This window comes from Schistocerca nitens, chromosome 4 (assembly GCF_023898315.1).
Source record: "Schistocerca nitens isolate TAMUIC-IGC-003100 chromosome 4, iqSchNite1.1, whole genome shotgun sequence".
Taxonomy (NCBI): Eukaryota; Metazoa; Arthropoda; class Insecta; order Orthoptera; family Acrididae; genus Schistocerca; species Schistocerca nitens.
In genome coordinates, this window is record NC_064617.1 from 96,787,020 (window position 1) to 96,931,198 (window position 144,179).

The 144,179-nt window shown below is 42.3% G+C and overlaps 1 protein-coding gene across 4 annotated transcripts; it reads left to right on the plus strand.

Annotated features, from left to right (window-relative positions):
• The first annotated feature begins 6,656 nt into the window (after positions 1–6,656).
• LOC126253427 (solute carrier family 2, facilitated glucose transporter member 1-like) lies at positions 6,657–70,008 on the plus strand. Of its 4 annotated transcripts, none has more exons than XM_049954758.1 (11): positions 6,657–6,991; positions 56,366–56,473; positions 56,555–56,715; positions 57,053–57,177; positions 57,268–57,408; positions 63,929–64,066; positions 67,028–67,230; positions 67,375–67,587; positions 67,667–67,769; positions 68,412–68,580; positions 68,707–70,008. In XM_049954758.1, exons 1-11 carry the CDS (start codon positions 6,848–6,850, stop codon positions 69,080–69,082), a joined length of 1,881 nt encoding a protein of 626 aa, XP_049810715.1. In that variant the 5' UTR covers positions 6,657–6,847; the 3' UTR covers positions 69,083–70,008. The 4 variants fall into 4 exon arrangements, with proteins under 4 accessions (XP_049810715.1, XP_049810716.1, XP_049810713.1 ...); XM_049954759.1 differs by having other exon boundaries at positions 56,369–56,473; XM_049954756.1 differs by lacking the exon at positions 6,657–6,991 and adding an exon at positions 55,601–55,982.
• Positions 70,009–144,179: the final 74,171 nt, after the last annotated feature.

The window sequence follows — 144,179 nt, forward strand, 5'->3', positions numbered from 1 at the left end:
CATTGTTCAAAGTTTACTTTACAAAAATTACAATTAAAACTTAACTAATTAAATTAACTGATTACATCGAAAAATTCGTTCTTTTTAACAGTTTCTCCTACTACAAGGGTTAAGCCAAATTATTTGTTTAAATCATGAAATTAACATATATAGTTACGCAAACAATACTTTTGATAAAACTGTTAATTACTTAGGGATTAATGAAGGGCTGGCTTTGCTAACATGTTTTCAAATAGAGCTAAATAGATAGTATTTCGTCTTCCAAATGTTTATAAGTAGTACAGAATTTATATTTGTTTATAAGCCAACAATAGAATTCCAGTTACGAAAAAATTACTGATTTCGCCCGATAATGAAAGTATTAACTAGCAATAGTCAAAATAAATTATAAAATCAATTATATGCATAAACTTAGCATAAAATTAGATCTGGTGTTATATTCTTTAAAACTGGAGGCCAACCTTTCTCTTACATGAAAATGCACGTATGTTAATTGTAATTAGTTAAAAGTGAACGAACGAATTTAAGGATGCTGATGGCAAAACAAGAGGGGAAGTAAAATTATCTCGGTTTGCTTTGTCAACTGTAGTGGTTGGGCTGGTGGTGAATTAGATCATGTTATTCCTTTGTGCATTATTAAAATATATTTTCAGAAACAGAGTCCCACACAGAATACCTCGGCGCCGATGTGTAATTCTGTTCACTTATTGCTGTGTCCACCGAACGTTCTGCGTAGGCGTTGACGTATATCTTAAACAAGATTTATGCCGTGTTTGGCGGTGCATATATTGCAACTCCAGGGCTGATTCGTTACTGCCAGCAGGGATATAGAAACACCAAATGGAGACTCTATCGCGCGCTAGTACAGTGGCACTGGGCCCGAAGGAATCTGTTTCGAATCATAGACGTGAATAAATTTGCGATGCCAGAAATTGGAAACAGGGGAGGAGAGGTTGGGAGAGAGGGGGTGGCGTACACTTCCTGATTGTCAGACTTTGCGCCAAAGGCCTGCATTAAACTTCAAACTTCTTCGCAGTGTCACATCATGTGAGAGCACGTGACGTTGTTGATGGGATGGGGACTTTAAGCTCGGTGGCCCCCTTGGTGCTATTCGAGAGAAGTACGCTATGTGCTGGCACGGGGTTTAACCTCACTCTTTTCCCTCATCGTCAACAACATATACACGACACTAAAACTACATACGCATTCATCACAGTCACCTACACTCAACGCGTCGACTTGCGAAGCAATATTCACAAATCGCGCCACCGTACCACCGTGCATGAAGAAAGAAAACCTGTCTAATTAGGCAGCTGAATCTTCCCCTCGACATCTTCCAACGAACAAGCCATACTACATTACTTTAGGTGCCATGATTGAATTTTGCAGGTTTTGTTTGTATTTTTAATCCATCTCTTCAGTTCGACAGAAAAGTTATCATCAACCCGAAGACTGATTTGAACCCACAGTGCTTTATTAGATTTGGTCCTATTGGATGTGCGCTGCTCTGGAATTCCTGCCTTTGAACTGCCTTACGTAACTACTTACAGGAGGACGCAACAATATTGCACCAACAGCCGTTATTTTGATATCGTTTTATTAGCTACCAGTTGCGACATTCCAATCACGTAATCATCAGGCCTGTGCGTGAATGACACCAAGTACCACAGGTGCATGTAGAAGACAAGGCATCATCATTCGTATCTGGTTCCATAGCTTCATGAACATCTGTGCTCTTCACATTTGTGACAGTAACTCAGTTTACTATCACATGTGTGAAGACCAAAGCATGCTCATAAGCTCGGATCTCAACAGCACGTGATGCGAATATTGACGCCTTGTCTTACACATGCACCGAGCGAGGTGACGCAGTGGTTAGACACTGGACTCGCATTCGGGAGGACGACGGTTCAATCCCGCGTCCGGCCATCCTGATTTAGGTTTTCCGTGATTTCCCTAAATCGCTCCAGGCAAATGCCGGGATGGTTCCTTTCAGAGGGCACGTCCGACTTCCTTCCCCGTCCTTCCCTAATCCGATGAGACCGATGACCTCGCTGTCTGGTCTCCTTCCCCAAAACAAACCCAACCCAACCCTTACACATGCACAAGTGGCACTTAAGAGAGAAAATTCCCATCGCACCCCCTCGAGTTTAGTGGTAACACGGCCCCATTGGACAGCCCGTCAAAAACTGAACACAGATCAAGCAAACAGGAAGGTTGTATACAGAACTGTGGAAAAAAGAAACAAAATAGAAGCAGTGGAAGGTTTCAAGATCAAAATGTGCAACATCGAGCTAATTTCGCTGAGTATGACGTCGTGATCATGTCATGATATTGCGCTGCGATGAGGGAGATCCAGGTTTAGATCTCCTCCATCCCACCACTTCTTTTTTCGCAAAATTATGAACTGTCCGTCCGATCATTCACGTGTCTGTCCGCTGTATTCAAATTTGTGTCTGTATGGTGGTTGAACATCCGTTTGCAACAGTGACCTGTAACATAGGGACCTCCAGACGTACGTACCTTCTATTTTTCCACACATGTAGTGCCTCTAGCGTTCCGTTTCGGAAGTTTTGACTCTTTAATTCCTTCGCTGTAACATAGTTCACACACGTTTATTTGTTGCTTTCATTTCCGCGAGAGGTCTTTGCGGCATCTCGCCTCGTGTCACTACATTAACTTGTGACCGTAATATATACATATCACATGACTCAATAATCTATGTCCAGTGTAGAGTATGACAACTGCAAAAACAACAGAAGGACAACAAAAATGTCAATGACTGGACGGACAGTTCATAAATTCGGGGAAAAAAAAGATTGGGTATAGGGGGGGGGGGGGGGGGTTCGAACACGGTTCTGCCGCTTTGTACTCTATCACCGTGACCACACAACCACGACACTGTAATTTTTGCGAATCGCTCGATGTTGCACATCTTGAGCTTGGACCATTCACTGTTTCTATTTTGCTTCTTTTCTCACAGTTCTGTACACATTCTTCTTGCTCTCGTGCTTGAACTGTGTTCAGTGTATGACTGAAAATCCACTGGGCCATTTTGGCAGTAAATCTGAGGGAGGTGTGATGTGGTGTTTCCTTTGTTAGTGTCATTCATGCGACAGGCTTGAAGATGATGTGCCTGGAACGTCGAAACTGTTGCCTAATAAAACAGTATCAAGGTAACGGTAGCTGGTACAATATCATTTCATTTCATTAACTAGCTGCTTTTCACACTCCTGAGCCCAAGAAGGAGTTGGATTTACTTACAAGGGGATCCACACAAAAGACTTCGAACCACTATATATATATATATATATATATATATATATATCACTTGCCGCCTCTGTCACCTCTGCCAGTCGTACGCTCATGTGAAAACTGCTATGGTGTATATATATATATATATATATATATATATATATATATATATATATATATGTTGTGTGGTTTTCAGTCCAGAGACTGGTTTGATGCAGCTCCCCATGCTACTCTATCCTGCGCAAGCTCCTTCATCTCCCAGTACCTACTGCAACCTACATCCTTCTGAATCTGCTTAGTGTATTCATCTCTTGGTCTCCCTCTACGATTTTTACCCTCCACGCTGCCCTCCAATACCAAATTGGTGATCCTTAATGCCTCAGAAAATATCCTAACTATCCGATCCCTTCTTCTAGTCAAGTTGTGCCACAAACTCCTCTTCTCCCCAATTCCATTTAGTACCTCTTCATTAGTTATGTGATCTGTCCATCTAATCTTCAGCATTATGCTGTAGCCCCACATTTCGAAAGCTTCTATTCTCTTCTTGTCTAAACTATTTATCGTCCACGTTTCACTTCCATACATTGCTAAGCTCCATACAAATACTTTCAGAAACGACTTCCTGACACTTAAATCCATACTCGATGTTAACAAATTTATCTTCTTCAGAAACGCTTTCCATGCCATTACCCGTTTACATTTTATATCCTCTCTACTTCGACCATCATTAGTTATTTTGCTCCCCACATAGCAAAACTCATTTACTTCTTTAAGCGTGTCATTTCCTAATCTAATTGCCGCAGCATCATCCGATTTAATTCGACTACATTCCATTATCGTCGTTTTGCTTTTGTTGATGTTCATCTTATATCCTCCTTTCAAGACACTGTTCATTCCGTTCAGTTGCTCTTCCAGGTCCTTTGCTGTCTCTGACAGAATTACAATGTCGGTGAACCTCAAAGTGTTTATTTCTTCTCCATGGATTTTAATTCCTACTCCGAATTTTTCTTTTGTTTACTTTACTGCTTGCTCAATATACAGATTGAATAACATCGGGGAGAGGCTACAACCCTGTCTCACTCCCTTCCCAACCACTGGTTCCCTTTCATGCCCCTCGACTCTGATAACTACCATCTGGTTTCTGTACAAATTGTAAATAGCCTTTCGCTCCCTGTATTTTATCCCTGCCACCTTCAAATTTGAAAGAGAGTATTCCAGTCAACATTGTCAAAAGCTTTCTCTAAATGCTAGAAACGCAGGTTTGCCTTTGCTTAATCTATTTTCTAACATAGTCGTAGAGTCAGTATTGCCTCACGTGTTCCAACATATATACACTCCTGGAAATGGAAAAAAGAACACATTGACACCGGTGTGTCAGACCCACCATACTTGCTCCGGACACTGCGAGAGGGCTGTACAAGCAATGATCACACGCACGGCACAGCGGACACACCAGGAACCGCGGTGTTGGCCGTCGAATGGCGCTAGCTGCGCAGCATTTGTGCACCGCCGCCGTCAGTGTCAGCCAGTTTGCCGTGGCATACGGAGCTCCATCGCAGTCTTTAACACTGGTAGCATGCCGCGACAGCGTGGACGTGAACCGTATGTGCAGTTGACGGACTTTGAGCGAGGGCGTATAGTGGGCATGCGGGAGGCCGGGTGGACGTACCGCCGAATTGCTCAACACGTGGGGCGTGAGGTCTCCACAGTACATCGATGTTGTCGCCAGTGGTCGGCGGAAGGTGCACGTGCCCGTCGACCTGGGACCGGACCGCAGCGACGCACGGATGCACGCCAAGACCGTAGGATCCTACGCAGTGCCGTAGGGGACCGCACCGCCACTTCCCAGCAAATTAGGGACACTGTTGTTCCTGGGGTATCGGCGAGGACCATTCGCAACCGACTCCATGAAGCTGGGCTACGGTCCCGCACACCGTTAGGCCGTCTTCCGCTCACGCCCCAACATCGTGCAGCCCGCCTCCAGTGGTGTCGCGACAGGCGTGAATGGAGGGACGAATGGAGACGTGTCGTCTTCAGCGATGAGAGTCGCTTCTGCCTTGGTGCCAATGATGGTCGTATGCGTGTTTGGCGCCGTGCAGGTGAGCGCCACAATCAGGAGTGCATACGACCGAGGCACACAGGGCCAACACCCGGCATCATGGTGTGGGGAGCGATCTCCTACACTGGCCGTGCACCATTGGTGATCGTCGAGGGGACACTGAATAGTGCACGGTACATCCAAACCGTCATCGAACCCATCGTTCTACCATTCCTAGACCGGCAAGGGAACTTGCTGTTCCAACAGGACAATGCACGTCCGCATGTATCCCGTGCCACCCAACGTGCTCTAGAAGGTGTAAGTCAACTACCCTGGCCAGCAAGATCTCCGGATCTGTCCCCCATTGAGCATGTTTGGGACTGGATGAAGCGTCGTCTCACGCGGTCTGCACGTCCAGCACGAACGCTGGTCCAACTGAGGCGCCAGGTGGAAATGGCATGGCAAGCCGTTCCACAGGACTACATCCAGCATCTCTACGATCGTCTCCATGGGAGAATAGCAGCCTGCATTGCTGCGAAAGGTGGATATACACTGTACTAGTGCCGACATTGTGCATGCTCTGTTGCCTGTGTCTATGTGCCTGTGGTTCTGTCAGTGTGATCATGTGATGTATCTGACCCCAGGAATGTGTCAATAAAGTTTCCCCTTCCTGGGACAATGGATTCACGGTGTTCTTATTTCAATTTCCAGGAGTGTATATACCTAGAAACGAACTGCGGTGTTCTAGATACGTAGTGTTGCACTTAACCTACTGAATGACTTTTTAAATTTTTTTTTCAGCCATGCATTAGACTCTTCATTATCGCCTTCTTCGGCAACATAATTTAAATTTCTATTGGTCTCCCGTCCAACGAGCGATACTATAACTCCCTCACTAAGTGTTTCGGACACTCTTGTTCACCAATGTTTTTTTGTGGATTTATATTATTCTGTTATTCTTCCGACATGCTAATTAGCGAAGAAGCACTCGTTTCTTCATTACAGTTAACGTTTAAACACTAGTGTAGAACCTATTGGCCGAGGGCGTTTACGATCAGCAAAAGTGGTGGGGAATGCAGTGACGAAATGCGACCTCAGAGTGTCTTACGCTAGCCGATAGTAACGGGTTGAGTTCACGACCCATTCACATTTGCTTATCACGGCGGGAATACAAAGAAAAGAAGAATAAAAGAGAGCCGGGGCACAAATTACAGCAAGAGCACAACAGTCACCGAGCGCGTATATAACCGTTTCCACTGTCGCGCGCCCGCGGGTATTGCAAGAACTTCGGAGGCAGCCGCAGCGCCATTAGACCGCCGTGACGGAGTTTCGGATATCTGCCGCTAGTTCCTAGACGTCGCGTCTCTCCATGGATAAGCGATTTGACCGCACCGACACCAGTTCGACTTGCTAGCGGGCATCTGTTCGGGCGTTCGGCGGGCTGCCGCAGTAGTAGAACGGTTGCAGGGGAGTAAGGTACAGCCCAGTCAACAGTGTAGGGAGTGAGGGGAGTAAGGTACAGCCCAGTCAACAGTGCAGGGAGTGTCGACCGAGATGCTGTCCGCCTTGGTTTCGTTGTTCGTGAACGGCGTGGTCCTCTGCATATACGGCAGCTATGGGCTTGCGGCCATTCTGGAACGCGTTACCTCTTCCTGGGCACACGTCACTTGCACGCGGCGCAGCTACGCCCCGACAGAGGTGAGTGGACCTTCCTGCCTTACTTATACTGGAAGGCAAAGAATAGAGTGCTGCTTTTGTCAGGTAGCTCGATCGAGTTCGAGTAGCCTAGCTCCACCTGCAAGCAGGACCACTGTTGCTTCGTGATACGAGAAGTGCGATCAGGAAGCGTTTCTTACCTTTTTTCGGTTGCAGTCGGGCTTTTCAGCGAATATAATTTATCAAATGGCTAGCCTTAAACTTATCATTTTTTTATGTGAGCGCTGTATAACATGCCACTTTCAATAAAAGGACAGACTACCATTGACAAAAATCTACCTGCAGATGTATGTCAGTTTGCGGAATTTTAAAAGTGGACCTGCTCGCATTACATAGTTTTTGTACCTCGTATTTGGTTAGTTTTTATATAGGGCGTTAGGAAGTTGCCGTTACAAACTTGTAGGGCTTGTAGAGAGGAGTGAGTACGTAATATTTTGAATAGGAACCCATGCCCAGAAACGTACTGTTTCGGTTCTACGACGATTTCGATTCAGGTTCACCCAAATTTTTTCATAAGTGGTCATCCAGTCTCATTTCCCTGTGCTGTTCTTTTAGCTCTTTTGTGGTTTGTTTTCCCTCTTTTACTTTCTCGATTAGCTGTCTTGCCTCCTCATTGGTTTTAATGCATGTGACAGTGCCTGTGCGATAGTCATTGTGTGGTCGTTTCGTGTGCATGCGTGTACGACAGTTTTTCTTCTTATCGACATTTGTTTGTTTTGATCGATGTCAGGGCGCTGATAACCTCGCCGTCAACATCGTCAGATGTTGAGTGATCACTGTGAAGGACACGGAGGTACTGCGTACTCGTGTGAGGCAGCAGTATCAGCACATGACAGAGTTGGGAAAGCGTCCCATCGCAGGCCGCCAGTTACCTGGCAAGCTGAATCGTGCAGTATTCAGATTTGTTAGGCATTCAGACGCGACAGTGGCCTGGTGTTGGACTGCAGTGGAACGTGAGGGTGGTCATACTCGAGGTCAATGTTGCAGCAAATTACATTGGACCACCACAAGGGAAGACCGCCGTATTGCGCACCAAGAACATCGCAACTGTAGTATCCTCGTCGCCACTGTAGTGGCTTGAACCATACGTAAGCAAGAGAGAGGATGTTGTTATGGATAGCCAGTATCTTTACTCTACTTTGATTGAGTCCGTGTTTATGGTACAAGCTCAGCAGTAATAGTGCTGTTGCAGACAATATCAGTAATCTTGCTATTACACAAATCTGGCAGCTATGTACTGTCGTCGTCTGTGACTCGCTCTGCGAATAACTTACAGATACCAAACTGGAGTGTGAGTTAGTGCGTCACTGACGCCCTCCGGCCACCGACGGCGGCCTAAATACTTGCTGTCGAGAGGGCGTTGGCGGCGTGTTGCTTGCCGGTGTGTGTCTGGCCTCTCTGGTGATAGGCGCGCTTGATCCAGCGCCTACTGACGATCTCTGTGCTACATCTTTGCTGACCGGTGTGCTGGCGACAGCTTGTACCAGTAAAGCACCTCCTTTATATCTGAGAATAAATAAGGGACTCCTTCCAATATTTTGTGTCCTCCTGCACCATTCGTCAAACTCATACATAGGCTGCCTTTAGCACCACGAAACGAATGGCGGCTTTTGGAGTGGTGACGCTGGCCACACGGGACTAGACGAGTGGTCTAGGGAGCTGCAGTCATGGACTGTGCGACTGGTCCTGGCGGGGGTTCAAGTCCTCCCTCGGGCATGGGTGTGTGTGTTTGTCCTGAGGATAATTTAGGTAAAGTAGTGTGTAAGCTTAGGGACTGATGACCTTAGCAGTGAAGTCCCATAAGATTTCACACACATTTGAACTTTTTTGAGTGGTGCCACAGCTGGGAAGCATGGACTGCTGACAAAAGGAGTCGCACTGCGTCTAGCCACGAGTCGCGGTTCTGCTCTACTTCACACGGCCATTGTCGGTTAGAATGGCGGCGACCTGGGGAAAGGTCGTTCTTCCAATGTTTTGGAGAGACACAGTGGTTTTACTGCTGGCGTCACAGTGTGCGGAGCCATTGGGTATGACTTCAGGTCATGACTGGTAGTGGTTGAGGTAACTCTTACGGTGCAAAGCTATGTCACTGACACCCTGCGCCTTGCGCACTGCCTCTCATATCACAATATTGCGATGCCATTTTTCAACAGGACAATGCTCGTCCACACATGGCGCTTCTCTCTGTCAACTGTCTGCCTGATGTTGAGATACTCCCGCAGCCAGCTACATTTCCAGATCTATCAGCGATACAACATTTACTGCACGAGCTCGCATGTCAGATCCTTCCCAGTGTGAGAATCCAGGATATGAAGTACCGGGTGCAACAGTTTTGCGTCAACTTGCGTCTGGAGACAATACAACAATTTTGTGACACACTTCCCAACCGAATCGGTGAATGCATGCATGCAGGCTCAAATGGCTCTGAGCACTATGGGACTTAACATGTGAGGTCATCAGTCCCCTACAACTTAGAACTACTTAAACCTAAGAACATCACACACATCCATGCCTGAGGCAGGATTCGAACCTGCGACCGTAACAGTCGCGCGGTTCCGGACTGCAGCGCCTAGAACTGCTCGGCCACCGCGGCCGGCTGCATGCAGGCCACAGGGGGTGGAACGTCATATTGATAATAAGGCGTGTACTGCCGAGTTCTTCGTAAACCTGACTCGATATTGTAATCTCTGAAATAACATCACAAACTCTCTCAACCCATGAAGTTTCATTTCGTTTCCTCATCCCTTTATGAGACATTCACGTTTTTCGAAGGACGGTGCAAATGAATTCACTACATCGTAAAAACAACATGGCGTAGGTTCTCATATTCTTGTCGCGAAGTTATTCCACAACATTTAGCTTAGTAATATTCGAGTCAGTCGTTTCTCGACCAGGATGCTTTATGCCAAACTGACACATTTGCCCTTCTCCAGCGTTCCTGATACTGTGTATCATGAACAGAGAAATTTCGTTATCAGTTCAAAGGTACTGACAGCGACAGCAAAACTGGGAAAATATTTCCAGCAGCTATACTGACTCATTGATGGTAACACGGGAGATTTAATGAAGGAGAAAGAATACCCAAAGAAGAGCACTGTATTTTTTTCCGAAATGTCCATGACTATAAGATGAGAGAAATTAGAGTTCATTCGGAGTTTTAACGATTATTGTCTTTGCTTCGCACGATTCGGTATAAAATAGAGAAGGGGGAAAACTGTATTGGGACGCAAAATACCACCCGCCGCACACAAAAAGCTTACTTACGTCTTAGATACCTAAGTTGCTTGTTTTCATGTTGGAAATTATTGAATCCCCATTTGTAATAAAAGAAATAAAGAGATAACAACTAAGATTGCACCCGATTCGCCTGTGCGTCACGCGGAATGTGAGCAGGAGATGATTACGTGAGAGGCGACTGGTGACTAATCTGGGTTGGACTTCCATTTCCATGTATACCATTTGCCCCAACGTCAGATTAACTTGTTACTGTAGTCAAAGTTAGCATTCCTGGAGAATTCTGGAAATCTTAGTCATCGAAATGTCAAATAACGATTGGGACAACGTTATCAAAACGTGAAACAAAGCCGAGAGAGACGTCGTAACGGGACAATCCAATAACAACAGTCGCTGCTCTCTTGAGGTACTGTCTGCATACCACACAGCAATCATTCCTGTTCTTGTGTAGCTGTGTCATCACTTTATCGCTTAAATTGGACCTTAGAATGCGTAGATTGCCTCATAGCATCCGTGACAAGAGTTGGTATACGCCACGAAGATATTACTGAGAAATGTGAACATGAGTGTAAGGGAAGAAGTGAGGTTTGTGGTTGGCGTATAACATGGTCACTGAACATTTTGCTTGCGTCGACATACGAACTGTTTCGTTTATTTAAATAACGTCACATTCGTTAAAGTCGTATTTACGAATATAAAGCCGCTTATTAAACAAAACAAATATTTACTACTAAGTACGATCATAATAATTATCGTAAGGTATTACAAAATATCATTCCAGCATACTTAAAGCATATAATACTATGTCGTCAATAACAAGATGTAGCTCACAGAATTCTGTGATAATCATAACTAATAAAAGATCGCACGGTGTAAGAGCTATGGTAGTCGTATGAACTCTGTTATAAACTGTAAACAGCGGAGCTCAAATTGTCACACATTGTGACGAAAGCCATATGATTATCATAGCTGTTAACCGTTTGATCATTTGTTTGTTAGAACTACAATGCAAACGCACTGTGGTGTATTGACATTTTATGATACCTCATGACTTTGGTGCAATCGAAACTGAAAGTAATTTTTTTCAATACTCATAAGCCTGCAAGAAATATACTGTTTGGTTTATGTTGCTCAAAAAACACGGTACTTATGAGTGAGATGGAGCTACTTCATCATTGACATGATTTGTGATGTGCCTAGAACGAAAATAAGAGTAAGGTACTCAGTTTAGCGCCATTGCAAAACGGGACTAGAAATATTAGAAACATTTTTTGACGAGCTGCTTTATAGTGATGAGTGAAAAGTAAGATTTTGGCCAGAAGTTTATTTAAACTTTTCTTCTCCTCTTGGTTGACGAAGCTCTTGCTAGATTTTACGTAGCTTACCTTGTAAGAAAAAAAATGATCAGAGACAAAGATCATTTATCTTAGATGTCTCGTATCATCTGCAGATCCATTTGTCTCGAGATACGAAGCAGCATTGGGGGAGGGGGGGGGGGGGCCGGATTAGCCGAGATGTCTGGGGAGCTGCAGTCTTGGACTATGCGGCTGGTCCCGGCGGAGGTTCGAGTCCTCCCTTGGGCATGTGTGTGTGTGTGTGTGTGTGTGTGTGTGTGTGTGTGTGTGTGTGTGTGTGTGTCCTTAGGATAATTTAGGTTAAGTAGTGTGTAAGCTTAGGGACTGACGACCTTACCAGTTAAGTCCCATTAGATTTCACACTCGAAGCTATGTTCTTACGAAGTAGCCCATTTCCTTCATTTTGAACACGCAGCTATCCCACCGAAATTTTTTGGAAGTTAGTTACCAGCATGTTGCATAAATCATTTAAAAGATTCTTTTATCGAAATGATGTAGGACAAGTCACCTCACAGGACATGTACACGTGATTAATATTAACATTAATGAACACAATATATTTTTTAGTCTTTCTTATGCCACTATAGCTAAAAATTAGTTTTTTTTCCTTCTGCTACCTGTCAGATATTTTATGGTATTGAGCAAATGATCAGGAATCGTCTAGTTATGTATGCGTGAACATCATTATAGTTCTCAAATTGTGACGGATTATTTAAGATGAAATTCATTAGCGAATATTTGTTTTATGATGGCGCAGTTAAAATGTCCAGCTCCTTGATGAGGTAGCTACATAACGACCGCGGATGAACATCACATATTAAATAACAGAACATCAGAAAGTTTACCCTCACATTAGGGTTGCGACATCGAATGACAAATATCGACGTTTGATATAATCGAATTAGCCCTTCTACGTAACAACGACGAATAATCGAAAGAAATTTAGCGATATTTCGATATAACGTAACAATTAAAAATTAGTTTCAAAGTTCAGACTATAAATTACGACTGTACGTTTTGTTGCAAACTGTGAGGAGTGGGTTTTATGAATTAGTAAAAAAATTAAGGATCACCAGATTTAATTACACATTATTTTACTAAAAGTTTTGTAAGACTGATGAAACCTTATGTAGTGTAAAATAGCACACTAAAAAACTTAACTTCGCCCGAACAGGCCATGAAGGCACCGACCGGCCGCCGTGTCATCCTCAGGCCACAAGCATCACTGGATGTGGATATGGAGGGGCAGGTGGTCAGCACATCGCCTCTCGGATAAAATGGCCCGCATTCTTTGGAAATATTAAACATAAACGCTTCATTTATTTTTATTCGTCGTTTTGCTCCAGCAAATGAAGCAGCGTCCATACCTTCTTGCATACAAGTAACCAGCCGATGAGATCGAAGTAATTGCTGGACAATGAGTGGAACTGATACATCTGTTTTCGATACCAACGCTATCAGTGCACGGTTTTGACAACGTGTTTCTCGACGATCCCGTAGCTACACGTTTCTGATCAAAATTTTTGGGCTGCTGCGACTTTAAATGCGCTTTCAAGTTTTTGATGTTGCTACAGATTCGAAGTACCTTCGCACAATAATTGCGCTTTTATTATCGTTTGATTTAAAATGCTTCTATACATCACTACTGAGAGGCATTTCCTATTTTGTCTGCGCGCTGTATTATCACTAAAATAAGCACACAATAATCAACGAACAACACAGACAGAAGCGCTTGCTAGAATTTCTCTCAACGTTACTTTCGAGTGGTGGGCGGTTACGAAAATACACGATTGACAGTAGTCAAAATTTCTACAAGAACGTCAAAGTAAAAAAAATAGTTATTATGTCGTAAATATCTCAATACTAGAAATAAAATAGAGTTTTCTCTGTTATGAATTAGATGACGATGATGATGATGACGATGATGATGATGATGATGATGACGATGATGACGATGATGATGATGATGATGATGATGACGATGACAATAATAATATTATCCGATTATATCGCTAAAAATGTCGATGTTACCGGTATATGTGATGTACAACATCGATAGAAATAAATCGCTTCTCATAGAGATATATCGATACTTCGATATATCCTTGTCTTATATCTCAACCCTTCAAAAATGCCTTAATTATTGACACCACTCCATGGATGCGGGATTGGACATTACTTGCCGCGGTGGTAACACCGGTTCCCGTCAGATCACCGAAGTTAAGCGCCGTCGGACTGGGCTAGTACTTGTATGGGTGACCATCACGACTGCCGAGCACTGATGGCAAGCGGGGTGCACTCAGCCCTTGTGAGGCAATCTGAGGAGCTACTTGACTCAGAAGTAGTGGGTCCGGTCTCGTAAACTGACATACGGGCGGAAGAGCGGTTTGCTGACGACATGCCCCTCCACATCCGCATCCAGTGACGCCTGTGGTCCGAGGATGACACGGCGACCGGTAGGTACTGTTGGGTCTTCATGGCCTGTTAGGGCGGAGTTTTTTTTTATTTAGTTGTCCCTGACTGTCCAATCCTATAGTCCTGTGATGCTGGTGTGACTTTCTTAGCCAAATACTACTGACGTCGGTAGCAGGTAGTGGGTTGTGACTCGACACCTGCTAGGTAGGCCAGGATGTTCAATAAAGCGGGCAGCAGTCGTCTGCACTTTTAAAGCACGTCTCCGTCACCCAAGGGTCAGCTGGTGTCTCACGTCACAGATTATATTTTGTTTGAAAGTAAAATAAAGCTGATTAAATTTAGTGCTGGGGAAATTAGATCAGGAAATGGGACACTGCAAGTGATAGGTGAATTTTGATATTTACATTGCAAAATAACGTATGGTGGCCGAATTAGAGAGCATTTCTGTAACCGAGTAATTTGTTAATACTTAATATGAATTTCAATGTTAGGCAGTGTTTTCTGCAGGTATCTGTCTGGAATATGGTTATGTATAGAAGTGAAACATGAACGATAAACAGACAAGGAGAGAAAAGCTTTTGCAATGCGGTGTTACAGTGAATCCTTAATATTAGATGGATCGGTCGAACAACTAGTGAAGAGATATTCGACTGAATTGGAAAAAAAGAGAAATTTAGATGATCAACATGGCTAAACGATTGGGTTGTTTCAAAGGACAATGAGGGTGGTCACCATGTTTCCACCGTTGGGAAAGTCAATACGCGCCACGTTGTAAGTTCTGCGAAACGAGTGTGACGTCTTTCCACCCTTGACGTTTCCTACACTCGCCATGTTGGAAGGCCTGCAAAGCGATACCACGTTTCCACCCCTTACGTTGTCGATTTGTGCAATGTTGGAAGCCCAGTAAAACGGAGTCATAAAATCTACAGGGTGACAACTATTGACCTGTATGAAGTAAAATCTTCATAACTTCTGAACGGTTTGCGTTAGGACTTCCAAACTGCATGGTTGGCCGCGGGACATGATGGGAATTAGTATGCAATGAAGCGCACTGTCATTTGGATGGGTTCGTCAGTAAGCAAAATTGGCACAATTTTGGGGACTGAGACTACGCGTTTCGCGATCGAGACGTCTCTTCACCTTCAACGGGTGACTGTGTGGTGCGCAGTCCCAGTCACGGAATAATCGGTGTGACATTGCTTGATGGCACGTGACTACCGAACAGTATGTGTATGTTTTGGAAGATGATTTCATCCCCATCATCCTCAGTAATCCTGATTTCGATAACATGTGGTTCATGCAAGACGGAGCTCGACCCCATCGAAGCAGGAGTGTTTGATGTCCTGGAGGAACACTTTCGGGACCGCATTCTAGCTCTGGGGTACCCACTGGTGTGGGCCTCGATTGGCCACCGTATTCTCCGCTTCTGAACACATGCCACTCCTTTCCGTGAGACTGTATTAAAAGCAAGGTGTACTGTAATAACCCCAAAACCATTGCTGAGCTGAAAAAAGCCATTTAGGAGTTCATCGACAGCATCGATGTTCCGACACTTCAGCGGGTCATGCAGAATTTCGCCATTCGTCGGCGTCACAATATATCGAACATGTCATAACCTAAATACGAATATCGATAGTGATGTTTGTATTTTAAATAAAGTGCTTGAACGCCGTAGTTTGTAACTAATCTACGTTTTCTTCATATAGTTCAATAGTTGTCAGCCTATATCATCGACTTAAGGTTCTCCTACTGAACTACTTGACTAGAAGAAGGGATCGGTTGGTAGGACATGTTTTGAGGCATCAAGGGATCACAAATTTAGCATTGGAGGGCAGCGTGGAAGGTAAAAATCGTAGAGGGAGACCAAGATATCAATACACTAAGCAGATTCAGAAGGATGTAGGTTGCAGTAGGTACTGGGAGATGAAGAAGCTTGCACAGGATAGAGTAGCATGGAGAGCTGCATCAAACCAGTCTCAGGACTGAAGACCACAACAACAACAACAACTGAACGGTATTTTATCAGTGACAGTGGGGTGAACATTTCTGACCTAACAGAAGACTCTTGTGTTGTGTATGTGTGTGTGGGGGGGGGGGACGCATGTTGGAGGGAGGGAGTTCAAAAATATTAAAATGGCTCTGAGCACTATGGGACTTAACATCTGAGGTCATCAGACCCCTAGACTTAGAACTACTTAAACATAACTAACCTAAGGACATCACAGACATCCATGCCCGTGGCAGGATTCGAACCTGCGACCGTTGCTGTCGCGCGGTTCCGTACTGGACCGCCTAGAACCGCTCGGCCACCGCAGCCGGCAGGGAGGGAGTTGGAGAGTTTCGAAATAAAAAGGCAAAGTTAAAACATTTCGGCGTGCTACAGGGGTGACGTTCATATAGATGCAATTTAGTTTCAGTTACGTACATATACGAGTACATGACACACGATAGCGCAAGTGAAGTGTCAGCTTGATCTGTGATACGGTCTTTCTTTTTTTTTAACTATGTTAGTTTTATTTCTTTCTTTTGCAGCCCAGATCTCATCTCGCGCATTGTTTCTCCCAGTTGGCCCAGAATATTTGTCAGTAATTCTTTTACCTCTAGCAAGATAACCATTCAATCGTAGAATTGCTTGTTTTTTTTCGTTTTAACGTCAGGGTAATACATCCACAGTTAGTGAAGGCAAATTGGGAGCATGTTCCTTAACCATAAATGGTTGAGAAATGAGCATGTGATTTCGCCATACTCATTTTACTCGAAGCTGAAAGACGTTTAGTGTGTCTCTAAACTGAAACCACAGATGAAAACATCGAGAAAATGGACAGTGTTATATATCACTACCGGAGATTATAAAGGCCTATGGAATAGTTGACGCCTAAAAGACATCATAAGTAAGACTTCTGTATATTCCAAATGACGGGAAATTCGAAAACTAACGTTGGGAGCTTTACTTTTTAATTGCTTTGATGTGCTGATTTGAGACGTCTGTTCACCGCGATCAAAACAATGACTGAAAATCGGTGGTTCTGCACGTAAAATAGAGTGCAGATTTTACGTACCACCATCATCATCATCATCATCCTCTTCTTCTTCTTCTTCTTCTTCTTCTTCATCATCAACATCAGGGATTATACCACCTCTGGTTTGGTCCGCCGTCAAGCACTTTGCTCTGTACATCTTGACTTTGAGTAACTGTACTTCCTTCTTTGCTTTGGCTTATACTTCAGCCGTGTCTTTGGCGTTCTACATTCCTTGACTGCTGTTACATGCTCTTCCGTATCTCGTTCGGTATCGACTCGGCAGGCATTGCGTATGCTGGACAGGTTATGTCACTGGAACGACGAGGAATGCCTCTGCGATTTCTTAGCAGCAGCGCCAGCAAATCCTACTGCCACATCCTCGATGGCAAATGCTGTGAAGCAGCTTGACAGTGTACTCCAAAAGGGATTAGGGGATAGAAACAGGAGGGGGGGGGGGGGGGGATGCGAGGCACCTGGCGCCTTCGAACTGAGGAAGACAGCCCTGAATTAGGTTAAGGGGACCACACCCTGCCTATCTAACCCATGTTAATTTAGGCAAGTATTTGACCCATTTCTGAAAAAAACTATTTGATGCAGGACCTTCATATTTTTACTGTGTGTTACATGATGCCAAAAGAGTCAACTGCAATCTACTTTATCCATTGTATAGTTTTTAAGAAATACTTTTTTTAATTTATTAACAAAAAATATTAAGTTTTTATGCAGGAAATATTTTTTGTGAACTCCCTAATTTGGGAATATTAATGATTGTAGTACCAGAGGTGGCTTTTTATGTTATGCGGAGTCTATGAAAAATTCATTCATTTATCTATGATAGTTTCTGATATAATGGGGCACATGTACCGAAAATTTTAATTTGCAGGAAATTGACTTTAAAGAAAAAACTTTTGAAATTTGTTACTTACAATTAGTTAAAACTGTCCTGCTGCATATGATGACCCTTCTTTGGCCTCTATCATGTCTTCAAACTTCTTTTTCACCTTCCTGGATGTTTGTCTTGCTTTCTTGGCCATATTAGATGCAGGCCTGTCTGCATCGGCTATCCTTGTTTTATCGCAGTGTTGCAGCCCGGTGATCATATTTTCACCAGGATTAATGCCCAGCTTTTTCAGTACCCAACACTTCCCAATATTACCACAATTGAATGTAATAACAGCATCACGAACTCCTAGTTTCATTGTATGCATGACTACAAATACAGTTTTAGGAAGGCGGTTCCAAATTATGCTGTTGAAACATTCATTTGGGTTCTGTTTCCTTAGGTCAGAATGAGCGAAGTCTCTGAAAATAGGTTTAATTGCTCTAATAACAGCAGCAGGAAGAGAATGCTGGTGAGAATAAGATTCTCCAGTCGCCTGAGCCCTATTGTATTTGCACCACGAATTTTCTCCTGATGCACACAATCCATGACATGGCTTATCATCGGTAGAGGACTTACGGAAGAATATGGCCCAAATATCTCTCGTCATTGCCTCCAGATTTTCTTTATTTCTCCTAATTGCCTAGTCATAGTATACCTGCAAGTTTTCTATAACAACTACTCGCAATCACACTTGAACAAAACTAACCGCGTGTTTGAAAGCGTGTTGCTTACAAACAGCAGAAACAAAAGAATACCGACTGTTGCATTCCAAGGAGATCCAACACACTCGGGAGTAAACAAAAATCCCTAACGTGCAATGTAGGGCATATAAAGATTATCTTGCCCGGGGTAAAAATATAACCAGCGATTACTACTTAAATAATCTGGATGAACTGGATAAAATAGTACATGGGATGAGGCCTAGGCTCCAGAAGGGGGAAGAAAATCTCATCAGAACAACTTAGTGGAACATTCATGATATTTATCACACTTATCACACCTGGTACCCTCTCACTACCAACTATTCCTGTACCTGATGAAACTTACTGTTGGAAAACTTTTTGAGTCCAATTAGTAGGTTACAAAAGGTCATATAGAATCACAGTTCAGGAAAAAGATGTGTAAAACATATTGACATTGAGGAAGATACGTCGATAAATATGAACATTTTTTACGCAAGTAACAGTACTTGGCTCCGGGAAAGCACTGGCAGTCCTTGTTTGCCCCTTTTTGAATCACCTACACCCGTCGCCCAAGAACCAACTTGAGCCCGCAGATTAATGATTCTATTTGCGCAGCTGTGATTAGATCAAGCCAGAGAATAGACTGCAGTGTATAAACGTTGACCTGTTCAGGATACCGACGACTGTTTGCAAGACAAAACAATCTCCCGGCATCGGTAGAGCGCCTCTAAATATTTCATGTGAAAGGTGTGTGAACCAACCACAGGCCAGAGGTAAATGCATTAACGCCACGACTGTAATACTACGGATCTGAAATAAAGATACAGCTACGACAAGGAATAAAAAAAATCCACTAGAAATTAATTTAAGTTTGTAAGTACTAACCTGATGAGGTTCACGAGCTGAGTTCATTATCATTGCCCTTATACAGGGTTTTACAAAAAGGTACGGCCAAACTTTCAGGAAACATTCCTCACACACAAAGAAAGAAAATACACTCCTGCAAATTGAAATAAGAACACCGTGAATTCATTGTCCCAGGAAGGGGAAACTTTATTGACACATTCCTGGGGTCAGATACATCACATGATCACACTGACAGAACCACAGGCACATAGACACAGGCAACAGAGCATGCACAATGTCGGCACTAGTACAGTGTATATCCACCTTTCGCAGCAATGCAGGCTGCTATTCTCCCATGGAGACGATCGTAGAGATGCTGGATGTAGTCCTGTGGAACGGCTTGCCATGCCATTTCCACCTGGCGCCTCAGTTGGACCAGCGTTCGTGCTGGACGTGCAGACCGCGTGAGACGACGCTTCATCCAGTCCCAAACATGCTCAATGGGGGACAGATCCGGAGATCTTGCTGGCCAGGGTAGTTGACTTACACCTTCTAGAGCACGTTGGGTGGCACGGGATACATGCGGACGTGCATTGTCCTGTTGGAACAGCACGTTCCCTTGCCGGTCTAGGAATGGTAGAACGATGGGTTCGATGACGGTTTGGATGTACCGTGCACTATTCAGTGTCCCCTCGACGATCACCAGTGGTGTACGGCCAGTGTAGGAGATCGCTCCCCACACCATGATGCCGGGTGTTGGCCCTGTGTGCCTCGGTCGTATGCAGTCCTGATTGTGGCGCTCACCTGCACGGCGCCAAACACGCATACGACCATCATTGGCACCAAGGCAGAAGCGACTCTCATCGCTGAAGACGACACGTCTCCATTCGTCCCTCCATTCACGCCTGTCGCGACACCACTGGAGGCGGGCTGCACGATGTTGGGGCGTGAGCGGAAGACGGCCTAACGGTGTGCGGGACCGTAGCCCAGCTTCATGGAGACGGTTGCGAATGGTCCTCGCCGATACCCCAGGAGCAACAGTGTCCCTAATTTGCTGGGAAGTGGCGGTGCGGTCCCCTACGGCACTGCGTAGGATCCTACGGTCTTGGCGTGCATCCGTGCGTCGCTGCGGTCCGGTCCCAGGTCGACGGGCACGTGCACCTTCCGCCGACCACTGGCGACAACATCGATGTACTGTGGAGACCTCACGCCCCACGTGTTGAGCAGTTCGGCGGTACGTCCACCCGGCCTCCCGCATGCCCACTATACGCCCTCAACTGCACATACGGTTCACGTCCACGCTGTCGCGGCATGCTACCAGTGTTAAAGACTGCGATGGAGCTCCGTATGCCACGGCAAACTGGCTGACACTGACGGCGGCGGTGCACAAATGCTGCGCAGCTAGCGCCATTCGACGGCCAACACCGCGGTTCCTGGTGTGTCCGCTGTGCCGTGCGTGTGGTCATTGCTTGTACAGCCCTCTCGCAGTGTCCGGAGCAAGTATGGTGGGTCTGACACACCGGTGTCAATGTGTTCTTTTTTCCATTTCCAGGAGTGTATGTTTTGTGGACGTGTGTCCGGAAACGCTTACTTTCCATGTTAGAGCTCATTTTATTACTTCTCTTCAAATCACATTAATCATGGAATGGAAACACACAGCAACAGAACGTACCAGCGTGACTTCAAACACTTTGTTACAGGAAATGTTCAAAATGTCCTCTGTTAGCCAGGATACATGCATCCACCCTCCGTCGCATGGAATCCCTGATGCGCTGATGCAGCCCTGGAGAATGGCGTATTGTATCACAGCCGTCCACAATACAAGCACAAAGAGTCTCTACATTTGGTACCGAGGTTGTGTAGACAAGAGCTTTCAAATACCCCCATAAATGAAAGTCAAGAGGGTTGAGATCAGGAGAGCGTAGAGGCCATGGAATTGGTCTGCCTCTGCCAATTCATCAGTCACCGAATCTGTTGTTGAGAAGCGTACGAACCCTTCAACTGAAATGTGCAGGAGCTCCATTGTGCATGAACCACATGTTGTGTCGTACTTGTAAAGGCACATGTTCTAGCAGCACAGGTAGAGTATCCCGAATGAAATCATGATAACGTGCCCCATTGAGCGTAGGTGGAAGAACATGGGGCCCAATCAAGTCATCACCAACAATGCCTGCCTAAACATTTACAGAAAATCTGTGTTGATGATGTGATTGCACAATTGCGTGCGGATTCTCGTCAGCCCACACATGTTGATTGTGAAAATTTACGATTTGATCACGTTGGAATGAAGCCTCATCCGTAAAGAGAACATTTGCACTGAAATGAGGATTGACACAATTTTGGATGAACCATTCGCAGAAGTGTACCCGTGGAGGCCAATCAGCTGCTGATAGTGCCTGCACACGCTGTACATGGTATAGAAACAACTGGTTCTCCCGTAGCACTCTCCATACAGTGACGTAGTCAACGTTACCTTGTACAGCAGCAACTTCCCTCACGCTGACATTAGCGTTATCGTCAACTGCAGGAAGAATTGCCTCGTCCATTGCAGGTGTCCTCGTCATTCTAGGTCTTCCCCAGTGGCGAGTCATAGGTTGGAATGTTCCGTGCTCCCTAAGATGCCGATCAATTGCTTCGAACGTCTTCCTGTCGGGACACCTTCGTTCTGGAAATCTGTCTCTATACAAACGTACCGCACCACGGCTATTGCCCCGTGCTAATCCATACATCAAATGGGCATCTGCCAACTCCGCATTTGTAAACATTGCACTGACTCCAAAACCACGTTCGTGACGAACACTAACCTGTTGATGCTACGTACTGATGTGCTTGATGCTAATACTGTAGAGCAATGAGTCGCATGTCAACACAAGCACCGAAGTTAACATTACCTTCCTTCAATTGGGCCAACTGGCAGTGAATCGAGGAAGTACAATACATACTGACGAAACTAAAATGAGCTCTAACATGGAAATTAAGCGTTTCCGGACACATGTCCACATAACATATTTTCTTTCTTTGTGTGTGAGGAATGTTTCCTGAAAGTTTGGCCGTACCTTTTGTAACACTTTGTAGATGTTAACGCTATTCTCCCACCAACACCCTCGCGCCTTAAGTAGTAATGGCGGTAACTGAATGTCCATCCTTTTGACTGGAGGTCTTGGGAACCACGGACGCTCAATATTGTAAGAAAATGGAACGCCTACAGCCGTTCTTATGATCTTATTTATTGTGTAGGAGTTGAGGTGGCAGTTGATGGTTGGAGTGCTGACCCCAAAGTTTACAGGTAATCTGCGTAACGAGTTATGTTGGCCACTGATGCGATGTATGCAAAGATAGTGTTAACCCCTTTAGCATCAACTACGGCCTGAAGGTAGAGCGTCGAAGCGCCGAAACTGGTAGCTACACAATAAATAAGATCATAAGGACGGCTTTAGGCGTTTCATTTTCTTGCGATTAAATAGTAATAGTTTTGGGGGCTCCACCAACAGTGATGAAATGTCATATTCATTATCTACTTTATTATAAAAGCATCGAGTAAAACGGCATAGCCGGCCGTTGTGACCGAGCGGTTCTAGGTGCTTCAGTCTGGAATCGCGCGACCGCTACGGTCGCAGGTTCGAATCCTACCTCGGGCATGGATGTGTGTGTTATCCTTAGGTTAGTTAGGTTTAAGTAGTTCTAAGTTCTAGGGGACAGATGACCTCAGTTGTTAAGTCCCATAGTGCTCAGAGCCATTTTGAAAACGGCATAGTAGGTCATATTTTCGGAACGAAGAGGTTTATAAAGACTTACAAATTCGACGGTATTGAGTTCGATTCCCAGTCAGTTCTATGGTTTTTAGGGTGTCATACCTCAGTCTGTAAAAACGGAACCCTTACAGGATCGCTTTGTTGACCGTCTGTCTGTCCGACTGTTAAGAACTAAATGGTTCAAATGGCGCTGAGCACTATGGGACTTTACATCTATGGTCATCAGTCCCCTAGAACTTAGAACTCCTTAACCTAACTAACCTAAGGACATCACACACAACACCCAGAAATCACGAGGCAGAGAAAATCCCTGACCCCGCCGGGAATCGAACCCGGGAACCCGGGCGTGGGAAGCGAGAACGCTACCGCACGACCACGAGATGCGGGCTGTTAAGAACTATTCAGGATCGCTTTGAAGTCAGTACCGCCATTGGACTGTTTTTTTTTTCTTTTGCAGTGTTACATTTGCACGATCATTATTTCGGCTTTACAATGCCATTATCAAGTGTTATAATTTTATCTAAGAAGGCATACTGTTGTATTTAAAATACACTATTAGACACATTGTCTAAGGGTCAATATTTCTGCTAAAAGGCTACTGCTTTGCTTTATCACTGACAAGGGAACCTCCCCATCGCACCCCTCTCAGATTTTGGTGTAAGTTGGCACAGTGGATAGGACTTGAAAAACTGAACACAGATCGATCGAGAAAACAGGAAGAAGTTGTGTGGAACTATGAAAAAGAAGCAAAATATACAAACTGAGTAGTCCATGTGCAAGATATGTAACATCAAGGAGAGTCTGAGTTCAAGAGTGTCGTGGTCCCGTGGTTAGCGTGAGCAGCTGCAGAATGAGAGGTTCTTGGTTCAAGTCTTCCCTCCTCTGAAAAGATTAATTTTTTTCAGAGAATTATCAAAGTTCAGGCACTTACACATAATCAACTTCTCTCCAAAATTCCAGGACATGTTCAGATTTGCTTGGACATATACAGGATTTGAAGGTCTACACACGGAAAAATTTGAAAACGTTAAAAACATATGTTTTGACAGAGCACAGGGAAAACTGTGCGACTGTGAAACTGTTGCAGTTTATGTGACAAATTCTTATGTTTTCATCACTTTTTTGGGAGTGATTATCACATCCACAAGAAAAACTAAATCGGGCAAGGTAGAAGAATCTTTTTACCCATTCGCCAAGTGTACAAGTTAGGTGGGTCGACAACATATTCCTGTCATGTGACGTACATGCCGTCACCAGTGTCGTATAGAATATATCAGACGTGTTTTCCTGTGGAGGAATCGGTTGACCTATGATCTTGCGATCAAATGTTTTCGGTTCCCATTGGAGAGGCACGTCCTTTCGTCTACTAATCGCACGGTTTTGCGGTGCGGTCGCAAAACACAGACACTAAACTAATAACAGTGAACAGAGACGCCAGTGAACGAACGGAGAGATCATAACTTTGCGAAAATAAAGAAAGTAAACTTCTCATTCCAGGGAAGACTTGAACCAAGGACCTTTCGTTCCGCAGCTGCTCACGCTAACCACGGGACCACGGCGCTCCTGAGCTCAGGCTCTCCTTGACGTTGCGAATCTTTCTCATGGACTACTCAGTTTGTATATTTTGCTTATTTTTTTCATAGTTCCACACAACTTCTTCCTGTTTCCTCGATTGATCTGTGTTCAGTTTTTCAAGGCCTATACACTGTGCCAACTTATAACTAAATCTGAGGGTGGTGCGATGGGGAGGTTCCCTTGTGAGTATTCCGTCTTGTCCAAGACAACGTTCAGTCTTAAAGTTTCGGCCTTATGCAACAGTTATTTTGACCACTGTATTGTGTCATCCTTGACCTCGTTCTTTCGTGGAATATAGTGACGCAATATAATTGTGTCAATAATACTGAGCGTGGGACGGTCGTTTTCAGGCAGAAACATTGAGGGGTAAACATCGGCTATTTTTCTAGCTAAGTGTGGATTAATGCCTTTGCCGCGCGGGATTAGCCGAGCGGTCTTAGGCGCTGCAGTCTGTAAGGCTGGTCCCGGCGGAAGTTCGAGTCCTCTCTCGGGCATGGGTGTGTATATTTGTTCTTAGGATAATTTAGGGTAAGTAGCGTGTAAACTTAGGGACTGATAACCCTAACAGTTATGTCCCATAAGATTTCACTCACATTTGAACATTATTTTTATTAATGCCTTTCATTTTCACTTTATGGTCTTCAGGCCAAAAGTCAGAAAAAAAAAATAATTGTGTCTTTCATTGTCCATTCAGTTCATGCTTTCGTGCTATCAATTTGTGTGTGCTCATACTGTTCGGAATGTTCTTTTTTTTCTTTTTTTTTTTAATAGCTCTAAACGAAACTTGGAACAATGTGTGTAAACATTAAACGAAATAACAAATGATGAACTAAGAAAAGAATCATACCTCAAACGATTTCAAGAAGTATTCAATAAACGGAAGACTATAGAAACAATAAGCTTGTGTACCCCTTCGCGCAAGAAGAAAATAGGTAAATAATTCTCACGCTGAAAAAGAAAAAAACAATCTCCAGGATCGGATGGAATCCCTGCGGAAATACACTACTGGCCATTAAAATTGCTACACCAAGAAGAAATGGTATTCATTGGACAAATATATTATACTAGAACTGACATGTGATAACATTTTCACGCAATTTGGGTGCATAGATCCTGAGAAATCAGTACCCAGAACAACCACCTCTGGCCGTAATAACGGCCTTGATACGCCTGGGCATTGAGTCAAACAGAGCTCGGATGGCGTGTACAGGTACAGCTGCCCATGCAGCTTCAACACGATACCACAGTTTATCAAGAGTAGTGACTGGCGTATTGTGACGAGCCAGTTGGTCGGCCACCATTGACCAGAGGTTTCCAATTGGTGAAAGATATGGAGAATGTGCTGGGCAGGGCAGCAGTCGAACATTTTCTGTATCCAGGAAGGCCCGTACAGGACCTGCAACATGCGGTCATGCATTATCCTGCTGAAATTTAGGGTTTCGCAGGGATCGAATGAATGGTAATGCCACGGGTCGTAACACATCTGAAATGTAACGTCCACTGTTCAAAGTGCCGTCGATGCGAACATGAGGTGACCGAGAAGTGTAACCAATGGCACCCCATACCATCACGCCGGGTGATACGCCAGTATGGCAATGACGAATACACGCTTCGAACGTGCGTTCACCGCGATGTCGCCAAACACGGATCCGACCATCATGATGCTGTAAACAGAACCTGGATTCATCCGAAAAAATTACGTTTTACCGTTCGTACAGCATCGCAGGCGCTCCTGTCTGTGATGCAGCGTCAAGGGTAACCGCAGCCATGTTCTCCGAGCTGATAGTCCATGCTGCTGCAAACGTCGTCGAACTTTTCGTGCAGATGGTTGTTGTCTTGCAAACGTCCCCATCTGTTGACTCAGGGATCGAGACGTTGCTGCACGATCCGTTACAGCCATGCGGATAAGATGCCTGTCATCTCGACTGCTAGAGATACGAGGCCGTTGGGATCCAGCACGGCGTTCCGTTTTACCCTCCTGAACCCACCGATTCCATATTCTGCTAAGAGTCATTGGATCTCGACCAACGCGAGCAGCAATGTCGCGATACGATAAACCGCAAACCCGGTAGGCTGCAATCCGACCTTTATCAGAGTCGGAAACGTGATAGTACGCATTTCTCCTCCTTACACGAGGCATCACAACAACGTTTCACCAGGCAATGCCGGTCAACTGCTGTTTGTGTATGAGAAATCGGTTGGAAACTTTCCTCATATCAGCACGTTGTAGGTGTCGCCGCGGGCGCCTACCTTGTGTGAATGCTCTGAAAAGCTAATCATTTGCATATCACAATATCTTCTTCCTGTCGGTTAAATTTCGCGTCTGTAACACGTCATCTTCGTGGTGTAGCAATTTTAATGGCCAGTAGTGTAATACACGCTTTATGTGAGCACACAGATACCTACTTGAGTGAAGTGTACAATGAGTCTCTCTTGCAATCAAATGGAAGTACGAAGGATACCTGCAACTGAGGCCAGAACAAAAAAATGGTTCAAATGGCTCTGAGCACTATGGGACTTAACATCTATGGTCATCAGTCCCATAGAACTTAGAACTACTTAAACCTAACTAAGGACATCACACAACACCCAGTCATCACGAGGCAGAGAAACCAGAACAAAAAAGTAAATACAAGATCGCGTATTGTAACATCTACCTCGATACTCCTCAAGCCCCATACGGTACGCGGCGGATGGTACCCTGTTCCACCACTAGTGATTTTCTTTCCTGTTCCCCTCGCAAATAGGGAAAACCACTGTCTACATGTCTCCATATGAGCCCTAATTCTGTCGAATCTTATCTTCGTGTACCTTGCGCGCAGAGTATGCTGGCGTCAATAGAATCGTAGCTACAAATGCCAGATCTCTAAATTTTCTTAATAGTGTTTCTCGAAAAGAACGTCGCCTTCTGTCCAGTTCAGTTCTGTCCAGTTCAGTTCCCGAAACATCTCTGTAACACTTTCGTGCTGTAAGTAACGGTAACAAATCTAGGAGCCCGTCGCTGAATTGCTTCGATGTCATTCTTCAGTCCGATCGGGTACGGATCCCAAACACTCGAGCAGTACTCATGAATACACTTTACAGGTGAACCACCCTTCCCTAAAATTCTCCCAATAAAGCGTATTAAACCATTCGCTTCCCTACCACAGACGTCACATGCTCGTTCCCTTATATATCGCTTTACAACGTTAACACTCCCAAGGGAACCTCCCCATCGCACCCCCCTCAGATTTAGTTATGAGTTGGCACAGTGGATAGGCCTTGAAAAACTGAACACAGATAAATCGAGAAAACAGGAAGAAGTTGTGTGGAACTATGAAAAAAATAAGCAAAACATACAAACTGAGTAATCCATGCACAGGATATATCAGGAGCGCCGTCGTCTCGTGGTTAGCGTGAGCAGCTGCGGAACGAGAGGTTTTTGGTTCAAGTCTTCCCTCGAGTGAAAAGTTTAATTTTTTATTTTCAGACAATTATGAAAGTTCAGGCACACACACATAATCAACTTCGCTCTCCAAAATTCTAGGACATGTTCAGATTTGCTTGGACATATGCAGTTTTTGACGGTCTACACACGGAAAAATTTGAAAACGTTAAAAACATACAGGGTGTTTCAAAAATGACCGGTATATTTGAAACGGCAATAAAAACTAAACGAGCAGCGATAGAAATACAGCGTTTGTTGCAATATGCTTGGGACAACAGTACATTTTCAGGCGTACAAACTTTCGAAATTACAGTAGTTACAATTGTCAACAACAGATGGCGCTGCAAGTGATGTGAAAGATATAGACGACAACGCAGTCTGTGGGTGCGCCATTCTGTACGTCGTCTTTCTGCTGTAAGCGTGTGCTGTTCACAACGTGCAAGTGTGCTGTGGACAACATGGTTTATTCCTGAGAACAGAGGATTTTTCTGGTGTTGGAATTCCACCGCCTAGAACACAGTGTTGTTGCAACAAGACGAAGTTTTCAACGGAGGTTTAATGTAACCAAAGGACCGAAAAGCGATACAATAAAGGATCTGTTTGAAAAATTTCAACGGACTGGGAACGTGACGGATGAATGTGCTGGAAAGATAGGGCGACCGCGTACGGCAACCACAGAGGGCAACGCGCAGCTAGTGCAGCAGGTGATCCAACAGCGGCCTCGGGTTTCCGTTCGCCGTGTTGCAGCTGCGGTCCAAATGACGCCAACGTCCACGTATCGTCTCATGCGCCAGAGTTTACACCTCTATCCATACAAAATTCAAACGCGGCAAACCCTCAGCGCCGCTACCATTGCTGCACGAGAGACATTCGCTAACGATATAGTGCACAGGATTGATGACGGCGATATGCATGTGGGCAGCATTTGGTTTACTGACGAAGCTTATTTTTACCTGGACGGCTTCGTCAATAAACAGAACTGGCGCATATGGGGAACCGAAAAGCCCCATGTTGCAGTCCCATCGTCCCTGCATCCTCAAAAAGTACTGGTCTGGACCGCCATTTCTTCCAAAGGAATCATTGGCCCATTTTTCAGATCCGAAACGATTACTGCATCACGCTATCTGGACATTCTTCGTGAATTTGTGGCGGTACAAACTGCCTTAGACGACACCGCGAACACCTCGTGGTTTATGCAAGATGGTGCCCGGCCACATCGCACGGCCGACGTCTTTAATTTCCTGAATGAATATTTCGATGATCGTGTGATTGCTTTGGGCTATCCGAAACATACAGGAGGCGGCGAGGATTGGCCTCCCTATTCGCCAGACATGAACCCCTGTGACTTCTTTCTGTGGGGACACCTGAAAGACCAGGTGTACCGCCAGAATCCAGAAACAAATGAACAGCTGAAGCAGTACATCTCATCTGCATGTGAAGCCATTCCGCCAGACACGTTGTCAAAGGTTTCGGGTAATTTCATTCAGAGACTACGCCATATTATTGCTACGCATGGTGGATATGTGGAAAATATCGTACTATAGAGTTTCCCAGACCGCAGCGCCATCTGTTGTTGACAATTGTAACTACTGTAATTTCGAAAGTTTGTCTGCCTGAAAATGTACTGTTGTCCCAAGCATATTGCAACAAACGGTGTATTTCTATCGCTGCTCGTTTAGTTTGTATTGCCGTTTCAAATATACCGGTCATTTTTGAAACACCCTGTATGTTCAGACAGAGCACAGGGAAAACTTTGTGACTGTGAAACTGTTACATTCATTTGTTGCAGTTTATGTGACAAGCTCTTATGTTTGCATCACTTTTTTGGGAGTGATTATCACATCCACAAGAAAACCTAAATCGGGCAAGGTAGAGAATCTTTTTACCCATTCGCCAAGTGTACAAGTTAGGTGGGTCGACAACATATTCCTGTCATGTGACGCACATGCCGTCACCAGTGTCGTATAGAATATATCAGACGTGTTTTCCTGTGGAGGAATCGGTTGACACATGACCTTGCGATCAAATGTTTTCGGTTCCCATTGGAGAGGCACGTCCTTTCGTCAACTAATCGCACGGTTTTGCGGTGCGGTCGCAAAACACAGACACTAAACTTATTACAGTGAACAGGAACGTCAGTGAACGAACGTAGAGATCATAACTTTGCGAAAATAAAAAAATTGAACTTTTCACTCGAGGGAAGATTTGAACCAAGGACCTCTCGTTCCGCAGCTGCTCACGCTAACCACAGGACCACGGCGCTCCTGTGCTCACACCATCCTTGGTGTTACCTATCTTTCGCATGGACTACTCAATTTGTATATTTTGCTTATTTTTCTCATAGTTCCACACAACTTCTTCCTGTTTTCTCGATTGATCAGTTTTTCAAGGCCTATCCACTGTGCCAACTTATAACTAAATCTGAGGGGGGTGCGATGGGGAGGTTCCCTTGTCAGATATTTAAACGACCTGTGTCAAGTAGGACACTAGTAATACTGTAACCGAACATTACAGGATTGGTCTTCCTACTTAACCGCATCAACTTGCACTTTTCCACATTTAGAGCTATCTGCCATTCATCACACGAATTAGAAATTTTATCTAAGTCGTCTTGTATCTTCCTACAGTCACTCAACTTCGACACCTTACCGTACACGACACTATCATCAGCTAACAACTGCACATTGCTGCCAACCCTGTCTGCCAAATCATTTATGTGTATAGAGAACAACCGTGGTCCTATCACACTTCCCTAGGCACTCCTGACGATGCCCCCGTCTCTGATGAACATTCGCCGTCTATGATGATGTTGATGTTTGGTTTGTGGGATGCTCAACTGCGCGGTCATCAGCACCCGTATAAAGCCCCAATTTTTTACACAGTCTAATCTACGCACTGTCACTAACGATAATGATGAAATGATGAGGACAACACAAACACCCAGTTCCCGGGCAGAGAAAAATCCCCAACTCGACCGGGAATCGAACCCAGAACCCCTTGAACCAGAGGCAGCAACACTAGCCAGTAGACCACGAGCTACGGACGTTTTCGCTGTCGAGTACAACATACTGGGTTCTGTTAATTACGAACTCTTCGAGCCGCTCACGTATCTGTCAACTTATTCCATATGTTTGTACCTTCGTTAACAGCCTGCAGTGGGGCACCGTGTCAAATGCTTTCCATAACCCTAGAAAACAGGGGTCGCCGTATATCATGTGAGAAAAAGACAAGCTAAGTTCCGCAAGAGGAATGCTTTCTAAAACCATTCTGATTCGTGGACATAAACGTCTCAGTCTCAAGAAAGTTTGGCCGGCCGGAGTGACCGAGCCGTTCTAGGCGCTACAGTCTGGAATCGCGTGACCGCTACGGTCGCAGGTTCGAATCCTGCCTCGGGCATGAATGTGTGTGATGTCCTTAGGTTAGTTAGTTTTAAGTAGTTCTAAGTTCTAGGGGACTGATGACCTCAAAAGTTAAGTCGCATAGTGCTCAGAGCCATTTGAACCAAGAAAGTTTATTATATTCGAACTGAGAAGATGTTCAAGGATTGTGCAGCAAACCGAAGTTAATGATATTGGTCTGTGATTTTCTGGGTCCGTGTTTTTACCCTTCTTAAACACAGAAGTCACCTGCACTTTTTTCCAGTCGTTTGGGAATTCGTGCTGGGCGAGAGATTCACGATAAATGCAAGCTAGGTAAGGGGCCTTATGCCGTAGAGTGCTCTTTGTAAAACCGAACTGAGTTCCAGCCGGACCTGGTGACTTATTCGCTTTCATATCATTCATTTGTTTCTGTGCGCCAGGGGTGTTTATTACTTTGCTATCAAAAAAATGGTTCAAATGGCTCTGAGCACTATACGACTTAACTTCTGAGGTCATCGGTCGTCTAGAACTTAGAACTAATTAAACCTAACTAACCTAAGGACAGGTCAACAAGGGACTGAATAGAATCCTTAGACTCGCTTAGGGATTTTACGTACGATCAGAATTTTCTCGGGTTCTGTGCCAGATCTTTCGCTAAAATGTGACGGTGGTAGTTATTGTATGCTTCGCGCATAGACCTTTTCACAGACGCACGAATCTCTACTAACCTTTGCTTGTCGTCATTTGTGCGTTCTCTTTTGAACCGAGAGTGCAACAGCCTCTGCTTCCTCAGCATCTTCCGAATTCCGTTATTAAATTTTGATGGGTCTTTTCCGTCCTTTAGCCACTTATTAGGCAACTGTGGCAAAACGAATAGGACGTAAAATGAAAAGGACTCTTTAGGTATCGGAAGGAGGACGTACGAATTTCTCCCTAACATTAGGGAGATACTAGATATTGAGATTTCTTCAGCCCTCGAATGGACTGATACATTACCTTACTGCTCTTGCCCCGTATGTTACGTACCTGTAGACCACGAAAAGGCAGATTAGTGGTAGCTGCACCTGCGGCAAAGTGGACACTGCATACCGGGACTGTGCGCTCCATGAAGATGTAGCGGGTAATGGCAAGACCGACTCAAAGGAAGGCCTCGGCGCTTCTTCGTGACGTCACGTCAGCTAGGCACGGCGAACGCCAGGTCTGTTGCAGGCATACTCATAATGGTGGTGTCTCCCTCTCTGACACAGGAAAATGTGAAACTATTGGCGGTAGTTGACCAACACACATTGTTCGGAGAGATTTCTGCAATCAATTAATTGTGCAGTTCATTACTCTTCTTAACAAATAGTGTACTCCTGAACTTAAATTTCCACCATTTTTAAGGATTGACATACAAAAACAACTTCATGGTCCAGCAGTAACAGAATTCGTGCTTCTTTACCTTATTTGTAAATCTGAGGAAGTTACGTTTGTATTGGGTTGCTTTTACAAGAAACTGTGAACATATTGGTGCTCTTCTTTAGGTATCTTGGTTGACTATGGGGTGAGGAGCACTGAATGTTAATTAAATATCTTGCGATTATACACGTTGGGGGATGTGGTGGGGGACAGAAGAAGAGGCAAAAGAGAGATACTTATTTTATCAAATAAATTTTTTTTTATCTTATAAAGTTTCTCCTTTCAGGTGCAAGAGGGGAATATTTATCTTTTCTAATGTGCATGTTTAAAAAAGTTTAAGCTCAGCAGTATTTTCGATGTATGAAGCTATTTTGTTTCCTGTTTAGAATTCCTTTCGTTGAAAACGACTGTAATCTAATGACTGGCAACAGTTGGACATTTACACATGTAAATTACTTCACATTTCCAGTGACGGTGTCAAAAAAATGGTTCAAATGGCTCTGAGCACTATGGGACTCAACTGCTGTGGTCATAAGTCCCCTAGAACTTAGAACTACTTAAACCTAACTAACCTAAGGACATCACACACAACACCCAGCCATCACGAGGCAGAGAAAATCCCTGACCCCGCCGGGAATCGAACCCGGGAACCCGGGCGTTGGAAGCGAGAACGCTACCGCACGACCACGAGATGCGGGCAGTGACGATGTCAAACGAAAATAAATAAATAAATAAAAGAAACGAGTTCATTGTAAGGGGGTTGGGGCAAGTTTCGATAGCAAAATGGATCAAGTAAATATAGTTACTTGAATGTAAAATTTACGAAGCTTGCAATGAGGCAAAGCATCTTCTCATATTGATCTACGTTTGTTTCGACAGGATTCAGTAATACAGAAATATGATCTTCATTTGTAGCTTTACGTTTGTAAGAAAACCTTTCATCTAAGTAAACCTGCAGAGTACAAAACAATACCAAACATTTTGCCGAAAAACAAGAGATTTATAGTGATAAGCACGCCCAGGCGTTTCTACCTGCAACAGATCTGGCGTTCGTCGTGCCTAGCTGACGTGACGTCACGAATAAGCGCCGAGTCCTTCCTTTGAGTCGGTGTTGGTAATGTTCGTCAGGCATTATGGGCCCTGGATCCCAGATCAGCACTGAGGAATGAATCAGCTTGGGACATCTTGGACGATACTGCAGCCGCAGTGTCCAGGCAGGCGAAGGATGACTTCACAAGACACTCAACTGCTCGTCAGTGTGCTGCCCTTCCGGCTAGACGAGATACGCTAATGACGGACTAAAGACAGTTGCTGCAATATACTACTGGCCATTAAAATTGATACACCAAGAAGAAATGCAGATGATAAACGGGTATTCATTGGAAAAATGTATTATACTAGAACTGACACGTGATTACATTTTCACGCAATTTGGCTGCGTAGATCCTGAGAAATCAGTACCCAGAACAACGACCTCTGGCCGGAAAAACGGCCTTGATACACCTGGGCATTGAGTCAAACAGACCATGGATGGCGTGCACAGGTACGGCTGCCCATGCAGCTTCAACACGATACCACAGTTCACCAAGAGTAGTGACTGGCGTATTGTGACGAACCAGTTGCTCGGCCACCATTGTCCAGACGTTTTCAATTGATGAGAGATATGGAGAATGTGCTGGCCAGGGCAGCAGTCGAATATTTTCTGTATCCAGAAAGGCTCGTACAGGACCTGCAACATGCGGTCGTGCATTATTCTGCTGAAATGTAGGGTTTCGCAGGGATCGGATGAAGGGTAGAGCCACGGGTCGTAACACATCTGAAATGTAACGTCCACTGCTCAAACTACCGTCAATGCGAACAAGAGGTGACCGAGACGTGTAACCAATTGCACCCCATACCATCACGCCGGGTGATACGCCGGTATGGCGATGACGAATACACGCTTCCAATGTGCGTTCACCGCGATGTCGCCAAACACGGATGCGACCGTCATGATGCTGTAAATAGAACCTGGATTCATCCAAAAAAATGACGTTTTGCCATTCGTGCACCCAGGTTCATCGCTGAGTACACCATCGCAGGCGCTCCTGTCTGTGATGCAGCGTAAAGGGTAACCGCAGCCATGGTCTCCGAGCTGATAGTCCATGCTGCTGCAAACGTCCCTATCTGTCGACTCAGGGATCGAGACGCGGCTGCACGATCTATTACAGCCATGCGGATAAGATGCCTGTCATCTCGACTGCTAGTCATACGAGGCCATTGGTTCAAATAATTCAAATGGCTCTGAGCACTTCTGAGGTCGTCAGTCCCCTAGAACTTAGAACTACTTAAACCTAAGTAACCTAAGGACATCACACACATCCATGCCCGAGGCAGGATTCGAACCTGCGACCGTACCGGTCGCGCGATTCCAGGCTGTAGCGCCTAGAACCGCTCGGCAACTCCTGCCGGAGGCCGTTGGGATCCAGCATGGCGTTCTGTATTACCCTCCTGAACCCACCGATTCCATATTCTGCTAACAGTCATTGGAACTCGACCAACGCGAGCAGCAATGTCGCGATACGATAAACCGCAATCGCGATAGGCTACAATCCGACCCTTATCAAAGTTGGAAACGTGATGGTACGCATTTCTCCTCCTTACACGAGGCATCACAACAACTTTTCACCAGGCAATGCCGGTCAACTGCTGTTTGTGTATGAGAAATCGGTTGGAAACTTTCCTCATGTCAGCACGTTGTAGGTTTCGCCACCGGCACCAACCTTGTGTGAATGCTCTGAAAAGCTAATCATATGAATATGACAGCATCTTCTTTCTGTCGGTTAAATTTCGCGTCTGTATCTCTCATCTTCGTGGTGTAGCAATTTTAATGGCCACTAGTGTAGAATGAAACACCTACAGCTGTCCTTATGAAGCCATTTATTGTATGGCTAGCAGTTTCGGTGCCTCAGTGCACCATTTTCAGAGCTTAGCAGATGGTGAGGGGGTTACCACCATCCGTAACACGATGCATCAGTGGCCAACACCTATAACTCGCCACTGGCCACTGATGCATCGTGTTACAGATGGTGTTAACCCGCTCAGCATCTGCTAAGACCTGAAAGTGGTGCACTGAAGCACCGAAACTGGTAGCCATACAAAAAATGACATCATAAGGGTGGCTGTAGGCGTTTCATTGTCTTACATAAGTGAATGGCCGAGGTACCCTAGACCTCCAATTACAAGGCTGGTCATAAAAATACTTGAAGACAGCTGAGATCGGCGACCACGGAACGAGATGGTTTTTCAAGAATCTACATTGCATCAGTGCAAATGATCTCGGATGTGTGAATTCTAAGGTGTTACAGTGAAACGTGGAATCGCTTGTGAAGTAGAAACGCTGCCTATGTGCTGTCCTTAAGTCCAGGGAATCCAGTGGACAAAGACAATGGCTGTTGATTGGGCTAATATGAGGGCAGATCCAGGAGCGGAAACAAATACGAATGGTGTAGATGCACGCTAATACATGAACATAAACAGAAAATAATATGTAGCACTATTATAAAATTAACAGATGAATAACTGGTTAAGGTTTCTTTTTAATCGCAGTTTTGTTGTAGTAGCATTTTCGTAGAATTATCATTTTCTTCTATAAAATATTTATAAGTGCCAGAAATAAATACATATATTTATTACTATCTATAAAAAATATGAACGTATGGCTAGTATTAGCTTTCTAAATAATAGGCTTTAATGAGAAGAAGAAATAAATTAATCAGTTTGCTTTTGAGCAGTCGCCGTGCGGGATTAGCCGAGAGGTCTCAGGCGCTGCAGTCATGGACTGTGCGGCTGATCCTGGCGGAGGTTCGAGTCCTCCCTGGGGCATGGGTGTGTGTGTTTGTCCTTAGGATAATTTAGGTTAAGTAGTGTGTAAGCTTAGGGACTGATAACCTTAGCAGTTAAGTCCCATAAGATTTCACACACATCTGAATTCTTTTTATTTTTTTATATTTTGAGCGATCATTCTCCCCGTGCTCCACATACGAAAGCAACCGGAAGATAGCCTTACGTGTGGCGCAATGGAAAGTACACTTTGCCACGCAGCTGACAGTGGTTTGCACAGTAAATTTGTAGACACTCGTCCCATTTGGAAACATTGAAATCCATTTGAAAACACTGTGAATGAAATTGCATTCTGGGTAGCTTCAGTCGATCTTGAACCAAAAATATCCTTTTTCTCAATTCTTTAAAAAGATCACGGCAGTCCAGCCATTCTCCTCCGCTGAGGCGGATCTTTCTTTCACATATCTTCCAGGTGCATCCACTTGTATGTTTAGGAAACGCGGACCAGCAGTGTATGGATGGGAAAGGGATGTAAACATCACGTGACTTGTATCCTTGACACGTGCCGAGCGACGATGGACAGCCCAGATGAAGACTTAACTCGCCCCACTTGACTTCTGCTCGCCCCCTGCATTCTCACCAGAGTAAGACACTCGCACTGTAAACGGACCGCAATTAAGCATGGGCCCGGCCGGATTCATTACAGGGCGACTAATGTGAAGGCGAATTAATGACTGCTTAACACGACAAGCCGTGTGCGGCAATTTGAAGACTGTTTGCATGAGCTAGAAATCATCACTCCTGTGCAGTCCGAAGGTTCGCGTCCTGCTATGAAGACCGGCGCGGTTCCGTTCGATTTTCGCACCTTCACAGCAAAGGACATCATTTCTTATCTTCCCGTGAGTGGTACTGTTTGTTATATCGAAGGCCATAATTTTAGATATTACACGCTGTTACCAAGGCCACAATTGAATTTAATGGACGGAATGGTCTTTTTTCTAAGACAAACGGCGCAACTGGAGGTTCTGTAGGGTGTTCCGGCGTTGATATAAACTTACAGCAATCATGCAGAACGACAAAAATATCAAATCGAGATGGTGAACCCTGATCCAGAAAGGAACGTGTCGAAAGTTGTAAGCGAGAACGTGAAATTTTCAGACTTACCATTGGTCGGCTGTCGACTTCGTGATGTTCACTTTGTAACACTTTTTTTTTATCCGCGCAATTTGTGCACTTTGCTACGTTCACAAAATTTGTTCACAGAGGTGCCATCAGCTTGTACGGTCCGCAGCCCGTGATCTCGCAGTCGCGTTCTCTCTTCCCAAGCACGGGGTCCCGGGTTCGATTCCCGGCGGGGTCAGGGATTTTCTCATTCAAACTGTTATGCTGCCATTCATAAACAGCATACCTGGTGCCAAGTGGCACTTTTTGTTTAAGTGTAATAAACATGATGGTTTAAAGTAATGAAATATCGGTACGTTAATGAGCCAATATGAGTTATCTATGCAAATACATAAATGAAATGTGGCTGTTGTTTATGTGACCAACAGCTACTTAATCAAGCATGAATTATTTAAGCTACTGTGGAGTAGTTTTGCACGAACGTAGCTGCGGAAGTCTTAGACCTAGTGCCGTTTCAAAATATTCACCATTTCGAATCTGTGGCCATTTGTGTGACGTCACTACAAGAACTTTCTGACTTCTTCAAGCTTTACTACCTGGGCCAAACATCACATCTAATCTAATTTTGCTACAGAATATTCATAAGCATTTTTTTCATATTTTCAGTCGTTTACTGCAAACTCAAAAACTTGATATGCTTACGAAAAAAATAACAATGAACGAAATCAATTTTTGAAACCATTTTTTCCGGATTTTAAAAAATAAAATCTTTAACGTTTGATCTTTTGTCGCATATTGCGAATTACAAATATCATTTACTACAACGAAGGTGATACTTCCACTTTCTCCAAATTTTTAATAGTTTAAGAGTACTTAGAACAAGGAAAAGAAAACATAGGGAATCATGTGTTTCAGGATTTCCATTTGTTGCATTTGTCATCAGGAGCAAACTTAAGTTTTCTCCTGGGTTATAAAAGAAGCAACTGAAGAAGGACAGCAATTACTATTGTAGTTGAACACTGTGATACATTAAATGCCGTACAATTTACATTTCATCTAGTGCCAAGGCCGGGCACAAAGCTACTAGCGTAAGAACGGAAAACGTGAATGTTGAGAATCTCTGATGACGCGGTTTTTTTTTTTTTCAGTAGGTGACAGTGCAGAACGCAAGACAACCGCTACTGCTCTTGCCGCCCGACCTAACTTTCGCAGAGGTTTTTTTTCCCTTGGCTCTTGCTTTGGCACTTTTTTTCCTCTGCCCTTCAAACCGCTACCCTTCGTCAGATTTCGACCAATCTATCTCCAGATGAGCGCGTATTAATGGTTAATCCCAACCAGACGTACGCAAACATCGCAGTACCCACATCCTGCGACACCTCACTTTAGTGAATACTAACCCTTATGCAGAGATGGCAGTAGACCTTTTGTGTTGGCCATCATGCCGGTGTGGGCGTGGAGGGGCTCCACCTCTAAATAAAAAAAAAGTGCAGAACTGTATCGAATGGCTTCCGGAAGTCAAGGAACACGGCATCTACCTCGGCTTTCTGGGTCTCGTAGACAAACAGAGCGAACTGGACTTCACAGTATCGTTGTTTTCGGAATCCATCTTGGTTCCTAAAGAGGAGATTTTTCTGTCTCCAGAAACGTCATTACATGCGATCATAAAACATGTTCCAATATTGCTTCACGTTGAAAGTTATGTATTTAAATTTATGAGGGTTGATCAGAAAGTAATGCACCGCATTTTTTTCTTCAGCAATTCTTTATTGAACATAATGAGAATTACGCACTCGAAAGAATGGTGTTTTATCTACACACCATTTTTTTTTTTTTACGTAATCTCCATCCCGTTTTACGGCCTTCCTAAAGCGCGAAACAAGATACCGCGGGACCCATGTTGCACACATTTTTGAATATCCAAGAGTGCGAATAATTGCCTCTACACTTCCTTTGCTGATTGACAGATGCTGCGGCAACTGCCGAGTCGTAATGCGTCTGTCCTCGCGAGTGACAACATCCGCTCCTTGCAACATGTCAGGTGTGACATCACCTACATATGCCGACGCCATTTTGAAACTGTCCTGCAGCTACGCTATCTGTCGGAAGTGATGGGAACTTGGCGCGCTCACTCAAGAAACTTCAAAGAATATATACGTAACGTTTCACATTCGTACCATTGTTTTCGGCTGAAAAAAGAAAATGCGTTGCACTACTTCCTGGGCAACCCTCGTATTTTAGTGAAAGTGGATCTGTAATGTTGATTGTGTTTTTAATGTTAAATTGCCTTTTGGATGCTAAACTTTGGACTCCCTGTTTTTCGCTCCCCTATATTATGCACATGACATTTAATATATCATCGAGAGGCTATCAGTAAATGTGTGTGTACCTAGGTACTTCCAAAAGTAAGTTACACGTGTCGGCCCACGCTAAAAACATTGCGCGAGAAGAATGGTGCATTGTCAGAAGGGAGTACATGGTCGGGGAAATTTGTGGTAAGGACTATGGGACCAAACTGCTGAGGTCATCGATCCCTAGGCTTACACACTAATTAATCTCACATAACGTAATCTATACACCCATGCCCGAGGAAGGATTCGAACCTCCGACGGGGGAAGCCGCGCGAACCGTGACAAGACGCCGTTTTAATTCCGTTGCGTTTGTCTGGGCGGACGTCACAAGACATCCGTTCAAGTTGCCCGTTGATTCCTTTACTCAGTTTCTTTATTACAGAGAGCGAGCAGCCCTCTGACCGAACACGCTGAGCTGCCGTGCCGGCAACACATAGGTGCAAGCATTTACAAGGTGTAAATTTTTACACCTTCCAAAAATTGTGTATCAGCAACTACCCACGCGATAATTTAGTGTTAGATATCGCCTAACATCTGCATCTACTCAGACAGTGTCCAGGTGGAGTATATCTTGTACAGATTAAGTAGAGTTAATTTACAAAGTGTTAATGTCACAGTCACTAGCAGCGAAGCGTTTCCGATCTAGAGTAAAACTCATATGTGCTAAAAGTAGATTTCGACGTATTATTCTTCAGCGTTCGTGATTCTGTGTTCAGTAGTGTCATCGGCGCTTTGTGGAACGAAGGAATCAGTGGAAACTGGAGTCGTGGAACGAACCTGCACTTCAGAACTAGCCCTGTTTGCGGAAATTTTCAGATTAACTTTATCACACACACGACAGCTACAATCCATTAGCTGCTGAGAGAGCCACTCTTGCACAACGCGTGAAGTCTTCCGTCCATAAACTTGCAAAGAGCTTCCAGGAGTAACTTGTACTCAGCTAAAGAAGCGACCTCTGCTTTGAGGCCGGCCGCGGTGGCCGAGCGGTTCTAGGCGCTTCAGTCCGGAACCGCGCGACTGCTACAGTCGCAGGTTCGAATCCTGCCTCGGGCATGGATGTGTGTGATGTCCTTAGGTTAGTTAGGTTTAAGTAGTTCTAAGTTCTAGGGGACCGATGACCTAAGAGGTTAAGTCCCATAGTGCCATTTGAACCTTTTTGCTACAATATATTCAAACAGCCTGGGAAGAATCGCATTCAGAAAGGACATATAAGATAACAGTTGTAATAGCAAAAGTAGACACAGTTAAGTCTTATTATCGAAGAGCAATAACCTCTATTAAAAATTAATCATCTTTGCTTATTTATGTGTCGTGAACATCGTTTCTTTACTAACGGTGGTGCAGAATTTTGCAATGGAAGTTCTTAAGACAGCAATTGTGAAACGTCGTTTATATAGAAACAGAGTCCACGACACATAAATAAATGTAAACATCTGAAGAAGGGATGAAAGTAAAACGTATGTGCTCCCAAAACGAAAGCTTTTAGGCATAATTTGTCGGAGACGTGTCTCAAGAAATTGTTGCCATTCACATCGGTACGTTATCTCATAAACATTAACATCACGGTCACTATAGTTTTGACTTTATGAGCTAGGAGCGCTGCTGTCGCGTCATGTGACGACCCGGTCCGCGAGCTTTTAAGTGACTCAGGCCCACGGGTCACCAAAGTTTGCGCGTGCCTAGTCTAGATTTGCAACTACATTCGAACTCTGCAAACCACTGTGAAGTGCATGGTAGAGGGTACTTCCCATTTTACCAGTTATTAGGGCTCCCTCCCATTCCTTTCACGTATGGTGCATGGGTAGAATGATTGTTTAAACGCCTCTTGTGCGCACTGTAATTATTCTAATCTTGTCTTCGTGATCGCTTAAGACCCTTGCAAACGATCAGAATTGTTTTTCAACTTCGCTCTTAGCCAGCGACGGATTTTCAATCAAGCCTACACATAAACCAAAAAAGTTTGTCAATTTAACCTCACACGAAACAGCGTCCGCTTCAAAAATGAGGTTAAATTGACAAAGCCTTTCTTGGTTTGTGTATAGGCTTGATAGAAAATCCGTCGCTGGCTAAGAGCGAATTTGAAACACAAGTCTCATCGTTTGCAAGGGTCAAGTTGCATCTAGCAATATCTAGCCAGAAATGATGTTTCCTTTGATCTGTACCGACAGAGCCACTAATAACGCTTTCGAGTTTGCAACATATTGCTAACATCGATACTGTAGTTCAGAAGTAGCTGTTGCGACGTTACGAACATTGTTGCCAAATATGCTTCGAAATAACTACAAAGATGGCTTCACGTTGCCCATCACGTTATCTGATCTTTAATTTTCCATTCTCGTATTCTGATCTAAGCTTCTGCTGTTGCGTTCGGGCTACGTACGTAAAACCACACTGCCAAACGGTCTGGTACACTCGCGACATGCAGACGCAGTCGTATTTAAAACTGCCTATGTCTGATTCGTGCACAGCAGGCTTAGATATGAAAGGAAGCGGTACTGCTGTTTCCTGTGTTTTGTCCCCCCTGCAGCCGCTGGTGCAGATCGAAGAGCGACGCAACGAATATACCGGACGGACCCACAATCCCATATTGTTGTTTTTATTTATTTTTTATGGAAGAATTTCAAGATAAACTGATTGGTGTAACCATTGCTCCGAATTGCTGTTTTCAGCTCTTAAGCCCGCCGAGGTGGCCGAGCGGTTCTAGGCGCTACAGTCTGGAACCACGTGACCGCTACGGTCGCAGGTTCGAATACTGCCTCGGGCATGAATGTGTAATATGTCCTTAGTTTCGTTAGGGTTAAGTAGTTCTAAGTTCTAGGGGACTGATGACCTCAGAAGTTAAGTCCCATAGTGCTCAGAGCCATTTGAAGCATTTTGAGCATCTGCCAGGGTATGAGTGCTCTGTGCCAATGTGTTGAGAATACCACTTACGTACTCGTTCTTCCCACGTTACATCTGCGAATGGAACGGGAATAAGCGAAATGTGGGAATAAGGGAAATGAGCGAAGTATTACAGAGCTATCCACGAACGATGGCGGTTGGCGCACGTCGAGACATGGACGAGGATTGCTTTGTTGACGATTCAAAGCGACAGTTGCGGTACGCGCATGCGCGTGCCTTCCGCTTGGAGAAAGCGTATATCCTGCAAATTAGGCCTCTCGCTTCCATATGCGGATATCACCAACATCAGCGATGACAGCTCGCAACAAATGGAACAAAAATTCACTAAACACCTCGCTGCGACAACTTTTAGTTCTCGCATTAGGTACGGCATTCAGAGCAGAACGCTCGGAACACTATTGGACCCTCATTGGCTGTCGGAGGATGTGTGACGTAGGTGAGAAGAATAAACCTAAACTTGACCGCCATCGTTTGTGACTCCAACTAAGCATTCCATGAATTTGTTTGAAAAACTGCCGAAAAGTGAAGCGAAGTATCCCTGCTTTATAGGTAAAGAACAACTGACACTTGGTAAGGGACCAGATGCTACGGAACAACCGACAATCGCAACGGAACACCCGGCCAATAATAGTGAAGGGAAATCTACAGGGTTGTTGTTGTGGTCTTCAGTCCTGAGATTGGTTTGATGCAGCTCTCCATGCTACTCTATCCTGTGCAAGCTTCATCTCCCAGTACTTACTGCAACCTACATCCTTCTGAATCTGCTTAGTGTATTCATCTCTTGGTCTCCCTCTACGATTTTTACCCTCCACGCTGCCCTGCAATACTAAATTGGTGATCCCTTGATGCCTCAGAATATGCCCTACCAACCGATCCCTTCTTCTAGTCAAGTTGTGCCACAAATTTCTCTTCTCTCCAATTCTGTTCAATGCCTCCTCATTATTTATGTGATCTACCCATCTAATCTTCAGCATTCTTCTGTAAAGCATTTCGAAAGCTTCTATTCCCTTCTTGTCTAAACTATTTATCGTCCACCTTTCACTTCCATACATGCCTACACTTCATACAAATACTTTCAGAAACGACTTCCTGACACTTAAATCTATACCCGATGTTAACAAATTTCTATTCTTCAGAAACGCTTTCCTTGCCATTGCCAGTCTACATTTTATATCCTCTCTACTTCGACCATCAGTTATTTTTCTCCCCAAATAGCAAAACTCCTTTACTACTTTAAGTGTCTCATTTCCTAATCTAATTCCCTCAGCATCACCAGACGTAATTCTTCTACTGTATTTCTTTCCCCCATTCCTGTCAATTGTTCCCTTATGCTCCCCCTGAAACTCTGTACAACCTCTGGTTTAGTCAGTTTATCCATGTCCCACCTCCTTAAATTATTTACAGGGTGGGAAGTATTAAATGCAGCGAAGGCTGTGCCCGGGCGCTCTTTATGCTTCCGACAGTTCATGCAGTACGGTGTTTGACGATGGTTATTGTGGAATCGAATAGTGCGACAATTTCCTGTGGTATGGCAACACATCATTTGAGTGTTTACGATCGTGGACTAGCAGTTGCACGGCTCGAAGCCGGTCAAAGTGTCACTGCTGTGGCCACAGTAATGGGTGTGTCCAAAAGGATCATCTCGCGATTAAAAACGGCCGTTGAAAGTGTGCCATCGGTCGTAGACGGACCATCATACGGGAAGAGGATCGATATGTAGCTCTAGTGGCGCAAAAGAATATACATCTCACTCTAGGCAGATCTTGCAACCGCAATCGGTACACGTGTCTCTGAAAGCACGATTTTGAAGCGATGAAATCAGGGTGGTTTGAATGCTCGGAAGCCTTTTAAATGCATTCCAACCACGCCACCGTCAATAAAGAGTTCGTTGGTGTAGGGATCATGTTGCTTGGGATTAGCACAGTGGTCCAGAACGACGTTCTCCGGCGAATCGCGCTACGCTGTGGCAAGTGATTCTGGCCATCAGTTAGTGTCAAATGAGAGGGAACGTGTTACACACCACAGAATGTTGATGAACGTCATCTATATGGAATTTTTTGGAAATTTGAGGTAAGTTCCTATGGGACCAAACTGCTGAGGTCATAGGTACCTAGGCTTACACACTACTTCATCTAACTTAAACTTAGGCTAAGGACAACACACACGCCCATGCTCGATGGAGGACTCGAACCTCCGACAGGGGTAGCCGCGCGAACCATCGATATGGTCTAGGCATTAAGGTGTGGTCAGGCATTATGCACAGTGGCCGAACACCTCTGCATATCTTTGTGCGAGGAACCGCTACAGCACAGCGCTATTGCAGCGACGTTATTCTGGATCATGTCCGCCTATTTATGGATGACAACGCCTGTCCATACAGGACTGCTAAGGTATCGGACATATTGAAAAGTGAGGATACTGAACGTATGGAATGTCCTGCATACTCCCCGGACCTAAACCCTGTAGCTCATGCGTGAGACGTTCTTGACGGTCGTGTTTCTTGACGGACACTCCCTCCCCGATCGTTCAAGAACTGAAAACCACCTTGGGAGATGAGTGGGGCAATATCCCCCAAGGACTCCTCGACTGATTGGTAGCCAACATTAGTAATAGATGCAAAATGTGCATTAGTGCCCTGGGAGGGCATGTTCCTTACTGAGAATCTGATATCGGCCTTTATGTTGGGAGTCTGACATGTGTCGAACATGGACCTTATTTGTGTCAGCTATCCTGCTTTCCAGTGTCGTGAAATCTGTACCATTTTTCGTTACAAACATACACTATGTGATCAAAACTATCCGGACACCCGACTGAAAACACAAGTTCGTGGCGCCCTCCATCGGCAATGCTGGAATTCAACGTGGTGTTGGCCCACCCTTAGACTTGATGACATCTTCCATTCTCGCAGACATGGGTTCAATCAGGTGCTGGAAGGTTTCTTGGGGAATGGCAGTCCATTCTTCACGGAGTGCTGCACTGAGGAGAGGTATCGATGTCGGTCGCTGAAGCCTGGCACGAAGTCGGCGTTCCAAAACATCCCCAAGGTGTTCTATAGGATACACATCAGGATTCTGTGCAGGCCAGCCCATTACAGGGATGTTATTCTCGTGTAACCACTCCACCACAGGCCGTGCATTATGAACAGGTGCTCGATCGTGTTGAAAGATGCAATCGCCATCCCTGAATTGCTCTTCAACAGTGGAAAGCAAGAAGGCGCTTAAAACATCAACGTAGGCCTGTGCTGTGATAGTGCCATGCAAAACAACAAGGGATGCAAGCCCCTTCCATGGAAAACACGACCATACCATAACACCACCGCCTCCGAATTTTACTGTTGGCGCCGGCCGAGGTGGCCGAGCGGTTCTAGGCGCTACAGTCTGGAACCGCGCGACCGCTATGGTCGCAGGTTCGAATCCTGCCTCGGGCATGGATGTGCGTGATGTCCTTAGGTTAGTTAGGTTTAAGTAGTTCTAAGTTCTAGGGGACTGATGACCTCAGAAGTTAAGTCCCATAGTGCTCAGAGCCATTTGAACCACTTTTTTACTGTTGGCACTACACACGCTGGCAGATGACGTTCACGGGGCATTCGCCATACCCACACCCTGCCATAAATCGCCCAGTGTTTACGCTCCATACTCCAGGTGAGGCGTCGTTTGTCATTTATCGGCGTGATGTGGGGCTTATGAGCAGCCGCTAGACCATGAAATCCTAGTTTTCTCAACTTTCGCCAAACTATCATAGTACTTGCAGTGGATCCTGATGCAGTTTGGAATTCCTGTATGATGGTCTCGATACGACCTTCAACTGTCGACGGTCTCTGTCAGTCAACAGACGAGGTCGGCCTGTACGCTTTTGTGCTGTATGTGCCCCTTTACGTTTCCACTTCACTATCACATGGGAAACAGTGGATCTAGGGAAATATCGCTTACAGACGTATGACACAAGTGACACCCAATCACCTGACCACGTTCGAAGTCCGTGAGTTCTGCTGAGCGCCCCATTCTGCTCTCTCACGGTGTCTGATGGCAGCTGAGCTCACTGATATGGAGTACTTGCAGTGGGTGGCATCACCGTGCACCTAATATGAAAAAAGTATGTTTTTGGGGGTGTCCGGATACTTTTGATCACATAGTGTACCACTCCACTTCTATTGCGCACATATCGTGTTTCATGTCGTCCTTCATTGTGTGAGAAGACTGTCTCTGTTTCTTAGCAATGTAGTTTTGTAAAATGACTTTCGAAAATGAGGTTAGTTTATTCTAAATCCACGTGAAATCATGCAAGACATCAAAGGTTTATTTTTGGAATTTTATAACGTTTTAAATGTTGGAGCAAAGTAACCCCTGGAGTGTGTTACTTTGCTCCGTTTAATATAAACGTTTTTTAAGGTGGGATAATAGCTTCGACCACTGTTACCTTCTTTAAAATTTGTTATGTATTCTTACAGGTCCATACCAAACACATTTATGTAATTTTTTTGTATTAAAGGGACAAAACTAATAAAAATTCAGTGTAGCAAATTTTTTTATTTGAAAAACTAACAAAGGAACAAAAAATAACACTTTTTAGTTTTGTCTTGCTATCGAAGAAAAGGCCTACGTTTCATTACATATGTCTGTGTATCAAAATGTCAGTGACTACACCGGCCGGCCGGAGTGGCCGAGCGGTTCTAGGCGCTTCAGTTTGGAACCGCGCGACTGCTACGGGCGCAGGTACGAGTTCTGCCTCGGGCATGGATATGTGTGATGTCCTTACGTTAGTTAGGTTTAAGTAGTTCTAAGGGACTGATGACCTCAGCTGCTAAGTCCCATAGTGCTCAGAGCCATTTGAACCAACCAGTGACTGCACCAGGGAAATATTTTGCACAAATTCATCGCCATCGACCAGCTATGTCACTAAGAAAATGCTTCTTTCGCTTAATCGTTCTGAGGAGTTTAGATATATTTATTTACATGCTGTTTTCAGTTATCAATGATGTGTTATTTACGGTTGCACTATGTTCGTTAATACTTTCAATTACACCAGAGTAATGTTTATTTTCATACTGTAAAACCACAAACATACCAATCTGCTTGCTGACTGCTTTCAGTTTTTCCTTTAGTTTTGACAGGGCCGATTCATTCTCTGTAGATGTTGCTGACACTCCCAGCTGGTTTGTTCTGTAATCTTCGTCTGAACTTTTGTCAAGAATTTGTTCTTCCAGTAGGTCCTCATCACTGGAATAAACAAGCACTGTCTAGATTTTTCTTCTTACGTTGTTTACTAGTATCTGGCATTGATTTAGAAGTGTTTGCAAATGTTCAAATGGGTGTGAAGCCCTAAGCGACCAAACTGCTGACTACTGAGGTCATCGGTCCCTAGACTTACACACTATTTAAACAAACTTAAGCTAACTTATGCTGAGAACACACACACACACACACACACACACACACACACACACACACACACACACACACACACACACACGCCCGACGGAGGACTCGACTGATGTTGTTGTTTGTTGTTGTGGTCTTCAGTCCTGAGACTGGTTTGATGCAGCTCTCCATGCTACTCTATCCTCTGCAAGCTTCTTCATCTCCCAGTACCTACTGCAACCTACATCCTTCTGAATATGCTTAGTGTATTCATCTCTTGGTCTCCCCCTACGATTTTTACCCTCCACGCTGCCCTCCAATACTAAATTGGTGATCCGTTGATGCCTCAGAACATGTCCTACCAACCGATCCCTTCCTCTAGTCAAGTTGTGCCACAAACTTCTCTTCTCCCCAATCCTATTCAATACCTCCTCATTACTTATATGATCTACCCATCTAATCTTCAGCATTCTTCTGTAGCACCACATTTCGAAAGATTCTATTCTATTCTTGTCCAAACTATTTACCGTCCATGTTTCACTTCCATACATGGCAACACTCCATACAAATACTTTCAGAAATGACTTCCTGACACTTAAATCTATACTCGATGTTAACAAATTTCTCTTCTTCAGAAACGAATTCCTTGCCATTGCCAGTCTACATTTTATATCCTCTCTACTTCGACCATCATCAGTTATTTTGCTCCCCAAATAGCAAAACTCCTCTACTACTTTAAGCATCTCATTTCCTAATCTAATTCCCTCAGCATCTCCCGACTTAATTAAACTACATTCCATTATCCTCGTTTTGTTTTTGTTGATGTTCATCTTATATCCTCCCTTCAAGACACCATCCATTCCGTTCAACTACTCTTCCAAGTCCTTTGCTGTCTCTGACAAAATTACAATGTCATCGGCGAACCTCAATCTTTTTATTTCTTCTCCATGGATTTTAATACCTACTCCGAATTTTTCTTTTCTTTCCTTTACTGCTTGCTCAATATACAGATTGAATAACATCGGGGAGAGGCTACAACCCTGTCTTACTACCCTCCCAACCACTGCTTCCCTTTCATGTCCCTCGACTCTTATAACTGCCATCTGGTTTCTGTACAAATTGTAAATAGCCTTTCGCTCCCTGTGTTTTACCCCTGCCACCTTTAGAATTTGAAAGAGAGTATTCCAGTCAACATTGTCAAAAGCTTTCTCTAAGTCTAGAAATGCTAGAAACGTATGTTTGCCTTTCCTTAATCTTTCTTCTAAGATAAGTCGTAAGGTCAGTATTGCCTCACGTGTTCCAGTATTTCTACGGAATCCAAACTGATCTTCCCCGAGGTCGGCTTCTACTAGTTTTTCCATTCGTCTGTAAAGAATTCGTGTTAGTATTTTGCAGCTGTGGCTTATTAAACTGATTGTTCGGTAATTTTCACATCTGTCAACACCTGCTTTCTTTGGGATTGGAATTATTATATTCTTCTTGAAGTCTGAGGGTATTTCGCCTGTTTCATACATCTTGCTCACCAGATGGTAGAGTTTTGTCATGACTGGCTCTCCCAAGGCCGTCCGTAGTTCCAATGGAATGTTGTCTACTCCGGGGGCCTTGTTTCGACTCAGGTCTTTCAGTGCTCTGTCAAACCCTTCACGCAGTATCGTATCTCCCATTTCATCTTCACCTACATCCTCTTCCATTTCCATAATATTGTCCTCAAGTGCATCGCCCTTGTATAGACCCTCTATATACTCCTTCCACCTTTCTGCTTTCCCTTCTTTGCTTAGAACTGGGTTTCCATCTGAGCTCTTGATGTTCATACAAGTGGTTCTCTTATCTCCAAATGTCTCTTTAACTTTCCTGTAGGCAGTATCTATCTTACCCCTAGTGAGATAAGCCTCTACATCCTTACATTTGTCCTCTAGCCATCCCTGCTTAGCCATTTTGCACTTCCTGTCGATCTCATTCTTGAGACGTTTGTATTCCTTTTTGCCTGCTTCATTTACTGCATTTTTATATTTTCTCCTTTTATCGATTAAATTCAATATTTCTTCTGTTACCCAAGGATTTCTACTAGCCCTCGTCTTTTTACCTACTTGATCCTCTGCTGCCTTCACTACTTCATCCCTCAAAGCTACCCATTCTTCTTCTACTGTATTTCTTTCCCCCATTCCTGTCAATTGTTCCCTTATGCTCTCCCTGAAACTCTGTACAACCTCTGGTTCTTTCAGTTTATCCAGGTCCCATCTCCTTAAATTCCCACCTTTTTGCAGTTTCTTCAGTTTTAATCTACAGGTCATAACCAATAGATTGTGGTCAGAGTCCACATCTGCCCCTGGAAATGTCCTACAATTTAAAACCTGGTTCCTAAATCTCTGTCTTACCATTATATAATCTATCTGATACCTTTTAGTATCTCCAGGGTTCTTCCATGTATTCAACCTTCTATCATGATTCTTAAACCAAGTGTTAGCTATGATTAAGTTGTGCTCTGTGCAAAATTCTATCAGGCGGCTTCCTCTTTCATTTCTTAGCCCCAATCCATATTCACCTACTACGTTTCCTTCTCTCCCTTTTCCTACACTCGAATTCCAGTCACCCATGACTATTAAATTTTCGTCTCCCTTCACTATCTGAATAATTTCTTTTATTTCATCATACATTTCTTCAATTTCTTCGTCATCTGCGGAGTTAGTTGGCATATAAACTTGTACTACTGTAGTAGGTGTGGGCTTCGTATCTATCTTGACCACAATAATGCGTTCACTATGCTGTTTGTAGTAGCTTACCCGCATTCCTATTTTCCTATTCATTATTAAACGTACTCCTGCATTACCCCTATTTGACTTTGTGTTTATAAACCTGTAGTCACCTGACCAGAAGTCTTGTTCCTCCTGCCACCGAACTTCACTAATTCCCACTATATCTAACTTTAACCTATCCATTTCCCTTTTTAAATTTTCTAACCTACCTGCCCGATTAATGGATCTGACATTCCACGCTCCAATCCGTAGAACGCCAGTTTTCTTTCTCCTGATAACGACATCCTCGTGAGTAGTCCCCGCCCGGAGATCCGAATGGGGGACTATTTTACCTCCGGAGGACGCCATCATCATTTAATCATACAGTAAAGCTGCATGCCCTCGGGAAAAATTACGGCCTTAGTTTCCCCTTGCTTTCAGCCGTTCGCAGTACCAGCACAGCAAGGCCGTTTTGGTTATTGTTACAAGGCCAGATCAGTCAATCATCCAGACTGTTGCCTTGCAACTACTGAAAAGGCTGCTGCCCCTCTTCAGGAACCACACGTTTGTCTGGCCTCTCAACAGATACCCCTCCGTTGTGGTTGTACCTACGGTACGGCTATCTGTATCGCTGAGGCACGCAAGCCTCCCCACAAACGGCAAGGTCCATGGTTCATGGGGGGGGGGGGGGGGGGGGGGGGCAATCCCTGATATGGCGCCTCAATCCGCGCGGCCACTCCGGGCGGCTAGAAGCGTTTTGTGACATTTCAAGCAAGTGTTCCATTTTTTATGGATTCCGGGTTTTCTTTCAGATTTTTGATGCTGCACCAGTAATCTGCATATCGACGCTGTCCTAACTCCGTTTACCCTCGTGCTGTACTAAAATATTCATCCCAAGCTGAGTCAGTTCTAAAGTAAAGTAATGAAAATACTGTGGAGCTACTTTAATCCACTTTGTCAGTGGCGCAAAGTTTCTCCTGTTTTCCCAGAAAGTCACTTTTACAAGTGATTTCGATCGTTTAGTGAGAAATAAAGACAATAATTAATTTCTAGATATAAATGAATATTATGTGCTTCTTTTCAAGTAGTTTTCTGTTAGCAAAATACCACTTTTTTGATAAAAATTATGTCAAAAATACGGTAGTTCACATTTGGAACAGAAGATATCCAAATGGCTTTGCTGGATGTTGTGGCCGAGCGGTTCTAGGCACTTCAGTCTGGAACCGCGCGACCGCTACGGTCGCAGGTTCGAATCCTGCCTCGGGCATGGATGTGTGTGATGTCCTTAGGTTAGTTGGGTTTAAGTAGTTCTAAGTTCTAGGAGACTGATGACCTCAGATGTTAAGTCCCACAGTACTCAGAGCCATTTGAACCAGATGGCTAATGGCATAATAGTTCAAACATCACCCCGTTTCTATGAGGTTTCCAAAACCGGATTTCGTAAACCGATTTCCTAATACCGCTTCTGGATGGTCGTGTAAACACTTGATAAACAATTCTGGAAATGTGCTTCTAGTTGCTGGTATTGGAATTCCGCATTCGATTTTCGCTCCCACATAAACGCCGCCGGTTTTGAAACGTGCTTGGCCTGTCAGGTTTCGTCTTGTTTTTAAATTTTTTTGCCTAATATGAACAGAGTCGCTTTTTGTACTGCGAAGGATAAGTAGAAATATTAGACTGAAGCTGTGCACACCTCGTCTAAATGAACAGAAATCGTTATTGTGCCGACTAGTTAAGAAACTGTAACAGCTGTTTTTCAGGCGCCATATTTAACTGTGGTAGTAAATCCGCTTCAGACCTTAACATGTAAACACAACAGCGAAAAACGGTGTTCGAAATTCAGTTTTCGTCTTTCGGAAGAGGTGTCATATGTAAACTTAGTGTATATAAGCTAATAGAAACTGTGAACTGTTAGACGGAATCGATCAATCGAAACTGTTAGCAAATCTTTATTAGAATCTTCTCTGTATATAAAAGACAATATACTGACTGACTCACTCATCGCCCAGTCGAAACCGCTAAGAACAGGATCTTGGAAACTGGAGAAGGTGTGGATCTTATTCTGTAGGCGTTGTATCAGAAGGGAATTTTCGAAATAGAGGATGCAGTATTTTTTGAAAAATGTCGCAGTTAAGGCAATTTTGAAACTAGATCCACGAAAATTGGTATTTGGTTTCTCCGTCAGAAATAAAGAAATACGTGTCCCAGCGTTTTCGGAAATTTAACCCTATGGGGATGAAATAGTGGGTGAAAGTGTAGTGGACTGTTAAGGCAGCCAGTCCACAGTGAAGTAGCCGAAAGGGCACGCGTCAACTCACGCCGTCTGGCGTTAAGTCTGGAACAGGATTCGTAATGAATGTGATAAAGAAAAGAACGTAGCTACTAGAACACTTAACTTTTATATTGTCCTTTGGTATACAGCATTCTGGATGATACAAGTGAGACTCTATCTTGAGGTACATGCAACGTTACAAATGGTTAATGGCGCCTTGCTAGGTCGTAGCCATTAACTTAGCTGAAGGCTATTCTAACTGTCTCTCGGCAAATGAGAGAAAGGCTTCGTCAGTGTAGTCGCTAGCAACGTCGTCGTACAACTGAGGCGAGTGCTAGTACGTCTCTCGAGACCTGCCTTGTGGTGGCGCAAGGTCTGCGATCCTGACAGTGGCGACACGCGGGTCCGACATGTACTAATGGACCGCGGCCGATTTAAGCTACCACCTAGCAAGTGTGGTGTCTGGCGGTGACACCACAGCAAGCTTTTTTGAAAATATATCATTATTAAATAACTTCTAAAGTATTTTTAAAGCTACAAGTATGAACATTGTTACTTGACTTCTCGTTTACAAATAAAATAATACGTGTTTCAGTGGTTTTTGAAACCCCCTAAGGGGGTGAAATGGGGGTGAGACTTTTTATGAAAATATTTTATTATGAAAGCATTTTAAATCTAAATCTATGAAAATTTAACTTTGACTTCTCAGTCAAAAATTAAAAAAATACGTGTCCACTGGTTTTGAAAATTCAACCGCTACGGGAGTGGAAGACATCAAAGATCTATTTTTGAAATTTTATAATGTTTTAAAAACTGGAGCAAAGCAGCATCTGGAATGGGTTACTTATTACGGAAAGACTTCATCGTGCAAGCAATTTTGAAGCTAAATCTATGAATATTTGCATTTGAATTATCCGTTAGAAATAAAAAAAAAACACGTCACTGTTTTAGGAAATTCACCTCCTAAGAGGATGAAATAGGGGGCGAAACGTTTTATGAAAATATTTCATTGCGAAAGCATTTTTAAAGCCAAATCTTTGAAAAATGCTGTTTGGCTTCTCGGTTAGAGATGAAAAAATACTTGTTTCGTTGTTTTTGGAAATACATCCCCTAAGGGAGTGAAATAGGTTCAGACTGTCCAAACTGCTAAGAACAGAAATTTGAAGTTTGGAGAGGGTGTGGTTCTTATATTGTAGACCTCGTTTAAGAAGGAACTGTCTGAAATTCCACTCCTAATGAGGTGAAAGCTTTGTTGAAAGTATGTTGCTATTGAGACAATTTTGTAACGAGAACTACGAAAACTGGTGTTTTGTTTCTCAGTCAGAAAAGAAAAAGTACGTGTTTCAGCATTTTTGGAAATTCATCGACTAAGGGGGTGAAATAGTAGTTGAAAGTTTTTTTGAAAAGAAATATTAAAGAACCACTAAAGGATTTTTTAAGGCTATGTCTATGACAATTGGTATTTCACTTCTCAGTTAGATATAAATATTTGTTAGGGGATGAAAATTGCTATGGAAATATCTCCACAAGAACGCAAAAGGCATGATTAACAAAATCTTTGGACTCCAGCTACCAGAAACGCTTTTTGGTCAGAAGTACGTTCGTGCTTATATTGTCTCAACTTGCTTGAAAAGCTTAGCACGTGCTGCAGTTGGTGAAAAATATCAGAATTCGATTAAATAAAACCAAAAAAATCTCAACAAACCATACAGTGTAGGCGAGCGAAGCAGCGTGCGCTAAGCTAGTAGGTTTCTATGCGGTATTGATTATTGTTTCAAAGGTGGAGCAAATTTACTCCTGCAGGGGTCAAATATCCGCTATTTACGGTAATCTATTATTAACAGAAGTTTTATCACTTTTATTACGACACTTTTCCTGTAGTTAAATTATACACCATAATATTTACACAAGACGCTAGGAGTCGACGTTCCATTTTCATCGACGTGCTCTGTCATCATATTGAACAGCGGCTCGGAAGACTGATTCCTATTGGCCGAGAGGCACCGACGCAGCGCTGTAACGACCAATGGCGGCGAAGCTGGAAATCGACCGCTGCTCCGCCAAGAGCGGTTTATACACGCGCACCAGCTGTAGCGTGCTCAGTCGTAGACTTTCTCTCAGAGGAGGAGTTGTTGTGGTCTTTCCGTCGTTTGGTGGAGAGACTTGGAAATTTTTTATCATGGTTTGCTGAGATTAAAGAAACACCTCTTGTCTGCTGCTGTTTTGTAGTCACGAACATCTGGAAGAGAGTTTCAGCAGTCAGGTTTGAGGTGGATTTCGGCTGCGGCATATAAGGTAAAAACAGCAACCATGCCGAGCACAGCGTTTTACAGCAGCAACATGTCGCTGGATCGCGCGAAGGATCTGGTGAAAGGGTCATTGAAAGCATTGAACATCGGAGGGTCTGTGGACCATAAGGATGTCGAATCCAGACAACCCATTCTGGTTGCAGAAGATAATAGCTCGAAAGGGGTAAGCTTGAGCAAATAAATCTGCTGCAGTTTTCCTCGGCATTCGTTTGTAAAATTTGATTTACATTGTCATTTATATAAGTCATGCTACATTTTGTATCATAAATTCGTATTACCTGCAGCTGTACTGAATTCTGAAAGTTTACATTCTTGTAAGTCCCTTGAACCTTTGTTATATACCGTACCTAACGAAAATACGGTAATGCCAGAACATATTCGTTGAAAAACGTCTTGTAATTGAGGCAGAAGAGCCGTTTCTGGTACAGTGCTAGCGAAATAATTTGTTCCTCTTGTAAACTAACTAGTATGTGAACGGTAGTGTTAACAAATAATCATGAAAGCGCGATATACTTTTTGTCTTACTGTCACGTACTGTGTTCACAGCAGCAGCAGGGATGGACACCATTGCTCGTCTTTGTTGGAATTATTACTGCTGTGGGTTCCTGCATTCCTGTTGGGTACAACATAGGCGTTATGAATACTCCAGCTCACGTAAGTCAAAGGGTTTGCAATGAGAAAGAGAAAATGTAATTTAAAGATTTTATGTTACAATGTTTTCTTTATCTTTTTCAGATTATCAAACAGTTCTGCAACGAGTCAGTAATAGAGACTTACGGAATCCAGATGTCTAAATCTGAACTGAACACACTCTGGTCTGTTATTGTTTCGGTCTTCCTGGTGGGTGGCATGACCGGGTCTTTGACGGGCGGTTGGGTGGCTGATCGATGGGGCAGGTAAAGTGTTTTCCCCCCAGTGTTGGCTTTCTTGTTACCCCGATAAGTTTTCTGTTCTGTTGCATTTGTATGCTATCTATCCTTGTAACCCCATAATTTGTCATTCTCCTTTTGTAATTCTTTCTGCTACTGTACATCACGTTTTAGGCCATTATCAGCATAGGCCCTAGTGCTAAAAGCTTAAGTGTCCCCAACATACAACCCTAATTTTTAAAATATAACCTACGAGTTCTTGCTAATGAATTGGGGTTGGATCATTTGGAAGAAGACACTTTCTATTTTATGGATTAGTGAAGTTAATGGAGTGTGGCACTTATTCTGTCGTGTATTTTTCTAGGAAAGCTGCAGTGGTGATCAATAATGGCCAAGGACTTGTTGCAGCAGTTTTGTTCGTCTGTTCTCGTTATGCTAAATCTGTTGAAATGCTCATAGCTGCTAGACTGATTGTAGGGCTTTCCTCTGGTGAGTTAAATGTTTAAATTGATAGAGATAATTTAGTGGTAACATCTTTTTCTTGTGTAGTATACATTGTTGTTTTTTTTTCCCTTTCAGGTCTTACAACGACCACAGTGCCTATGTATCTCACAGAAATAGCACCTGTAGCTATCCGTGGAGCCATGGGAGTGCTTTGTCCTATAGGACTTAATGTTGGGGTCCTCCTGGGCCAGATAATGGGATTGAAAGATGTGCTTGGTGAGTTATTTTCCTTTGATATTGCATGAAAAACTTGCGATTTCTGCCTGACTTCTAATGGTTCATCGTTTGTATTGCTATTCTCTTTTATGTGCACACTATATTCTGAAGAAAAAAAAAAATGATTTCGATAATGCAGTTCATGAAATTACCAGACATAGTTTCTACCAATTGTTACACTGAGATCAATTTTTAAATTAAATTTATAACTGTATCAAAGTGAACTGGGGATAATGCAGCTTCACAAAGGAATTTTGCTGTGAAAATTCCCATGATTATTCTGTTAACTCTGGATATGTCCATTTTTGTTGAGTGTGGGCTGCATGCTGTGATCCCATTGTTACATATGTTATGGTGCTTTCAGTTTGTTAGAAGGAATTAATTGATAATTGCATGTAATGAGGTGCGGGTGTGACGTTTTCGAATATGTAGAAAGCAGTGCTATGATCTATCAGTGGATTACTTTTAAGAAATCAGTCTCAAATAGAAATGTGTAACTTTCATGCACACAGACAAAACACAAACAGAAGCAGGATTGTAGCTAAACTGCTGTCTTAATTTTGGGACCTAGAGAAGGGGAGAAAAAAAAAGACGCTATGTTTATTGTAATGAAAATTAACACACAGTCAATTACCTTCATCAATTTTCCAACCTTCTTTCTCAATATTGTGATAAATTTTCTCATTATGCCTTTGGAAATAGTTTGTATGGCGATATTTATGTTTAGGTAATGTAGTGCAAAATCCCAAAGTTCAAAATTTACTTACGTGGCATGCAGATATTGTAGACATCAACATAGCTTCTTAAACTTCCGTGTGTGCACTTGCAATTAATCAAAATGTGCAGTTAGTTTCAGCTTTCAGGAAAGGGTTATTGAAACTCCTTCCATATACATCTATTCTATCATGGTGTAGCAAGATTGCGTATTAACAAGAAACTAATGGACACAGAGTTGGGTATGACAATAGTATTCCTTTATTTAGTATCCCTTAGAAGTTACATTCAGTTGGAAATGTCACTGCACATTACAGGAAGGACATTTCTTTATCAAAATTTTTAATTTTTCATTAAAAGTACATACAATATAAAAGTCGTAATATATCAATGGAAGTAGCCTGTTTTTAAAGGCAGTGATTTATGGCACATGTTTGTACTAATGTGAAAATGTTCCTGTTGTGCTACATTTATTTTTTTCCATTCTGATTAACTGTTTGCCATTTGTGCTGAAGTAAATGTATTGTTTTGCCTCTCCTTGACCTTTGTAGAAAGGAGTCTTGTAGTATGGAATATTGAACACATTTACAAGCTAAATTTTAAAACAGAGTATTGATGAAATTATTTTTAATAATTCGGTTTTCAGTATGATGATTTTGAAAAATTTCAAAGGCTCCTTTCTCTTCTGCCACCAACAATATTTAATTCCTTGTGTTCTTTCATTAATACTGAGTTTGGTGGTTTGAAGTTTTACAGTCAGGGAGCCACTTTAGAGGTATGTATGGCCTCTTTTTTTTTTTTTCCTATTTGAGACGAAGTCTGCTGTCATTCATCGTATCGGTGCTCTCAGAGCAGTTTTACGGTATTTGTACTAAAGCCTGAAGGTTGTTCAAATAATACATATTGTATTTTGAAACTTAAGAATGTGGCTTACATGCCCTGAACTATTAAGTGGTGGTAGGCTACCTATAAAACGTATAGCATACTGTAAAGGGGAGGGGGGTGGGGGGTGCTTTGCAAGGAGTTGTGGGACATACATTAACTTCCTCCTCATTCTCATTGCAAATCCTTCTGGTTTCATTTAATTTTTTAGTTTTTACAGATAGGGCTAACACCCTGTGATGATACTTTTTTCTATAGTAATTTATTTGAACAACTTTTGCATTTTCTTAGTTCATAATGCAGTTGCAAAAGGGGTTCTGTTATTGATATTGTAAATTGCAGTAGTTCAGTACCCCCTCCACAGATCTCCAACAAAATACTACAGTATAGCTATTTCCTAAAATAACTCCTTTTGCACTTGTGTTAAAACAGCCACAACAGCAGCATAAGCCTTTGTAGAATGAAATATTTTCTTTTTACATGCTCTATGCTGAAGGGTGCAGCGACTAAGGTTGGTAAGTTGTTGGCTTTGCTGAGCCATGATGCCTGATCCACCAGGATGACCTTAACAGCAGCGGTCTGGGTCCTGAGGGCAGCGCGTGTTAAGGTGAGGAGGGAGAGGATACAATAAATTGACCCTGCAGGTGTGGGCTGTTGTGGTCATCTTATTGTAACTTGCCCCTAAAAGATGGGTTGTAAGTAACATTTTCTTTGTTATGCTTTTTTATTTGTTACAGCTGTCATCTAATGCTTCGTGGATCATTCGTGTTATCTGTAAAATAAGAGTATGGGAATTGCATGAAAAATATTTCAGCCAAGATTTGAGTTTTTTGTAACTGAAGTCTCATTAACATCAAAAATTTAGTTGACTGATGATACAATCCTTGGATGAGGAATTTTGGGTAGCACTCAAAAAGAAGGCAAGGTTGGTGGTACAGGGCCCAGTGCTGGGTTGTGAGCATTACACCCTAGTCTTCTTAGTGACTGAAGGCTTCATGATTCCTCCAATCCAACAATTCTGAATTTGTTTTATTTGATGGGCACATGGCCCACAAAACAACTCTTGACTGTAGTGTTGTACAAAGTCATTTGGAGATTATGCTCAGGTTAATTGTTTGGAAGAGAAATTAATAGTACATACTGAAACATATATAAGTAGGTGTAAATTTAATTTGAGCAATTTGTGAATGTGTCAAAAATAACTAAGATCTGTTGTTCATCAGTGCTTGACTGGCCAAAGATAACAGTTTCATATGCTGATACGCAGATAAGAAATAGTGTGGTGTGTGTGTGTGGTGTGTGTGTTTCCTAGAGTTGTAGTTAGGCATTAAATGATTATATTTTAAATACAATAATGTTTGTAGTAATTATAAGGCCAGGATTAATTTTCCTGTAAGGCTAACTCTGAGAAAAAGAAGAAATAAAGCTATCTGAATACAGATTCTCTTAGCCTTCAGTTCAGGGGACAATCAGAAGTATTGGCCACTCAAAAAGAAACATTTGCTGATGTCATTTACAATTTGTTTTGTTGTTGTCGTTCTTACTGTAAAGACAGTCAGAAAAGGCATGGTAAAAAGGGAAGAAGTTGGTGTTACATTCATATAATGGTTCATTTAGACATTGTAATTTGACACAGCAGGCATGGAGTGCTCGTTTTGTATTTAGAATTTATATTTATTAAGCTGTTGACAGTGGAATAAGTTTTTCATCACTATAAGGTGACTGAAAATTTGTGTATGTACACTATAATACTTGCAGAGTTGAGCACCATTGCAAATCTAATTGAACTGGTATTACTGATTATTGAGAGCACTAAAGTTTATTAGCAGCAGTTTCCACATAGGTCTTGTGTAGAGTGGGTGGTTGTGCTATTTTTTGAGGCATTCTCATTGTATTGAAAATTGTAGTTAGAGAATTGCAAAAGCTAGAATTTGGCTAGCATTAATATGGCGTTAACAGTAGTGGTGACAACTGTAATCAGACTGGCAACTGAATTGAATAAAGACAAACGATGAGCTATCTGATCAACACTGCACAGTGTTGTCGTGTTTGATATTCAGTGACTGAATAACTGCTAACTGTTTTCCAAATCTACTGAACTGTGTTGACGTCTTTTACGAAATGCACTGTCAGTCATATCTTATTTGTTTTCACTTTTACTAATATTGTTTTTAATTCAGGTAATAAGATTAGACATTACCTTTCGTAAGCATTGTTGTGTGTAAAATGGCAGGAATTCTTATAATTGCTTGCAGTATATTTTGTTCGTAAGTTCAAAATTGTGGGATTTACACTGCATACATTCCATAGAACATAAAGAAACCTTGAATAATGTGAAACAGCTTTCCAAAGTGCCCCAGGAATGTGCACTCTGAAAATATATTTGAAATAGAAATAATTGTTTTTTGTATACTGAAATAAGGCAAGGTACATAGTAGAGTGATTTAATGCTTTCCAAGCAGCTGTTCATAAAGGTAGAGATTTGCATAAATAAAGGTTAGTTGCTTATGTTGAACATTCTGTACCACAGAGCAGTTAGAGGAAGTCAAAGTATGTGTATTGATATGCAAGTGAAATAGGACACCTTATATTCGCCATAATGCAAGAAAATGATTTTAGTTGATAATGGATATACAGATTAACAAAATTGGTTCAGTAAAAATAAAGCACTCCATGCATTAGTTCTGCTGAGGCAACCTTTGTACTAGACTATTTTGATTATAGAATATTGGAGAAAGTTGGGCGTACATTGATATTTATTTTGAAAATTAAGTATGCTAATGTAATAGTCTGCGAAATTATATATCTGTTCACTGCATAGGTGCTGAAGCAGTGTGTTGCAATACAATTTAGGTGGTCTTTCTTTATCTCAAGTTAGAAAACTGACTGCTACAACAGTTATGTTGAACATTTACATTATGGTATCCCCAGACTGAAATAATTGTTGGACCATTGATGCACATTTCGGAATTGAAGAAGGCATTAGCCAATTCAAAAATTTGACAGTTAAGAAAGACAAAGAAAATGTACGCTGAACTTTGTGTATATTTACAAAATACCAACCTAGCATGTATGTTTTACAAAGTACCAATCAAGTATAAGTATCAAATTGTTTTTTCTAATAGTAGCAATGATATTAATGTGAAAGCAGATTTTCAATTTTTTTTCCACACGTTTATGTCTTATTTCAGTATGTACTTATGTTGTCATTTTAATTTCAGTTTGCTACTATTAGGAAAGACAGACAAATATAAACATTAGTCATTAACATTGTTATGTGCAGTAGAACATCTCATTAGTGTGCTACTGTACAACCAATGAAGTAATCTACACACATTGGAAGCTGTTCTGTCATGTTGCAGGCTGAAACAGTGAAGCTCATACCGTCAGTATCAGTTCCTATTACTATTTTTTTAGCTGCATAGACTTTTATTATTGATATAGATAATCCATTGTTCTTCATGAGTGACTTTTTTAATGTTCTTTTAGTGTTCTTAGAACTGAGTAAAGCGTTTTATCATGTGGTTGATTTGCATCATATAAGAATGTTCCATGTAGCTACCACAATAAGGTTTTTGAGCCTTTTACTTTGGTTTGTTGGTTATTCGCATAATGAGACTATTCTGCTGCACAAAATTTGTAATCTGCCATTAGCACATAAACTTATAATGTTAAGATGTATAATACATTTGGATGAACAAGGCTTAAGGCCAAATCATTGTGATTGCTTCTCACAGCTCTCTTGTATCAGGGGTAGAAGTAGGATAAACGTAGTTGTTTGCAAAGTTTGAGGAATGTTAAAGTACTTTGATGCTATGTTAAAAGAATAAGAAAGCGTTCTAAAACTTCTGTCGAGTGATTCAAAGTTTTTTTTTTTTTTTTTTTTTTTTTTTTTTTTTTTTTTTTTTTTAAGAGTTCCAAATTTAAATCGGAAGTTTCTTAAGCCTCAAACCATCTGATATTGCTAGATATTTGATGCTTTATGTACAACATTTTCAGATTCTACCTTTTCATTACGGTAGATGCATAGGCTCTGCTTAGCAGTTACACTGATCATTGCAAAATTATTTACTGTAGCAGATTAGTTGCATCATACCAATTTGTCAGGCATAGTGAGTTTCTCTGCAATGATCTAGTTTCTCTCTCTTTGGCACTCATTTTGTCAAAAATTAAACTTATGAAATTGAAGAATATTATACCCAGAGAATAAATTTCCACTATTTCAGATTGCTGCACTCTTCCTTATTAAAAGTAGATGTGAAAGTACAGTGCAACAGACTGATGCCTATACACTTCAAAGTTTCACAAGTTATTTTCACTACTCTTTCCAAGGCACCTCAGGAAACTGCATTTTCTCTACTTGAGTGGAACAGTCATTTGATCAATTGAAATCAGTCTCGGCGAAAAGAATGATGTGAGAGTTGTGAAATGACTGGGAAAGTGGTTAGACAGGTTTGTTTACCTGTAAAGGCAGAACTAAAATTTTGGAAAATGAAATAAAGTCACTTAGTCAAACTTAAGATGAAACTGTGTGTCAAACATACAGCTAATTTTCACAAATATAATGTAGTGAAGATTAGTGGAAGATTTTTAAGATGGCAGCTGTGACTGGATCACAATTTCCCAATTGTGATTTGTTGAGCATTTTTGCTTGGACCCTGCCTGAGCACTATCCTTTCGTCATTTTGAATTTCCTCTTGCAGCGATTTCTTTTCACTGTGACCAAATAACTAAGTCTTTGGAAAAAACTGCCTAAGATTGAAGCACTTGCATTGCTGCTTGCATGTCTTTACCTCAGATGCTGCTCAGTGGGAGCCTTACCATCAAAATTCATTCAGGGCATCTGGTCTGTGCCAGGTGACTGCAAAATAAAAGGAAGTCTGATATTACTGACATTACTAATTTGTTTTTCTTTTCCTTTCAGGAGTTGAAGAAACCTGGCACTTTCTTCTTGGACTGTATGCCATTCCAGTACTCCTGTCAGTATGTGGTATTTGCTTCTTGCCGGAAAGCCCTAAATATCTTTGTGTGATACGTGGTGAAGAACAGAGGGCAAAAATGGGTGAGTAATTGAGCGTTCTTGTAAATACACTGCTCAAAACAATTAGGGGATCAAGTGAGGGATACACAATAGACATATGGAAACTTTTTTTTTTTCCCTTCAGATATTGGTTAAAATTGTAATTTGTGTGTGATACACTGAGATAATTTGCTGCCTTCACTTGAGGTTTATGTGACGTTTAGGTAGAGTGAGGCACCATGGGGCTACCATAAGAGTGAAACAGTCACTCTCGTTGCTCTCTGATGTGATGTGTGATCACCTTGGACGGCCAGTATAGCTGCACACTGGTGTGGCATGGACAGTATGAGGTTATCAATCAGCTATTGAGGGATACTTGGCTATTCTTCTGTGAGTGCAATATCTAGATCTGCAACAGTTGTGGGAGATGCTGGTCTGGCTGCAACGCATCTGCTAAATCCATCGCAGACACGCTTAATCGGGTTTAAGTCCGGTGAACAAGCTGGCCACTCCATTCGTGCAATTCCCTCAGCTTCAAGCATGTTGTTCACCAGTGCAGCTCTGGGGGACTAGAATTAACAGCCACCAGAAGGAACCCGTCTCCTATGGCACCAGTGTAGGGCACAGTAAAAGTCTAAGGATCTCACTCTATACCTCCGAGCAGTTAAAGCACCATTCTGAACGGCATAAAGGTCCGTATGTCTGCCAACACTGACTCCTGCCCACATCATTCGTCCACCACCACGATATGGCGATATTTCCTGCACATAGGCAGGATTGTTCAGGGTTCCACGTTCTCTCCAGATGAGGGAACGACAATTCTACGGCTGAATACAAAATCTTGACTCATTTGTGAACAGCACTCGGCGCCATGTGTTAAGTCTCCAATCCTGATGTTTCTCTACCCAGTTTCTGCAGGCTAAATGGTGCCGTGGTTTTAATAGGACAAACACCATAGGCCTCTGTGCATAGAGGACACATTCCCAAAGGCAGATTTCGGACTGTGTGTGTTGGTATTGCGCGTCCTGTTGCTGCCTGGAGGATGTGTTGCAGCTGCGTTGCATTCAGCATCCTGTCACGACGGGCTGTTAACCGAAGATAACGGTCATCTCTTGCTGATGTTACCCATCGACAACCTTAGCCTTGCTTCTTTTAACGGTTCCTAGTGTCCTATGGTTCTCCATATGCCATAGCTTCGGTTAAGTTGCATTGTTGTTGCATTGCAGTACCTGCTCACTACACTATCTGAATCCAACTGCTTGTGTAATTCATAATTTGTTTGGTAGAGTAAACACAAGCCAACACCAACCCCCTCTGGAGCAACTTTCCATTATTACCACTAGCTCGGCAACTGTAATGTTGTTGCCTTCACTCCGTAGAACTGACAGAAAGACGTTGAACCATTTTAGTTCATTCTGCCAATGACAATACTTCAGAACCTAGATATCTCAACTGATCCCCTAATTGTCTTGATCAGTGTATGTTCTATGAATTATTGATAATTGCAGTGGTATTTTTTGCTTGATGGCTCTGTAAAATTTGACCTCTTGGGCTAAAATAGTAATATTTTGTGTGTGTGTGTGTGTGTGTGTGTGTGTGTGTGTGTGTGTGTGTGTGTGTGTGTGTGTGTGTGTGTGTGGGCGCGCTCAACTTAGAGCTGCCTCTCGAGGTGTTTGCATCTGTATTACCGTGTAACTTTGACTGAACTGAAATGTATGAACTTGAAAATTTTCATGATATGAAGCATCTTCTTAACAAATTAGTAGCCTGTTTAACATTTCCAGTAACTTAACTTCAAACACCTGTGCCTGTAATGGCAGGTATGACTGAACTTACAAAATTACTATTCACTTCCAGTGCAACACTTGAAACAGATTAGGCCAAAGATTCATATCAGCATAAGCAGATGCACATAATTTGCACACGTTAGTGGAAGAAGTCATTTCCACGCCATTTAGTAAGGCACAGTTCTTGAAATCACTCTTCTCCAAACTTATTCAGAGTCGCCTGATAAACATATTGCATGTGTTTTCTACATTGTCTCAACCAAGTTGCCTGAAGTAATTATAACGTTGTACAATGCATGTATATGAAAGGGTAATTTCATATCAGCAGGAACCCTAGGAAGCAGGAGAGATGGTACACAGGGTATACACAAGATTGCACAACAGTTAATGTGTTAGTGCCTTGTGGGATTTGAGAGTAGTTTCCTATCTTACGTTGTTGTTCAGTGTGTTATCTACTAGAGTTCCTTGTCTTTTTGTACTGAATTTCCTTGTATGAAAATCTTTACAACTTGTATTCTCGGGCATCAGGACTGTGAGTAGGGTAAGCCACTTCACAGCTGGAAAATAGTAAGCTCCTGTCCTGATGATCCACTCGCAGGACACTACAGACGTGACAGTACAGGAACTTGATAGATACTGTAGTAACATTATTATTTTACGTATGTTAAATTTTTTAACAATTATGGATCCTAGTTAAGTGTGCTTTTTGGACTTTCTCACTTGTGGCATTTGACTTGCATCAGAACATTCTGCACTGGTAGGCAACAAGTTGGTTGTGGTACAGCTGCCTGCTGCATCAGTGAAAATGCTTAAGATTTAGAGAAGGCTCTGTCACGTGAAACAAATGGGGTGGGGGGGGGGGGTGAAGAGAAGTTGTAAAAGTAACTCATCATTACCAAAAAGTGGATTCAATTACCAGAATTATCTTCCTGGTAAGGACGTCTCTCAACAGCAGTGAGCAGTCATTTATCTGGATACTAATTGGGAATTGTGGGTGACAACTCCATTCCACTAAAACATTTAACAGTAAAATAAAGCTGTAATAACATTGTGGCCAGACATAGAGGAAGAATAGTGTTAACTAAAAATTTGTTATATTGGGAAAAAAAGAAGGAAACCTACAGGGGAACATGTCAGTGGCAATGGTAATACAAGTAAATTGTGCAGATGTATTGAAGGAAGTATGGCTTCTCCTACTGACTTGCCTTGGTTGCAGAGCTGTGCAGACTGCGTGGAACTTCACCAGAAGCTGTGGAAGGTGAAATGCGAGAACTGCGACAGGGTCGTGCTGCCATTCAGGGACCTGCGGAAGTAAAAGAATGGGGAGCAGGCAAGGTGCTCACTTCACCGTCTCTCATGCTGCCATTACTTCTAGTTTGTTCCATGCAGTTTGGACAACAGTGCAGTGGAATAAATGCTGTGAGTATCTAGACACACACAATTCTGAATGTAGGAATGTTTGTATATCATTAGCAGCAGTTTAATTTGTACAATATTTTGCAATTACTGTCTTCATTTGTAATTCTTTCCAGATGGTATGTTTGACACTTTTTTCCTCCATAGGTGTTCTACTACTCAGTTACCATATTCAAAAGTGCTGGGCTGTCAACAGATGCTAGTCAGTTTGCAACAATTGGTGCAGGAGGTGTGAATCTGTTGGTCACAATGTTGGCTGTCCCTTTGCTGAACAGGTTCGGCCGTCGTTATTTGGTACTGCTTAGCTGCTGGACTGCAACACTCTGTCTAGTGGTTCTCTGCGTCTCAATTACCTACATTGTGAGTTGTGGCCTTTATTACCGTATTTATATTACTGTCATAACTGTTGAAGATTTCATTATGCCTTTTCACTTTACAGACCTCTACTTCTTGGATGCCTTATTTCTGCATATTTGCTGTCCTTTCGTACGTTTTCTGTTATGGACTTGGTTTGGGACCCATTCCCTATTTTATTGGTTCAGGTAAGGGTACTGACAAATTATAAATTAACTTGGATGAAAGCGAGCTGCCTAATACATTTATTTTAAGGACACATTATTTCATTAGCTTTTATGAGAAAAGCAAATTAAAAACTTAAAAATTTGTTGATTGGATATTGAAGCATTGAAAACTGAGGCCTGAAAGTACAAGCTGAGCAAAGAAGAGAGAAACTTCAAAAAATCTCTGCTTTCTTTGTACTGTCAATATATCTTTTTTGTAATGCATGAAGAATTGTGTAAGGATCTCTTTACCACGTCCCTGTTTATGTAATTTAGCCGGTATCATAAGATGTAGCCAGTGTCAAATGAGGGTAAATCCAGCATGGAATAATGACAATATTATGCAAAGGATAGATCGCTACTCACAGTATAGCGGAGATGTCACAGACAGGCACAACAAGACAGCTAAACACGAAAGCTTTTGGCCAGGAGCTCTTTTTAAACACACACATGCACAAGACCACATTCTCTGGCTGCCTGGGTGAGGAGTCTTCTCAGCATCTCTGCTATATAATGAGTAGCAATTTATTCTTTACATAATATGTATCCATTGTCTTTTGAGTTGATGTTGGTAAAGGCAATGTGTATATTGATTTGATAGAAACATATCTGCTTTTGTTACAGAGCTGTTTGAGACCGGACCACGGCCAATAGCTATGGCATTTGGCAGTATGTCAAACTGGGCAGGGAACTTCATAATTGGAATGACTTTCCCATGGCTACAGAGTGTGATTGGTCAGTTTTCATTCCTGCTATTTGCAGTGACAACTGCTCTCTTATCCGCTTTCTTAAAGTAAGTACCTTCAACTGTATTCTTTCTAATAGTTCTATTGTTAGTAATACTTCTGTGTATTTGAAGAAAAAACTGTTACACCGAGGAATCTGCAATATTTCAATGTATCTGTCTGCTTTCTTCTAGGTTCTATTTTCCAGAAACAAAGGGAACGAGGATTTCGGACATTGCAGATATGCTCAAATATGGATTCAGGAGCAAAATATATTCTGCACCTGCTTTCTCTGGCTCGGTGGGAAATCTTGAAACAGCAGTAGCGAAATCTGAGCTGAATCCGAATGTTGGACAGCTACACAATGCAGGAAATGAACCCCTCGTCCTTGTCCTTCCTCAGAATGATGATGTGAAGATACCAATAACTCCTAGCCATCACAGCCTCCCCCTAACTCCCAGTCACCACACATTGCCCCGCATCATGCCCAGTATTCCAGAGAAGCTGTCTGATATGGCACATGAGGGGCTGCAGATGCCAGACACAGAAGAACATAATGACCAACTGTAGATTATTTCTCACTTCATCTGAATACAAAAAGATAAAAAGCAATTGTGATAATAGGTTAAGACAATGTAACTTCGTGGTTACATGGTGCTCTCTGGTTTCTCCTGTTCTCGAAATACTCCAACTTTATACTTCGCTGCATTCATATACCTCAGAACAAAATGAGCACTGTCACTAGAGCACCAAGCTTAGAATAAGATCATCTAATTAATTTAATGTAATTCATCAATCATGAAGTTTATTTGCATTTAAAAATGTGTACTGTTTCAAATATTGATCAGTATTTCTTTTTTATGGTATATTCTGTGTAGTGATTGTGAGAGAGTATTTTAGTAATTGTAGAAGTGTACATGTATTTATTTGACAATATGGATTTATTGAATAAGTGATTGTTCCATTAAAATTACGATAATTTATCATTTTATATGCCATAATTTTTTTGTAACTATTAACTCATTATGCTGTGAACTGAATTATATAGTATGCAGTTTGATCATTGTGAGAAACTTCATCTTGAGTTCAAATTTTATTGTAATGACCAGAAAAGAGAGCAGATATATCTTAAGATTACTGATGTTTTAATCAGTGTAGTTTCAGCTTAAGGCACACTGTACAACAACAATTTGGGTCGGTAGTAATTCCTTGAAGTAGCAATGCATTGTTACTCTACTCATCTATGATAAACCTAAGATCTTAGAAACTGAAACAGCAGTAACTATAGCAGTAACTATATCAGTGGCTATCAATGTCAAAGAAATTTTGAACTTAGTTAGTGATCAAACTGTTCGTATTTCGTCACGGAGAATTACATCCCACAGTAAATTGTGTTGGTACAGTGGAAAAAGTGTGTATTTGGTAATACAAAAGTGATTGAAGTGATTGTGCTGTGGTACTAATTTTACACTGCAAATAAATTTTTTATATTTGTATCAATGTGTTGCTTCTTTTTATGCACAACAGTGTTGTAGGGAAATAAATTTTTTGTGAGTGATTTAAAAGATCAGAATTTGTTACTGCTGTTGGGAGTTTGTATGGTTATTCAGCTTTACTGTAACTGAAAGAACAAGCCGTGAGACTAGAGTTCTGTAAACATATTACCTCCTATTGTAGTTTCAGTAGAAGCGGGGAGTTTATAAGGAAATATAAATACGACAGCATTGTTATTCTGGAACTCTGTGGTAGATTTCTGTGTTACACTGTTTGACACTGGAATTCTTATGAAAAAATAAAAAAAATAATGAATTATTGACCTACAGGGAATAGATCAATAGACATACAAAAAGAGAAAGCAGTTACATCAAATAGAAATTAACACTAGACAGTAGACATGCTGAAGAAGAGCATGTAATAGGCAGATGCCTAATACTTTCTGCTAGGTCATGTACACTTTTTTTTTTTTTTTTTCTCTCCCAAATTGGCAGATTGATTTTGTATGAGAGTGCTTTGGCGTTTTATTTCTTTCACATTATCATCCAATACAGTGATTTAACGTAACCTGTACTTAAGTCTGACATCGAAAGCCATGGAGTTTAGAATTAAATGACATCTCTGCATACACTGTGTGCTTTGCAACTTGACCGTAATTCACTTACTTCGTAGACATGAAGTTGGAAAGCATACTACTTGTTTGCCTATACATACATACACACATACTTAGCAAATCCATTAGTAACTTCACTACAAGTGTTTGCCACCATAACAGAATGTAGGGATATGAAAAGGTGAAACAGATTTCCAAAAGAGCAATTAAACTTTGTGTACTGAAGACAATGTACAGTCACAAAAAAAAATGCAGATTCCCATTACGTTGCACCAAATGCCAATTTTTTCCATTGTGAAGTGGCTGCTGACACAAAATGTTAGGGCTCTCCCTTGTCCAGTACCTTGTGTCATGTGAATTCACACGACTAGAGACATGAAACTGTGCTTCATCACTCACGATATAATGAAAAGGGTCAAACAAGCCATCGTCTATGATGTTCAAAAGCCACGTGCAATAATCTACATGTTTCATCCTCCCACAATTGCTGCACAACAGTCACACAATATGGCTTCAGAGTAAGACTTTTCAATATCAGCTGGCAACTCCTACAGGGTGGTGCACCAAATGTGTTACCATTTTGTTTTTGAATATAAACTTTATTGTCAATACAATCTGAAGGAAATATATACAACGAAGAGCTGTCCATGGAGATTTGTTCTAACTCAGCACATGTTCAATATGTCCACCATTTCGTTTCCTAACTTCCTTCAAACGAACACTGAAGTTAGTGATTACCCTACGGCACATGTCTTTCACTGCAAGCTTGAAGAATAAGTCTTCTGAGCTCCATTAAATCACTTGGACGTTTCGGGAAATTTTTTTCGTTTAGGTACCCCCAAAGAAAAAGTCACATGGATTGAGGTCTGGACTGTTGGGGGGCCAATTTTGTCAGTCATTGAAGCGACCTGGAAACCTGAGTGAAATGATCCACATGTCAAAATGCTCGTGTAAAAACTCTAATACAGTGTTTGCAGTATGTGGCCTTGCTCCATCTTGCATGAACCACAGCGTTTTGAAGGGCAAGGCAGTAGCAAGAAGCTCTGGAATGAAGCTATTGCGAAGCATACGCAAATAACGCTCGCTGTTCACAGTTTCTTCAAAGAAAGAGGGTCCAATAAGTCCGTGACTGGAAATTGCTGCCCACGCTGTAATCCTCGGAGCATAATGTTGTCGTTCATGAAGCACTTGTGGGTTTTCAGTGGCCCAAAAGCGTACATTTTGTTTGTTAACCGCACCGTCTAAATGAAAATCCGCCTCGTCTGAAAACCAAATGTTGTTGAGAGTTTCTTCCCTACCCTCCGCCCACTGGGCAAACAGTAGTCGCTGCTGCTTATGTTCTTCAGTGAGCTTCTGTGCACAGGTCATCTTGTATGGGTACATATGGAGGTCACTTTTAAGAATGCATTGAATGGAGCATCTGGATATTCCCAGTTGCACTGCTGCCTTTCTACACGATTTCCCGGGACTTCTCTGTACAGTAACTCGTACCGCTTCAATATTCTCTGGCAAACAAACAGGCTTAGGCCGAGGTCACTTCACTTCCAATACAAATTTATCGTACAACCTGTGGATGGTCTTCTTGCAAGGGACCCATCGTGTGTTAAACTGTTGTCAAAAACGTCTCTGAGTCACAACAAGGCTTTTCATTTCATGAAAAAGTAACACAATTGTCGATCGTTGCTGTGTCGTCAATCTTCCATTGTCAGCCATTCCTGCTTATTAGTCTCCTAGTGGCAGTATTGTGAATTACACGTCATTTCATAACTCATTTGTTTTTCCAAGCTCTGCTGGTACTGCTGTAGAGATCCCAGCGGGATATCTAATGTGTGTCTTAAATTGTGTAAGAAACAATTGGTAACACATTTCGTGCACGACCCTGTACTTACGTGCACCTGTCGGGCCAATTTACATGCAGACTTCTTTGGGCTCTGAATAATTCTTTGGCAGATGTCTGCAATAACTTCTGATGTGTGAATTGAAGGAATTCTTTGTTTTACGTTTTGCATGGATCTGTAGGTGTGCCTGTTTTTATACACACACACTGTATTGCTCTCCTTGCTGGTAGTCCTATATCCAGATACTTGACCCCCAAAGATTTTATGACTTCCCATAATTGAATCTTTTTGACATATGCTTCCACCATTTCCATTCATTTCTCTATCAAGAAAGTCATTTTGCAAACTGCAAAGAGAAACATCTAATGTCACTGATAAAATAAACTGAAATGCTGTTGTAATAATGTTCACAATCAATCAGTACATAAAACAGTCAATTGTTGCAGCAGTTACTCTGTTTCAGAGGTGGAAATACTGCATTCACATTCAAAGGGGAGGTGGCTACTTTTTAACTGCACCACCCTGTAGCAAGTCGGGGGTTGCTTTGCTTTGTTGGCCCAATTTCCAAATGTTGTATCCCACTGTGTTATTTTCTGATGAATGTCCAATATATCGCAGTTCATGCAGGAGGTTTTATGGTTCAAGGAAAATCCCGATTACGTGCAAGAGTTGGAAAGGAACTCGCCACATGTTATGATATGGGTGGAAATGTCATCATGATATCCGTAGGGACCTTATCATTTTGAAAGATGTGTGAATGGAATTTATTATTTGGATATGTTCCAAACATGGTTAATTTGTCAGCTCAAAAATAAGAGAATAATCGATCATGTATGGTTACTGCAGTCTAGAGCTCCAGCCATTCCTGTGCGCAAGTTCCATGATGATCAATTTCGATGCTTTGGAAGTATCTGTAGTGGCACTAAAATGGGTGTAAGAGTAAGGAAGAATTGCACAAAATGTTGTGAGGAAGCCTTTCAAAGCATGAGTCCTGAGGTGTGTAGCAAGACTGCAATGACAACATGTTGTTGTTGTTGTTGTTGTTGTTGTGGTCTTCAGTCCTGAGACTGGTTTGATGCAGCTCTCCATGCTACTCTATCCTGTGCAAGCTTCTTCATCTCCCAGTACCTACTGCAACCTACATCCTTCTGAATCTGCTTGATGTATTCATCTCTTGGTCTCCCTCTACGATTTTTACCCTCCACACTGCCCTCCAATACTAAATTGGTGATCCGTTGATGCCTCAAAACATGTCCTACCAACCGATCCCTTCCTCTAGTCAAGTTGTGCCACAAACTTCTCTTCTCCCCAATCCTATTCAATACCTCCTCATTAGTTATGTGATCTACCCATCTAATCTTCAGCATTCTTCTGTAGCACCACATTTCGAAAGCTTCTATTCTCTTCTTGTCCAAACTATTTATCGTCCATGTTTCACTTCCATACATGGCTACACTCCATACAAATACTTTCAGAAATGAATTCCTGACACTTAAATCTATACTCGATGTTAACAAATTTCTCTTCTTCAGAAACGCTTTCCCTGCCATTGCCAGTCTACATTTTATATCCTCTCTACTTCGACCATCATCAGTTATCTTGCTCCCCAAATAGCAAAACTCCTTTACTACTTTAAGTGTCTCATTTCCTAATCTAATTCCCTCAGCATCTCCCGACTTAATTCGACTACATTCCATTATTCTCCTTTTGCTTTTGTTGATCTTCATCTTATATCTTCCTTTCAAGATGCTATCCATTCCGTTCAATTGCTCTTCCAAGTCCTATGCTGTCTCTGACAGAATTACAATGTCATCGGCGAACCTCAAGGTTTTTATTTCTTCTCCATGGATTTTAATGCCTACTCCGAATTTTTCTTTTGTTTCCTTCACTGCTCGCTCAATATACAGATTGAATAACATCGGGGAGAGGCTACAACACTGTCTCACTCCATTCCCAACCACTGCTTCCCTTTCATGCCCCTGAACTCTTATAACTGCCATTTGGTTTCTGTACAAATTGTAAATAGCCTTTCGTTCCCTGTATTTTACCCCTGCCACCTTCAGAATCTGAAAAAGAGTATTCCAGTCAACATTGTCAAAAGCTTTCTCTAAGTCTACAAAAGCTAGAAACGTATGTTTGCCTTTCCTTAATCTTTCTTCTAAGATAAGTCGTAGAGTCAGCATTGCCTCACGTGTTCCAACATTTCTACGGAATCCAAACTGATCTTCCCCGAGGTCGACTTCTACCACTTTTTCCATTCATCTCTAAAGAATTCGCATTAGTATTTTGCATCTGTGACTTATTAAACTGATAGTTCGGTAATTTTCAAATCTGTCAACACCTGCTTTCTTTGGGATTGGAATTATTATATTTGTCTTGAAGTCTGAGGGTATTTCACCTGTCTCATACATCTTGCTCACCAGACGGTAGAGTTTTGTCAGGACTGGCTCTCCCAAGGCCGTCAGTAGTTCTAATGGAATGGTATCTACTCCCGGGGCCTTGTTTCGACTCAGGTCTTTCAGTGCTGTGTCAAACTCTTCACGCAGTATCATATCTCCCATTTCATCTTCATCTACATGCTCTTCCATTTCCATAATATTGTCCTCAAGTGCATTGCCCTTGTATAGACCCTCTATATACTCCCTCCACCTTTCTGCTTTCCCTTCTTTGCTTGGAACTGGGTTTCCATCTGAGCTCTTGATATTCATACAAGTGGTTCTCTTTTCTCCAAAGGCCTCTTTAATTTTCCTGTAGGCAGTATCTATCTTACCCCTAGTGAGATAAGCCTCTACATCCTTACATTTGTCCTCTAGCCATCCCTGCTTAGCCATTTTGCACTTCCTGTCGATCTCATTTTTGAGACGTTTGTATTCCTTTTTGCCTGCTTCATTTACTGCATTTTTATATTTTCTCCTTTTATCAATTAAATTCAATATTTCTTCTGTTAACCAGGGATCTCTACTAGCCCCCGTCTATTTACCTACTTGATCCTCTGCTGCCTTCGCTACTTCATCCCTCAAAGCTACCCATTCTTCTTCTAATGTATTTCTTTCCCCCATTCTTGTCAATTGTTCCCTTATGCTCTCCCTGAAACTCTGTACAACCTCTGGTTTAGTCAGTTTATCCAGGTCCCATCTCCTTAAATTCCCACCTTTTTGCAGTTTCTTCAGTTTTAATCTACAGTTCATAACCAATAGATTGTGGTCAGAGTCCACATCTGCCCCTGGAAATGTCCTACAATTTAAAACCTGGTTCCTAAATCTCTGTCTTACCATTATATAATCTATCTGATACCTTTTAGTATCTCCAGGGTTATTCCATGTATACAACCTTCTATCATGATTCTTAAACCAAGTGTTAGCTATGATTAAGTTGTGCTCTGTGCAAAATTCTATCAGGCGGCTTCCTCTTTCATTTCTTAGCCCCAATCCATATTCACCTACTACGTTTCCTTCTCTCCCTTTTCCTACACTCGAATTCCAGTCACCCATGACTATTAAATTTTCGTCTCCCTTCACTATCTGAATAATTTCTTTTATTTCATCATACATTTCTTCAATTTCTTCGTCATCTGCGGAGTTAGTTGGCATATAAACTTGTACTACTGTAGTAGGTGTGGGCTTCGTATCTATCTTGACCACAATAATGCGTTCACTATGCTGTTTGTTGTAGCTTACCCGAATTCCTATTTTCCTATTCATTATTAAACCTACTCCTGCATTACCCCTATTTGACTTTGTGCTTATAACCCTGTAGTCACCTGACCAGAAGTCTTGTTCCTCCTGCCACCGAACTTCATTAATTCCCACTATATCTAACTTTAACCTATCCATTTCCCTTTTTAAATTTTCTAACCTACCTGCCCGATTAAGGGATCTGACATTCCACGCTCCGATCCGTAGAACGCCAGTTTTCTTTCTCCTGATAACGACGTCCTCTTGAGTAGTCCTTGCCCAGAGATCCGAATGGGGGACTATTTTACCTCCGGAATATTTTACCCAGGAGGACGCCATCATCATTAACCATACAGTAGAGCTGCATGCCCTCGCGAAAAATTATAGCTGTAGTTTCCCCTTGCTTTCAACCATTGGCAGTACCAGCACAGCAAGGCCATTTTGGTTAGTGTTACAAGGCCAGATCAGTCAATCATCCAGACTGTTGCCCCTGCAACTACTGAAAAGGCTGCTGCCCCTCTTAAGGAACCACATGTTTGTCTGGCCTCTCAACAGATACCCCTCCGTTGTGGTTGCACCTATGGTACGGCTATCTGTATCGCTGAGGCACGCAAGCCTCCCGACCAACGGCAAGGTCCATGGTTCATGGACAACATGTAGACCTATAGATCTCTTAAGGCACAATGGTGCATATACAGGTCTGCTAGATACATATTTTTTCTATGTAAGAAATGAAATGTGTTGTGTTGACCTATGAGTAGTGGGACTTCGTTGACACATTGTACATGTATACAAAGACAGTGATTGCATCGAAGGGCTTAAAATGTATGAATCAATCTATCCCGACAAAATACAGCAGTTTATTGGATAATGACTTAAAATTGGCACTTGTCTTTCATGGGTAACAGTAATGGCTGACAAGGAGGATACCCAGGCGTAAATAAACAATCTTGATAAAACTTGGCCGGTATATAGAGGGGTCAAAGTAATTCAATGCATGATGATGTTTTTGCCCCAATTTAACTTTTAAGGGGTTGAAATACACCCCTAAAAATAATATGGCATATTAGGTTTGGAGGGAATACACTCAAAATCACAAAACATAATGAACTTTGGTAAGAATTTGAAATTTTACAAAATACCCAACCACCATTAATCAATTTTGCAAAATGAAAATATTTTTACATCTAATTACGGAAACTTTCATGCCACCTCCGTACGTGTGTAATAAAGTTGGTTTATGAGATGCTATTCGTTGGAAAATAAGTTGTACATAATGTGCTATTGGAGTATTTTCAACATTACTAATTAAAATATCTAAACATTCATAATAATAATAATAATAATAATAATAATAATAAGGAAAAGAAGAATGCAGTTCTACAGACATATCCACAGGATGAATGAAAACAGAATTTCAAAGCGAATTCTTAAAGTCATCAACTCGGGCAGGGGTAAAACAAAATGGATAAAAGAAGTTGAAGAGAACCTCAGACAAGCACACATAACAGTAAACGATGCAGAAAATAGAACTGAATTCAGGAACATCATCAAAAAGCATAAATTTGACACCACAACACAGAAGAGACCAGGATGCAAATGGACAGCGGAGTGAAAGAAACAACACAGTGAACACATGAAGAAAATTTGGGCTCAGAAAAAACATAAACAATCAACAAAAGGAATTCAAGTTCAAACGCTCTCTTAAATGGGAATAATCGAAAATAATAATAATAATAATTATTATTATTTGTGTCTCTCATTTTCATTCTATGTTGTCATTTTACATTTTAAATTCATGGTTTTTTCATATACTTGTATTTTGTAAATTGGAAATAATAAGTAACTCGTACAAAATCATTACAATAATGATAATCTGCAAAGATATGCTTAAAACAAGACTTTTTTTACATCACACACATGAAGATGAATGAAACTATTTGATATAACACACACAATAGACAACACAACATAAAACAAAATTCAGCAGTATTCTCAAATTTTGGTGAATGATGCCCTAAATATCCTGATTTGTACCAGCCAATTTCAGCACATTGGTAAACACAAAGAGAATTGGTTATGTACTGATGATTGCAGCATGATTATATTGTTTCTCAAGTGGAGAGTGCCATCGTAGTCATTCAACAGAACTTGATCTAAAAATGTTCTCATAAAGTTCCTGCAACAATAAAAGCCAACAGCTGTACCTGTTCCAGTGACTGTTTTGGGATCAGCAGATGGAAAAGTTCCTTGTCCTCAAGTGCAACACTCATAAAAGTTCTTCCATTCTGAACATCCTAACAATCTTAACAGTAAGGCAGATTTTTCTCCCACACTGGAAAAGAAAATTTCTGTCAAATATTTTTTGACATGGTCAGATGATATTTTATCAGATTTAATGCCATCACAAGAACATTTGTGGCTTTAAAAAAGTTCTCTGTTTAAACTTTCCATTTGTTTCTTTTAAAACAATAGAAATGGGGATTAAGCAATTTGCCAGCTGCAGATTCTGTAGGATGAATTGTGTGTCTGTGAGTAACTGATGACAATGACTGCACAAAGGATACAATTTTCTTTGCCCCCTTTTGGAACAAAGTACGTCCAGAGTGCAATTTCCAGTTGAATCCTCTTAGATCAGAGTTGAACACATTTTCAGCTTCCAAAACTATGATATGCTCCTTAGTTTGCACTACAAATTGAAAAATAACCATGCCAAGATCATTTTTATCGTTACAAATTTCATTATTTTCCAAGATACAATTCCATGTGTCTTTTTAAAAGTCAACAGTCACCTTAGGCTTGCTTAAATTACTTAGCATTACTTCTCTGCTCCTTTGTTATGGCCACTTTTGAAGGTCAGTATCAGGGACAATCAGTTGATGGGCCATAGCCTCTAATACTCCTTGTAAACTCCAGCAGTGTATTACCTTCATGTTCTCACATTTTTAGCCATTGTGAAGAACATACTTTTCCCAGCGATACAGCTTTGACACTGAAGTAACTTGTGATGTTTATGGTTCATGGATGAAAGCGACCATTTTCCCTTCTTTCCACTTTTCCAAAATTCAACTGCAGATTTCTTGTACTCAAAATTTGATGAGGTTTCTGAAGAAAATAACTTTGCTTGGGGTAAAGGACTCCTCACGAGTTTCTGATACTCTATCATCTTCAGTCATTGCATCATGGAGCTCCGATCTGTTGAACCGCAGCCCATTATCATGTACCATATAGTCTACTGTCAAACCCACGCTGTCACAAATTGATGCTCCAGTGGTGTCCATCAGTTCCTCTTCCTGCAAATTAATGTAACTCTTAAGAAATTCCCTGATCTGTCAAACCGCAGCCCATTATCATGTACCATAATAGTCTACTGTCAAACCCACGCTGTCACAAATTGATGCTCCAGTGGTGTCCTTCAGTTCCTCTTCCTGCAAATTAATGTAACTCTTAAGGAATTCCGTAGTCCTGAAATCAACAATTAGCATTCAGTGAATATCAATTGTATTAACACTTAGCATCTTTGCTGTTTGTAAACTGATGTATTTTATACACAGTACACAGACTCAAGTCAGTAACAAGTTTATTCACCAACACAAGCACAGTGAATACTGGCAAGTACAGTCAGTCTGAAGAATAATCCATAAAGAAGTCCACATTGATGGCCAAGTCCAGAAATCTGTGTGATGCATAGTAATCCAAACAGCATTCCATGAGAGAGAGAGAGATCCTGAAGAGCTTAGCAAGGTGATGTACTGTTCCACAGTAGTGGCAAGCAGTGGATGAGACTTATGCAGAGTTGGCAGCACCGGCTTGTGTAGTGGGAAGTCCCAATCAACAGATGCCAGCGCATGCATCTCTTGCCAGCCTCACAGTGTCGTCTACGGTGTTGCCACCTAGCAGTACAGTGCTGTACCCCAAGAACTGCTGTTGACAAACCTCAGTGGACTGCTGGCCACAGTCCGCAACATATCTTGGCTGCAGCTACCAAGAAGTGGTGTTGGACAGGGCTGGCTGTCAGAGGTAGTAACAAGGCTTGTTACCACATGGTGCGCCGGCCGTGGTGGCCAAGCGGTTAAAGGCGCTACAGTCTGGAACCGCGCGGCCGCTACGGTCGCAGGTTCGAATCCTGCCTCGGGCATGGATGTGTGTGATGTCCTTAGGTTAGTTAGGTTTAAGTAGTTCTAAGTTCTAGGGGACTGATGACCTTAGAAGTTAAGTCCCATAGTGCTCAGAGCCATTTGAACCATTTGAACCACATGGTGCAATCCTTCTATAATCTTCAAATAACAGTCCTCATAAATAGCTATTACTATATGAAACAAGTCCTGAATTTGCCATCATCCCTTTGTGAAGAACTTGTTGAAGTGACTGTTCTTGACGGTTAGTGCACTGAACAGTCTGTAAGCATACGTATCGGCTCACTACACTGGTTTTAGCTGATGGTATGTACACTGTCAGTGTGCAAGATCCTCTTTGCAGGAGCCTACAGAGATACATCACAAAGAGAACCTCAGTTTCATGATTTAGCCTACAGTCTCCACAGTTGGGAAATTGTTCTCCTTTTTGTAGTTTTGAAAGACACTAATAGCAAGCTTGGATCAATAATTCAAGAATCTCTTTTGGAAGCACTAAATGTTCTTACGATAGCACTGAAATCTGGTAAACTAAAATCTGACCACATCAAAAGATATTTGACAAAAGTTTCCTTTCCCAGTGTGACGTTATATTCATTGGGTGGTCGGTGTGAAAGAACTGTTTCGAGTGTTGTACCTGAAGACAAGGAACTGATACATCAAGACACAAAGGAATTAATGACATCAGTTGCTAGTGGGCATTGATTTAAATTGATGGAGAAAGTTAAAAATTTGTGCTGGACCAGGATTCAAAACCAGGCTTTCTGCTTACAAGGCAGATACGCTGACCACCATGACATCTGGACACAGTGGTCCTCACAACTGCGCTGAATACCCTAGCACGTCTGCCATCATTCTCAAATTCTCAACTCATTCACATGACTGATGTAGTGCCCCTTGTCCATTACTCTCAACATTTTGCCGCTTCCTGTAAGAGTTTGATCGTGGTGTGCATTCACACTGAAGTGATCAACTGGTCATCCTCATCTTAAGTATTTATGTCACACCTGTTCTTTTGGGCATGCCCAAAAGAACAGACCTTTTGATCCTGCAGACACCATGAATCAAGACATGTCTGCAAGAACAGACACCACACATATAATTAGGGCAAGGACGACTAGTTGATCACTTCAGATCGGGTGCTAACCATGCTCAAGCTCTTATGGAAATTGGCGAACTGCTGCGAGTAATGAGGATAATGGGCAAGGGGCACTACATCAGTAGTGTGAGGATAAGTTGAGAATTTGAATCTGATGGGAGGCGTGCTAGTCAGTCTGTGCAGTTGCGATGACCAATGCATCCAGATGTTGCAGTGGTCAGTAAATAGGTGGCCCAGTTTCAAATACCAGTCCTGCATAAATTTTCAAACTTTCCCCATAGATTTAATCAGTGCCCACTGGCAGCTGATGTCATTAATTCATTGGTGTCTTCTTCTTGATTTCCTTGACAGCCTGCTCAATGTACATATTGAATAACATTGAGGATAAGCTACAGATCTGTCTCAGTTTCTTCTTGGCTACAGCTTCCCTTTGATGTCCTTCGACACTTACAATTGCAATCTGGTTTCTGTGCAAGTGATAAAAATCCTTTCACTCCTTGTATTTTATTCTTGCTACATTAAAAATCCTCCCCAATGAATTATGGATGTTGCCTAGATAGGGTGGTTTCTTTCCATCAGTGATAAAGATAACCATACTGCAGGTGCAACTACAATTGTGAGGTATCTACAGAAAGCCCAGATTAATCTAGTTCCTGAAGAGGGGCAGGAATCTTTTCAGTAGTTGCTGGGGAAATAGTCTGGATGATTAATTGATCTGGTGTCCTTGCAACATCAATCAACATGGTTACGCTGTGCTCGTACTGTGAATAGCTGAATTTAAGGGGAAACTGCATCCTTGATTTTTTTTTTTTTTTTCCTGGGGGCACACAGTTCTTCACTGTGGTTAAATGACAATCGCATCCTCCCGGCTAAAATCTAAAATACTCCAGAGGTAAAACAGTCCACCATTTGGATATGTGGACAATGTCTACTCAGCAGAATATCATTGCCAGGAAAAACAAAAGTGGCTTCCTATGAGCCAGAGTGTGGAATGCTGAATTTCTTAATCACGTAAGTACATTAGAGAATTTTAAAAGAGAAATTTCCTGGTTGAAGTTAGGTATAGTGTGAAACAGTGAAGTACAGCAGCAGGAACAAGGAAGAACATACATCTGGTCGAGTGCGTACAGGATTATCAACACCCACTCAGATAGGAGTTATGCAGGAGTAGTCAACTAATGAATAAGAAAATAGCAATGTGAATAAATTACTGTGAACAGCATAGTATGTGTATTATTGCAGCCAAGATAGACATGAAGCCAACATCCACCACACTAATAATCGATACTAATATCATAAATGTGAAAGTATGTTTGTTACTTTTTCACGACGAAAGTGTTGAACTGATTTTCGTGTAATTTGAAATGGAAATAATTTGAATGCTAATGAACCACATAGGCTATTTAAAATCTATGTAGTACAAGATATTTGTTGATTTAAAGAAAAATATTTACTCTTTGAAGCAGCTATTTACTCTTTGACTTTTGAACTTTATCGTATTTGTGAAAATGCTTTTATCGGTTGAAATATGCTACATGATATGATTCAACATAATTAATATAGTGCTTACACAATCCTCAATGTGTTTATATTATAAGTATGAAAGTAATAGCATGAGTTATGCTTTCTCAACTAAATCGCTCAACCTATTTCAATGAAATTTGGTGCCATATTAAGACAGTTTGAAACATGAGGAAGCAAATTGGCTAATCTGAATGGGAAGAAAAAAAGTAAATAAAGAAATTGGCCCCTAAGAAGATGAAGTAGGGAATGGAAATCTCTTTTATATCAATGAACAGGAACTATGATAAAAAAAGTACGCCCCCAGTAGCTGAGTGGGCAGTGTGACAGAATGTCAATCCTAAGGGCCCACGTTCGATTCCTGGCTGGGTCTGAGATTTTCTGTGCTCAGGGACTGGGTGTTGTGTTGTCCTAATCATCATCACTTCATCCCCATCAATGCGCAAGTCGCAAAATTGGCGTGAAATTGAAAGACTTGCGCGCGACGAGCAGTCTACCTGATGGGAGGCCCTAGTCACACGACATTTATTTATGATATAAAAAAAAAAATATTAAATTTGTTGCATAATGTCCATATTGTATAATGTATAGCTACTTCAACAGCGCGATGCAAGATGCACACTCCTGCCAATGCCCTTCTGCATGCTCCTCTTGGAAGCGATGCTGCACATGCTGTGTCATCATGCACTGGGGTACATTGGGGGAGGGGAGGAGGCATATATTGATAGTTGACATATTTGCTTTTACAGTAGATTACTTACTCACCATCATGCATCATAAAAAACTACCAATATGTTAATGCAGCTGCAGGTAATTGCCAGTATTTTATAAGCCAACAACTGCCACAGTTGATGAATAAAACTGAAAGAATGTGTAATGAGATAAAAGAAATTATTCAGGTGGTTGAGGATGTCAAAAACTTAATTGTGACAGGTGACTGGAATTTGGTAGCAGGAAAAGGCAGGGCAAAAAAAAAAAAAATAAATAAATAAATAAATAAATAAATAAATAAATGTAGGAGAACATGGACTGGGAAAAAAGAATCAAAGAGAAAGCTCTCTGGTAGAATTTTGTAAACAGCATAATTTAATCATCACTAAACTTCATTTGAGAATTGTGAAAGAAGATTCTATACTTGGAAGATACCTAGGACACTGGAAGGTTTCAAATTGATTATATGATGATAAGAGATTTCTGAGACCAGATTTTAAACTGTAAAACATTTCTGGGGGCAAACGTGGATTCTGATGACAATTTATTGGTTATGAACTGCAGATTAAAACTGAAGAAACAGCAAAAAGGTAGGAAATTAAGGAGATGGGATGTGGATAAATTGAAGGAACCAGACGTTATTGAGAGTTTCAGAGGGAGGATGGGGCAATATTGGACTGAAACAGGAGAAAGGAATATATTAGAAGATGAATGGGCAGTTTTGAGAGATGGAATAGGAAAGGCAGCAGAGCAACACATAGGTTAAAAGTCAAAGCCTAGTAGAAATCCGCGGATAACTGTAACTGTAACTGAAGGATTCAGTAAGTGAAGCAGATGAAAGGTAATGCAGGCATCTAAAATAGGAGTGTGACGAAATACAAATGGACGAAGTTTTTGAATGGCTACAGAACAAATGGAAGGCTGCAAAAAATGCACAATGTGGGGAAAGATAGATTCTGCCTACAGAAAACTTAAAAAGACCTTTGGAGAAAAGAGGAGCAGCTGCATGAATACGAAGAGCTCAGATGGCAAGCCACTACTAAGCAAAGAAGGGAAAGCTGAAAAGTGGAAGGAATGTACAGAAGATGCATATAAGAGAAACAAATATGATGACAATGTTATTGAAAGAAAAGAGGAAGTAGGTGAAGACGAGATGGGAGATGCAATTCTGTGAAAAGAACTTGACAGAACACTGAAGGATATAAGTGGAAACAAGGATCCTGGAATAGAAGGCCTTTCCTCAGAATTATTGAGATCCTAACCGTGAAATCACTGTTCCACCTAGGGTGCAGGAGATATGAGACAAGTGAAATTCTCTCAGACTTCAGGAAGAATGAGATAATATCCATTCCAAAGAATGCATGTGCTTACAGGTGTGAATACTACTCAACCATCAGTCATGGTTACAAAATATTGACAACAATTGTGCACAGAAGAATGGGAAACTGGTGTAAGGCAACGTTGGGGCAGTGTCATGAAAAAAGATTATAAGATGAACATAAAGAAAAGTCAAACATGGGTGGGAGTGTAATGGAATTAAACCAGTAATGCTGAGGGAATTAAATGAGGTCAAGAGAAACTGAACGTAGAAGATCAATTTTTTTTTTTATTTGGGCAGTAAAATAACTGACAGTGTCTGAAGTAGAGAGCATATAAAATACAGACTGGCAAAAGCAAGAAAAGCGCTTCCGACAGGGGAAATGGTTAACATCCAATATCAATTAAAGTATTATGAAGTAATTTCTGGAGGTATTTGTATGGAGTGTAGCCACGTACAGAAGTGAAATGTGGATGGAAAGCAATTCAGAATAGAATTTAAGTTTTGATATGTGGTGCTACAGAAGAATGCTGATGATTAGGTGGGTAGACTGCATAACTACTGAGGAGGTACTTGATTTAACTGGGGAGAAAATAAATTTCTGGCATAACTTGACTAAAAGAAGGGATAGGTTGATATGGTACATTCTGAAGCATCAAGAAATTGTCAGTTTGGTATCGGAGGGAAGAGTGGGGGTAAAAATTGTAGCAGACCAAGGCTTGAATACAGTAAGCAGGTTCAAATGGATGTAGGTTGTGGTAGTTATGCAGAGATTAAGAACTTGCAAAAGATGACTAGCATGATGAGCTGTATCAAACCAGCCTTTGGAATGGAGACAGCAACATTCAAAATCTCACAGAGCATAATCCAACCAAAATTGTGAAAAGCTTTATCCAAACATGTAAGTGCTATAAATGTATGTTTACCTTTCTTTGAACCATCTTCTAGAATAAGTCTTAAGGTCATTACTGCCTTGTGTGTTTTTATATTTTTCCAGAACACAAACTGATATTCCCTGAAGTTGACTTTTACCAATTTTTCCATTCTTCTGTAAATATTTCGTGTCAATGTTTTGCAATGTTGAATTATTAAACTGATAGTTCAGTAGTATTCATACCTGTCAGCACCTGCCATGTTAGGAATTGGAATCATGACATTCTTCTTGAAATCTGAATTTCATCTGTCTTATAGAGCTTGCATACCAGCTGGAATCATTTTGTCATGGCTGGCTCTCCAAAGGACCTCAATAATTTTGAGGAAATGTTGTCCGCTCCATGTCATAGGATGGGTGTTACCTCTCATGTTCCTGAATTGTTCTGGGTCCAAACTGATCTTCCATGAGGTCAGCTTCTACCAGCTTTTTCATTCTTCTGTAAATAATTCATATTAAAATTTTGCAACATTGACTTATTAAAAGGTTCAGTAGTATTTTCACCTGTCAGCAACTGGCTTCTTTGGAGCTGGAATTATTATATTCTTCCTGGAGTCTGAAGGTATGTGCCTGTCTCTTATACTTTGCACACCACACAGAATAATTTTGTTATAGCTGGCCATCCCAAGGATTTTAAGAATTCTGAGGGAATATCATGTAATCCAGGGATGTACACTCCACATGGATCTTTCAGGGTTCTGTCAATTTCTTCTCACATTATTATGCCCACCATCTCATTTTCACCTACTTCCTTTTTTTTTTTAAATAATATTGTCCTCTACCTACTTCCTCTTTTCTTTCTCCAACTTCAAGCTTTCCCTTCTTTGCTTAGCACTGGCTTGCACCTACACTCTTGATACTCTTACAATTGTTTCTCTTTTCTCCAAAGACCTTAAATTTTCCTGCAGGTGGCATCTGTCTTTCCCCTAGTTATGCATGCTTCTACAGCTTTGCATCTGTCCACTACAGATTCCTGTTTACCAATTTTGTACTTTCTGTCAGTCACTTTTTTTAGACGTATATTCCATTTCACCTGCTTCAGTTGCTACATTTTTTTCACCTTTCTCCTTTTGACTGTCATATTCAGCAACCTCTGTGTTATCCATGTATTTCTACTAGGCCTTGTATTTTTACCTACATGATATTCTGCTGCCTTCCTTGTCTTATCTGTCAAAGGTACCCATACATCTTCATTGCATTCCTCTCCCCCATTTCAGCAAACTTTCCCTGATACTCCCTCTGAAATCCCTGGTTCCTTCAATTTATCCACATCAAATCTCCTTGATCTCCTACCTTTTTGCAACTTCTTCAGTTTTAATTTGCTGTTCATAATCAATAAATTATGGTCAGAGTCCAATTCTACCTCTGAAAATTTTGTTTCAAAATCTCTCTCTTACCATTGCACAATCAGTCTTAAACCTTCCATTGTCCCCAAAAGCCTTTCACACATACAGCCTTCTTTCATGATTTTTAAACCAAGTAGTAGTGGTGATTAAATCACACTCTTTGCAAAATTTTTGACAGAATCAGGTGACTGGATAGGTAAAAAAATATACTCACCAAGCAGTGGCAGAACACACACATAAAACAAGCTTTTGGAGCCAGAGGCTCCTTCTTCAGGCAGAAGAGTTGAAGGGGAAGGAAGAGGGGTGAAGGAAAAGGACTGGAGAGGTCTTGGAAAATGAGTAGATTTCGGGAAAGTCACCCAGAACTGTGGGTCGAGGGGGACTTACCAGACGGCATGAGAGAGAAAAACTGATTGTTGGGGCTGCATCAGATGAGATTTGAAAACAAGAGAGCTTAGAGGTGGAAGACATGGCAATATGCAAAACAGAGATTACTGCTTAATATTGAAAAGCTAAGTATATTCAATGTAACAGAAGTGGGAGGGGGCATCAATAAATAGACAGGAAAGAAAATGAAAGACGTATAAAACTAAAATGGAGTGAAGAAATGATTAGTTACTGTGAAGAAATGTTGAGGTGCAAGAAAAGTAATGTAAATTAAGGCCAGGTAGATGGCAAGAACCAACGACATGTTGTAGCGCTAGTTCCCACCTGCGGAGTTCTGAGAAACTGGTGTCTGGGGGAAGACTCCAGATGGTGTATGTGGTGAAACAGGCACCAAGGTCATGACTGCCATGTTGTAGAGCATGCTCTGCAACAGGAAATTGCATGTTGCTAGTACACACCCTCTGCTATGCCCATTCATCCTAACTGATAATTTGCTGGTAGTGGGGACTAGTGCTACAACATGTCCTTGGTTCTTGCTACCCACCTGGCTTTAATTTTCTTCTGCATCAGCAGTTCTTCACAGTAACTACTCCTTTCTTCACTCCATTTTAGTTTTCTATGTCTTTCATTTTCTTATCTGTGTATTTTTTGCCACCTCCTCCCACCTCTGTTACATACAATGCACTTAGCTCTTCACTCTTATTGACTCATACATGATGTTTAAGCAGTAATATTTGTCTTGCATATTACCATGTCTTCCACTTCTAAGCTCTCAGGTTTTCAAATCTCATCTGGTGCAGCTGTCCACAACAATCATTCTCTCCTCATTATAACGATACAGTCTTCCCCAAAATTCATATGAAATGTCTGACATCACCTTTTTTATATGCATCCGGATAGTTATCGGACAATTCAGTTCTTCCTAAGGCCTAGTATGTGTGTCTCTATACATCATTCTGTCCAATTTGATAAAAAACTTGATATTCATTGCGAAGATGTGTGGAATGTTCTGGAAGGACGTGCGTTGTCATAATTACCGGTGGATTGTTGTCACTGATAAAATTATGTACATATACTAAATTAAGTAGCTAATCAAGAAATTGAAGTAATAAGTACTTAGAAATAAATAATTAGAGACTGCAGAGATGTTAGCATGAAAAATCAATGTTTCCAATTAACAAAATGGTAATCTAAAAATCCAGTAACAGAAGACCTTACTATCTTGAGAAACAGTTTAAAAGTTATTACAAAGCGACATATTTTCATTTGTTATTTATTTTTATGTCTTCCTCTGTAATTAATATTCTTTGTAATTACATGTCTAATTAACTCTCCAATTGTTTACATGTCACAGTTTATCAGTTTCCAGAATTTGAGGTCTTATTTGTGCATTTTATGTATGTAATCGGATAAAGCACGAGCTCTGTACTACCATTAAATGTTAGTAACCAAATCAAAACTGTAATTAATTATTTAACTAAAATGATAAAGGACACATTATTGTAATTAAAGTTCAGAATGATTTTCTTATGGAAAACTAAAGATATTACTATACAAGATTGTCATTCAATATTATATTTTAAATATTATTTGGCTGTAACATCAGTTTCTTTACATTTTGTAAAGTTTAATTGTAATATCAAAATTGTACAAAATTAATAATGATTTATTTCGGAAGCTATTGTTAAAATATTGTATAAAGCGATGTAGCAATGCTCCCGACAGTGTAACAACTGCCAGCGATTCGGCCACTTGGTGCTTCGATGTGGCCTCGCAACTCGTTGCCGCAGATCTACATCTACATCTACATCCATACTCCGCAAGCCACCTGACGGTGTGTGGCGGAGGGTACCCTGAGTACCTCTATTGGTTCTCCCTCCTGTTCCAGTCTCGTATTGTTCGTGGAAAGAAGGATTGTCTGTATGCTTCTGTGTGGGCTCTAATCTCTCTGATTTTATCCTCATGGTCTCTTCGCGAGATATACGTAGGAGGGAGCAATATACTGCTGGACTCTTCGGTGAAGGTATGTTCTCGAAACTTTAACAAAAGCCCGTACCGAACTACTGAGCGTCTCTCCTGCAGAGTCTTCCACTGGAGTTTATCTATCGTCTCCGTAACGCTTTCGTGATTACTAAATGATCCTGTAACGAAGCGCGCTGCTCTCCGTTGGATCTTCTCTATCTCTTCTATCAACCCCATCTGGTACGGACCCCACACCGCTGAGCAGTATTCAAGCAGTGGGCGAACAAGCGTACTGTAACCTACTTCCTTTGTTTTCGGATTGCATTTCCTTAGGATTCTTCCAATGAATCTCAGTCTGGCCTCTGCTTTACCGACGATCAACTTTATATGATCATTCCATTTTAAACCACTCCTAATGCGTACTCCCAGATAATTTATGGAATTAACTGCTTCCAGTTGCTGACCTGCTATTTTGTAGCTAAATGATAAGGGATCTATCTTTCTATGTATTCGCAGCACATTACACTTGTCTACATTGAGATTCAATTGCCATTCCCTGCACCATGCGTCAATTCGCTGCAGATCCTCCTGCATTTGAGTACAATTTTCCATTGTTACAACCTCTCAATACACAAACAGCATCATCTGCAAAAAGCCTCAGTGAACTTCCGATGTCATCCACCAGGTCATTTATGTATATTGTGAACAGCAATGGTCCCATGACACTCCTCTGTGGTACACCTGAAATCACTCTTACTTCGGAAGACTTCTCTCCATTGAGAATGACATGCTGCGTTCTGTTATCAAGGAACTCCTCAATCCAATCACACAATTGTTCTGATAGTCCATATGCTCTTACTTTGTTCATTAAATTACTGTGGGGAACTGTATCGAACGCCTTGTGGAAGTCAAGAAACACGGCATCTACCTGTGAACCCGTGTCTATGGTCCTCTGAGTCTCATGGACGAATAGCCCGAGCTGGGTTTCACACGACCGTCTTTTTCGAAACCCATGCTGATTCCTACAGAGTAGATTTCTGGTCTCCAGGAAAGTCATTATACTTGAACATAATATGTGTTCCAAAATTCTACAACTGATCGACGTTAGAGATATAGGACTATAGTTCTGCACATCTGTTCGACGTCCCTTCTTGAAAACGGGGATGACCTGTGCCCTTTTCCAATCCTTTGGAATGCTATGCTCTTCTAGAGACCTATGGTACACCACTGCAAGAAGGGGGGCAAGTTTCTTCGTGTACTCTGTGTAAAATAGAAGTGGTATCCCATCAGGTCCAGCAGCCTTTCCTCTTTTGAGCGATTTTAATTGTTTCTCTATGTGCTGGCGATCACAAATCCAACACCTGTACACAATCACAGCCAAACCAGTGATGCTGTGCCAACTGCAGTGGGCCCCAAGCAGCCAATTTCTGGCAGTGCAGTGCATACAAACAGGCACTGAAGCGTAAGCAAGACAAGAACAGGTTGCAGCACGACATTCCACATCCAAGGCCAGCACCGAACACAGTAAGGAACGGCATAACGTTTGCCACGGTTGCACACCCTGGTGGAATGACACAGGCCACAGAACCTCAGTGCCCTTCACACGCACGCGAACCAACCACTGCAACAGCTACACAACAGCCACAGACAACACCAGAAAACTAACAAGCATCGGTGCCAACACCTATGCCCCCAAACAACACGGCCCCACTCCTGGAAGTGCGCACTATACAGGAAAACACACCCACACAAGAACCCCCAGAACCCCAAGCCCAGAGGAGGAATAGACACACACGTAAGCACAGGGCGAGGAACACCAAATCACCACAACAGGCCACCCAGCAACAACAGACCAATAACACACAGGTAAACAGTCAACAAGACATCGGGACTGTAGCCCGCACCACCATCCCCCTCACCACAGAAGTAACAAAGGTGCCACAACCTCTGCCACAAAACATAAACACAAATGCCACTCCTAACAACACACCAATACCCGCACAAGCGGCCGCTAACCCCACAACAGCACCTCAGGCTGCCACACCCAACACCAACACATCACCTGGGAGAATACTGGAAACACTATTCCCTCGACACACGAACGCAAAACACCAAGAATGGAATTCACGCATATGAAAAATACCCGCACAAGCGGCCGCTAACTCTACAACAGCACCTCAAGCTGCCACACCCAACACCAACACATCACCTGGGGGAATATTGGAAACACTATTCCCTCGACACGACCATTCACATCCTTACCAAGGTGCTGACGGCCGTCGCTACACTCTTCACCCAGCTCACGTGCGCCGAACCCGGGCAATACTGGGCTGTCATACACACTGCCATCACAAGACTCTTTCACACTCTTACATGAATAACATACCACAACCGGCCCGTAATGCAAACCCACACACACTATCACAGATCCTGTTCTGGAATGCAGACACGATCTTCAACAAAAGGGCAGAATTTGCCACGTTCATGGAGCGCAAGGGAATCCTTGTCACACTAATGAGTGAGACTAAGCTTAAACCGCACAAGCAATTAAACTTTCCTGGCTACTGCATCTATCGTACCGACTGACCGAGCGATGCTGTGGCAGGTGGAACTGCAATCGTCATACACAAAGACATTGAGCACACAAACATAGAGCTCCCTGAACTGGAAAAAATCGAGGACATGGCCATCAGAGTCACGTTCAATGGAGCCTACACTACACTGATATCAGTATACAACAGTCCTGAAGGCATTTCAACACTCGATATCAGCATACTACTCAACATCTCACTGCGAGTAATAGTCGCTGGAGATCTGAACGCAAAACACCCAGAATGGAATTCATGCATACAAAATCCCAACGCAAAAAACTATACGAACATTCACTAGACGGAAACTACATTACACTAGTGCCGACCGAACTGACACACATTCCCTATCAGAGGACACAGGCCAGACGTGTTAGACATGGCCCTCATCAAGGGCATTACATCGACACTCAACGTTGCCATTGAAAATGATCTGCCCTCAAACCACCAACCTGTAATACTATACATTGAGGAAACACTGCAACACATGGAACAACGCAGGATGTTGGACTATGAGCGTGCAAATTGGACAAAGGAAACGCTCGATAACCACATCCCACCCACACACGAAATTAACGAAACAGCACAGATTGACAAGGCAGTAGAAACCCTCACTAATGCCGTCCAGGACGCAATGGCGGGCACCATACCTGATCGCACCTCACAACAATACAGTGCAGCCCTGCCCCAGGAAATCCTGGGCCTAATCTCAATGAGGAATCACCTCAGGAGACAATGGCAGCATACCAGGCGTCAGTACTTCAAAAGGCACATACACGACAAAATACAAACACATAGAACACAACAGTGGAACCAAAAACTCCAAGGGCTGGACACTGCGTGACCTGGCATGTGGCAACTAGCCTGACACTTCACCAGGGAGAAAATGTGCACCCCAACACTTCAAGGGCCTGACGGACCTGCATACTCAACGGAAGAGAAAGCAGAACTAATGGCCCGAACACTCGCAGCGTCATTCACACCGAACCTGGTACCATCAGATCCAGTGTTTACACTTGCTACTGACCAGGAGGTTACACGCATTTTAGCCCAACCATTGTGCAACAACATTAGACATGCTAGTACAACTGAAGTCTCCTGGGCTATAATGCATTCCACTGCTAGGAAAGTCCCTGGTCATGATGGCATTAAACACCATGTCCTCCAGGAATTAACGGATAAAACCATTGAATACCTAACACACATAATGAATGCCACACTAAAACACCAACACTTACCCACATTTTGGAAGATGGCCAATGTCCTGATGTTCAGGAAGCTGGGGAAAGACCACAGCCTCCCACAAAATTACTGACCCATCAGTCTCCCGGGCTTGCTCAGCAAGATTGTTGAGAAGGTGATTCTCAAACGCATCACTAGGCACCGCATAACAAATTAATTCCTGAGACCAGAGCAATTCGGCTTCAGGAATCACCGCTCCACAATACAACAACTCTTACGGGTCGTTGAACACATAACACAAACAAAGCAACAGAGGCGGTGTTCCTCGACATCGAAAAGGCTTTCAATCGTCTATGGCACAACAGCCTCATTCACAAACTCAGCGACGTGGGATTCCCCAATGGGCTGGTGTGTCTCATACACTCATACCTCACAGACAAGAGTTTCAACACTGAAGTGCAGGAAAAACTATCAACACAACAGGGTATACATGCGGGAGTACCCCAGGGAAGCATCCTAGGGCCCCTACTGTTTAACCTGTACATAACCGATCTCCCAACCACACACAACACGACAATGGCAATCTACGTGGATGACACAGCATCCTCATGCAAGATTGGAAACCATCAAACATTACGTCACGCTTACAGACCGCACTCAGAGTGGCTGAGCCTTGGTTGGAGAAATGGCGTGTTAGAGTAAACGTCGACAAGTGCGAAGCCGTTCTGTTCACTAGAAGACCAAAGCAACTGCGCAAACACCGATACTGCAGACCAATAACTCTACATGCATGTCCAATACGTTTCTGTGAGAAATTCAAATACCTCAATGTCTAGCTGGACAGGAAATTACTCTGGGGGCCCACATACAACACATGAGCAACCGAGCAAGCGCGAGGCTCAAACAGCTCTACCCTATGCTCAACAGGCGTAGCACACTGAGCAGAAGGGTGTCAAGGTCCATGTACATAACACTTATTCAACCCCTGATGATGTGCGCAGCTCCTGTCTGGGGATACGCTGCACCCACACACCTGCGCCGTCTGCAGATCATGCAAAACAAAGTACTCAAAATCATAAGCAATGCTCCATGATACACACGCATTGTGGACCTTCACCAGGAATACCGACTTGAGACTCTCACGGAGGTAATCCACAAACTCACCACAAGACTATACAGAAACTCCAGAAATTCGCAGAACCCATTTATTCTGAATCTGGAGAACTAACTATGACCACAATCTTAGATGGAAACATGAAAGACCAAAAGACATACTTGTAAGGACCTAACATCTACGGCCGAGTACACGCAAACACAATGGTACAGGTGAGCCCCTGTTAATCAGACACCATTATTGGATATCCAGTTGGAACACGCCTTGCCAAATAACTGGCACCACGCAGGGAAGCTGTACCATACACTACATGCAGACGAGCTCCAAGCATCCCCCACACAGTGAGACTCTACCCTCATTCGCGTTTTGTCCACTATCTATCACCTGATGGACCATGTTAATGCGTAGTCTTACCCAGATGCATGGATAACATCACAGCCCAGCATCCTGTGATACACCTATTAGATAACTAACATGTTGACGGAGGTGACTGTAGAACTTTTGGTTTGGTCACCATGTTGGTGTGGGCCTGGAGGGGCCCCATCTCTCATTTTGCTGTGACAAGTCAGTTTTGAAGTTACTTTTGGAAGTCAAAGAGATTAGTGAAGTCTGCCCATGTTTTGTTTACATGATGAGTGTGCAATTAAATTGAATGTCAAGTAATTTGAATACATTTTGTGAAGCATGAAAATTTCCCATTCATTCATCAGTGGACCAGGCAGAAGAAACTTAAGTTAGGTAACATCCAACATGAATCATTACAAATGGTGGAGTTGAGCTGTGATCGATGTTTGAAATGTGGAAATATGTTTAACAAATGACTGTTTCAGGTGAATGTAAGAAGAATGCCAAACATAAATTGTCGTAAAAAATTTTGTGTTATGGACACACAGAACAAATGGATGTCGGCACAAGGAAAGAGTTGGTGTGGAGCCCAAATTATCGGACAACACCATCAAGCATCAGATGAGTAACAATTTATCTTTTTAATTAAATAGTTTTGTGACAGTGACAAATGTTTGTGTGGGAAGTTGTTATATTTTGTAATTTAACATGGCCGATAACGACAAGGTAAAAATGAGTGAGGAAAGACTTGTAAGCAGCAAAACAATGGAAAACACTTTGGACCTAGGAGCAAGTATCAGTGAACTATCACCCAGTAGTGATCAAAGTATAGATCGAAGCTTTGGTGGAGAGGGTTCCAGGGAAAATGTCGCCATGAGTACTCCAATTGCACAGGGAAAAGTAGGTGGAGATGATTTGTTAATGTTATTAATGCAGCATATGAAAGAAGTGAAGGAACAGATGGGACAGATTAGGTAAGAAGCTAAGGAATAGATAGGACAGATTAAGGATATTGGTCAACAGGATCTACAGTTAAGTCAGCAGTTCAGTGAACAAATGGCGGAATTAAAGAATGCTATTGCTGAAAATACTAATCAGATTAGGGAAATCCAGGAGGGGTTGGCAGCACTAAGAATTCCTGTTGAGACAGGACAGGGTGAACCCAATACTCATGTAGGAGCAGTAGAAGGAGAAATTCGAAAAACTAGATAAACATGTAGAAGTAGAAAATTCTAAACTTACAGTAGAGGTTGTTCAGCCTAGGAGACTGTTAGAAGAGAAAGTAGAATGTACAGACATTTGCAATCAAATAAGTAATGTAGAACTAAAGTATGATGAAAAAATAGATTTGTGTAAAAGTAATGTTGTCGATTTAACTAAGAAAGTTGCAGAACTACAAGAGGGTGTAGCTCAAAGAAATTTTGCTAGCAAAATGCTTTCCAGGAGATGGTAAATTGCATCCTGTCGATTTTTTACAGCATTGTCAAGGTAATTTTAGTAATGACATGACAGACAATGTTAAAATTAAATTTGTTAAGAGATTTTTGGATGGAGAAACAATCTCATGGGCCAATCAGAATGTTAATTGTACCATGCCATATGATAAATGTAAATGTCGTTTGGCTAGGGCCTCCTGTCAGAGGCTGGGTGCAGGTTTTCTGGGTGCAGGTCTTTCGAGTTGATGCTACTCCAGTGACCTGTGCATCGATAGGGATGAAATGATGGTGATTAGGACAACACAACGCCCAGTCCCTGAGCAGAGAAAATCTCCAGTCCAGGAATCGAACCCAGGCCCTTAGAATTGACATTCTGTCACGCTGACCGCTCAACTACCGGGGGCAGACATGTCATATGATGAATTTGAAACAATGTTCTTAAATAAGTTTTGGTCAGAATCTGAGCAAGCTAGGATTAAGAGTGTGGTTCTGAATGGTCGAATGTACAGGGAAGGTGATGGTTGCTTGAAGTGTTTTTGTGAAAACCAACTGAGGAAATTAGTACATTTAGACAAACCTTTTGACGGACTAATACCAATAGATGCCTTAAAAAGGAGATTACCAAAAAGAATACAGTGGAAGTTGATTTATGGACTAGACGACTATGTAGATCAGTTCTTGAGATATGTAGATAAGTTGGATAGAGCCTTTGAGAGAAATTAGAGGTTAAGTAATGGCAGATTTGACAATCAACTATCTGGGGCGGGGGGGGGGGGGGGCAGAATAGGAATCAAGATAGGGGTGACAATGAAAATCAGAATAATAATAATAGTGGTTACAATAGAAGTGATAATAGATGGATCAACCATAGAAATGGGAACGGAAACAGAGGATATTACAACAAGGAGAGATCTTGGGAGAATAATAACAGACAATTGGATGATCACCAATCAAGACCAGGCAATTTAAACTAATGCATGCCTCATCACTGTTAAGCACTTAAGTGATGATACTTGTACTGATGCACTTGTCAATAATTCTGGTGATCATTGTATAGATATTGTAGAAGTGTCTAGTATTGGAGATGATAGCATGTGTGACGATGTTGATAGTGAAAGTGACAGTAGTAATGATGAATGGGAGGAAGAATTAGACAGCATGGTGTATATGGAGGTTAAAGAAGATTTAATTAATGGTGGAGAAGATGATGTCAGTAGTATTTGTGAAGAATATGAGAATCAGATTGTACCAATGGAAACTGGGAAGGTATCATCAGATAAGGAACATGTGGAGAGACATTATGATTTAGATGTGATGCTAGAAATGCCCACCCTAGATACTGAGTCTTGCCTAAACAATTTGACATTCAGCTTCAATTTCTATCTTGCATTTGAGTTTCTTGTCTACTGTGAAAAATACACCACTTCCCATTTCCGTATCCCTTAGGTATATGCATAAATTTTCCCCAAACATCTCACTACTGCCAACTACAGATTTTAATGAGCCTTCTGTACCTAATATTACTTGAGCTTCAGTCCTGTTTTGGAATGCTTCAAACTTGGGCACTTTGATGCAAATGCTTTGGCAGTTAAACACTAGGATTTCCATACTCTCAACTGTGGGATGCATTTCTTTGTGCCTTACACTGATACTTCTGGATTTCTTACAGCTATCATTATCTGGATTTGATGGAGAGTCACCTACTCTAAAAAATCTGTGTGCACACGATACACAGTCAGTTACTTGGGTAGCTGGCTGTGATGTGCAGTGCACACCTGACCTATGTAGGGGGGCTCTACAACTCTCAACCCTATGGCTCAAGTCTAGGAAGTCACAGCCTAGCTAGTTGCAGAACCCACAAAGTCTCTGATTTGGAACTTCCACTTGACTCTGAACCAGGGGGCCACAATCTGTTCACAGGACAATATTGCAGGTTGTGAGCATTGTGGAAACTCCACAAGCAAGGCTGGTATTCTCAATCCTTTCTACTAGTCACTGGAATGATCCAAGTATGAACTTGAAGCCTAGACAGCAGGAATCATTTGTTTCAACATGTGCCACAGTTGTTTGCACCATGTTCCCTCAGTGGCTGCTAGAGCAGTCTTTTCAACAGACCAAATCAGACCTACAGGTGTACACACTGAGGGTACCTGGTGTTCCTTCCAATTCCTTGTTACCATTTCCCAAAGGGGTACCATTATTCACCATATATTTGAACTGTCAACGAATAATAAGCCCCTTCCACTTCTGTACTTGCCTCTTGACATGAGACAAAGCAGGTTTCCCCAGGACAGATGAAGTGAGTCCCGCTGGCTCAGTTTTAGATTCAGTGGAAGACAGCACCTCAAACTTATTTGTGAGAGTTGTTCCTGTTCCCTATCTACCCAGTACAAGATGCCTAGACCCAACATTGACATGCCACTCACAATCAAGTGGACAAATAATGATGGGGCTTTTACTTCTTGCAGGAGAGACAGTACCCTTAGTAGAGGATAGTACCCAGTTCTTGGCAGGAACGCTAGGGCAATGAGCAGATCTCAGATTAAGTATTTATGATACTGAGTTACACCACCCACACATACTGTTTATATATCTCTAAGATAACTTTACATACATTTCTTTCATTTGAAGAAGAAGATATTATGCTGCAAAGTGATTTTGAATATTTAAGTGTTACCCAGAACCCTTGACTAAACAGAAATGTAACAATGTGGTGAATTGAGCTGGAATCTGAAGTAATACAGGAGAAAGTGCTAATGTTATTTGAAGTTTCCCATACGCTGAATATAAAAAACAAGAAAATAAATTAAAAATGGGACTCACCAAACATAAATTGAGACTGAGGAACAAATGTGGAAGCCAAATGAAAAGGACAGAAATTGAATTTTTGGAACCAAAAATCAGATGTGTGATGATCAACAACATTGAGTTCAGAACAAACTCAAGACTATTTACTTTACTTGGTGTGTTGTGTTTAGGTCATGTGAAAAACTTTTTGTTTAGGTTTGTTCATTAGTAACTTACTGAAAATGATTAATCTTGATTAAGTTGTTGATTGGGAGCAGGAGGTAGACGAGAATGTACATTCAAAACAGGTCAATGGTAACATACAGGTTTTAGTGAACAATGACAATTTACATGATGAAAGTCATGAAGAGGGAGCAGTAGGCAGACACTTAAGTAGTGAATGCTCTCCTTTTCATGGATTTTACCACCAGGAACAGTTTGGTAATAACAGCAACCCACCTGTACAGCTCAAAACATTCACAGAGGAATATTTTCCACACATAGAAGAAAATTTTGAAAAACAGAACAGTGTTCTTGGAGGGATAAGAAAGGATAAAAATGGAGTAAAAATCCAATTAATCAGCACAAATATGAAAGTTGAAAATTTGGAGGAGTAACAGTGCAATTGTAAGTTTTCTGTAGAAACCAAGAATCAGGTGATTGACACACATATTGATTTAGTACAAAATAAGAAAAAGTGAAGTAGAGAATGAATGAATTAATGAAACTGAAAGAAATGACAAAAGTTTTAAGATACTGCATAACATGATTTTAAATGAGAGGGAAATGTTAGTACAAAAATTATTTAAAAGTAAATGGTCTGTTTTGCTAGGAAGCTGGCAGATGTAGTCAAAAGTTACAGGTTTAAGCAGTAATGTTGATGGATGTCAGAGTGATTTATCAGATGTTAGTGATATATTGTATCCATTATAAGTAGATTTAATTACCAAGAGTTTTGGGAATAATTGTGGCAATGTATGGGGAAATGTAAATAGTATGAAAATTTTTCTAGGAGAAAACAAATAACACCATCTGGATTCTCCCCACTACCACCATCTTTTCTGAACTGTGCAAATGGAAATAATCCTTACAGCACATCCTTCATTCCTGTAATCCCCCTGGCCTAAACCTAAGGTAACTTGCTGCCCCCCCAAACCCCACCCAACAGTCTGTGTGTGTGTGTGTGTGTGTGTGTGTGTGTGTGTGTGTGTGTGTGTGTGTGTGTGTGTGTGTGTGTTTCCTACGAGCTAGCTTGAAAATTGAAGTTCATTCCAAAAGTTACAAAAACCATATACGTTTTGTTTGTGTACCTATTTATGATACAAGGCTTCTGCCTTTCAGTGAATCTTCTTCTTTATTCCTAAATCATTCATAATTCTCAGCCAGAACTTTCAGTACATTACTGTGACTAGAACTAATAGTTTTAGACAATTTAGTAAAAGAAGAACATCATTTACTGGAGGTAGTAATTAACCAGTTACTATGAAGGGCAACAGGAAAGCTAGTACAAAAGTATTGGGCAAAAGTTAACAATTTATAAGAATACTTTGAACAAATAGACATAGTGAAAAGACAATCAAATCAACATAACAATAAGCACAGAGAATCTCATGTACGTGGTGAACACACTACAAATTTAGGAAACAGAGGACACAATTATCAGGGTCATATTTGATCTGGAAATAGATACATAAATCGAAATAATGACAGAAACTATCATAATCCATAATAATCCATATCAAACTTACTAACCACCAACAATACCTCCACTTTGACAGCTGCTACCCATTCCATACCAAGAAGTCCCTTCGAAACAGCCTAGCCACTCATGGTCATCACATCTGCAGTGATGAGCGGTCCCTCTCGAAATATACCCAGGGTCTCACTAAAGCCTTCACAAACTGTTATTATTCTCCCAACCTTGTACAAAAACAAATCTCCTATGTCTTATTTTCCAGTCTCCCACCACCTCACAAAGTCTCACCATCCAGCCACAGAGGAGTGTCCCCCTTGTAAGTCAGTATACCCAGGACTGGAGCAACTGAATTATATTCTCCGCCAGAATTTTGACTACCTTTCATCATGCCCTGAAATGAGAAATGTCCTGCCCACTGTCATTCCACCCCTCCCCCAGTCGTATTCTGCTGTCCACTGAACCTACACATTATCACCCATCCCTACACAACCCCTGTTCCCAACCCCTTACCTCATGGCTCATACCCCTGTAATAGACCTAGAAGCAAGACCTGTCCTATACATCCTCCCACCACCACCTACTCCAGTCTGGTCACAAATATCACCTACCCCATCAAAGGCAGGGCTACCTGTGAGACCAGTCCTGTGATCTACAAGCTAAGCTGCAACTACTGTGCTGCATTCTATGTGGGCATGACAACCAAAAAGCTGTCTGTCCACATGAATAGCCACTGACAATCTGTGGCCAAGCAACATGTGGGCCACACTGTTGCTCAGCACTGTTGCTCAGCATGCTCCCAAACACAACATCCTTCTTTTCAATGACTGCTTTACAGCCTGTGCCATATATCCTTCCAACCATCACTAGCTTTTCTGAATTTCGCTGGTGGAAATTTTCCCTGCAATATACTCTATGTTCTTGTAACCCTCCTGGCTTCAACCTTTATTAGTCATTGTCCTCTTCAACCCCCCCCCCCCCTTCTCTGTTCCCATTATAGCACTACACAGCCATTATTCCTCCATCGCACCCAGTCTTTTCTACTTCTCTCCTTTCCTTCTGTGCCCGCCCTCCCCACCTCTCCACTCCCTTCATCTAATGTCCCGAATGCACATAGCTGCCTGACCCTCTGTCTACCTCATCCCTGTGGGCTCCCCAACAGCATGTCACTGTCTGCCACCTCTACCCCACTATCCCTCCCCCTCTCTGCCCCAGTCTCCTCCTGAGCCCCACCCAGTTGCCACTCCCATCATGCACTGGTGCTGCTGCCCACAGTTTGGCCTTAGTTGTCTGAGACTGCAGTCATGTGTGTGAGAGTTGCATTTGCATGAATGTGTGTGTTAGTGTGTGCATGTGTGTTCATATATATATGACAAGATTCTTATTTCCACAAAGAGACTAGACATAGGACAAGTTGCATGTCATCTTCCCAAAGACTAAAACTGTGTGAAAGAACTCCACACTACATAGGCATGAAATTTGTAAATAAAATCTGGAATGGGAAATGTGAACTAAATCTAAAAAAATATTTGAAAAGTAAATGCTATTATAGTGCAGAAAATTTCTTGAATGATGACCATATAATACAATGACAGAAAAAAATCACAACACCAAGAATGAGATCTGCAACATAAACAAAAGTTGGTAGGTGAGTTTCTACAGCTGAAAGATGGTGTTTATTCATATTTCGTGGCAGACGCATCGCGTAGGAGTAGAGCTAGTAGAGTCAGGGTTGCAGGGTTGCTTTAAAAAGGCTCTGAGCACTATGGCACTCAACTGCTGAGGTCATCAGTCCTCATCAGTCCCCTAGAACTTAGAACTACTTAAACCTAACTAACCTAAGGACATGACACACATCCATGCCCGAGGATGCGACCATAGGGGTCGCGCAATTTCAGACTGTAGCGCCTAGAACCACTCGGCCACTCTCGCCGGCAGATCATGAGCATTAGTTAGCTTTGAGATTGGATATGGTCAGCCTAACATTAGTCAAGAATGCCTTTAAGGAATACCTTTAAGGCAGCAAATGCCTTTAAGGCAACAGAGACACCACCATCAATGACTCACTGAGTTTGTACTAGGTCATGTAAAAGGGCTATGAGAAGCTGGATTTTCGTTATGCAATACTGCAGGATGACTTGGCAGGAATGTAGCCACTGCACATGATTGTTGGCAGTGATGGTCATGAGAACCTACAGTCGCAAGAAGGCCAGGCTGTAGATGTCTACATGGCACTACTGAGAAGGAAGACCGTCATCTACAGCATCGTACTGCAGCTACAGCTTTTGAGCAGCAAATGGTATCACAGTGACACAACAAACTGTTACAAATTGTTTACTTCAAGGACAGCTTTGAGCCAGACATCCTGTAGCATGCATTCCACTGACCTCAACCGCAAGACCGCTACGGTCGCAGGTTCGAATCCTGCCTCGGGCATGGATGTTTGTGATGTCCTTAGGTTAGTTAGGTTTAACTAGTTCTAAGTTCTAGGGGACTAATAACCTCCGCAGTTGAGTCCCATAGTGCTCAGAGCCATTTGAACCATTTTTGAACTGACCTCAAAACACCACAATTTGTGACTTTAATGCTGTCAAGTGAGAGTTCATTGGAGGACAGGGTGGAGGTCCATTATGTTTTCTGATGAAAGCCAGTTCTGCCTCAGTGCCAGTGATGGGTATGTGTTGGTTAGGAGGAGGCCATTTGAGGGCGTGCAACCAACCTGTGAGCTAGACACACTGGACCTACACCTGTAGCTATGGTCTGGATTGTGATTTCATGACAGCAGGAGCACTCTCGTGGTTATCTCACACACCCTTACTGCAAATTTGTGTCAGCCTGGTGATTCAGCCTGTTGTGTTGCCATTCATGAACAGCACACCAGCGGGTGTTTTGCAAGAAAATAGCTCCCGCCCACATACTGCTGTTGTAGTCCAACATGCTCTACAGTGTGTTGACATGTTGTCTTGGCCTGCTCAATCACCACATCTCTCTCCAATCGAGCACATAGGGGATGTTATTGAACAACTCCAGTGTCATCCACAAACAGCAATAACCATCCCCGTATTGGCCGATTAAGTGCAACAGACATGGAACCCCATCCCACAAACTTACATCTGGTACCTGCACAACACAACGCATTCACATTTGCATGCCTGCATTCAAGATTCTGGCAGTTACACTGGTTACTAATTTACAGCATTTCAAAACTGCAATGGCTTACTTCATGCTTATGTTAACCTGTGATCTTACAATGTTAATCAATTAAATATATTACCTAGACAAATGTATATCCAAAATTCCATTATTCTACATAAATTAGTTTTTGGTGTGTGATTTTTTTCTGTCTCTATATAGTGTCTATCTAAAAGAGTAAAACCATATAAATTTTAACAATAGATTATTATTTTTGAATGATAACCATGTAAAGAAATACCTGTCTTAAGCAGAAAGAACATGTATATTGTAAGCTTAGATTAAGTTTATTACTCTGTTTGTAGTTTTAGAACTGATGAGTCATCTGTGTTACAATCTTTGATCAAAAATTATTCCATTCCATCTTCATGAGTTGGTACAGCAACAGTCTATTGCTGCTATTTAAAAAACAACCATAGGTCATACAATGTTGTTCATTAAGAATGACATGTTTCACCTGGATAGGACATCATCACGTTATCTGAAAATATAACGGGAAGACAACATTGCCGTGCGGGATTAGCCAAGCGGTCTAGGGTGCTGCAGTCGTGGACTGTGCGGCTTGTCCCGGAGGAGATTCGAGTCCTCCCTCGGGAATGGGTGTGTGTTTGTCCTTAGGATAATTTAGGTTAAGTAGTGTGTAAGCTTAGGGACTGATGACCTTAGCAGTTAAGTCCCATAGGATTTCACACACATTTGAACATTTTGAAGACAACATTGCAGTAAATCCAGCATGGTCCTACCTTGGACTATTATAAAAACAAACTAAGTTTCAAACACTGACTATATAAAACAACAATCAGAAATTTTCTACCAATAAGTACACATCACAGAATGTATGAGCCAAAATAAAATGTGCCAAAAGGCAACCTATATGGAAAAAATATTAAAATCTTATAAATAATGGCACCTGTATCAGGTATGAGTTGTGAACAAAGAAAAAAACTGAAAAATGCGTATTACCTCTCGGAGGCAACAACAGACATAGCAGCGTACAACAGGACTTCATGTGCAAACTGTAAACACGGCCGTACCCTATAACAGCACCAGAGGCTCATCCACATTCACTTAGTGCATACATATGAATGATAGGAGTCCATGAAAAATATTGGCCTAGTAGTAATGACAAGTGCTATGTAGTGCTGCTGTTGGATGTACGGTGTTCTAATTATTCTTTTACACTGCTTTTGAGCATAAGGATTTTCTATGCCTCTGTACATAGCTTTCAATCTAGCATGTCTTGCACATTGTGTATATTCCCATATGCTCTATTATTATTTTATTTATTTCTCAAGTTATCCACTACCATTTAAATTTTATGCTTTTATCACATTGTGCGTTCAATGGTAGTGCCACATGGTGCCTGTCATTACTACTAGTCCAATATTTTGCATGAGCCCTATCATACATACATGTGTATTATGTGAATATGAATAGATCTCTGGCGTTGATTTAGTGTATGGCTGTGCTTTGGCATCATTCTAGTATATGTCTGGGCTTACAGTTAGTGCGCAAAGTCTTGTTCTGTGCTGCTGTGCCTGTTGTTGCATCCATGAGGTGATATGCATTTTTGAGTTTCTCATTCGTTCTGTACTTCTGCATGATCCTGATGCTTTTATCTATTAAATGTTAATATTTTCTCTGTATATGTTACCTTTTAGTAGATTTTATTTGGTATTATACCTTCTTGTGCAGATGCGTTTTGGTAGAAAATTTCTGATTTTTTAACATGCGTTACATAATGTTTCTCTATGTAGTTTTATTTGGTCAGTGTTCGAGGCTTATTTTGCTTTTATAGTAGTCCAGGATAGGATCGTGCTAAATTTATTTTCATGACATTCTCCCCTTATATTTTTAGATAACCAATGATGCCCTATCTGGGTGAAATGTGTCATTCTTAAGTTAATAAAGAACATTGTGCAACTTATGACTGTTTTTTAAATGGTAGAAATCTTTTAATTCTATGAGGCATGTTATGTGGTAGTAAAAGATAGATTTGATTTGACTGATAATGAGGAATTCTATGGATCCTCATAAACTGTGGCACTCACTCAACAATGTAATAGGATGTTTATTTAGTCAAGGATTTATAGTTAGGCATGTTTCAAGCAATAAGGGTGTTAACAATGTTGGCATGTAGAGAATTCTTGAAATTCGTTATATTTATTTAATTACAAAATTAATCACCCTGTTTGCCTAGTGGGAACTAAAATGTGGCTGTAGATAGACCCCTTATCTTATAGGATATAATAAGTTATTTGCTGTCACAAGTTATAATAGGCTCTGAGTACACAGTGAAAGAAAGTGCTTTGAGTTGTAAGAAAGTTTTGTTAATGTACATTGAATGTTTAGCAAGACTTTCCAGGGGAGGTTGGACTGGTGCTCGTTCCCAATTTGTTAGAATAATAAGTTAACCCTGATGTACCTTCATTCATGACATGTGCGAATTCAGAAATCAGGCATCCATACTGTTCACAGACCCACTTGTAGAGGCCACCTGGGTTGGCCCTTTGGCGCACTCTGGTGAGATGCCAAAGAAACGTTATTATTTAAGTGATCACAAATGAGTGCCTGGCCTGTTCCATAACCTGTATTACTGTTGTCCATTCAATGAGTTCATTGGTCTGCACAACCTGTACTACTATGTATTTCATGCTGGCTCCATAGAGTCCTGTTGTTGTTGTTGTTATTGCTGTGGTCTTCAGTCTAGAGACTGGTTTGATGCAGCTCTCCATGCTACTCTATGCTGTGCAAGCCTCTTTATCTCCGATTGACTACTGCAACCTACAGGCTTCTGAATCTGCATACTGTATTCATCTCTTGGTCTCCCTCTATGATTTTAACCCTCCATGTTTCCCTCCAGTACTAAATTGGAGATCCATTGATGCCTCAGAACGTGTCCTACCAACTGATCCCTTGTTCTTGTGAAATTGTGCCACAAATTCCTCTTCTCTCCAATTCTATTCAGTACCTCCTAATTAGTTACATGATCTACCCATCTAATCTTCAGCAGTCTTCTGTAGTGTCACATTTCGAAAGCTTCTGTTCTCTTCTTGTGTAAACTGTTTATCGTCCGTGTTTCACTTCCATACATGGCTACACTCCATACAAAACTTTCACAAAAGGCTTCCTGACACTTAAATCTATACTCTTCTTCAGAAATGTTTCCTTGCCATTGCCAGTCTATATTTTATATCCTTTCTACTTCAACTATCATCAGTTATTTTTCTCCCCAGAGAACAAAACTCATTTACTGCTTTAAGTGTCCCGTTCACTAATCTAATTGCCTCAGAATCACCTGACTTCATTTGACTACATTCCTTTATCCTCATTTTTTTTAAATGTACATCTTATATCATCCTTTCAAGACAGTGTCCATTCCACTCAGCTGCTCTTCCAGGTCCTTTGCTGTGTCTGACAGAATTACAATGTCGTCGGCAAACCTCAAAGTTTTAATTTCTTCTCTATGGATTTTAATTCCTACTCCAAATTTTTCATTTGCTTCCTTTAATGCTTGCTCGATATAAAGATTGAATGACATTGCGGTAGGCTACAGCCCTGTCTCACTCCCTTCTCAACCACTGCTTCCCTTTCGTGCCCCTCAACTCTAATAATTGCCATCCGGTTTCTGTACAAATTGTAAGTAGCCTTTCACTCCCTGCATTTCCCACCTGCCACCTTCAGAATTTGAGAGTATTCCAGTCAACATTGTCAAAAGCTTTAAGTCTACAAATGCCAGAAACATTGGTTTGCCTTTCTTGAACTCATTGTCTAAAATAAGTCAAAGGGTCAGTATTGCCTCGCATGTTCCAACATTTCTACAGAATCCAAATTGATGTTCCCTGAGGTCAGCTTCTACCAGTTTTTCCATTCATTTGCAAAGAATTTGTGTTAGTATTTTGCAACCATGACTTATCAAACAGATAGCTCGGTAATTTTCACACCTATCAACACCTGCTATCTAGGGGATTAGAATTATTATATTCTTCTTGAAGTCTGGAGGTAGTTTTGTCATGGCTTGCCCTCCCAAGGTTATCAGTAGTTTTAATGGAATGTTGTCTACTCCCGGGGCCTTGTTTTGACTTAGGTCTTTCAGTGCTCTGTCAAATTCTTCACACAGTATCATATCTCCCATTTCAACTTCATCTATGCCCTCTTCCATTTGCATAAGATCGCCCTGAAGTACATTGCCCTTGTATAGAACCTCTATATACTCTTTCCACCTTTCTGCTTTCCCTTCTTTTCTTAGGACTGGTTTTCCATCTGAGCTCTTGATATTCACACAGGTGGTTCTCTTTTCTCCAAAGGTCTCTTTAATTTTCCTGTAGGCAGTATCTATCTTAACACTAGTGATACATGCTTCTACATCCTTACATCTGTCCTCTAGCCATCAATGCTTAGCCATTTTGCACTTCCTGTTGATCACATTTTTGAGACATTTGTATACACCTGCTTCATTTACTGTGTTTTTGTATTTTCTCCTTTCATCAATTAAATTCAATATCTCTTCTGTTACTCAAGTATTTCTACCAGCCCTCACCTTTTTACCTACTTGATCCTCTGCTGCCTTCACTATTTCATCTCTCAAAGCTACTCATTCTTCTTCTACTGTATTTCTCACCCCTGTTCGTGTCAACCATTCCCTAATGCTCTCTCTGACACTCTTTCAGTTTATCCAGGTTCCATCTCCTTAAATTCCTACTTTTTTGCAGTTTCTTCAGTTTTAGTCTACAGTTTACAACTGGTAAATTGTGCTCAGAGACCACATCTGCCCATGGAAATGTCTTACAATTTAAAACCTGGTTCCTAAATCTCTGTCTTATCATTACACAATCTGTCTGAAAACTTCCAGTGTCTCCAAGCCTCTTCCATGTATACAACCTTCTTTCATTATTCTTAAACCAAGTGTTAGCTATGATTAAGTTACGCTCTGTGCAAAATTCTACCAGGCGGCTTCCTCTTTCATTCCTTACTCCCAGTCCATATTCACCTATACTTTTCCCTCTCTTCCTTTTCCTACCACCAAATTCCAGTCCCCCTTGACTACTAAATTTTCATCTCCCTTAACTATTTGAACAATTTCTTTTATCGCATCATACATTTCTTCAATCTCTTCATCATCTGCAGAGCTAGTTGGTGTATAAACTTGTACTACTGTGGTAAGTGTGGGCTTTGTTTCTATCTTGGCTACAATAATGCATTCACTATGCTGTTCATCGTAGCTTATCTGTGTTCCTATTTCTTTTATTCATTATTAAACCACTCCCACATTACCGTTATTTTACTTTGTATTTATAACCCTACATTCATCTCACCAGAAGTATTTTTCCTCCTGCCACTGAAGTTCACAAATTCCCACAATATATAACTTTAATCTATCCATATCCCTTTTTAAATTTTCTAACCTACCTGCCAAATTAAGGGATCTGACATTCAATGGAAAAGCAGTTTTGTTTCTCCTGACGACTTCTTCCTGAGTAGTCCCCACTCGGAGATCTGAAGGGGGGACTATTTTACCTCCAGAATATTTTACCCAAGAGGATATCATTCAACCGTACAGTGAGGCTGCATGCCCTTGAGAAAAATTACGGCTGTAGCTTCCCGTTGCTTTCAGCCATTTGCAGTTCCAGCACAGCGAGGCCATTTTGGTTGATGTTACAAGGCCAGATCAGTCAATTATGCAGACTGTTGCCCCTGCAACTATTGGAAAGGTTACTGCTCCTCTAGAGTACTACATTCCATAAATCATATTTGTTCTTGCTATAATAAACTTGACAATGAGTGAGGATTACATTTTCTCTGCATGTTTGCATCAGTTTTAAGTCACCTGACAAACATCTCAGAAATACTCCTATGTATCATTGCCCAGTAGAAAACTTCCACAGAATAACAGCAGACTCTCATCACTGCTCTCAACCAAGTGGTATCTTTATGTTTACGACTGGTTACTCTTTCGTCAATGCAGCAGTCATCCTTTCTGTCATATGATGAACTGGCTGAAGAATGGGACTCCTACGAGACACAGTTATGCCAACATTTCCAGGTTTCTTAGCATGGGCAATGCAAAACTGTGTAGGGCTATCTTTCTTTCCTGGCTTTAGCCATGCATATATCAGTTGTTGTGCCAACTTCACCTTCGCAAGAACTGGCCAGCTGATCATTTGATGAAATGTGCAAGCTTCTCTCAACCTGTTACTGTGACAACACATGTCATTGTGATGCGTGGAGAATTTTACTATTGTCAGAAACATGCAAACCAATCTTACAAAGCTTGGGCAACAAAATTACATGAGATGAGCCATCATTGTAAATTTGTCACTAGTACCCATCATGAATCCTACACTGATCAGATAGTACGTTATGTTATTATTCATATGGCCCTGAATTGGGAAGTCTGTGAAAAAGCACTTCAGTGTGATAATCCAATGCTTAGGGGTATGCTCAATATAGCACAGTCCTTTGAAGTGTCACAGGCCACATATGATCAAATTGCTGCATAGGGGGAGGTATCGGAAGTTGGTCAGTCAACTCCTATTGGACATGCTGTAAGTTTTCAGGATGATAGGGAAGCTGTTGCAGCAGTACAACCTTCAACTCAGCATCACATGGGGTAGTGCCAGTTACGACCACACCAGTGACAGGCTGCATCACAGCAGTGGCCATGTGCCCTCCTTCCATGTAGTTCAAACTGCTTCATCCAACATGAGTGTGCTATGCGTCCTAAGCATTGGGCAGTTTGCAACAAGTGTCAAAAGAAAGGCCACATTGCATTGGTGTGTAACTCCTCTTCAAATGTGGTGGAGATGGTAGTAATGATGGATGTAAACTGTATCTCTATAATGACTATCTCCCAAAACAAATTGTTTACTGACTTGCATGTGTTTAACAAACTGCTAAAAATTCACGTGGACACAGGAGCTGCAGTAACTTTAGTAAATGCACAAATGTACGTGGATTTGGGCTCCACTCCCCTCACACAGGTTTCACAGAAGTTGGTTAGCTACAATAAACAACAGATTCCAATCCTAGGTCAGTTCTCTGCTCCAGTCTCTTTACAAATCTGTTGTTCACTTTCTCACCTTCCTTGTTGTGGATCATTCCCATACCAAAGATCCATTCAGGTTAAACACATTTGATGTTTTTGGTTTCTCCATTGCCAATGTGGTAAATTTATTGTTTAATCAAGTTCCGTACCAGCTACTGGAGTCCCTCTGCTCTGAGTTTTCATCACTGTTTTCCCCTGGTCTCAGTTGTGCTGCCAGTTTTCAGGCCCACATTACCATGAAGGCATCCACCCTGCAGGTGCCTGTCAAATTGCGCAACTCTGTCAGGGGCAAATTAGACCATATGACATCACTCAATATCATTTAGTCTATTTCTTCTACTGTTAAGAAGCTGACAGGCAACCTTCACCTCCGCGGGGACTTCAGTGTCACGATTAAGGCACTGTCTATGATAGATACATACTCTTTGCCCTGTCCAGATAAGTTGCTCACAAAATTATCAGGTGGCCACTACTTTTCCAAGATTGATTTGTCAGAAGCATACCTCCAGCTCCCCTTGGATGAGGCCACTAGGTGCCTTCTTGTTGTCAATACACCTTTTGGGTTATTCCAATATCAACACTTGCCTTTTGGCATTGGTAGCACACCCACAATTTTTCAGCATTTCTTAGAACAGCTGTCAGCCTCTGTGCCCGGCTGCATCAATTACCTCAACTATATCACTATCTGGGGTTCTTCCACTGAACACCACCTTAGAAATCTCTGATCATTGTTTCCAGTCAGTGGGTCCAGATTTCAATTTTTCAGCCATCAACTGGTTACCAAGGTTTTGAGGTTTTTTGCATGGGGCCAAGCCGTAGCATCACTATGTTGACACAATTGCATCTAGGCTGCAGGAGACCTCCATTAAGGAACTGCAGGCGTTTCCACATGAATCCTCTGTCGCTCAGCCCCTGTACCCACTTTTGCGTAAAAATGTGTCTTTTTTTCTGGTCCCCAGCTTGTGACAGGAGTGTTCACTTTGCTTAAATCGAAGTGTCCATCTGTTCTGTGTCCAGCCACTTTTCAGCCAGGTCAGCATCTCCTGTTGGCTACATATGCCTCTTGGCATGGCACAGTGTTGCCGCAGAAATATGCAGTCGGGTCCAAACGACCCACTGTTTATGCTTCAAGGACTATAACTCCCATTCAGCATTGGTACTGTCAGACTGAAAAAGGAGTCTTTGGTGACTGATTTGCCCTCAAGAAATTTCACATGTTCTTGTATGGTTCTAAGTTCCATTTAGTCATGGATCATAAGCAGTTGGTTGCTCTTTTCAACCCTTTGGCTTCTGTGCCGAGCAAGGCAGTGCATCATTTCAGTGGTGGGCTCTCTTCCTCTTCCATTATCATCATCAGATCCATTACTGGCCGACAGCACAACATACCAACACCAATGCCTTATCTTGCCTTCTGATAGGGCCCGGCCTGGCTTTTGATCTGGACGAGTTGCTTTGTTTCTATTTTGATACTGAGAACCAGAATGCGCTCGACAGTTTTTCCATCACTAGTGCCATAGTAGCATTGACCGTCACCACAGATCCTGTACTTGGTTAAGTACTCTCTTTCATGCAGCACAGGTGGCTGGAAACACTTCTGGGCCATACCTCGGAGCCTTGCATAATTACTTTTCCCTCAAGCACCGTCTTTCTGTGTTTGATGGGGTAATTTTTCTACCTAAGGAGGATGCTGTTCTGCAGGCTGTGATTCCCACTTCTTTATGCTATAATGTATTTTGGCTTTTGCATTTTAGTCATTGGGGACCTCTTGCACTAAAGCTTTGGCCAGCAGGCATGTGTATTGGCCGTGCATAGATGGGATATTATCCGGCTTATCACCACTTGCACTCACTGTGTTCAGCAACAGGTGGCCCATGGCTGTTCTTCCCCCCTGGCCAATGCCGTAGCACCCATGGGAGCATCTACATATCGATTTTGCTGTGCTCTTCCTAAATCAGTATTTGCTCACTTTAGTGGACACCCAGTCCAAGTTTCCATATGTGGTGTATTATCTGTCGATGTCTGCAGCATCCACTATTTCTGCCCTGTCTAAGATTTTTGAAATTGAGGGACTTCTGTATATTGTGGTTACTGACAATGTCCCCAAGTTTAATTCTCAAGAATTTGTATCTTTTTGTTGGACTAGTGGTGTTTTCCATCTCACAGCTCCCCCATTTCATCCTCAATCTAATGGTGAGGCCGAATGGAGGTAGGCCCCCTGAAGCTGCTTTAGACCATTTTATTAAGTACTATTTCACTCTGATGCATGACAAAAGCCTGGTAGAGCTGTCACATGGACGCCAACTACAGACCTTCCTTCTCCTGCTGCATCCGATACTATGTCTGCCAGCGTCGCAGGCTCTATGAAGGTTCTGGCTCGGTGCGCCTGCCTGGGCTCGTGGTTTCAACCGCCAGCTGAACTGGGGTCCTGCCATCATCAAGAATCACTGGGTCTGGCACCTGTGTGCCATCTACACTCCTTATGAGCAGATGTCCTATCACTCTGACCAGCTGCAGCTGTGTGTGGTGGGATCTGTAGAGCCCACTGCCACCCCCACCCCCACCTATGCCTGTTCCTGTGTCACAAACAGTTTGGTTTACACTGCAGCAGGGGTCACTGCCTGTTGGAACACTGTGTGAGGTCCCTGCCTCCATCCCCAATCCCTGAGTGCTATCGCTGCACCTGACACCGCAGCTGCCCCACCTCCGTTGCTGGGCTCTGTGCAGCCATTGTCTCCAATGCCCCCACTGATGCCTGTGGCGCCAACCACTGACCTTGTCACTGTGGAGACTCCACCCACAGTCCTGCCCTAAGATGTCTCACAAGAGGGGGGACAGTATGCCACACTGCCACCCTACTCGACCGTGCCTGCCCGCCACATGCTGTAGCAGCCTCCATCGTCGAGCGATGAAATGGGCATCAGCACTGTCTTTGGTGTTTTTTGTGACTAGTAATCTCAGTGCCTTGCAAGACCAGTGCTTTTTTTCGCAGTGTCAGCTCTTTCTTTTTAAATTTTGGTACCAGTGCTTTTTTTGGTACCCATCATTTTTCGGTACCTTGCATTTTTTCGTATGCTGAATTTTTTCTGTACCCTTCAATTTTTATTTACCATCTGTTTTTCCATTGCTAGTGTTTTTATGTATGTATGAGTTTTTTCCACCCCATAGAAGGGAGGAGTGATGAAGCATCCAAATTCAGGCAGAGATCAGTTGTCCATACACTCCATAGGGCTGCTTATAAAGACCACTTGCATTGGCCCCCTGATGTGCTACCAAAGAAACAGCATTATTTAAGTGATTGTGAATGAGTGCTCAGCCTGTTCTGTAACCTGTAATACTCTTGTCCATTCACTGTGTTCAGTGCTACACGCAATGTGTACTTCACAGTATCTTACATTGGCTCCATAGGCCACTACATTCCATAAATGGTATTTGTTCTTGCTATAAGAAACCAAAGTCTGTTTGAGGGAGAAGTTTCCAGTTGCTAGACACTTGTTATCATACTGTGGCTATCTTTACAATTTACATAATTAGTGGGTCTTATTTCAAAAGAGGCTTTGCTGTCCTGATGATGTGATTGTGGAGTTACTTCAAAGACTTTCTCCTCTAAAGCTGCACATTTTTGCTAAGCGTTATATTTGTTTCATTAATGAATCAATAAACTATGGCTGTAGAAGTTCGTATATGTCTGCAAGTGCTGGTTCTCATAAATAAGTAACGTACTTTGATCAAAGAAATTGTTGCTACTGGAGGAATTTGTTACACTGTTACTATAGGGATACTGTCTTGTATGTCTGTAGAACATATTATCATATCTGTATAGTGAAGATGTATAGTTTTCAGGAAAAAGTGTGCAGTGGAATAAAAATTTTTACTGGTATTTGGAATTTTAGTGTGAACCTTTTTGCATCCTGCTATGATTTGAAATGAAATAGTTGATACCAAAATGAGGACTGAATGGAATGTAGTGGTTGTTGAGAACAGTGAAGTGTTGCCAGATTTGTTCTTATTACAATATTTTTAATTTGTGTCTAAATTTATATAGTCAGTTCTACCCTGCAAGGAAAAAAACAGAAAGGTCTTTGACCATTGTATCCACAATATTTATTCAGTCTTTCTTCTGCTAAAAGTATGGTAAACATTAGGATGTGTGTTGGGCTTTACATTTTTAGGTTATCCTTCCAGTCATTCAGCCACAGTAACATGAATTTGAAAAATCAGTGTTGGTGAATATGGGCCTAGGAAGCTATTGTGGATGTTTTCTTTAAATGTTTCTGTATGAGAAAAAAAGGATCACTTTTCAAATGTGAGGCAGCTGAAATTATTACTTTTTGTATGATACAGATCCCACATTAATGTGAAATTAGTTTTATCATCAATAATTCCTCCTTAAGGTTAAAAACAATCACTTTTAAAGGTTTTTTTCATCTTCTTTCTTCCCATCCTAGAGTCATGGCAAATAAAAACAATAATAGATCCAGAAATAGATAAACCCAAGAAACTTGAAGCACTTTTGCAAAATTCGCACAGTATGACTGTCTATTCATCTATCGATTTATGATCCACTTTTTGGCAGAAAGCATACAGTATTCCTAGCATCTGGTAGGTGTTAGCAATTTAGGCATCTACCTTGTGGATTCAATATATCCTCATCTGGATTTATAAACAGATTATACAGCATTCTGTCTTATTCTCTCAAACAGCATGTGACAAGCTACATCAATGACTTGCCCATAGTGGAGAACTCTTGGAAGGGTCACAATAAATTTCTGAGTGCTGTACTTCGAACTTTCAAAGAGCACAGAGTCCCAGTTAACATTGAAAAATCATGCTTTGGGACTTCTAAAGTAAAATTTCTAGGGCATATCATCATGGCAGATAGAATATCCCCTAATCCAGACATGAATGAGGCCATTGCAGAATTTGTGATGCCCATTATGAAGAAACACTTGAGACAATTCCTTGGGATGATTTATTTTTTAAAGATATTTATAAATCTAGACACTCTGTGAACACCCAAACTTTGTAAACTTACAGTCAAGACGACTTCATAGGCTAGGGATGTTATGGCAGAACATGAGTTCCAGTCTCTAAAGTTAGCATTAATAACAGTGCTGATACTGTCACACATCACATGAGCTCTGTATGGCCAAAGAAAGTGCCTGTACTGGATTAGTTGCTGTGAATGTGCTATCATGTTTCGATACCACCTCAGCACACATCAAAGTTGGCAATGGAATTGCAAGTTTCTGTCAGACACCGATAGCAATCATGTGGGATCTGATGGACCCAATGGAGCCCATCTGCTGAGCCATGCCTCCAGTGGCTCCATACCACGAGCTTCCTCTGCCACCACAATATAGGACACCTGGCGGCAGTCTCACAGCCCATTCGTGCTCAGAGCCTGTTTGCTGTGTAACGCTACACGGATGTCGCATAGTCACAGCTCTGACACCATCATTCGTCTCAATCTCATTTTTATTGCTGTTGTATGAGCTGGTCTCTGTTTCTTGCTGCATTATTTGTAATGAGTCTTCATACACTTGGAGAAAGACAAGTTAAGTAAATCTTCTGTTTACTGTGCAGACCTGTTCGCTAATCATTTCCATTCCTGTCCAGCTTTCCAATGATGACAGTTGCTGCACCACTCTGTAACTCACATCTCCTTACCATTGTGTATGAAGTAATAAAACAACAGTGATATTTCAAGGATATGAAGAGGATGGGAATGTGGTATGTAAGAAACTGCCTTTGGTAGAAGAGTTTTAACAAAGTGCAAGAAGAACTATTCAGTCATCAAGTTGGAGGCTCTGGATGTAGTCTGTGGGTTTCAGAAGTTTAGGTTTTCTTGTCTAATGTTTTGATGACAAGAATGTGTGTAGTTGGATTGCAACCTTCTCACTTCTGTTACATGTGTGACTTACATGGTATGCACAGCCAATCTTCTTCTCTGGATAGCTGGCTATGTCAATATTCAAAAACGTCTTCTCTGAAGAATGATGCTAGTTAAAGGAATATATATGACTCACTCTCTCTCTCTGCTCGTGAAATAAGTAGGTACCCAAAGAATACTTTTAGTTAACTGTCTGTGTATTTCAACTTCCATACAGAACAAATATATCATTTCTCACATAAATATGAGACTTCTTATAAGTCACACATGTCATCTCACATTAGACACAAACTGAGATACATTTACCACATAGTTGATTGTACAACCACGGAAATCGTGAACAAATCTTGCCTCTAGCATATCTGTGTTAAAAGTTACAAAAAATTTTTTTTCAACTCAACTGTTTTTTTTTGTCACTACAATAGTCAAATTTTTAAAACAGCACCAAATAACACAGAAGTTCCTTGGGGCTGCTGTGTTCTTTCATTACAACTTCCTTGGTGTGACCGACAAGTACTTGTTGGCGCCATTCGACCGCCTTGTCTACAGTCTTCCCCATACACACTTTGGACTTGCACACACAGACAGGTGATGCACAGTAGATGTATTTAAAATATCATGTGTTCGAGACAGCAGAAGGCCGAGTGGTTCTAGAGTTTATGCAGAAATTCTCGAAACACTACACTTGTTTGATAGAATGAATAGGATCTTCATGGACCATAAAGCACTGGAATCCTCTTAACAGAAAAGGTGATGCATAAGAAATTAGCTAAATGGGTATTTTACCTTCAACAATTTGACTTTACTATCATGTATGTACAAGACAAGACTATCACTGTAGCAGATACACTATGTGATCAAAAGTATCAGGACACACCCAAAAAAATACGTTTTTCATATTAGGTGCATTGTTCTGCCACCTACTGCCAGGTACTCCATATCAGCGACCTCAGTAGTCATTAGACATAATGAGAGAGCAGAATGGGGCACTCCGTAGAACTCACGGACTTTGAACGTGGTCAGGTGATTGGGTGTCACTTGTGTCATACGTCTGTACGCAAGATTTCCACAATCCTAAACATCCCTAGGCACACTGTTTCCAATGTTATAGTGAAGTGGAAACGTGAAGGGACACATACAGCAGAAAAGCGTACAGGCCAACCTCATCTGTTGACTGACAGAGACGGCTGACAGTTGATGAGGGTCATAATGTGTAATAAGCAGACATCTATCCAGAGCATCACACAGGAATTCCAAACTGCATCAGGATTCACTGCAAGTACCATGACAGTTAGGCAGGAGGTGAGAAAACTTGGATTTCATAGTCGAATGGATGTTCATAAGCCACACATCACACCGGTAAATGCCAAACGAAGCCTCACTTGGTGTAAAGAGCGTAAACATTGGATGACTGAACAGTGGAAATACATTGCGTGGAGTGACAAATTGCAGTACACAATGTGCTGATCTGATGGCAGGGTGTGGGTATAGCGAATGACCAGTGAATGTCATCTGCCAGCGTGTATAGTGCCAACAGTAAAATCCAGAAGCGGTGTCGTTAATATTAGGGTCATGTTTTTCATGGAGGGGTCTTACATCCCTTGTTGTTTTGCATTGCACTATCACACTACAGTCCTACGTTGATGTTTGAAGCACCTTCTTGCTTCCCACTGATGAAGAGCAGTTCGGGGATGGTGAATTCATCTTTCAACATGATCGAGCGCCTGTTCATAATGCATGGCCTGTGGCAGAGTGGTTACACAACAATAACATCCCTGCATCAGATTGGTCTGCACAGAGTCCTGACTTGGATCCTATAGAACATGTTTGGGATGTTTTGGAATGCTGACTTCGTGGCAGGCCTTACCGACCGACATTGATATCTCTCCTCAGTCCAGCACTCCGTGAAGAATGAGCTGCCATTCCCCAAGAATCCTTCCAGCACCTGATCGAACATATGCCTGTGAGAGTGGAAGCTGTCATCAAGGCTAAGGGTGGGCCAAGGCGATATTGAATTCAAGCATTACTGAAGGAGGGCTCCACGAACTTATAAGTCATTTTAAGCCAAGTGCCCAGATACTTTTGATCACATAGTGTATGTTGTTAAGCTTGCCTGTTGTATTGGTAGATGATGTAAATAAAGAACTCAAGGGAATCATTTCAGCCTATTGTACCTGCATAAAGTCACGTTTGAAAATTTTGTAACCTCAAATACGATAGGTATCAGGAGAGTGCAGGACAGGGATGCTCTGCTCTTAACCTTAAAACAAAAATGAAAAGACCAAAGGCAAACAGTCGTTTTGATATTTTACCTATTGCACAAAGGAATTTTGTTTCAATCATTTAACCTAATTTCAATAGCTAACTTTCCCACTAGAGTAACTAGTACTTGTGAGAGCCTAATTGATAATATATTCCTGGACAGATACAGAAGCAGCAGTATTATTTTAAGTCAAATTCTCAATTGTCTGTCAGATTATGATGGTCAGCCACTTACAATAAATGATATCAACCTGTGTGATAAACCAAAACACTCGTTTATAACTGTCAGGCCAGTCACTAATGATAACTTAGAAATCTTCAACTTTCTCTTGCAGCAGATCGACTGGACCCCTATATTTATGGAGAGGAATGTTAATGAAAAATTTAATCTGTTCTCTAATGAGTTTGTGTCATTATTTGAAATGGTATATCCAAAAATAATCTTGAGAAACAATCCTCAGGCCACCAAACCGAAACCCTGGATTACTAAAGGGATCAGAATTTCCTGTAGAACAAATAGAAATTTATATGAATCTCTAAGGTTATCTAATGATCCCATCAAAATGGAGGACTGTAAATTGTACTGTAATATTTTAAAAAGAATAACAAAAAATCCAAAAGTATGTACATAACATCTGAAATTGATAACTCAAACAACAAATCAAAAACCACCTGGCAAGTTATAAAAAGGGAGAATGGTAAAAAAGTACAGTACATGACCGACATAGGATTAATTCAGGATGGAAATATTGTCATGTAGAAGAAGATGTAATTTGATGAATGATGAACACTAACTTCACTTAATGCAGGTTTATTCAGGACTTGCACATAGAACAGCGCTGAGCCAACTGCCTCCGGCCAGAACACATACAGTATATATACAGCTACAGAACATTCCAGTACAATCTAGTGGATCGCCAATTTGTGGAAGAGGGTAAACATCCTTTTTAGTTATCTTATTAAGCTTCCTGTAATCAACACAAAAGCACCAACTGCCATCCTTCTTCCTGACGAGGACCACTAGTGATGACCATGGGCTCTGCGAAGGCTGAATTATGTCATTCTTCATCATTTTCTCTACCTCGTTACGAATTATTCGATGTTCTGTTGCTGATACATGGTATGCTCTCTGGCTTATTTGTTGATGGTCTCCAGTGCTAATCCGGTGCTTCATCATCGATTTGTCTACTTTGCTCTTCACCTGTGGATTGAAGCATTCAGAGAACTCTTGAAGAATGTCAAGTAACTTCTTCTGTTGTTCCTTAGTGATATCTGGTGATAGTCGAGCTAGAAGATCTTGTCTCATAGTGGTAATGTTAATTTCGCCCACAGACTCAGCATGGGAGGTTTCTATGACGCTCAGCTGTCCTTCAATTAATGGCTCAGAATTTGCTACGCTCATGCATCTTGGAAGGATCTGCAGTTCTCGGCAACAGTTAACTATCTACAGTTCACCGAATCCATTCTCAAACGAGATGGCAGAGGCTGGGATGACCAAGTTATTCTTCAGTGGTGTGCTTTTCTTACATTCCACTTCAAGATCCATGGGTTGAGGCACGGCATGACACGTGACAGTTACGTTTCTAGTGCTGACTACAGCAATGATCACTTCATCCAGCACACATAATCTCCACACACTCTGATGTGCCTCTTCCTGTCCACAGTGTCTCATCTTGTCTAGCATAATCTTCGAGTGAGCACAATCTATAATTGCCAGAGAAGCTAACAAAAAGTCCCATCCAAGAATGAAGTCATGACTACACTCTTGTATGACGATGAATTCTAAGGGCTGTGTGTGGTCACTTACACCCACAGGAAAGGTACATCTTCCTGTAGGTTTTACATATTTCCCATTAGCCACCTTCAGCAGAGATGTTTTGTTGTCGATGAATATGGTTTTCTGCAACTGGAGACGGTACTTCTCCAAAATGACTGAATATGATGCTCCAGACTCCACAAGAGTTTGGGCTGGTCGGCCATCCATGAGGATATCAATGTAGTTCCCTATCACTTTTGTAGTGATTGACGGCGGAGGATTTTTCTCTTTGTCGGCCTCACCTCCAAGGAAGATCGCACCCTTTATTTTTCCAGGTTGTGGTGGCTAGGTGATGAGCTGGAGCTTCTGAACGACATGGAGACCTCAACTGGCATGTCGGGGAGCGTCCTCTCCAGTGGCTAGCTTGCGGTGATGGTGACCTACATTGTCCTGCACCCACATCTTCTTGTTCATCTTTGTTGTCCCGGAGTTGGCGTAGGCTAATATTGGTCTGCTGTCTTCTGGTGCAGGCGTCATCAAATATCCGCTGCCTTTCTCAACAATAGCGCACCACATGTCCCGGTCGTCCACAGTGGAAACATATTGGTTGGTTATCCTGGGTCCTCTAGACATCAGTCTTCCATGGTGCCTCCTCACGCGGCTTTGTAGGAACGCAACTCTTCCTGGATATCGACTTTTTCACCGTATTAAAGGGAAATGAAGGACGAGAGATTCGATTCAATTTCTGTTGCACTTCCTCCCTTATGACCTCCTGAAGCGTCTCATTTTTTGCTCGCCGTTCAATCCAAGTGCCTTCTGAACTTCCTCTCTCACTATCTGACAAAGAACACTTGTGAAATCAGTTGCTTCCTGCATCACAGACATCGATACGATGTTTGGAAGCTATTCAAACTTCTTGCGTGTAATTTTTTTTATGCATTGTCTCGATATACTGTCACCATTTTATGAAATCGTCTGCTATCGAAACCTCCTTCAGGGAGCCGACGCAGCATTGGCCTCCTTCACCCGGCAAACTCTCGGCGCAGCAGAGGCGGCCACTCCAAAGCGGCCGGGACGGCCAAGCGAAATGTCGCGCCAACTCCCACCGCACATCTTGGAAGCGATCACACACAAAAATCGCCTTTTTCGGGAGTGACAGTTCACGTGGCTGCCCGAGACGAAGCGCGGCCTCAACAGGGCCCGGCGCGAGATTCGGGCCCCCATAGATGATCACCGGAATGGTCACTGGGTGGGCCTTGTGGCCACCCTAACGACGACAGATGGCAGTGCTTGGCAGACGGCCAGGCGCTTCCTCTGCTGTCACCAGCGAGTCCCGCCCCTCCACGTGGGTGCAAACGTTGTCTGCGAGCCGGATGCGAAAGCCAGCATCCTCGCGGACACGTTCGCGAAAAATTTCCAGCCGCCGATGGCGTGTCTGATGCCGACCACGACCGCCTAGTGGAGGACCGCCTCCCGGTTTTCCTCACTGCGCGTAAGGAGGACGACACGGTAGAGAAAATCACGGCTGCAGAAGTCGCTCTGCAGCTCCGTCGCCTCAACCCCAAGAAGGCGGGTGGCACGAATGGTGTCACCAACTGCCTGTTGAGATTGCTACCACCAGAGGTACACCAGTCTCTGGCGGACATCTTCAACAGCATCCTCCGCTCTGGGACTTTCCCTTCCGCGTGGAAACGCGCGGAAGTGATTGCCATCCCCAAGAGCGGCAAGGACCCCCGCCAGGCAGGTCGAACAGCCTGCTACCGTCCCTCTCAAAAGTGTTTGAGAGGTTGTATGTGGAGCGGCTGGTACACCACGTGACAGAGCAGCAGCTCATCCCTGAGGAACAGTTCGGGTTCCGGAGCGGCCACTCAACCACCCAGCAGCTGTTGCGCCTCGTGGAGAAGGCGATGCGAGCGCTGGAGACGCGGGAGTACCTAGGGGCGGTGCTTCTAGACGTCTCCAAGGCTTTCGACTGCGTGTGGCACGACGGCCTCGTGTACAAACTTTTTGTACATGGGGTACCGACGTCGCACGTGGTCCACTGCGCTCGTATCTCTCGGGCCGCCCATTCCACGTCAGAGCAGATTGAGGCACCTCCACCGACCGGCAGGTTCGAGCGGGAGTTCCGCAGGGGTCGGTTCTCGGCCCCCTGCTGTAATCCCTGTACACTGAGGACGCACCGCGAGTGTCACGCGTGGATTTACCACTTTATGCTGACGACACTGCGTTGTTCACCCGCAGCATGAATGCGGCCGAGATGCACTGCCGCCTCCAGCTCGGATGTGCCGTCCTGGACGCCTGGTTCACGAAGTGCAACGCTGCGAAGAGCCAGGCTGTCGTCTTCAGTAGGAAGAGGCTATCTACAGACCTGCCGCCGGCCACGATCATGGGGGCCCCATCCCATGGTTGCGGACTGGCAAACCAGATACTCTACCACAGACACTGTTCCTATTAAGTCTGATTGTGATTTTCCCTTTCTTATTTCTTGCTCCATACACTTTAAACAGTCGTTTTTCTCTCTGAATTTTTTTTCCAACTTGATCTTCCATCTGTTCTACCCAAACCCTCGTTTCTTTAATGTCGTTGTGTATTTCTACTTGCTGTGTATCAACCTTGTCTATTCTCCTCCAATTGTACGATATTTTTTCTTTATCTTTTTATCCTGTACTTGCAATTGGCCCAGAAGTTGCTTATTTCAAATCACATAATTTTTTGTTAGTTTCGCATGTTTTTGGGCTACTAGCACCACTTTCTTGGTTCCAATCGCCTCCATCCTGGCTACTTGTGCATCTTTCTTAGCTTCCGCCGCTATTTGCTTCGACTCAGTCGACACCTACTCAATTCCCCTCACCTTGTCGCTGACCTTGTTCACTTCTTCGTCATTCTACTTTCGAATTCCTTAAATTCGTTTTGCCTATTCGTTTCTACCTCTAGCATATGTTCTGTCAATCTGTAATTTCTTTCTGCTTCCTCTTTTCTGACTTTTTAATTCTAGGACAACATCCTCCTCACATCTGAATCTGGTGTCATGTTGTGTGACTGTTCTGCAGTATGGCACTTCAGTGGTGTGACTGGCCTATTGTAATACCCTAATCAATTGTTTGTCTTAATGAGTACATCAACGTGTCGAAAATTAACTGCATTGCGACACTACTTAGTGGTTTTCTACTGAGTAGTTACTCTTCTAAACAGCATCCCGTACAAGCAAAGCAGTTGTGTCTTTACATGTAGTTACTTGTACTTCAGGTACTTGAGCAATACACGGCTCAGTTTAAAAAGAATAGCTCAATGTAGTGGTAGGGTCGTGCTGCATATGTCTGCTTTCAAGCCCTGCGTCTAATTCACGGCAAATAATAATCTGTAACTGTGATTCTGCAATCAAGTATTCTATGCATTGACTAGGATTACAAGTTAATAAAACACACAGAAATACAAAATAAAAATTAATAACATTATAAAATTTATTATAAAGACTGTAATTAATGCAGAAGACGGAGAATTATGATGAATGTTGTTTATTCAAGGAAGAACATTTCGAATAAATGAGACGTCGTCCTATGATATTCAGTTAAAATATGGACAGACGATACCCTTATCAAATGCAGTAAAGTTATGTTGAGAGCGTTATGAGAATGGTAGCAAACTCTCCGAACTAAATAGCCATCAAAAATACGCTAAAACTAAGTCTGTTTCGAAATCACAACATACGAAATATTCACCAGCTCAAAACAATTCAGAGTCCAACGTTACGATTTGCAAATTAACACACGCGACATGAGAGTAGAAACTCATACCCTGCCTATCCTCAATTCTGTAACACAAAAGCAAAAAGTTAAGAGTCCTACTCTGGAGCACATTCAGATCTCTTGAAGCACATTCACCGCCCAGGGTTTATCATCCTGAATATCACATGTTACCTTAGGCAGGACTGTCTTCCACCAGATTTCCAAGTAAAGTGTCCTCAAAAGTTAAAAGTCTCATAGTGCCCATTCGCCATCCAGAATCTATCAACTACTCGATTAAATATCATCCAGTACTACAAGCACTCAGGCAGGTTTGCCTTCTTCCAGCACGAACATCCAGTAGTCCAGAACCGCTTCCTAGAGCTCACCACTCGAAAAGTCCCAGTCTCCACTTGACTCCCGTAGTGTTCCATTGCTGTCTGGTTTTCCATTGTCTGGCGTCAGTCCCCACCAAAAATTTGTCGTTGTTAAGTTCTATAGACATGATTTGACCAGTGGTTTTTTTCTAAAAAAAGTTTGAGGGTACTCTGACATGGGATATAATGCAGCGAAAATTAGTTATAACTGAATCATGGGATACCACCCGTCTGCTTTTAGCCATGACGTCATCAACATGACGAACTACAAAAAAAAAAAAAAAAGTGTCAGACTCTTCAGTTGACTTTACTACAGCTCAAATGAAGCAGGCGGTACCGAGAAACACACAAACATACAAGAGAATGTGGTATCGAACACTTCAGTTTACATCACCTCAAATGAAGCATGCAATTTGAGAGTACGCATATCCGATTAGCACTACCATCGCCCACTCTTAGAGGGCGAGGGCAGTACATGCTTGTCGAACTGGATGCCAGCGATTCAGTTGTTGAGAACGGTTGCCGCAGCTTCGAAAGGCTTGAAACAGTCAATGACATCGATTTTCACACCAAAAACTCCACTGGTATCGTTCGTATTGCAATCACTAACAAAAAAAAGAAATAAAAAATTTACGTCCGTGAAATAAATCTTTGGCACTCTTCCAAGTTCTCAACATCGTAAAAAAATTACTTTGTCGACGCAAAAGTTTAGGGATACGCATCCCCCAGCGCTGGACTCAACTTGACCACTTCCTGGACTAAACTACTATATTACAACAATATTTAGATAAAGAAATGTTATAAATATTTAGCTACACTCAGACCACTCGCAATAATTACAAATAATGGTCTGTTCATAAATAAATAACCTAGTATTCTTGCACAAGTGTGCTCACATTACATGACAACGAATTGTCATTAAATATTGTGTAAACAATTACTTATATTTTCTTGACAGAAGTGTCTTTTTGTTCTCTTTTCAGTTGGTTTGTCCTCTGACACATGCAGCTGATCCCTCGTAAATTAACACATTTTTAATAACACTTGCAATCAATTTTTAAATAAATTTGCTGAAAAAATAGTAAAGTGTTCATTAAATAACTACCCAAGTATGTCAAGATAAGAGGTACTCATGCTGCATTCGTATTCCATGAAATGTGAAGAATAAAATGTTGTGACAAACATTTGTACAATAAAAAAGATATGAAAGACGTCATAAGTCAATAAATAAAATAGATTCAGTTGAGTGACTTTCTGGGATGACAGCTATCATACAATGCTATCATGTGAGATATCGTTTGCCCGCATCTCGTGGTAGTGCGGTAGCGTTCTCGCTTCCCACGCCCGGGTTCCCGGGTTCCCGGGTTCGATTCCCGGCGGGGTCAGAGATTTTCTCTGCCTCGTGATGGCTGGGTGTTGTGTGATGTCCTTAGGTTAGTTAGGTTTACGTAGTTCTAAGTTCTAGGGGACTGATGACCATAGCTGTTAAGTCCCATAGTGCTCAGAGCCATTTGAACCATTTGAGATATCGTTTGTTGCACTTGCCTTTTGAAAGTTGTTAATTCAGAGGATCATTGTTAAAAATTTAGTCACTGTGAAATATCAACATCTGCAGTTTTAAGGATATGGAAATTGTTGTTGTATCACTGGATGTGCCTCATTTTTCTGAGTTTGCAAATGTATTCAGGTTTGCTTTCAAATGTTCAAATGAGTGTGAATTCATAAGGGACCAAACTACTGAGGTCATCGGTCCCTAGACTTACACATTCCATAAACTAACTTATGCTATGAACAACACACACACCCATGCCCGAGGGAGACTCGAACCTCCAGCGGGAGGGGCCGCACGATCCGTGACATGTCGCCTCAAACCGCGTGGCCTTTACTGTAATTGTGAATGCTTTAGATTCTCAAAGAACTGTAAGAAGTCATCTTTCAGCTTATCTGACACTGCCATTTTTATTGCATCTCCTCCACAAAGGCAACAGTCGTCCAGTTTTACAGCTTTGGGATATACCCATTTCCAGTGACGCTGCTCGACTTTTGACCAGACTTGCCCATACTGGTCACTTAGGTGGACCTGTGCAGCGCGCCCTGAGCCCTGGATCCTCTAGTGTTCAGCTGTAAATAAATTCATCTTATCTCATACCAATACTGGCTCGTCGATTACACCCCTTCATTTAATATGGAACATTAGCTTTCTAACTTGGCAGGTTAAGTCGCACCAAATCTGACATACTCACATAAACAATAAAAAAGTGCACACTGTAATAAGTAGAATACCCTACATGCATATCAGAGAAATACAAGTAGTGTAAGTATCTTTGTGGTGTGTATGAAACAGCATGTTTCTCCTAGAATGTTCAAATGGTTCAAATGACTCTAAGCACTATGGGACTTAATATCTGAGGTCATCAGTCCCCTAGACTTAGAACTACTTAAACCTAGCTAACCTAAGGACATCACACACATCCATGCCCGACGCAGGATTCGAATCTGCGACCACAGCAGCAGTGCGGTTCCGGACAGAAGCGCCTAGAACCACTCGTCCACAGCGGCCGGCCTTTACATTTCTCCTGTGGCCACAAGTGAGGCAGGAATGACTTCAGAATTTTCCCGTACCATTTCCAATCATTCATAGAGAAGTCACATTCCTTTTTGCTGTACCATTCAGTACCAACACCATCTCCTAAAGAAATAATTTCCCATTATCCCTTATATATTCTCCCGACCACTTCTAAATCATCTGTAAGCTTCAAATCACCCTCAGAATGCTTCATCATACTCGTAAGCATAAAATACACTGGTCCCTTCATCTGAAGTAATGATGTCAGAAGCCGCGGCGTTCTCACGATCAACCACACAACTTAAAATTTCGTCTCCCTTACACAAAGCCTCACTTATTTCCATCACACCACTACAAACTTTATCACAATTAACACCCTAAACATCCATCTATATCCCATTAGCCCCATTATTTCAAACATCCATTAAATCCATAGGTACAGCATAGAAATCACCACCAATAACCTCATCAACCTCCGCCGTTACACCATATAAATTGATGCTGTTGCATCGCTTCAGATTAGAATTCACAGTCCACATGAATTCTGACAAACCCATATCTAACCACTTCTCCTTTACATTTTCACTTCTCTCAGATTCCTACAATGCTTTGGATTCTGATGTAACATCTAGCGCATTATTTTCGCATTCAGTCTTCCACATTCATGCTTTTATCAGGAACCACCAGTTCACTTCCATCAGTAGAAATAAATGAACCAATTCCTTCCTCCGAGATATATAGATGAGTAGCTTCAACCTTTGTGGCTTCAGACGTGAGACATCACCCTTATTTCCCTTTAACAATAAATCACCAAGGGATGCAAACACATAATAAAACTCATCACCAGTTGATGAGACTGTTTCTACACCACATTACTTCCGACGATACACCACAAAACTCATCTCCAGCTGACATGACTGCAGCTTCACCGCCTTCACCTACTTCCTCTGATACAATTCATCTATATTACTTTCACTTACGTTGCCATAATCATTGCTACAGACTAGTGCCTCATCAGAATTCGTCATACATCCATTCTCCACCAAACTGAGAACCACTTTAGGCGCTCATCAGATCACAGAATTTTCCACCAAACATACATTCATTCCACCATTCACTTCCCTTCCACAGAATACATTTTTCAGCCCCATATAATTATCTATCTTCTTTACACACTGTACAATATTCCTTGCGCCATCTTTGTGATTGCACTGATTAAAATTTCTCCCTATTTTAGTTTTATTTCTTCTAACCTCGATCTCCAACACTGTGGAGACCCACAGAATTTTTAAAATAGTGTGTCCTTTTCAGTACCGGTTCATTTCGCCATCTCTGGGGCTAAGATGCTGCGATCTCTAATTTCCTGACCTCGTATTCTGGCGTTGCATTTCGTTAGGTTCCTATCCCTCATATATTCCTTCCCGATTTTGATTTTCGTTATGAAAGTTCCCATTTCCCCTTTGATAATTATTATTAGTGATAACTATTGCTATTATGGTTATTATAATCATCGTGGATATTACTATTGTTCCCCTCGTGGTACCCATTTCCCTGTTTACTGTACCCATTATGTGACTTGATTTTCAACGCCTGTTCAAGTGTCTCAATAAAATCTAAAAACTCCTGAATGGAAGTAGTCGGACTTTGCACAAGCTCCCATTGTAAAAATTCTGGTAACCATCTTTTGAGCGCCGTAATCTCCGTCAGCACTTCCAGCAGACGATTTACTCGTATATGCGTCATCTTAGCCAGTTCACATACATGAAAATCCTGCGTCGACCCATCGCCACATCTGAAACTTGGCCCATTTAGAAATTGTTTCTAAAGCGCGTTTGCTACGCTTGACACAAGAATTTTTCAGTAAACAATTCTCAGACATGGATAGGTGCTGAATGAAGCACTCATTAAATTTTCCCATGATTGTGCATTGCCCTCAAGATGTCTTTTTATTAATTTATTTATTGCCTTTTGCGACAGTTCTCTCACAAAACGATCTCTACAGGCAGCAAGAAAATCAACTGGGTGGTATTTTTCGTCATCTGTAAAATATTTTTTCGCTCCCGAATTACAACATGGAACACGTATCACAGTGGTAGCCTGAGTCGCTGCTAAAGCATTTAATTCTGCTTGTACATCTTCATTCTGCAGCTTCTGCTGCAAAACTGCGTTGTTTAATGCTGATTCAAAATGTTCTCTATTTTTAAGCACCTCCTTTCCACATTCTGCTACTCTACCTAACAAACTGTTAATAGATTTAGTGGTTAGCATCCCCACCTTCCTCATCCTCCGTCTTTTCCAATTTTTATCCAAAATCCTTTTCTTCTGCGTCGACTCTGGTGTTTACCAGAAATTTTGCCTGTTTCCTGTCTTATAACTTCTAATTTTATATCACTAGCCCTTTCGGTGCCTGATTAAATTTTTTCCATCTCAGCTTTTACAGTGTCAATATCTGAACTGAAATCAAAATTTCCCTGTTCTGTCTTTGAACTCAATGCTCCTATACCGCATTGCATTTCTGACAAAATTTGCATTAATTGTGTCAATGTACTGTCTGAAAACTTACTTCCTTTTTCTCTGACTTTGGACTATTTGCCCCATCAGTAATACTGTCCCTATCAGTACTACCATGTTCAGAGTTTGGACAAACTGGCTCAATAACATTATCTGAAACACTGTCTGAAAGCTTACTTACTTTTTCTCTGAATTTGGACTATTTGCCCTATCAGTAATACTGTCCCTATCAGTACTACCACATTCAGATTTTGGACGAACTGGCCCAATAACATTATCTGAACCACACAGGCTGGGTGATTTCTTAATCTTTGGAAGCTCCATCACTGATAGTAACTCTGTTGGTTCACGCATATTAACGCTGTCAGCGCAAGCACTTACCTGTCATGCTGGCTGCTTCTACTATACTGCTGCTGCCAAATGTGAAGTTGATGCCAATGCCGATACTGATGAACGAAGCTGCCGCCGATGGCCCACGCTGTCGTTGTCTCCGTCAGCCTTCGCTTCTACTGGGCACTGCAAACTTGAGCTCAGCACGCCGTTGCGTAGCGCCCTTCTTCTTTCTTGTAGTTCCACATCTAACTTCCTAACATCTAACTTTTGCTATCGATTCTCACACATGCAACCGCTGCAAAATCTTATGGTCGGAGCCCCCACACAACTGCTTATATCCAATAGATTTGGGATCTGAATCACGGAATATATTAAAGCGTTAGAATTATAAATGCAATACTAAAAGGATTAGATTCATATCCTAGACGAGTCCCCAGCTGGGACAGGAGTGAGTAATTACTCTTCTAAACAGCAACCCATACAAGCAAACCAGTTGTGTCTTTACCTCTAATTACTCCTACTTTAGGTATGTGGGCTATGCACGACCCTGTTTAAAAAGGTAGCTCCAAGTCGTTATAGGGTTGAGCCACGCACATCTGCTTTCATTTCTCGCAGTTAATTCACTGAAAATAATCTATAGCTATGATCCTTCAATCAAATAATCTGTGCATAGGATAGAATTGCGAGTTAATAAAATACAGAGAAGTACAAAATAAAAGTTGAATGAGTAATTTAGTAACAACGATTCTATTCTAACATCGTTAATTGGAGTAGACGGCTGAGAAGTATTTTGAATAATGTTTACTCAAGAAAGGACATCGCAAGTAAATGGGAAGTAGCCATGTGACATTCAGTTAAAATACAGACAGAAAGTACCCTTATCAAACGCAGTAAAGTTCTGTTAAGAGCGTTACACAAACGATAGCAAAATCCCCAAACTAAATAGTAATCAAAGATATGCCAAAAGTAAGTCCATTTTGTAATCACAATACACAAAATATTCAATAGCTCAAAACAGTTCAGAATTCAACATGACGATTTACAAATTAACACAAGCAAGATGAGAGTAGAAACTCGTACTCTGTCCTCGATTTCGTAACACAAACGCAAGAAGTTGGATTCCTGCTCTTGGAGCACATTCAGACCTCTCTGAATATAATGACCCTTCAAAAGTTAAAGAATTGTAGCCACCATTCACCGCCCAGAATCAATCACATATACGACTGAGTCGTGACGTTAGCATAGACATTTGTGTCTTCCACCAGATCTCCACGTAAAATGTCCTCAAAGATTAAAGTCTCATAGCGGCAATTCACCAGCCAGAATCTATCATCCATTCGATGAAATATCACGCGATACCACAGGGAAGCGTGCCTTCTTCTAGCACGAACGTCCACGAGTCCATAATGGCTAACTCATGCTCTTCACTGTACGTAAGTGTCGTATTCTACATACAGCCAGTGACCGTGTGTCTGCGTCTATTAATTTAATGTTGAACTTAATTATTGTGCTGTGCTACTTGTTTTTGTGGTTGCTATCGGTGTACTTTGTCAAAATATCACTCTGTGCTGAAACTTCCTGGTAGATTAAAACTGTGTGCCCGACCGAGACTCGAACTCGGGAGTCCCGAGTTCGAGTCTCGGTCGGGCACACAGTTTTAAACTCCCAGGAAGTTTCATATCAGCGCACACTCCGCTGCAGATTGAAAATCTCATTCTGATCACTGTGCTATTTGTTAGTCGTTTGAAATCACGTTTCTGCATCTATCTAAGAATGAAAGTGTTGTGGCGTAACAAGACAGCCACGCCACTCGGAAGTAGCCGAAAGGCACGCGTTAACTCACGCAGGCTAGTAGATAGGTCTGAAACAGGATACGTAATGAATGCTATAAAGAAAAGTACGTAGCTCCTGGAATACTTAACTTTAATCCATCATTGTGGTACATCGCTCTTGATGATACAAGTGAGACTCTGTAGATACATGCAATGTTACTAATGGCACCTTGCTAGGTCGTAGCCATTGACTTAGCTGAAGGCTATTCTAACTATCTGCTCTGCAAATGAGCGAGGCTTCGTCAGTCTGCATCGCTAGCTACGTCTTTCGTACAACTGGGGCGAGTGCTAGTCCGTCTCTCGAGACCTGCCGTGTGGTGGCGCTCGGTCTGCGATCACTGACAGTGGCGACACGCGGGTCCGACATGTACCAATGGACCGCGGCCGATTTAAAGCTACCACCTAGCAAGTGTGGTGTCTGGCGGTGACACCACATTCCTCCCCCGCAAATCGGCGGACGGTCGTGTTATAAGGCTTCCGCCCGCCGTGGGGAGGACCCCATGTTGATGTATGCGATGAGGTGGGGAGCCTAACAACAGGCGAGGCTGTGCCACCCGCACCCTGCCATTCGGTCCGAGGGGAGCTAGGAAACGCCTGAAAACCTAGTCCAGGGTGCACGTCAACATGCGGCGTATGCGCCCGTAGAGAGACAGGAGGGGCCGAAGGGTCGACCTCCATTGCGTCGGGGCACCCGATGCGCGAAGACGACATCTGGTCCGGAGCCGGCAAGAGTTCCAAGTCTGAGGACAGCTGGTCACGGGAAGCGATCGGCGGCGCGTGACCCAGGGAGGCGCCCGGCGGCAGCAGCAAAGCGTCCACTGCGGGCGGCGGCGGCGGCGGCGGCGGCGGCGGGAGGACCAGCGGCGGCGGTGGCGCGTCGCCATGGGGCAAAATGGAAGGCAGCGTCGGTAACACCTGGGGATGAGGCGAGCCAGTAGATGGGTCCCCAGGGCGCTGACCGGACGGCACCGTCGCTGAAAGCAGACGGGGAGCGGCAGAACCCAGGCGACGACAGAGGCGCAGCTGATTGAGATGCCGACGCACCTCACCAGAGGCCCCCAAAACCAAATACATAGCGCGGCCGAGGCAGCGAAGAATGCGCCCTGAGAGCCAACGCCGTGAACCTCGAAAGTTGCGATAGTATACAACGTCGCCAGGAGCAAAAACAGGTGGCGGCCGCTGCACAGGAACCTGATGCGGCGGATGCAGCAAAGACATCAAGGTTCGATGAGGACGACCGTGGAGCAACTCAGCCGGCGAGCGACCATCGCGGGGCTGAGAGCGATACGAAGACAAAAAGAGTAACAACGCGTCCTCCCTAGAATGCGACTCTTTCAACTTCAACATCTGTGACTTGAAAGTCCGGACCAATCGTTCAGCGGCACCGTTTGACAGAGGCGAAAACGGCGCGGATGTCAGATGTTGAATACCATTGGCCGTGCAGAATGACCGAAATTCTGCGGACATGAATTGTGGGCCATTGTCGGAAACAATAGACAGTGGAAGACCTTCAATGCAAAAAATAGCGGATAACGCTTGGGTGGTGGCAGATGACGTCGTGGAAGACATCCGGACAACAAAAGGAAAATTACTGAAAGAATCGACCACAACCAACCATCGAGCATTCCAGAACGGACCAACAAAATCGATGTGCAAGCGTTGCCAAGGGGAAGTGGCTTTCGGCCATGCAAAGAATTTTCGCGGTGGTGCGGATTGTTGGTCGGCACACGCCATGCAAGAAGAGCACATATTCGTAATCGCAGCATCGATTCCGAACCAAGTACAGTGCTGACGAGCAAGTTGTTTCGTTCGCACTATACCCCAATGTCCTTGGTGAAGAAGCCGTAAGACAGAGGACTGTAACGAACGTGGGACCACGACCCGGGACTGATCATTATCAGAACGCAACAACAAAACACCACGTCGTACAAAAAGTCTCTCCTTGTGAGCAAAAAATCGGCGAACCAACGGATCCTCGATCCGTGACTGACAAGGGCCATTGCGTAGCAACAAAACGCAAAACAGTAGCAAGGACAGGGTCAGCAGCTGTGGCTGTAGCTACACGACGAAAATCAATCGGAAACGATTCGACCACGTCATCGGTTTCCGAATCAATGAACATGCAAGCAAGTTCGGAAGAATCGAATGCTTTATCCTCAGCAACAGGCAAACAGGACAACGCATCGGCGTTGCCGTGCTTAGCAGTGGACCGATACAAGATATCGTAGCGGTACTGCGAGAGGAAAATAGACCAGCGAATAAATTTCTGCGCTGTACGTGGAGGTACAGGCTTGTTCGGATGAAAAAGCGATGTCAAAGGTTTTTGGTCGGTGATGATGGTAAAGTGACGACCATACAAGAAATCATGGAACTTAGTAACACCAAATACGGGAGCCAAAGCTTCTTTCTCAATCTGTGAATAATTTCTTTGCGCAGACGAGAGCAATTTCGACGAAAAGGCAATAGGGTGATCAAGTGAGCCATCTTTGTGCGCAAGCACAGCACCGATCCCGAAATCCGATGCATGGGTTATCTGGGGATCGAATGGCGTAAGGCAAGTATTAGAAAGCAACGCCGATTTCAACTGGCAAAAGGCGCGTCCGCATTCCGGCGTCCAGACGAACGGAACACCTTTACGGCGTAAGCGATGAAGCGGAGCTGAAATGGAAGAGGCATTGCACAGAAAGCGATGATAATAGTTGATTTTTCCCAGCACACTCTGTAGCTGCTTCAAATTCTGCGGCGAAGGCAAGTCTTGTATGGCATGAAGGTGCTCGGGACTCGGATGTATGCCTTGTGCATTGATTACATGTCCCAAATATGGTAAGTCCCGAGCAAAAAACACACATTTGTCCTTCCGCAAGCGAAGACCATTTTGTCGCAATACCTGAAATAATGTTCGTAGATTTGCTAAATGTTCGTCTGCCGTCTTTCCGGAGATCACAATATCGTCCAGATAGTTTGCAGCAGTAGGGACCGACGCACAGACAGTTTGTAAATATTGCTGAAACAATGCAGGGGCGGATGCACACCCGAATGGCAGTCTTTGGAATCGGTACAAACCAAAATGCGTGTTAACCACCAAGACGCGCTGGGATTCGGCGTCCACTGGTATTTGCAAGTACGCATCTGCTAGGTCCAACTTCGAAAAGTAGTTACCCGGGCACAGTTTATCAAATTGATCTTCCGGGCGGGGTAAAGGAAAAGTTGCAACCACTAGTTGTGGATTCACAGTGGCCTTGAAGTCCACACAAGGCCTCAATTTTCCGGAAGGTTTTGGCAAAATCACTAAGGGTGAGGCCCAGAGAGAAGCCTGCACACGTTCAATTACACCTTGTGATTCTAAATCGTGTAACGTTCTTGCGACCTCATCACGCAATGCGTGAGGAACATTGCGTGCTCTGAAAAATTTCGCCTGCGCATTTACTTTCAGTTCCAAATGTGCTTCATAGTTCTTAGCGCAACCAAGGCCCGGTGCAAAAATGTCTGCAAATTCTTCACATAGACTAGAAACACTGGCTGAAGGCACAGTCTGGTTCACTGATAGGACCTGATTGACTATTGACAAGTTAAACAACTGAAATAAATCTAAACCAAACAAGTTCACTGCAGTAGAACGAAGAGCGTAAAATGACACAAGTTTTGTTTGTCCCTTGTATGTTGCAAGAAGAGTGCACTGTCCTAACACAGGGATATGCTGTCCTGAATAACTAGTGAGCTGAACATTTGCGGCACGCAACGGAGGTTTGCCCAGTTGTTTGTACGTGTCGTGATTGATCACTGAAACTGCAGCTCCGGTATCGAGCTGGAATGGGATCACTTTGCCTTCAAGGTCCAAGTCTACAAAAAGTTATTGTCCCGCTGACGACAAGAGCGACTGTCTCATGCAATTTGAACTGAGACAGGTACAGAAGCACTTGCGACCGGACGAGATTTCCGGCGACGTCGACGCACACTATTTGTGGGATGAACACAGTCACTGTTAGAGAAAGTGGCACCGGGCGGAGTGGAATTAACTACATGAATGTCCATGGGCGAAGGTTCACGAGCCTGATTGTCCATGGTTCGATTCCGGCGCGAAGCAAAGGGCCTGGAATGGTCGTGATTGGCCGATCAGAGCTTTTTCTGGCAAACACTTTGAACATGTCCTTTCTTATGACAGTAAAAGCAAATAGCTTGGCGTGACGAGCAATTGTCACGCGAATGTCTAGTTGCACACCGCGGGCATGATTTCGCTGCATGTGCACGCTTACGCGGCACACGTGGAGAGCTAGGCGGCAGCTGCGCGGTCGAGCGCGAGGGCTGTTTATCGTTCCGTGCAGCGCGCCCGGCGGGCCGGTTAATGTTACACACGGCTGGCGAAGTTTCAAATGATTCCTGTGCAAAGGCAAGTGTGTCTTGCCTATCCAATATGTCTATCACTTGTTGATGGGAGGGAGTAACTAGTTTCAAAATCTGTTCCCGTGGTTCTGGCGCTGCAGTCCAGAGCCGCGGGACTCCTACGGTCGCGGGTTCGAATCCCGCCTCGGGCATGGGTGTGTGTGATGTCCTTAGGTTAGTTAGGTTTAAGTAGTTCTAAGTTCTAGGGGACTTATGACCTAAGATGTTGAGTCCCATAGTGCTCAGAGCCATTTGAACCATTTTTCTGTTCCCGTATAGGAACATCAGAAACGTTCTGTGCAATTGCATCACGTACCATTGTATCTGAATAAGGGAGTCCACATTCACACTCAAAAGCACAATCCCTAGTAAGGCCTTGCAATGTTGCAACCCACTCCCTATTAGTCTGACCGGCCGTACGTTTTGTACGAAAGAACGTATACCTTTTTCCAACGACATTGACTGTTTCTTTGAAATAGGCATCTAATGCCGACAAAATTTCTTCGTAGGACAGAGTTGCGACGTCGCGTCGAGGAAACAATTTCACTATCACATGGTACGTCTGCACCCCAACACACGACAGTAAGTGAGGCTGCCGCTCATTACCTTGAATTCTGTAGGCGGCGAGATGAAATCCAAATTGGCGTGACCACTCCGTCCAGGATTCCATAGCCGGGTCAAATGGCCGGAACGGGGGTGCAACAGCATGTTGTGGCTGTGGTAGTGGTGAAGCGGCGGCTGCCGCATCGTTTTGCAGTGCACGTTGACCCTGGACGAGCTGTCCAAGGGCATCCAATAACGCCTGCGTCTGCTGATTCTGCAAGCGATAAAATTCGGACAGTACATCTGGAGATTGTGGCGAAGCCATGACACAAGCAAATTAATACAAACTCTATTGGCTCGTCGCCAACTGTTGTGGCGTAACAAGACAGCCACGCCACTCGGAAGTAGCCGAAAGGCACGCGTTAACTCACGCAGGCTAGTAGATAGGTCTGAAACTGGATACGTAATGAATGCTATAAAGAAAAGTACGTAGCTCCTGGAATACTTAACTTTAATCCATCATTGTGGTACATCGCTCTTGATGATACAAGTGAGACTCTGTAGATACATGCAATGTTACTAATGGCGCCTTGCTAGGTCGTAGCCATTGACTTAGCTGAAGGCTATTCTTACTATCTGCTCTGCAAATGAGCGAGGCTTCGTCAGTCTGCATCGCTAGCTACGTCTTCCGTACAACTGGGGCGAGTGCTAGTCCGTCTCTCGAGACCTGCCGTGTGGTGGCGCTCGGTCTGCGATCACTGACAGTGGCGACACGCGGGTCCGACATGTACTAATGGACCGCGGCCGATTTAAAGCTACCACCTAGCAAGTGTGGTGTCTGGCGGTGACACCACAGAAAGCGTAAGGTTATTCTGAAAAAAATAAAGAGAACAATTGTCGATAGGAGATGGGTGTGCTTACAAAATAAATGAGGCATTTGTTTAGCATTTCTAGCAATGGAAAGGTGATCATGCTAAAGTGTGCTTACATAGAATTCTTGCATTAGGTATTATGTGATAGGCGTTACAAATTAGCTATTAGGTGATAGGCGTTAATCATTAGCCAATACTCATTAGTCGTTAAGTGTTAGCTACTACATCTACTGCGCTTGCAAAGTGTATGAAATCTTGCTAACACACATTAAAAAAAGTTTTGTATCACTTGGGTTCCGAGAGTTCCGGAACCTGTAAAGAAAATTGGAATAGAGGTCAACATAAACAACATTTCCGCCCTTTTTATTGCTCATGGAAACCACACATTGCATGTTGTACCACCATACAGCGAGACCTTCAGAGATGGTGGTCCATATTGCTGTACACACCGGTACCTCTAATAGCAGCGCTTCCTCTTGCATTGATGCATGCCTGTATTCGTCGTGGCATACTATCCACAAGTTAATCGAGGCACTGTTGGTCCAGATTGTCCCACTCCTCAACTGCGATTCGGCATAGAGCCCTCAGAGTGGTTGATGGGTCACGTCGTCCATAAACAGCCCTTTTAAATCCATCCCAGGCATGTTCGATAGGGTTCATGCCTGGAGAACATGCTGGCCACTCTAGTCGAGCCATGTCGTTATCCTGAAGGAAGTCATTCACAAGATGTGCTGGATGGGGGCGCGCATTGTCGTCCATGAAGACGGGTGCCTCGCCAATATGCTGCCGATATGTTTGCACTATCGGTCGGAGCATGGCATTCACGTATTGTACAGCCGTTACGGGGTCTTCCAGGACTACCAGCGGCGTACATCGGCCCCAAATAATGCCACCTCAAAACAGCACTGAACCTCCACCTTACTGCACTCGCTGGAAGATGTATCTAAGACGTTCAGCCTGACCGGGTTGCCTCCAGACACGTCTCCGACAATTGTCTGCTTGAAGGCATGTGCAACACTGAGCGGTTAAGTGAATGCAAAGCCAATCCTGTGCAGTCCATTCGGCATGTTGTGGTTGCAAAGATGGACCTCGCCATGGACGTCGGGAGTGAAAAGCAGTCTATTGCGTACAGATTGAGTCGTAACACAACGTCGTGTGGCTGCACGAAAAGCATTATTCAACATGGGGCGTTGCTGTCAGGGTTACTCCGAGCCATAATCCGTAGGTAGCGGCCATCCATTGCAGTAGTAGTACTTGGGCGGCCTGAGCGAGGCATGTCATTTACACTTCCTGTCTCTCTGTATCTTCTTCATGTCCGAAAAACATCGCTTTGGTTCACTCCGAGACGCCTGGACACTTCCCTTGGATGAGAGCCCTTCCTGGCACAAAGTAACAATGTGGACGCTATGGAACCGCGTTATTGACCGTCTAGGCATGGTTAAACTACAGACAACACGAGCCTTGTACCTCCTTCCTGGTCGAATGACTGGAACATCGGCTGTCGGACCCCCTCCGTCTAATAGGCGCTGCTCATACATGGTTGTTTACATATTTGGGCTGGTTTAGTGATATCTCTGAACAGTCTAGTCTAAGGGAATGTCTCTGTGATACTATATCCACAGTTACCGTCTATCTTCAGGAGTTCTGGGAAGTGAGGTGATGCAAAACTTTTTTTGATGTGTGTATATTACAACTTATTTTTTCACAAATTTCAGTAGATGTCTTGCTTCTGTTATGAAAGAAAGCGTTTTAATAAATAACAAAGACGGGGAATTCGTAAATTCGTGGTAAGTTCCTATGGGACCAAACCGCTTAGGTCATCGGTCCCTAGACTTACACACTACTTAATCTAACTTAAACTAACTTGCGCTAAGGACAACACACATACTCTTGCCAGAGGGAGGACTCGAACTTCGACGGGGGAAGTCGCGTGAACCATGACAAGGCGCCTTAGACAGCACGGCTACCCCGCGTGGCTAAAGACGTGAAAATTACCTTGTACAATGTGTATTACTGCAGAATCGTGCAATCCGCCCTCACTTGACAACAGACAAGTCTGCAGACACGGCTGAAAGAGCTTTTAGCGGTAACAACGAGAGATAATTATTTCAGCAATAATTTATAACACAATCATATGAAACTAAGATAGGCACAGCTGCTTTTAAAACAGCATGACATGAGCTGTCCATGAGGCTGGTCGGAACTGCCACTCAGTACATCTTTTTTTCAGCTGCCTAACATGGTACGCACACATGTGCATGGATGCCACGACCACCACAAGGCAATCGACCATCCGTCCACAGTTTAGCTATGTACAAGGCATTCCAACTCCTGTTGCTAATGTACCATAACGTAGGCTGACTGGAGGCCCAGCATGCGGCTCTGATCTTGTTCGCATAGTAACATGCTTGCTGCAATGTACATCACGTCCTAGACATATCACAGACATGTGGTTCTTGACTGACAGGAATCTCTAAAACATTGGTTGTAGGCTTTTCATACCAGCTGGCTCCCCAGAAGTTTAACGTAACATTAACCATTTGGAGGATGCATTTTGTCCTCAGTATGCACTGTGCTGGAGATAAGTGAATTTTAACATGTCGGACAGATTTCTACTGTTCAAATACAGTCTATATTTCAGAATCTTAAGAAAAAACTCTGTAGATTTTGTACAATGATATTGCTGAACCTGTTTCCAGACAATCAAACAAATAGTGCATGCTATGGTAACTTCCAAGGTAAACTGTTTGCCTCAGCAGTTCAATAAGTTTCTTAGATGAGGTGCAATGTTTGCTCGGAGATGACATCTCGCATATAAAAAATGTCTAACGCTATACTTTAGCAGCTACATGGACCTTTTTTATGCTGTAGGCATCGTTTTACTGAGGGTGAATGTAAAAGATAGGCAGTGATCTTGTTTTGTAGTGTTTACAGACAATGCATTGACTTGACTGTTGTTTACCCATATACTCCAGCTGGTCCTGCACTTCTGCTTTTTTTATTTATTTTTCATGCACATAACACATTAACCAGGCTTAGGGCATTATTACTCCAATACACAAACTGTAGAACATAACGCACAGATGGTTGTTTTTTTTTTTTTTTTTTTTTTTTGTATACGAAGACTCTCCCCATTGTAATACTACAACAGGCTGCTCCAGAGCACATTCAAATTACTGTTCCCAGCTATTATACTATCAGTTTTAAACTTTGCAAACAGTTGTTATGATGTTATTGTCAGAACTTTACTTGCAGCTCTTGTGTATTGGGATGCAGTACCACAACATTTGCAGTCCAAAAAAAGGACACAATAGAATCTTATGGCTAGGAACAGGATGGATCATGTGTTATGACATTGTGTGCAAGACTCTTTAAGTGTATTATACATTATTTATGATGTGTTCCACTCTACTCTGTTCCAGTTGTTTCTGTGTGGTGTCAATTAACGAATAACTTATGGAACACTCGCTATGTGGTCTTTAACATTGTTTCTGCTGTTTGTTTACTGGTCTACAGGAGGAGCAATAACTGTATTTGTGAGCATATGGCTTTACTCTGACTCCAATAAATATGAGACAGAAGTGTTATATAAAAGATGGAGGAAACATTATTTATCATGATACCATCAGCATCGTAGTTTGTCCCTCATGATTTGGCACTTTGTCACACACAAATGCGGGAAGTTGCCATTAAATTATTCTGTTACAATATTATATAGTGCCATTTTTGCGGAATATGTTATGGTGTCAATAATTTATACTCAGCACATGTGGTATTCATGTACTATCCAGCCTCTTGAAACTACACTACAAAGCTGCATTCTCAGAATGTGGCTGCTTTGATAGTTCTATAAAGTTTCCTGGGTGTAGCGTAATGTTTGCATGGAGATAACATGTCGTATATACATCAGTACCTCGTGTTACTTTATACAGGGTGCTCCATTGATAGTGATGGGGCCAAATATCTCACGAAATAAGCATCAAACGAAAAAATTACAAAGTACGAAACTCGTCTAGCTTGAAGGGGGAAACCAGATGGCGCGATGGTTGGCCCGCTAGATGGCACTGCCATAGGTCAAACGGACATCAACTGCGTTTTTTTAAAATAGGAACCCCCATTTTTATTACATATTCGTGTAGTACCTAAAGAAATATGAATGTTTTAGTTGGACCACTTTTATCGCTTTGTGATGGATGGCCCTGTAATAATCACAAACGTGTAAGTACGTGGTATCGCATAACATTCCGCCAGTGCGGACGATATTTGCTTCGTGATACATACCCGTGTAAAATGGACCGTTTACCAACTGCGGAAAAGGTCGATATCCTGTTGATGTATGGCTATTGTGATCAAAATGCCCAACGGGCGCGTGCTATGTATGCTGCTCCGTATCCTGGACGACATCATCCAAGTGTCCGGACCGTTCGCCGGATGGTTACGTTATTTAAGGAAACTGGAAGTGTTCAGCCACATGTGAAACGTCAACCACGATCTGCAACAGATGATGATGCCCAAGTAGGTGTTTTAGCTGCTGTCGCGGCTAATCAGCACATCAGTAGCAGACAAATTGCGCGAGAATCGGGAATCTCAAAAACGTCAGTGTTGAGAATGCTACATCAACATCGACTGCACCTGTACAGTATTTCTATCCACCAGAAATTGCATGGCGACAACTCTGAACGTTGTGTACAGTTTTGCCACTGGGCACAAGAGAAATTACAGAAACATGACAGATTTTTTGCGTGGGTTCTATTTAGCGACGAAGCGTCATTCACCAACAGCGGTAACGTAAACCGGCATAGTATGCACTATTGGGCAACGGAAAATGCTGCGACAAGTGGAACATAAGGTGACCATGGTGGGTTAATGTATGGTACAGCATTATGGGAGGAAGGATAATTGGCCCCCATTTTATCGATGACAATCTAAATGATGCAATGTATGCTGATTTCCTACATAATGTTCTACCAATGTAACTACAAGATGTTTCACTGCATGACAGAATGGCGATGTACTTCCAACATGATAGATTTCCGGCACATAGCTCGCGTGCGGTTGAAGCGGTATCGAATAGTATATTTCATGACAGGTGGATTGGTCGTCGAAGCACCATACCATGGCCCACACGTTCATCATATCTGACGTCCCCGGATTTCTTTCTGTGGGGAAAGTTGAAGGACATTTGCTATCGTGATCCACCGACAACGCCTGACAACGTGCGTCAGCGCATTGTCAGTGCATGTGCGAACATTACGGAAGGCAAACTACTAGCTGTTGAGAGGAATGTCGTTACACGTACTGCCAAATGCATTGAGGTTGACGGACATCATTTTGAGCATTTTTTGCGTTAATGTGGTATTTACAGGTAATCACGCTGTAACAGCACTCTCAGAAATGATACGTTCACAAAGGTACAAGTATCACATTGGAACAACGGAAATAAAATGTTCAAACGTACCTACATTCTGTATTTTAATTCAAAAAACCTACCTGTTACCAACTATTGGTCTAAAATTGTGAGCCATATGTTTGTGACTATTACAGCGCCATCTGTAACAAAGTGAAAAAAGTGGTCCAACTAAAACATTCATATTTATTTACGTACTACACGAATATGTAATAAAAAATGGGGATTCCTATTTTTAAAAAAAAACGCAGTTGATATCCGTATGAGCTATGGCAGCGCCATCTATCAGGCCAACCATAGAGCCATCTGGTTTCCCCCTTCAAGCTAGACGAGTTTCGTTCTTTGTAGTTTTTTCGTTTGATGCTTATTTCGTGAGATATTTGGCCTGGTCACGATCAATGGATCACTCTGTATAATAAGACAGTTGGAGTTGACTATTTGACATGGACCACCTTCACCTGTTTATGTCAAATCACAAGCCCAAGAGTGAACACAAATCCTGACAACTGGCTTATACATTTTATAAAGTGTCCATACATGCGACTGTGGGCTACTTTTATGTCTTCCTTGGCTAAAGAATATGGTATTACCAGGTTGGAGACCACTACAGAATGTACCATATGTTTAAGCCATGTGACAAATCGGGATTCTCAAGCTTACTAGGCATATCTGTTAATCACTGCACCACGTGGACATAGTGTTTATCACAAGTGTGTGAACTATCTTGGCATACCTCTTGGCTGACCCACGTTCCCACCTAGCACAACCTATCCGCAGATCCTGTACCATGTCCTCCATGCTCGCTAC

Coding starts and splice junctions, on each gene's coding strand:
- LOC126253427 (XM_049954756.1), top strand. CDS start 55,821: ATGCCGAGCACAGCGTTTTACAGCAGCAACATGTCGCTGGATCGCGCG. Junction 57,178..57,267: donor GATTGTAGGGCTTTCCTCTG/GTGAGTTAAATG, acceptor TTTCCCTTTCAG/GTCTTACAACGACCACAGTG. Junction 57,409..63,928: donor GGGATTGAAAGATGTGCTTG/GTGAGTTATTTT, acceptor TTTTCCTTTCAG/GAGTTGAAGAAACCTGGCAC.